General features: G+C 40.4%; 5 protein-coding genes across 7 annotated transcripts; 2 read left to right on the plus strand and 3 right to left on the minus strand.

Moving 5' to 3' along the window:
* Positions 1-3047: 3047 nt before the first annotated feature.
* On the minus strand, positions 3048-7303 carry LOC146378090 (uncharacterized protein C1orf232). Its single transcript, XM_084944782.1, has 4 exons — positions 6977-7303; positions 5288-5365; positions 4950-5056; positions 3048-4478 (listed from the first exon to the last, which is right to left on the minus strand). Exons 1-4 carry the CDS (start codon positions 7055-7057, stop codon positions 4124-4126), a joined length of 621 nt encoding a protein of 206 aa, XP_084800908.1. The 5' UTR covers positions 7058-7303; the 3' UTR covers positions 3048-4123.
* A 17125-nt stretch (positions 7304-24428) lies between these two features.
* On the minus strand, positions 24429-31972 carry LOC146378091 (uncharacterized). The gene is made up of 4 exons (XM_084942644.1): positions 31956-31972; positions 31670-31802; positions 27921-28031; positions 24429-26562 (listed from the first exon to the last, which is right to left on the minus strand). The coding sequence occupies exons 1-4, from the start codon at positions 31970-31972 to the stop codon at positions 26416-26418; spliced, it is 408 nt and encodes a 135-aa protein (XP_084798770.1). The 3' UTR covers positions 24429-26415.
* Positions 31973-38641: 6669 nt separating this feature from the next.
* dhdds (dehydrodolichyl diphosphate synthase) lies at positions 38642-51106 on the minus strand. Of its 2 annotated transcripts, none has more exons than XM_084943874.1 (14): positions 51041-51106; positions 50583-50652; positions 49743-49859; positions 49505-49647; positions 48230-48346; positions 48035-48136; positions 47808-47922; positions 45742-45849; positions 41953-44254; positions 40578-40595; positions 40216-40245; positions 39835-39882; positions 39662-39718; positions 38642-39291 (listed from the first exon to the last, which is right to left on the minus strand). In XM_084943874.1, exons 2-9 carry the CDS (start codon positions 50643-50645, stop codon positions 44012-44014), a joined length of 1008 nt encoding a protein of 335 aa, XP_084800000.1. In that variant the 5' UTR covers positions 50646-50652; positions 51041-51106; the 3' UTR covers positions 38642-39291; positions 39662-39718; positions 39835-39882; positions 40216-40245; positions 40578-40595; positions 41953-44011. The 2 variants fall into 2 exon arrangements, with proteins under 2 accessions (XP_084800000.1, XP_084800001.1); XM_084943875.1 differs by lacking the exon at positions 51041-51106 and adding an exon at positions 50862-51019.
* A 2332-nt stretch (positions 51107-53438) lies between these two features.
* On the plus strand, positions 53439-76220 carry ago1 (argonaute RISC component 1). The gene is made up of 19 exons (XM_084943822.1): positions 53439-53935; positions 58221-58407; positions 62496-62616; positions 63542-63723; positions 64293-64429; positions 64736-64870; positions 65903-65990; positions 66686-66833; positions 67649-67768; positions 67881-68003; positions 68676-68809; positions 69053-69237; positions 69426-69585; positions 69838-69928; positions 72054-72248; positions 72337-72471; positions 72567-72668; positions 72816-73015; positions 73512-76220. The coding sequence occupies exons 1-19, from the start codon at positions 53911-53913 to the stop codon at positions 73618-73620; spliced, it is 2577 nt and encodes an 858-aa protein (XP_084799948.1). The 5' UTR covers positions 53439-53910; the 3' UTR covers positions 73621-76220.
* A 222-nt stretch (positions 76221-76442) lies between these two features.
* On the plus strand, positions 76443-118732 carry ago3a (argonaute RISC catalytic component 3a). 2 transcript variants are annotated; one of them, XM_084943820.1, is made up of 19 exons: positions 76443-77285; positions 93088-93259; positions 93626-93746; positions 93952-94160; positions 95337-95473; positions 99348-99482; positions 99585-99672; positions 100156-100303; positions 100476-100595; positions 102227-102370; positions 103168-103301; positions 105722-105906; positions 106761-106920; positions 107087-107177; positions 107966-108160; positions 108512-108646; positions 109208-109309; positions 110093-110292; positions 110415-118732. In XM_084943820.1, the coding sequence occupies exons 1-19, from the start codon at positions 77267-77269 to the stop codon at positions 110521-110523; spliced, it is 2604 nt and encodes an 867-aa protein (XP_084799946.1). In that variant the 5' UTR covers positions 76443-77266; the 3' UTR covers positions 110524-118732. The 2 variants fall into 2 exon arrangements, with proteins under 2 accessions (XP_084799946.1, XP_084799947.1); XM_084943821.1 differs by having other exon boundaries at positions 76444-77285; positions 102227-102349.
* The last annotated feature ends 3164 nt before the right edge of the window (positions 118733-121896 follow it).

Below are 121896 nucleotides of genomic sequence, written 5' to 3' on the forward strand. Positions count from 1 at the left end.
ATAAAGAAAATAGTTTGTGGATAACCAGATTTGCCTCTGCGGATTGAGAAAGCATCTATATATATATATAATACAAATTTAATCTTTTTGTATTTTTAGATTGCCTAACCTTCTAGAGTCCTACTCAGAGTATGTAAACCTTTGTAACATTAACCTGGGTCCTTAATTACCACCATTATTGCTATACACCATCATGGTTACAAAGGTAACCCCCTCTACAAAAAGAGATCTTGGATATAAACACAATTAACTCATCTTCTCTCAGGTTTGGGCTTTTGTTATATAATTAAGGCAGGCTCACAGATCTTTGTGGGGTTCCTTTTCTCTTAAGTAATTGCAGTGTGTGGCACAGAGCCCAAGGCAAGCAATGAAGAAGAGTGAAGAAACAAGAAAATAGTGTGTTCTTGTCTGTGTTTTGTCTCTGTGGATGAGGGGGATGGTGAGATATTCGTGTTGCACTGTGAGCCAAAAGTGAACCAAATGGCAAAGGCCTACGGGACTTTGAGAGTGTGGCGGTCACACACCTGTCTGACAGGACCACAAGTGATAAAAGAGTTTTACGCTATGGGACCAGTATGAGCATGTGTGCATGAGTGAGTTGGATTAACGGTCGAGTCCCCAGAGCTGAAAGTGCTCCTGCTCTGTGTATATGGGCGCACTGCATGAAAGCAAGTTGTTTTGGCATCCGTCAGATTATTTTGTTTAAACTTCTCGCAGAACTGAAATTACAGCAGGTTAACGAGAAGCCGTGGCAGCGAACCAGCGTCCACAAAGGCAGGATATACTCTAAGTGGAGTGACTCCATTATTAATTTGCCTGTGCTTTTCCTGCTTTGACACATGAATGCCTGCTTGCTGAGGAAGGTCTTGCCCAAAACCACACTGGTCCTGAGATGAGATCTTATCAAGCAGACTAAGAGAAAACACCTGTGAGAGTCTACTGAGGGTCTTAAGTGCATATAAAAAAACATGAACCATGATCACATGAGGGAAAAATCAGATTAAAAAAAAAAATGGTACCGACTCTACCTGAAATCCAACATCCCCACAGACGTTCCCATGCTTTGACTTTCAGAAAAGGACTCTGTCACCGTGACTTTACCCGCTTGTTCTTGTTTTTAATGTGTTTTCATTTTTATTGTTTGAGCATTTTAAGCCTTAATGCACTTAAAACTTATGAGATACTCAAAATAAATCCACTATAGCACTGCGTTGAAAGGGAAAAGTGGCAATAGAGTCCAAAACCATTTTTGGCTGCAGGCTGTAAATATGTGCTGTAAAGTTAAGCATTATGTCACTGCAACCTCCAGGGACTGACCCACTTTTTGAGTCAGCCTGAAGTGGTCATTTGAGGACTGTGTTGGCTACCTTTTCACCCCAGATGTTGCGTATTGTGTCCCCAGTGGGTGATTCATGTGTATCTAGCAAGTAGCGACAATGTAGCCTTGAACCTCAAGTCTTACAAGAGCACGTCGTCGTGCATAAACATCTGTTCTTTCTAACTCAACATGCACAGACTTCTATATTTTTTAACTCTGGGTTTTCAGAGCTAACAGAGGCTGACAAAATTGCATTACCAAACAGCTTGTATGGATTAAAGTAGCCTTATCCCTAAGACCTGTAAACAGACATCTTTGAGTAAAATCAGTAGTGCTCTTTGGTCTCACTGTTCATCAGTTTTGTGACAGCTTTACTGTGTGTAGTTGTTACATTTAAAGAAAGAAAGCTCTGATAAACCAGTCTCCAAGGAGTCAACAGAGACCACAAAGCTAACCTTAAATAATGATAGCCTTTCAGCTTTTGTCTGGGAAGAGATTTGGTAACTTAATCTGCTGCCAAAGCGACTGAAAATCTTTAACCTATGCCACTTTAGCCTTTTCCTCTTGAAGATATCCACATAAATAAAGTCAGAACTCATGAAAACTGCAGTACATGCAGTACTTGTGTGTTGTTTTTTTCACTTCAGCTTGTGATCTCAGCAAAAATGGTTTCGAGCACCAATAAACAGTTCATTATTTCTGAGCTCCCCGAGATGCATTTTAAACAAAACTACCAGACATCACAGACCCCTCAAGTACCAAGTTGTGCCTCTGTGCACTCTCCCTCGTCTCCCCCAGCGAAAAAACTGCCAGCCCTGCCTGCTCGCCTTCTGATGCTTTCATGCTCTACAAACCCCATTTCCACCGAGCATTGCTGACTTGATGTCATGAAACTAAAATATGGACCTCAAAACATCAAGACAGCAGTCCCCGCCCATCAGCCCAAAAATCAGCCCTTTTGGAATAAATGTTCAGTCTGAGTTTGTTTTAAATATGCAAGAAACTCAAGTTTGTCACTGAGCTGCGAGTGGGGAAAGATCTCTTCTGACTCAAACAGAGACTGCTGATGTGAAAGTCTGTACACAGCTAGTGAAACTCCCTGATTTCCCATGTCCCATTGTGACAGGATAAAATCTGACTGACAGTATAAACACATGGAAATGGCACGAAACCATGGGGTTGAGTTCGGGCTACGCTCGCTTGCATCATTTTCGCATCATTATTGTGTGTTGCCAAATTCATATAGAAATGCCAAGAAAGACTCCTAAATTTAAAAAGGAAGCTCTGTTCTATCTGAGGAAACATGACACAGTAAGAGAGAGGAAATGGGTGTGAAAAACAGGACACGAAAGAGATGAAGGAAGTGGGATATGAGGAGGAAAATGGGCTATTTTTGACAGGGTATCTGATCAGGTTGTTGTCATGTTTATAAAAGACTGATTTGATGTAAATGTGAAGGACATGAAGGCAGAAAAAAAGGACAGTTGAATATATGCTATACTAAATTTAAGAGGTGAAGAGAACCCCCTGCTGGCCAGAGGCAGAATTTCGTGTTCTAGATTTTTAAAAAAGGTTAGAGTCAAAGCTTCTAAAAACAACCATCACAGAGATCAGCAAATGAAGATGATACGCGTCAGAATTTTTTTTCCAATATTGCTCAAAAGTTACAATTTTTCAGTCACGTGTTCATACCTTACAAGAATTTCAGTGCAATAGTCTTTATTATTATATACCGAAAACAGCAGAATAAAACATGGAATAAGGCATAAACCACAAAAGAACAGAAATAATACCATAATAAGCCAAATTTGTTTTAAATCACAACATTTTAAAAGTCAAAAAACTCACACATTTCAGTCTCAGTCACAATCACAAAATCCAAGTCATCGGTTTTACCGGCTTTATCTCACCAGGCGTGCATACGTGTCAAATAAATGTGCTCCACATTTTGCATTCCTGAAGTTTAAGGGAAACTCGGAAGATTATGTAGTATCTACATCACACTGCCAAATTACCTTTCTATAATCCGCTGGCCTCTGAACAGGTTAAGTGAGATAATCCCTGTCTAATCCTGATATCACTGCCTTTAATCTCTTAATCTCTTTTGTTAAACTACAGATTAGATCAAGTTTGCTGACAGGTGTGGAGGCACATGTTCGTGGTGAAAGAAGCACTTTAGGGAAGTAAGTGTAGTCATACAACTGCAAAAACAAAACACTGCTGTGTGCTGCCTAAACCAGTGTCACCAAAATTCTGCCTTACTGCATTCTCTGTGCTGCGGTTAGATGGTAAAGAGACAACTCAGGTCTGGGTGCCCACCTCATCTCCCAGAAATAATTCAGAATTTCATAAAGTAGCATAGTGACTTTTAATACAAGCAACTTTTTTTCATAAGTAGTAGTGGTTGGAGTTCAATCACTGGTCCGGGATATGAACACTACCTCTGGCTCCGTGCAGGCAGAGAAATGGAAGCTCTCTTTGTTAAGTGTCACCTATGACCTATACGTCCTCTTTACTCTTACATAAATAGACTGACCTTTAAGTAATGGGGAACCAAAGATTACAAAAAAATAAATAAACAAGAACACTGATTTTCTTTTTATGTCTCAACCAGCAATCAGGCCATTGGTAGTAATGTGGCTGTGAACACACGTTTTCTGGAGCGTATAATAGCTGACAATACAGAGGGACTTCAAGAGGCGCCAGTTTAGTTACAGGATATCCTTTGCAAAATTTACCCTCCTCCTACATCTACCACCCTCCTCATGTTGTTTATTTTCTTTTACTTTCTCCTCCACCATGTTTCTAATTGGTCTTGGTCTTCAGCTCTGCCAGCTTGCTGGTAACAAAGTTCCATTTGAAAGACGCATCCTCGTTGCCTCCTCCCAGCGAGACGTACTTGGAGAAGCTATTGTTGCTCCTTCCTCCCCCTTCACTCTGCTCTCCCTCAGTGACCTGCCCATCCTGCTGACTTTCCGCCCCTCCAGCCTCTATCACCCCTTCCTCACCTTCCCCTGTTGCTGCCTCGTTCTCAGCAGCAGCGGCGGCGGCCGCAGCAGCTTCGGCCTGTTTCTTGGCTGCCCAGTTGGATGCAAAGCTATCCCAGAATCCCGTGCGCCTGGTGGGTCGCGGAGGCTCCTCGGGCTTTGCTGCAAGCGGACTGAGAATTTAGACAAAGCAGTAGGTCCTTTAAATTATGAAACAACTGATGAAGATTTTTAGATTTTAAATAACTTAAGTTTTAAAATTACATGTAAATGCAGAGACTTTATAAGAAGGGCTTCAATAGTGATTAATCAAACAATCATTACTTTATGAAATAGACAAAAAAGCCAGATTTTGGCCAGTAAGTATCCTAGATTTTCAGAAAATAAGAATTTATGTCTTCCAATAATTATCTTCATTTCTATTTGTTTTTTATTAAACCTCCTTTTTCCCTTTCAGTTCAGTCTGTACACCAATTTTGGCCAAAACATTTCTTTGGGTCAGTGCAACGAAAGTAAAACTTCAACCTTATGAGTTACAAAATCTGATAAAGGTGTGATCTCAGTTGGAAAGTGTAAAGCTCTATTTCACCAGCAACATCAATGTTCATGAATGCATGTGAGAAGATAGACGATTAAAAACTCACTGGTCAGCGACAGGGGGGCACTCAGTCTCCTCTAGGAGCTGGTGTTCATCATCTTTGTTGAAGAGCGCTGATAGCCGATTCCAGCTTTTAGCTCCTGCCCCCTGCATCTTGACAAGGTCAGAGGTCAAAGTAGGGATTTAGTGCTGTCAAATATCACTTGACTAACGCTCCTCTGTCATATCTTTAGACATATGCTTAGCATGAACCTTTGCATGGATATTCTCACTTTACTCACTGCATCTGTGACCATTTTATAAAGTATTTGTGAAGCCTGTGTGATTAGCAAACGGACAGAAAATACCCTACAAGATTTACAAGCGCTGCCAGGGTTCACATACTTTCCTGGCCAGTTGGGAGACAGCATTGGGCCCCTCATCCTCCTGCACTGGACTCATATCGTTCTCCACCTCTGTGACCTGCAACACCAGTAAACAGAACAATATTTCATTAACCTGTCCACACACAGCGGTTTCCCAGTCTGGTCACAACAAACTGTCTGAGTTTAATGCACAACACAGAATCTGTGCACAGCAGTCGCCATCTGGTGCGTATTGTGGGTACTGCAAGCTGAAGCAGACCTAGCTTAAACACACATGACACTATTATATGAACTACTGGAGACTAAAAATAAATTGCCACCATAGAAAAATGTTTAATATTTCTTTATTAAAACTAACTTTAACATTTTGCACATTGTGTTTTAATTGCTTGTTTTATCTCTTGACCAACTTACTAATTACTTAACAGTAGTATTTCCACATCAGTGGATGTTTTGACATAAGGAAGACTGATAGTCAAACGCTTTAGCAGTCTCTAATTTCTTCTAATTTCGTGTGAAGCAATGGCAACTCAAATAGCAGTGATGACATCTCTGCATATCTATCAAGATGGAAACTATCTCTCCGGATTCCCTGTCGTCCTTGCCAATGCCCGGGCAGCTCAAGAGGCCACAATGTGAAGCAGTCAGCTGGCAGATCTGAATACGCCAGTGAGGAACCTGGCTATCTGTCTCGTCCGCCTGTCAGCCCGTCACTCACTGGAATGCCAACTAATCCGTTTGTTCAGCTCCTGTGCAGGATCGAATTTCTCAGCTCTCTGGAGATCTGGGTCAACGCAACACTGTTTCACGAGAACCAAGTCCTGCATCGAGTGCAGGTGTTGCCGTGAATATGATCAGTGGGAAAAGTCCAATCCAACAAAAACCACTAAAAAGAAAGTAAAATTACAGTTACTGATGCAAGGTACAATCCTTATTTTACTGCTGCATGTGTTCAAAGTGAAGCTTGTTTTAACCGTTTCATTTACAGCACGGATGTCTGACCCTTGGAAAAGGTCACAGCATAACTCCAAGACGTTCTGAGAGCTTTAAAAAGGTAGAAAAGAAAACTAAGAAAGTTACACATGAGTGTAATCGTCTATTAGTCCTTTCTCTGACTTCTTTCTTTTTGCGATAAAATGTTTTTATGTTTACTTGAGTCACCACAGGCATCTGAAATATGACTACAGACCAAGATTCAGTAATGATTTTATGAAAGAAGATACCAAGCAAAAGGGCATTCGATGACTGCTGAAAACATCCCATATTGTTTGCAGTGTTGCCTGTATTTTGGTTAAAAGCTGTTTTATTATTGCTGCGACTGCTCTTATGTATCTGGATTTCATTTTAAGTCCACATTTGTCTAACAGCAACTAATAAAAAAGTAGATTTGATGCACGTAGATTTGTATGCACATGTCAGTAAACACAGTTTCATCAGAGTCGACTTGCCAGCGTGCATTAAGGCCAGCATTGCTGTTCCCAGGCCGAACATCTGTCTTAAAGTTCCCATTGCATGGAAAACAAATCAGCCCTGCAAGCTCATCTAACGCTGTGATGAATAAGAAATGATCAGCAAAACAAAACCAGCTGACTTTCTGACTTCCGTGCCAACAATTATGTCAGCTTTCTTGTACTTTAAAGTGTTTCTGACAAACAAATTAATGAGTAACATGAGCAAATGTGGAGAAACGTGTATCTATATTCTGTACCTCCTCGGCAGTGTCCTCCTCATATTCGGGATTAATAGTCTTCAGCACTTTGCTTTTATAAACCTTCCACATTGGATTCATACTTGCAGAAATAGATGCTCAACACTTGAGGGCAAGACCTGTGAAGATGCCTCTGCGCTCCACCCTCCACCGAGTCTCCACGTCCACCTTCAGCTCAGTTGGGCCGACTTTGGCCTGTTTCCATGCGTAACGTTCTCAGCAGATTATAAATGCAGGGAACTTGTTCAGAGCTGAGGCCCAAACTTTGTCATGCTGCGTCTCCTGGTCAGATTATGTCTGTCTCATTAAGCCAGCAGGGCTGACAGCTGCTTTCATCCCCACAGAGTGTCTGAACAGGTAAAGCTAGGAAGTTGCGCTGCTTGTGCATCCGCCTACGCAGGTATACACACACACACACACACACACACACACACTAATTGTCAGCGTCACGGTACTGCCTTGGTTACCTGGAAACAGGTGTGGATTTCCTCATTCATATTTCAGAGGGTTTCTTTTGCAGAGCCAGAGGTCCATTGTCATCCTGTGCTGGTAGGATGGCTCCTATAACCTTGCCACACAAACACACCAATACAAACTAGTTTTTAAGAAAGTTGGAACTACTGTCTAAAAGGTAAATAAAATAATATAAATTCTACAAGTATTTAATTAAATTAGACCAAAGACCGCTTAATAAATGTTCAAAAGTGAAAAAGAAATCTAAAATGTCTTTATGATCTTTGCAGTTTACATGTGCAAACATAATTGCAAATGTTTCCCTGAACACAGGGTGTGCAGGTTGTCAGTGCTATGCAAATGTAAAAGGTTGTACATCTCCACCTTGATCTATTCTGTGTACATGAGCACAGAGCTTTGAGAAATTCATGTTCTGATAACATCCTCCCCCTCCTTCCACGTCCCGTCTTATTCAAGTAGCGAGCTGGAGGGGGGTTGTGTAAAAACGTGCAACAGTCGCTTGTAATCTGAACTGCATTTGAATTAACGCTACACACAGGTGCTCATGTCTGCTTTATTTATGGCAACTCATCTTTATACCATCCGTATTAACAAGTAACTCCTCTTTCACTGTCACCTGGCCACTTCCTCGCTGTCCTCCTCTCTGGCGCTGCTATTGGCTGCCGTGACAGATGAGACGAACACCAATCAAATTCAGGCGCCATGCAAGGTTTTTTGTGTTTTTTGTGACTGGTCGCCTGGCAACCCAAGCGGGCTAGTTTCATGTAGATAAAGAGAGAAGTATAAAGCTCTGATGACAGATTGGATTTCACCAGCCACAACACAAACAGCCGACTACAGAAACACGCCATGGTTTGCTCACCTGGCTCAAACGGACAGAATTTTAACTGTGGTGATAAACTCAAACATCAGTAGCATAACTGATCGCTATAAACGATCGCTGCAGGGAAGGATTGATCATGATCTTGATTATCAGCAGAGAAATTTGACCTATGCTGTTCTGTTGCCCTCCTGATCCTGGTTTTGATTACCATACAGACTTCCACAGTAATGAAGCTGTAAGGTCGGGTAGATCCATACGATCGGCGTGAATTATGAATGCAAGTGTATGGACGACACATCTACACATAAAGACGGGTGGAATTTGGTAATTTGAACAGCAGCCAGTTTGGGCAGCCTGAGGAGCTCAGGTTTCAGATGGGAAAGGTCACACCCAGGGATTTATCAGTTACCGCAGCACACACAGGCAGTAGATTATTATGTATGACTGACATGTTATGACCTACATATCTTTTGAAGCATTACAAAGAAAGCTGGAGAGTATTGTAACCAGTATGTGTCGGGATATTAAAATAGATCAAATTAATCTGGGTGTCGCTGATAAACTGGTGAAATGAGGCTGATTCAACATAGTCTCACTCTATCTGGATTTAAAGTGCATATCACTCCTCAAACTACAGTTTTGAGACGTTTACATCAGACATATTTTTCTGAAATAAACTTGTCAGAGGAGAAATACGAGCACAAATCCATCTACCTGAGTACTGTACTTCAATAAAAGCTTGAAATATTAGAACGTTTTTGTGATATTTTACATTCCTAACCCCTTACATTTCAATTCAGTTTGTTTGTAAAAGAAAATAGACACGTATAGCTGCAGATCATTGCACTGATAATACCCCTAAGCTTTTAGACCACAGGTGCTTGGCTCAGTTATCATTTTTATCTCTTTATAACCTTATAACAAGATACATTTTTATAAATAAATTAAAACTGATCAGAACTGAGTTCAGCTTACTGGTGTGCGGCCTTCCACAACAGTCCCAGTTTTCCATGTGGTCCATAGGAAAATTAATTGCCTAACCTTGTTTTAGACTATTTAAAAACACAGCACTAACTGGGGCTTTCCAGCCCTGTGAAGGACTGGCAACTTGCACAGTGTATACTTTGCATGTGGCCCTGAGTCAGCTCCAGCCCTCATCGTGAACTGGATAAGTGGTTTATAAAATAGATACACGGAGGCTTTTCCATTGAATATCAAGAATTCTAAAGTTAGAGAGGCAAAGTCGAGATGAGTAGAGCAGGGATAGTGGATATAATGAAAAAAGGATGTTGAATATGGAACTGTGAGGTAAGAGGAAAAGAGAAAGATCACAGAGGAGGTTTATGGGGAAAGGACACGGAGAGGGTAGGGTGAGATGGAGGCAGGTGATCTGCAGTGGGAGCAGCCGAAAGAAGAAAAATAGAACTACAAATTCATTTTGATTATATATTTGAATAAGTTTATTACCTCCTCTATCGGTTCTCCACATTAAACACAGACAGCCTCAGATCACCACTAGGTGGCTCAAGAATCCTCAACAATGGTGGACATTAGTTTCAGAGAATCCTGAAGTCGCACTCATTTCCTTTTTTCAAATGCTTAATGATTAAGGCTGTGATTTTATCCCACACAAGCACAAAAAAACGGAATAAATAAGAATACAATGCAATATAAAGAGGATACCTACTAGTAGAGAGTGTGATTGCATCAAATAGATTTTTGTTATTGAAAGCGGGAACAATAGGATTTGGTTGCTTTACTAGTCACCCTATTTGCATTGCAAATAAACTATATAAATAAATACAGGTAAGGGCTGAAGTCAGGGTTCTGGTGGTTGATTTCACCTTCTTGGCACTGTTCATTTAAGTTAATTCCAATTTCTGTTAGGCCCATTGTATTTGTATCAACTTCTGACAGAGGACCAACTTTTTGTATTGTGTATATATAGACACAATCCAGAAAAGCTTTCTACCTAAATTTAGGCCACAGGTCTTTGTCTCAGAGCAGTTTATTTTGCATTTGAATTTCAGAGAGAAGTATATTTGCATTTCAGCGTGTTCTCCTTAACAGAGGGTGGCTACCCAAAGACAGGAACTGGTCTTTTCTATCATCAAAGCATAAAACCGATAAAAATGGACTAAAGCCGGTTTTGATACTTTGAGTGCTCACAATAGTTTACCTATGTGACTCTCATGAATAGCTAGCAAGACAAAAACATGAAAATAAATCTACTATTCTTGATTTCATGATACCAAAGAAGGTTTACCTATGTGGAGCTAGATAAATACTGCCTCCTTTCGGTTCTTGCGAACACTGTGTGGTCTGCAGGAGGTCCCTGAGTTCATCCATATGCGTATCATATCACTTTTGACCACTGAGGGGCGACATATGAAATAATTTCCTGCTTCAGTGGGTTATTTGAGAGATTAGGAACACAAAGTACAGAACACAGTGTACTGAATGTCATCCATATACTGCCTCTGCATGCATGCTACAGTGTTAACATGCAAGCCTCTCAAAAATCAGAGATATTAACAAGTGATGTGCAGCATCGTTAATAATCTAAATGGAGCTGCACAGGAGATGCTTCACCACATTAAGTTTTCTGTGCATGATGCTACATTTTCCTTTGCAATGCCTGAAATCACAGCCAACTGAAATTAGTAAGATTTTGATATATGTAAGCTAAACAAAAGGCTCTGGATATGCTGAAGCTCTATTGTCTGAGCAGACATCCCACCACACAGGAATGTCATTCATTTCAGTGACTAAGCTTAAAGCTGGTTTCCTCTGTCAAGCTTCTCATTGTTGTAAAGCTGATATCATAATCCCCTTTTCATTTTATCATACAGGAATTTAACTGTAGTGATATTAAAGAAGTTTGCATCTTAATGCTGAGATGTTCTTACTTTATAACCCAACGCATTTAATTAACCTCCATTCATACTGTAGGTATGTAGTATATTATTTATTGTGTATTTTATTAATTGTCCTTAACCAAAGTTAAATGACAAAATATTTGTGTATATTTATGCAAAACGTCCCGGAGTAACTTCATTGTAGAGCCTGTGCAAAGAACATTTCACTGCATTTGTACTTATTGACACTGGCCTGTTACATCAATCTATAATAAGGCATCATTTTGTTATCTCATAGGCTTACTGATTTTATATAAAAATATTTTCAAAGAAAAAGATGCACTAAATTAGTATCGTAAATCTAAGTCCTGACGTTGCACTACAGCGTATTGTTGCACTCAGTACAGGTGTAAAAAAATACCCTTAAACGATCATGTGTATTGAACATGTGCTGTTCAGGAAAAACACCCACAAGTCAGTGCAGGTGAACCGGTTGACCTGCTTTAAAAAAAATACATTCATAACTACTTTGGAGTTAATGCCCTTCACTGCAGGCATTGACTCACATCTGCGCTCTCCCTTCTTCTAACCTCCCCAGCTACAGTATCTTGTCACAAGACAAGATACTCATATTCGCTGCCATGAGTCTATTTAAGAGTTTGTTGTTCAGCCTCCTGCAGCGACTTGGAAGGGAAAAGTCAAATTCCACTTCTGTGTGCGCAGATCTGCGAGCTATAGCGCTGATGCATGTGTAAATGCACACCGGACAAAATGTTTCTACACCAAAGGAGATCTAAGTATAAAGACAGATTAATGCACTAGTGGCTGTTTCTCCCTAAATAAAATGTTATTTCATTTTACAGCTGTTTAAAAATGGTGACATGTGGTTGAACGGCTTCAGCTGGTGACAAGCATCAAGAACGTCCTGGGAAAACAAAGATGTCTGGTTACTCTAGGGGAGCATGAACCTAGAGGCTCTTTGCTATATTTATTCTGTGCAGTGTCTGAAAAACCTGAGTCATAAACTGCAGTGTTGAAGATCAAGGCAAACACAGCTGAGAATTTTAGACTAAAAGGATCTGACATTCAGTTTTAAACTCTGAGAGTGATTTGCTGATGTTCACTGCTGCAGCGAAATCTCCGTGTGCAGGTCAGTAGGTCAGAGTGCACGAGCGCTCTATGCTCTCTTGCTCATGCAGTTCAGCACATTAACTGAAAGATCTGACATTTTGAAAAATACGTCTAATGGCTTTTTTAATACGAGGTGAAGAAGAAGCATCAGCAGAAATCAGCCTGTCATATTGAAAAAAAGAGAAATTACAATGATGGCCTGGAAATGACCACACGAAAACGTACAGTTCTGGTCCACAGTTTACATCCACTCATCACAGGCGTGAATGTCATGGTAATTTTGGGATTGTAATGATTTCTTTCAGCTGCTATTTTTCCAGCATGGAATGATTCACAGCATACATCTGTGAGTTCGGTGCACACGTTAGAATTTGAGATGTTCTCTAATCCACACAGGGTCAAAAGTATACATAGAGACTCAAACATGTGCACACACTCTCTTAAATCTGGGATACTTGAAAAGGCCAAAGCCTATTAACATCTCATTGATCGTTATTGACTACAAATGGTAGTTTCTTTTTGCCAACATACAAAGGGGTTTGTTTGACAGCACTCACTGGAGTTAGCAAGACTTAGGGAAATAGTAAAGTCCAACATAAGAGCTGTAAAATATCCAGCCAGTATTAAGCTTACTGATGGCTGCCAAAAGCATCTGGTTGAGGTGCAACTTGCTACAAGACACTGCAGAGTATGGCAGCTGCCAGTTATCTCTTTCAGGACAACCAAGAGAAAAGCACTAAACAAAAAGGTCACCCATCACAGACGTACAAATGCAAAATTTTCATTTAAGGAGGTGATCAAAATTATGAAAAAATACCCCATATTAATATTTTGTACCAGACTGTTAACTGCCATGTTTGCAGGAGAAAAGGGCCCAAACACATGACACTGAGACAGACTGAAATAAACAGAATAAGTGACAAGAACCCAAAAAATTCAGTCAATGCCAAGAATAAACCTCAAAGAGACACTGAAACACAAACTGTGGTGAAGAACAGGCCTATTTATACACGCACACACAAGGTAATCAGGATATAGGACACAGGAGGGTAACGGGACACAGGTGAGAACAGTCATGCAGTTAAAGGAATTGTGATAAAGAAACAGGAGGCAAAATAAGAAGTGAATAACAACCACACTGAAACAAGGACACACAGGCCGTGACTGGACAAAGGGGAAGACACAAGGGAGATGAGACAGAGGGGAAACATATAAACGATTACAAGGAGTAAAGGCTTGTGATACTAAGAAATTACCAAGAATCAAACGCTAAATCTAAAAAAAAAACAATACAAAACTAAGAAGTAAACAAAAGATACCTAAAAATAAACAAGACTTCAATTTCTGGAAACTAAAAACCCCAGGTCAAAAGGCCCGGAGGATAACAGTAAATATGTTCATTCTGTGGGGGTCGACACACTTTTGGAGCCTCAAGTAAGCATTCAACTTTTACCCATTAGCTTGATTTTTTTTTAGAAATGAAGTTGCTGCTTGGCCAAAACATAAGACACGTGTGTAAAACTGTCCTCTTTTTTTGCAGGAAATAGTAAATTAAATATTCCCCGTCAATTAATGAACTTACCAACTGATTTTAGGTAGCTCCATCTCCACTCATTACAGCTAAGCTAACTGTCTCTGCCAGAGGTAGCCGTACATAATTCAGCCACCAACTGACTTCCCTCAACGTCTCTTACTTTCATCTGATTAACTCTTAAAGGCTTGAATATGTAAAAGATTTTTTTTACAGAATATTGAGGAAAGGTTACTAAAAAATCAAAACAGCTTATCTTCCCAAATTGGGGAAATACATGAAAAAAATCATGAAAAATTAAACACTGTTTGAGTAAATTAGTGGATGTTTATAAGAAAGAAACTACACGTTTCTTGTTGAAAGGACCCTAATAATTTATAATTGTTTTTAAAACATTCTAACCTCCTAAAATGAGTCGGGTAGAATCAAAATGCACGCTTTGTTTATGCAAATGAAAACATGGCTAAATGTAAATGTAATAGATCACACGGGTTCTTAGTAAGGCGTGGTGAGTTGCATAAGCTTAAACAATAAAGTATAGCACCAAAAAGCAAGCAAAATAATCAGTGAGAATCCTTACAAGTAACCAAACAGGCATGTTTTGATCATTTACAGCTACCTGTAAGAAGAAACACACTGACTTTGCACCGCAACATCAGGCAAAATGCTTGTGTGCACGAGTTTTTTTGTTATTTTTAATCAGCAGTGATATTGATCAGCGGTGTGCACGTTGCATAAAATTGTGCATCCACGTGTTTTTCTGTATTCTACATTGCATGTTTCTTTTACAAGGATCTGCAGGCGTGTGAGTTTCAGTGCAGTTGCTTCCTGTCGTGCCAGCAGTTGTGTAACACACAATAAAATGCCCTTTCAAAGCTCTTCTTACCTTCCAAAACAAGCTCGTATTGTCGTTATGTTTCCATCATCGTCATTTTGGCATCAAGCTCCTGGTTTACATAAGAACTCTCAAGGTTATTTGTAGCACATTTTTTTAACAACTTAGCAAAAATGCATACAAAAGGACACTTTTGAAGAAAGTACACCTCTAACTTTCTCATTACTTGTGCAATGCTGCAGGTAGATTTCACAGTTAGCAGTACATGCAGTGATTGCAAAGGGCATTGCATTTGAAAAAGCACACAGTTTGCAGTCTAATCATATTCCACAAATGAGGAAGTGTGGAGACAGTGAAGAGGTGCAGCACAGTAGTGCAGAATTTAGCACTGTCATCTACCACAACATCCTGCTCAGATTGGGCCTTTCTGTTTGCAGCTTGAATGTGTTCCCTGTGAATTGCACAGGGAATTATGCCCACAGTCCAGAGACATGCACGTTAGGTTCATTTGAGATTTGAAACTAGTTTTAGGGGTGGATGTGAGAGAAAGTGGATGTGTGTTGTTTTGGCCCTATGATTGACTGGTGACCAGTCCAGTGTGTACGAGTACCTGTGGAAATGAACCCAGCTCTAATCCCAAGTAACCTATTTTATCAAAAAGAGTAAATAACGTAAGGTTCCAAAGCTGCAAACTGTTTTGGTGTGGCTTTTAGTGCACCCGGCCAACTTCCACATCTGCAAAGGTGTTAAACAATATACTGATACACTATGTACTACCATCCAGATGATATCTTTTTCAAAGAAAACCTCAGTTATTTAAGCAAGGCAAAGCAGAAACCACACTTCCACATAAAAAGAGTTCAGATTCGAAACGTCAGTTCATTAACTTTTTAAAAGGTTTGGTGCATTGTGAAATGACAGCTGGGAAACACCTTTGAAATATGACTCAATGTTGAAAGACAGTGGTGTTTCCTAGAAAAGTGGTTCTCTTGCAATTAAATCCACACAGGTTTTTCCTTGCACCAGGATCCCAGAATCATAACCATGACAACCATGAAAATCACAATCAAGACTTTTAACCTAAAGTATTTCAGATATACTGAATCTCTATGAAGCTTGATAGTTACTTCAGTAATATTTTTGTAGTCACATCTATGCTCATATATTTATGTCTGATTGTACAGTACGTGCAACAGTTTGTTATTTACACACTGACAAAATCCCCTGAGGACATCGGTGAGAAAGTCCAACCCTTTTGTCTAACTGTATATGTGGATGCATGCCCACTTATACTTTTTTTTACTAGATATAACCTGTTCAAACCGGCTGTGAAGCGGTTAATCCCGATTTTGAATGCATGGATGAAGGTAGTTTCCCTGCAGCTGGCTTGAAGTTATTGGCCAAGAAGAAAAACATTCACAGTCATACATGAAGAGTCAAAAGATTCATTCAAAGATTTAAAGCAGATGTAATCCTCTGATAGAAATATAGATGCACACAGATCATGAAATTGGTTGTAGCTGCACTAAAAAGTAATATAGGAAAAGGTCTGGCTTCTTTTATATACAGTAACACATATGTGTGTGTGTGTGAGCAGATGTGATCATATATAAATATGCTTGTTGCGAGGGGTTATATGGCAGCATGTTTGCAAGCATAAATAAATGACCAGTGTACATGACAGAGCTGTGAATCATGTTATGCAATCGAGCCAAATGACCTCATATGATGGAGCTCAAACAACTTCTTTCGCTCACCCTTGCCAAACCAATTATCTGACAGCTCTTTGGGGTGTCGAGGCGCCACTCGGATCCAGAAAAGTTCACAAGCGAGCACTGGCAGTAAATTTTCTGGTGCTGGGTGTCCTCGCGGTTTCAAGTAGATGTAACTTCGCAGTTTACAATCGACATTTGTACGGAGCACCACATGCCTCTGCAGCGCCTCTTGCAACACCCGTCTCTCAGATATCCATGCACACCTGTCTTTAAATGTTGCCTCCAAAATTAACCTGCGATAGCCTGTTAATAGTATCAGTGAAGAGGTAGAGGGGGCTGCTCCCATTGGAAGATTAGATGGAAAGATCAGGGGATCAGGGGAATGAGATGAGGGGATTAGGACGTAACATCTATCATTCAACACTGAATTCTCTTTATAGCAGTGTTGGGCGTGGAGCTCTGGAACAGCTACTGGTGTATCTGGAACTAAATCAGGTGCTGTGTGATATAGCAGTGACAGAAAAGGAAATGGGGAAGGGGCTGGGGAGATAACAGAGGAGCGTGTCTTTCGTTTGGACATGATCGACTTGGTGTGGCAGGGAAAACAAGACATTTAATGTAAGCCAAGTTACAAAGCTGTTCTTGACTACAGCTTTGTTATGTACAGTACACTCCAGCATGCAAGCGCATAGATTAAAGTCCATAAAGATGCAGGTATAATCAGCTGACACAGTGAAAATAGATTGGACATTGTTATTAATTCACAGAAGTCACTGTAGGACTTAAATTTTACCCTGATTCAGCAGGTAGAAATAACGGGGGAAATAATTATTTGAGCAGTCTCTGTTTTAATGGTAGTTTTATTTTAATGGAGCGAGGCAGAATATCAACCAAAAATCCAGAAAATACACATAACATAACAGTTATACACTTATTTGCACGTCATTGAGGGAAATAAGTATTTGATCCCCTACAACCCAGCCAGAATTACAATCAACCAGTTACAGATACCCCTGATCTCAACTCACTAGGTGCATAAAGCACACCCCCATTCCAGCCTCTCCACCACCATGGGCAAGACCAAAGAGTTGTCAAAGGACGTCAAGGACAAGACAGCAGAATTTCACAAGGCTTCAGTGGGCTACTAGACCAAGCTTGATGAGAAGTTGACAATTGTTGGTGCAATGAAATGGAAGAAATATAAAAATGACTATCAATCGCTCTTGGCCTGAAGCTCCATACAAAGTCTGCTGGTGGATCAGCCCAAAACCAAACAGGAGGAGCTTTTTAATTATCTGAAGGCAGCTGGAACCACAGTCACTGAAAACACAATCGGTAACACCGTAATGGACTGAAATCTTGCTGTGCCCGCAAGGTCCTCCTGTTAAGAAGGCATAAGTACAGGCCTGTCTTAAGTTTGTCAGTCAATATAAATGATTCAGAGACGTTTCGGGAGAAATTGCTGTGGTTAGATTACATCAAAACTGAACTCTTTGGCATGAACTCAATCCACTGTTTTTTGAGAAAAAGAGAAGCTGGGTATGACCCAAAATGCCATCGCTACTGTCAAGCATGGAGATTGAAACATTAAGGTTTGGGATTCTTTTTCTGCTAAGCATACAGGATGACCACTGCCTTGAGCGGCCAATGGATGGTGCCAACTGCCATAACATTTTGGACGAGACTCTCCTTTATCAGTCAGAACAGATAGGATCAGTCCTCCAGCGAGACAATGACTAAAAACAAGTGGTAGATCTAGAAAATTTTATATATGGTTGAAATTGAGAGGCAAGAGGTCTAGGCAGGGTGGCAGTTGTGGTTAAAGAAGGAACCACATTAAGGTCATGGAGTATCCAGAACTCAATCCTATAGAAAATCTTTGAGTTACGAAGCAGCAACCAAGAAACTTGGTAAAGATGAGTGGACCAAAATCCCTTCTAAGCTGAGTGGAAACCTGGAGACCAACTACAACAAGCATCTTACCACTGTGCTTCCAACAAGGGTTTCTCCACCAAGTATTAACTCAGTTTTTTGCATGGGGAACAAATACTTTTTTCACTCAGTGACATGTAGATCAATTTAAAAAAAAATTTGTGTGAAAATTTTTAACTTCCAGACGTCTGGTAAATATTCTGTCTCTCTCGATTAAAATGGAAATACTATAAAATTAGAGACTTTTCATTTCTTGGTAAGCGAGCAAACTTAAGTGAGAAAAATTCAGCAAGGGATCAAATAATTATTTCTCCCATTGTATGGCACTGGGAAAGTCTCTGAACAGGAAAACATGTCAAACTTTAAGCTAAAGCATTTTGTTCTCTAATATAAACAAGATCACAGTATGTCTTCATGTAAAGTATGTTTCTGGACCAAAAATCCTCAGCCTATCATGAAAGTCTGGACACAGACTGACAACAAATGAGTAATAAATGCCCAAATATGACCGAGCAAAGACATCTAACCCAAACTCACTGCATAAATAACCGGCACACTGCCAGTTCTTGCTGTGTTTTTTTATAACGAATCTAAATGTCTAAGGCCACACAGTCTGGTAATTACATGTGTAAATATATACCAAGATAATCATCACATTACCGTTAACTAGCTTTTCTGCCAAAATGCTCTACTTCATTTATACATTTGTGTATTCTTCAAATCAGTTGCAGATAAATTCGAGCTTTAAATCAACTGTGTATTTTCAAGAGAAGTTAAAAATGGTAAAACAAGAGAGGTGTAGTCATGTGTCATGTCATAACTTTGAAAAGAAGGTAACAAGGCCCAAAGGCATGCCCTCAGGATCGCATATATTGCTAACATATAGCTGGGAAACATGAGCTTAGCTCTGAGACTGTAAAACATTCGGCTCACCTTAGCTATAACTCTAAAACAGAGAAGAAAAACATGTCTACATTTCTCGGTATTGTGTTTTTACCTTGTAAAGCGCTTTGTGACACATGCCTGTGAAAGGTGCTATATAAATAAACTTTACTTACTTACTTACTATATAAGAAAAATAAGATAAAGTAGGCAAAGTAAAATAATAATCTACAAGAAAATAGACTTACAGAAACATTTGTACTTATAAATCGATTAAAAGCCAACACATAAAGCTCACAAATAGGCAGTTTTCATAAAAGAAAATCTATGAAAGCGCCTTTTATCTCCACAGTAATAATCTGTGAAACCTCACATGACAAAAAAAAACTCTCAGAGGGAGACAATAATGAGAGTATGCAGCGTTTAAGAGAGCGAGCGAGAGTGTATAATTCCCAAACCGCTGCCTATTTCCAGCTCTGGCTCTGTGGTATTCTCACAAACATTCCCCAGCAATACAGTCAGGAAATCAGCAGCTCAGTGGCTCTGCTGCCCTCATACACAAACTGTGCTCATCAAACCATGTTGGGGTTAAAACAACAACCTCTGGCTGTGGATTTGATCAACAAAAGGAATAGTCTGAACTCGGTTTAATAAAAATAAATCTTTATAATAATTCTTTAAAATAAATCAGTGATACGACTAAAACGTTCACAACAAATCACCGAGGTTGTCACTTCTGTAAGCAAATTTACATTTCAAGATTCAGATTTGTACCATTTTACTACACATCTATAATAACTTAATGATGAAGCTGTTTACAGCCCTGCAGCAAAATTATACAGAGACCCTGGATTGTTAAATCCTATCTTTCTGTGACAGTGCAGGCACGAACTTGTGTGACAGTGTTAAAAAGTTGTGGTGTAACAAGTTTCTGGTTCCACATTCAGTTATTTCCTTCTGAGTTTGGCAGCAGGCTCTGCATGACACACTCCGTGGCACGTCACATCCCCATGTGCTCTGTTGTGAAACATCTGAAAAGTTGCGGATTTTGAAACTAAACTCAATCGTATTCTTATATCAGGAAAGGATTGCGATTGGTGATATTTAGCCTGTGTAAAAAAAAAAAGACTTTTTTTCTAGATTAAAAAAATAAACATTGTTTTAATAAAATTAGAATCAAAACTATGCAACTTTTGTCAGCAATAAAAATCATATCTCTGTGTTCACAGCTTAATCCTATGATTTCAAAAAGAACTGTGATTCCATATGAGTGTCCCCAAGAAACAAGACATGAACAACACTTCAAGCCACAATCAAGGCCTTAAGACGTGAAACGTCTTGCGAAAAAAAAGACATGAAATTCAGAATTTTTCTGATGCAAACTCAAATCTCACGAGCACACAGCAGCTGGGGAGAATTTCAATCAAGTTGTATCATGGCCAATGTCATACGTAGCTATGTCAAGATGTCAAAAGAGCCGATTTTATGATCTTTGCATGATTTTTTTTGTATTCAGTACTGGTGCTGATTGGTCCAATGTGATTATTCACTTGCGAAAAAAAAGAAAAATCTAGCTTTTTTTCAAAAAAAAAAAAAAATTTATCCTGTGAATTTACCAGTGAGTGTGAAAAGCTGCACTAAAATTAGGTGAGTCCGAAACATATTTTCAACACACTAATGCTCATTAGCACGTTTGTTCATCCCATGTTCAGGCCTTTACGCACCGGACGGGTAAAATCCGTACGACTATTTCGTGCATTACAAATATTTTTCAGACTCACCTACTGTTAATGCAACTGTTCACACCAACAGCATAATTTACTCTTTATTGTATTATTTTTTCCAAACCAAAATGATTTTTCAGATCCAACTAAACAGATCTGACTAATCAGTGTTGCTTTTTCGCAACACGCTTGGTGTCTCTCCTCTGCCAGTAAAATCTAACTTGCAATCAAAGCTTTCCTAGAAGCAAGCAAAGAAAAAACAAATTTTGAATGATGAAATGAACATAATATAGATGAAAATCCAAAGAATTGGATTTGTGTTTCATTCACACTGACCCACCAAGGAGATAGGCTACATACAAACTCACACTATGATCATCATAGTAAGATTAACTTCAATTTTAGTGCTCATTGAAGCATAAACACTGCATTTACAGTATCACCAGCCAGATCTGATATTTAAAAAATGCTTTGATCCCTGCGATTCCTGCTCTGACAAGTCAACACTTTGGACTGTTACAGATCTCAGACTGTCCTGATAAGCATGTATAAGCATGTATATGCAGGCTATAACACAGGGTGGGTAACTGTCCTGATTCCTTGACTTAACCTATCACACCTGCCAAAGGTAGACCCTTCTTTTTGCTACCCAAAGGACAATTTTACAGCTCACCATAGTTTTTTCTGATTTTCACCAGCAGTAGTAAACTGATTTCTGACCTCCCATTCATAAATAAATTTGTTAATTTTGATTGAGATGTGATATTAGTTGCTTTCAATTCCTTTATTCTTATGCATTGTGTGCTTTGTTACAGTGGGTTGCATGTAAAAAACCCACTGGTGTGAAACCGATTCACTAAAAACAGGTTCGGCAGATGTCGAGACCCGGGTTTCTTTATATAGTTCTCTATAAGGAGTGGCATCACATAAAAGTGATAAAAGCACAAAGATGATAAACCCTGTGGGTAAAAAACACAAAACATCTGAGCCCAGAAACAGAGAAACAAACAGCCCTCAAATTGAGCGTTAAGCAGCTTTGCAGTAAATCCCAACCAGATGTGATCCACAGGGGGGGAAAAAAAAGCAGAGAGCGATTAAGAGACAGAACATGACGTCCTACATCACTGACCAGGAAGGTTAAAGGCTGAGATAGAGAGACATAAACTTCTATTGTTAACCTATCAAAATAGGTGAGTTTTCTATTAATCACTTTACATTTTTAAACAGGTCTTTTTATTTTAAAAAAAATGAAAAGCCCCTTTTTATAAATATAATTCATATTTTTTTATTTTAAAAAAAGACAAAATTTTATGGTGACCCAAAAAATAAATAGTTAGACTGAAGGCTTCAGTGGGGCACTAGATAAAAATGGATGCTGATGATGTGCTGCAGGATGGGAGTGTGTGGCATGTGAGAGACACGGTGTTCTCTGCAGTCTGCACGTTGGAGTCAAAACAGTGGCTCCCCGGCCAGAGGCCACCCCACAGTGAACCCCCATCCAGCACATGCTCCAGCCAGGCACGTGCATGCTGCCGTCTCCCCAGCCTGACTTTGCCATAGATGTGACCTGACGTGGTCTGCGCACATTCCCTGCACTGTGATGAGCTTTGTGTTTACACCTTTTCACACGTCTAATAAATCTGCAAGGAATATCTGAGCACAAAAGAGGTTTATGGTGCAACACAGCCTATAATGACTATAATATGGTTTAATTACAAGCATTTCTTTACATTTCTGCACCAGCTACACCCAGACATCCAACTTGTTGCAACCTTTAAATTATAGGTTTTTAATAATAATGCTTCATTTTTTAATTTAAGATTTATTTAATGATGCAACACTTCTGCATTCAGTATTTCATTTCTGTTGTGATGTTTCAAGTCTTGAAGACAATCACCAATCACGGAGCAACCAGAAAAAAAAGACCCTGCTGACTCCCATGTTAAAATGTTCATTTACAGCAGAGAAACATGTTTACAGCCATCTCCAGAGACCAGTTTGGGTCTCTACAGCTCATTTACCACTTCTTGATAAATGTCACCAGGGTATACCTCACCCATTTGAACTTGATTACTTAAACTTGGAGGAGTGGCTGCTTTGACTGACAGGTGAGTGCTGGCACAAGCAGCTGTAGCCAGCAGCTGTTTGCTAGGCTTCATTGCTGTGAAATTGGACCTGAGAGCTGGGTTTTACAGCAAGACTTTGTTTTCATGACTGAAATTCTAGTATGTTATTTGTCACTTAGCACAAATTAGCAGGTATCTCTGTCTGTGCTATCCACCCATACAGTCTATGGGTGCAGTTTTCTAACCGCGCTTGCTAGCATTAGCTGATAACTTAGCATTTCACCATTTGCTCTCCTAAAATGGCACCAGAAAAAGTCCAAATATATTTGTTGAGACATCAGTGTAAAGTTACATTGGCTATATTTATTTTTATATACAGTGTAGAAGCTAAATAAGATAATGAGGCCTGGAAATATAGTTACAATACTGCTTTTTGGGTTGAAACTGTTAGCTGGAATTGTGGCTTCAGATTCTTTTTTGCAGTTTCCTAACCTGAGAGTGTCTAACTAGAAATTCACAAGACACACCTACTCGTGTCAGTAGGTATTTCTCATAAAATATTTAGTAGACTATTTCCTTCTAGCATTAGTAGCTTAGTTACCATAAACTCATGTGTGTTATCTGTTTATTTAAAAATAACCGAACAGGGGGTCTTCAAAGGCCCTTAGCCTAAGATACAACAAAATTACACTTTAGCTTTATACTCATAACAAGATCTAGTCTTAAAGGAAGCCTCGAACAAGAGGTTTAGTTGTTTTTTTTTAAGGAATAACACACTTTAGCTTCTTTGCATATCGTGTTAAAAATGTAGTGAAATTAAACACACTGCTTGTGATCTCAAGAGTGAAACCCATAAAAAACACTAGCAATATGAGAGAATGAATATATACTTGATGAGCTCAGGACTGAAATATCATGCACCTATAAGTGGAGTTCATCTTTCTGAGAGATTTTGAACTCATAATAAAAGTTTATTTTTATCTGAGGATGAGCCTCACAGTCCATTTAAATTTCTTGCACTACTGCTTTGAATGTCACCAACTCCTGAATATATTTCTGCCCTAAAACAAATCTCTGCAAAGCTATTTCTTCTAAATAACTTCACTTGGTTTGGAATATTGGGGTCATTTATCTGAGCATAATCCAAAGTGCCTTTAATTAAGATTTGTTAGTTGTTAAAACAGGACGCGCCCCCACCCCCAACCTCCATCCCAAATAATCATCCTCCAATCCACATTCGCTACCGATGACCCTATCCCCATTCTTTTGTCTCAGTGGTTCAGAACCGATTTTGATGACGCATTACCGGTCAACCAATAGGCGCTCTTCGTTAAGGGCCGTGTCCTGATGCTAGCATCAGTGAAATTTTTCCCCAGTAACGTGGGGAGGAGGAGCTAATGGCGGGGGCAGAGGGTGCACGTGGCGCCCAACGAGTTCTCAGCCTGTCACAGGGCATCACATCAGCCTGTGAGCAGGCATGCGCACTTTATACCCTCCACACCCCGCAAGAGAAAGGGAGAACGTGCAGAAAAGCAATTGCAAATGTAGCGCACTCACATTTGTTGTTGTATGTAGCATGGCACGAATCGAGCACCAAGACACTGAGGGGTCGGTTCTGTGTGACTAACCTGTCACGTTTGGCTGCACTTGACCAATGGCCAGCACACCTCTGCTGAGGAACTTAAACATTTCCACCATGTTATAATGAAGATTTTGGTTTATAAGGTTTTGTTTTGACCATCATCCAAGATTCAGTATAAAGGACAACAGAAAACTGGAGCTCAAAGACTTGGTTGTTTCCAGCATACGTTCTGCATTTTTCAACATGCAAATGCATGTATTCCATAGGTTTCCAACTGACTAGCGTGCTAATCTACAAAACCACAAGTATACATAACATTAGATTGCACTAGCAGGCAAAGAAAAAAAAAAATATAGCTGCCTCATTTAAAAAGGGAGACATTACATATGAGTGACCACATCCTGTTGCGTGCAGATGACACGAGTCTGTGTTGCAGGAAATGCTGTAGCTGTGCAGCTCCCTGTGCCAACCTCACAGCGGTTTGTACGCTGCCGCCACCATTTTAATTTCAGAAGAAACTGTGCCAAGAACAATTTATTTTTCTTTCAATAAATCAAAGTGTACATGTTAAAATATTCACAGCTTTATTAAGTCAATACGAAAATAAAGTGATACATTCATAAAAACAAAAGGGACTCGTGAGATTTGTTTGGATTAAAGTTCTGCACAACCATGCATTTCAGTAAAGTCTGCACTAAAATTAGTACATCCCAGAAGGAGGGTTCTTAGCCAGGGTGCTAATCAAGGTAGTCGCACACAGGACTTCACAAAGTATTGTTAAAACAGTGAAATCACAACCAGAAAAAAAAGTAGAGTTTAGTCCCTTTGCATATCCACTGTAACATGTACATGTTTCTTTAGTTCTGTGCAAATATTCACTTAATCTCAGACACCTGGCATACACAATTTTATAAACACAGATCAGCCACAACATTCAAACCACTGGCAGGTGAAAGGATTAACATCATTTCGATCATATGTTTACAGCATTACGTTCTGACTTGGCTCCTAGTTTTAATAACATTGTTGAAGGCCAAGCGCGCTACCTCATATTAATGGCACCCCCCCACAGCAGCAGACTGCCCCCAGCAGAGCGATGTGCTCCGACGTGCCGCAAAAACTCTTGGGGACAACTTAACAAACACAAGGTGGAACGAGCATCAGTCACAGAATCCACTTCCAGCCACTGTGGTTTCAGCAACATGAGGAGAACCTACCTACAAAACTTTAAAATGTTGTGGCCAATTGGTGTATAGACATCTGTGTATAGACATAGCCCTGTTCACAGGGCTATGCAAGGTTCTTTGGGTCAAAGGAAAAAATAATTTTTTAAAGCTACATTTTTAAACCCTTTATCCACATTCTGAGCCCGTCTTCCCTTCATTACCAGGTAAACTTCACTTGCAGTTAGCATTCCCTTAAAAAGGCATTACTGCTCATATCATTAAATTCCTTTTGAACAAGCTTGTTTCACAGTTTAGGTTTCTCTGCTTTTTATAGCTCAGAACAGCACTGACAGCATTCTGCAAGCATCTAACCTGGTAATAACTAATAGTCAGGTCCAGTTAGCTGTCAAGGTTTTGATCACCCACCCAAACCAGTCTACAGAAAAGAGTCCAAACATGACCCAGAGTGACCCATCCCAATAAATCCTGAAAGTCCTGGCAACAGAAAGAGTAGAAAACACTCAGTGCCCGGTCAGAAAGTTTTGCACGTGGTAAGTGAGGGATCCCAGAAATTCAAAGTGTGATTATGACTGTGAGGTGAGAAAAGTTCGGTCCCCAGAAACACTGCTGTGTCTCGACTTCTACTTCCTCGCTCCACCGCCATCACTTGTCATTGGTTCATCCATTATTTCGACAAATGGCACCGGCAGTCGAGCCTCTTCAGGGTGCAGGCTGGGCATTCACCTTCTCCGTCATCTGTTTGGCACTGTAGTAAGACAAACTCAGGCCCATGATGGCCAGCATCATGGCTATCTGGTTGACAGTACGGTCTTGTGGCTGCGCCTGCACCTGACCTGCTACTTGCCTCTGCAGAGAAGGGGAAAAGGGTCAGAGAGCAGTGGTCAAAAAAAACTTCATACTTAAAAAAAAAGAAAAAAAAAAAAAAAAAGCCCAACATCTGCAACTTCAGTTCCACAGCTCTGTGCCATGTGACCCAATGTTCAGAAACGGTGATTAAAAATTTACAAGACTAAGAGATTTTAGTCAAAGAGGAACAAGAAGTAAAAAGAAACTATACCAGGAATGAAAATACTAGGAAGTGATGCCTACATTGGATGGTGTGTACTGTAAACAGCTTCTGAATGTACAGCCACCTCCAGGATCATTTGAATTCCTATACGGCTTCGGAAATTTAAAAATCCTTCACTCGTTAAAAAGAATATACGTGGCAAGATGTGGCCTCCAGTAAGAGGACAAAGCCCACAAATAGCATTTGTTTTCAGAGCTAGCTGTAACTTTTTACAAGTTCATAGTGTTTGTTTTTTTATTCTTAGATATTGCAGCAAGGAAGGATAACCAGCAAATACTCTCAGAGCTTCGACACTTGATTTTTCACTTCACTGTTCATCTTCAACAGTAGTCAATATGTGGTTGAAGTTGATTTCTCAAAAATGCTGTTATGAACCACAGTGTAAAACACAAATACCTAATAACAAGCTTAAGTGGCTGTTTCATGTCTTTGTGAAAGAACCAGTTATCTTCTAAAATAAAATCTAACATCCAACTGCTAGATAGCCCATAATAGTTTGATTTAGAATTACGTTACGTAATGGCCCAACATAAAGCAAATGTACACAAATGAAGAACCAGTATCAAAAAAATGCAGTCTGTGCTTTCGTACGCCCTTTAGCTGCCCTTCTCTAGTACAGCTCCTTTAACAAAGCAAGTTTTCTGTCAGACCAGTGAAATCTCATACAAAACCCTGACACATTTATCATTTCTGGTATAGAAACAAGGCTTTGTTTCCAAATTAGCGCACATAAGCAAACACAAAATGTCCACAGCTAACGAGACGTACGAACTGACACAAGGGACGCGTGGATTATGCCGACAGCGGGTGGAACAAAAGAAGCCGAGAGTATATGGTATCACAATGATTAGTGTCACCCCTAATTACGTTTGTGTTGAAAGCAGATTGTGGGTCACTGAGCCCCTCGTCTAAAGTGAATGTAAATGCTTATGTAAGCATGAAATAAAGACGATATGAATACTGGGTGACCAAAGGGGGGATAAAGGTGAAGTCCAATCAAGCTTGCACAAGAGGTTTTTTGAAAGGATTTAAAAAGCCACATTACTCCTGCAGATGGCTCAGTGGATGGAGATCAGTGTAAAGTACCTATCAATAATATGTTCATTAATAAAGTGACAGAACATAAAGTTCATACCTGGAGGAGACGGAAGTATCCAGGTGTCAGCCTGCCCAGTCTGATGATCATGTCTGCTAACTGGGTGTGAGGTGGGTTAAAGCTGATGCAAGAGCTGGGCTGGTTCAAGACCTACGAAGAAGTAAATTTGAAATATTAATACATAAAAAACAACAAGAACAGGATTTCCATTTGTGTTTTGAGAGTCTGGGATTAATCGACTTTTAGAAAAGCATGAGATAACAAAGATCTGAATTTCAAAATGAGATGTAGCTGCCAAAAGATGGAGAGTAGAAGATTGGCTTGCAAAAAAAGCTAAACCATCTGATCCATGCGTGAGGAAGGTACATCCCCTGCCTGAAGCCACGGTACAAAAAACGTTCATGTGTACAGAGAAGCACTTTCTTTGTGCTTAAATCCATCGTTTCACATCTGGAATCCTTTTTGATTTGCCCTTCTTGGCACAGATTTTTTTCATATTTTGCTTTCTACCAGGAATGCCCCTCAGCACCACCTCTTTATTAAATTATGATGTTTGGACCAGAGCAACAGAGCCTCTATTCAAGCTGCATCAGAAACAGACGCAACAAAGAGAAAGACAATCTCGTTCATTCACATATGGACAATCCCATATGTGACAGGTGCGAGGGCTGGTTTAAAACAAACTGGATACTAATAGTCGAACAAAGACATTTAAAAAAATAAATAAATTAAAAAAAAACAAAAACGTAGCTTGAGAAATAAAAATAAAATACACCAGAAAGGGAAAAGACTCTACAAAGTGGAGTAAGGTGTAAGGATATGAGATGGTTAGACATTAGGTCATCTTAAAAAAAAAAAAAAAAAAAAAAAATCCCACCTCAGCATAATGATGCACAAAAAGGTTTGACTTACAAGAAGCAAACCAACAAGTGTTTGCTTCATAAAGAAACAGCAAAGTGACTTTTCTCTGAGATGCATCTGCGCTGCAGGCTGTGGGGATTTTAAGGAAAGGAATTGTGGAGAAGGCAAAACATTCAGTATGTGAAGGATTAATGCGCCAACCTGGTTGGAGTTACACCCCTTAGGAAAAGAAAAAAGGAAAATATAATCCAAGCTTTAAGAGTTGGTCCTTGTGTCTTATAAAAACCCCTTTGGAGGGGGGTTCTCACCTTTCCAAAAAAACAACGTCGAGAATCTCACTCCAACTGGCCAGCGGGACCTTCTACTTCTCAGCTTAAAAACCCGTAACAGATGCCAAACCGTGATGAACTTGAACTATAGAGAGTTTCTGCACTGCGCTCCGCCTTTTTATACAGCCCCTGCCCAACCAGATCTTCAGGCTCGCCTACGAGCACACGCCCCCTTTCCAACACAGACTCACCGCTGTCACACCGCATTACTCTCAGTGGGTTGCTTTCCCCCAAAAAACCCTCACACACTCCTTCCACAGTCTTTCCAAAACAAGAACTGCCGGACAGGATTTGCTCACTTAGTCAACAAAATGTAAAGAGAATAGTAGCAAATCGAAAGACAGCAAAACAGTTCCATCTCAGAGGTCACATGTCAAAGTTTAGTTTGTTACATAACCAGCTTGCTGTGGATATTTAATCTCCAATTAGGGCAAATATTAAATGTCATAGACCTCCGGAAGGCCCATCAAGAAGCTCCTAGCAGTGCAGGTTGGAAACTTGGGACATAATTTCCTCTTATTAACGTTTGTTAATTTAAGTGCGTTTTAATTTCCTGCTGTGACTGTTTGCGTTACATAATTTTCTCATTTCACCAAGCACACAGTTGTTTACAATCATGTAGCCTCTGACATGAGAGTGCATGACATTAATTTTAAGGGTTTAAATTTCCAGTATTAATTAACCTTTACTTTAACACCTTTCTTAATGACTAATTTCAATCACTGCTGCAATTTCAATTGAGATTTCCAAACTGATCCGATGAGGATATTCTGCTGAATTTCCATTAATTCCCGGGAACTCAAATGTTTGCATCTTGTCATTCACAGACGCACACACCCTCATATACATGTATTGCTTGTACATGGGAAAGAAGACACAAGGAGCTTCCGAGCGTAGATAAGCAGCTGAGTCAGAGTTTAGGAGTGGTTTGCTACATGCACTTCGTCTGTGAAGTATTCATGTTTGTTTGAAGTCTTAATGGTTAATAGGGTGTTTCCCGGTTTCATGTCACTTCTGACCATGTTTCAAAAATACCAAACAGAATCAGGTAGTGACTTTGAGGCATGTTGACACGAGAGTATTTAGTGCATTCATGGACATCCTATCTTGATGTGTTCCCTATTGGCCTCAGTCTAATTAGTAGACCCAAAAAATGCAATACAACGCACAAAAGAAATCTCCCCTTTCGAACAGTAAAAGCTGGGGGAAAAAAACGTGAAGAGGTTGACTCCATCGTTTCATGCTTCCCACAAATATCGGTACTAAAACCTGAACGGTGTCAGTCTGGATTAGTGTCACACATTCACCAGGACCAGCAAACATTTGCTGGGTACACTGTGTACTTTATTCTAAACAGCCAATGAAATCCTGTAGACTCTCCTTTCTTCCCGTCTTGGTCCCGCCTCATGTCACAATTTACTGCCCACTGGAGCTCAATCCCCCCCCCCAGCAGCAGGGGATCTACTGTGAGTGAGCGAAACATATGAAAGGGACGGAGGTAGATGTGTGGCAGAACTGTCGACCAAGTCAAAATCTCCTGACATGCAACAGCAGCTCAGGACTGAATCCTCAACGCGACTGTGATCAAGCAGTTGAACCACTCTATTGTCTGGTCATCCACTACATTCATCACTATGGCAGGAGTATATTATATTGTTGACATGCCTGTGTGGATTTGCTGAACAAGATCCTGTGTGATGGAACAACTGGAAACATCTAAAAGAAACTTAAAGCTTTCACAAATGTTTAATTACAAAAAAAAACAAAAAAAAGGATTTTTGGTTTTGAATACTTTGTGTGTTATTCACAAAAAATTAAAAAATCCTTTGTTTAAATCTAAAAGTGAATGTCCCTTTCAAAGAAACACCATGGAAAATAGTGTAAAAGGGAAGGGTGAGTGGATTTTCCAGCTTCTATACTGTCCAGGTACAAAATGTACACATGCCAGGACTCCAGCAAGACCAGGACTCAACAAAAATGTCAGTGTCTGCTGGCCCTGCACACAAACTGACAGCATAAAAAGAACAGCATAAAAAAAAAACCCACACCGTACAGTGAATTGAATTTAAATTACCCCCCCCAGTTTAGATTACAATGTCTTTTGTAACAGTTTTATCCAAAATCTTCACCCTTATTCATGCTCATGAGTTTGTTAGATACAAAACTGTCCTTCTAGGCGTTTTAAATGTCACACTGCTCATCAGGCGCTGCTTCATGAGCAAGTTTTTGTTTTCATAAGACGCTGAGAACTTTTTTTGTTTTTCTTTTTTGGAAAAAAAAAAAAAAATCAGCTGCAATAAGCTGCCACAACAAACTCAGTCAACTTTCTAACTTCAGACAATGTTAATTAGCCCACTATCTCAGGTAATAATCAGCTGTTTGCTTTGGAGATGTTTCTTCGCTCCGTGTTTGTGAACACGTGGTGAAAAGTCAAAAACGTAACTGAATTAAGTTTGCGCGAATTAAAAGTGCCAAACAGCTTTACCGACACAGCGCGGCGATTCCAGTTGTTATGTCACAAAGTGATCGTCGTGGACGCTTATTCATCATCATCTTTTTCCTCTTTTAAAAGTATGGACTGAAGATCGGCGTGCTCACCTGCAGCTGTGCGGGGGGTTTGCGCAGTACGGGGAGAGTCAGCCCGCGTGTGTTTTTATAAATTGCGCACTGTGGGCACTTTATAAAGTCTATAGGAAGCCGGGATGTGGTCGGTATGGAAGGGGGTGGGGCACTGTGAGACAGACATGCCAATGTGCACGTGAAATGCACAGACCCCCACGTTTAGGAGGAATGGGCTCGTCCGCTATATGTGCGCTCGTATTTAGCGCTGGAACATTTTGTCTTTGCGATTTATGGATTGGTTTTATGTAACAGCAAAACAGACTTGAGGTACCCGGACATGCCATGTGTAGCATACGCTTCGGGGTATTTTTAGGTTTGAACACTAAATAAACGGAGAGGTTGTAGTAATATATAGGCTGGCTGGTATTAAAATTGTGAAGTAAAGCATAAAAATGTCTATATGCTCAACATCCCTCATATTTAAATAATTGTTGAAAGAACAAAAAATCGGATTTTGTAGATTTTTTTAAGTGTTTGTTGTCCATACCGTATATGACATTTGCAAAATGTTTATAAATCAGACTGACGTAAAGTTGTTTTGATTGTTTAATGACAATCATCTTCACTACATGCTGGTTTTATTGCATGTTTTTGTCAGATTAAAACATCTACTTCAACTTCAGCTTTTGTGATTAGTGTGAAATTTGCTTTTTTGGCAGTCAGAATCTGAACAAGTTTGGATTAAAAGTTTCTTTTTGACTCTGAACAATCACATTGATATCAGGTCAAACACTTAAAAAAGATCTCTAAACTGGGTACTTTTTGCCATGTAGGTGGACTGAAAATGTAGGTGCTTTTGTTGACATTATCGGTGAAAAATGACCTAAAACACTACAAATGAGGGCATTCAGGAGAGTCATCATATCTAATTTTGATGACCTTATATCTTGTCACATGAAATATGCATAACCCTTAGAAAAATGTTGGAAACATTTTAGAGATAAGTTGTCTTGATTTGTCTTCATCTGGTACTCAGTGTTTGTCAAACTATAGAGCAGGCCCCACAGAGCTGCTGTAGGTTTAATATGGAGTGATATGAAGTCAAATGAATATGACTTTTAAGAAACTGGGACTCTCCACCATTTGACCTTAGAACTGAAGAAGCTTCTCGGATGAGAGGTGAAACGTCTTCAAGTAAACTTAAAGAAGTCCAGACGCTTTTCTTTGCAAGCTCCTTTGACTACGATGACCTGGATGACTGAGAACCTTCACAGACACTTTTAAGAAACGTTTACCAAAAAAGGTGGAGGGGTGCTGATGTTGCTGTGCAGAGAGATTCTACAACCTATTTATTCTTTTTTTTTTTCTTTTTTTTGCATTAATGATGGATGGAAATTTGGAGGTTTGGGGACTGAATACTTTTCCATGTTTGAAGTGGGACATACAGGAAAACCTTTGAAAACCACTGAGGTAGAGAAGGGAAATAAGTCTGATGAGATAATTAGTTCAGAACTAAATCAGCTTTAACATGAAAGCCTGTCTTTTACTGACTGTAGTTAATCACTGAGTCATTTTGGTTAACACAGTCGGATATTTTTTATGTTACATTATTTTACAATAATGTCATTATTTCACATTATTGGACATAATTAAACTGTAACTTTCTTTCTGTTATGTTAGTGTTTGCAGTGTAGAATAGTGATGGTAAATTTGATTCTTTTTACTGAATCGAGTTTTAATGAGTCACCCACCAAAGTGAATTGGATTTTTGAGTCATTTGATTCACTGAGTCAGTTGACCAGAGAGTGCAAAAAATTTACATTTTCACTCAAACTTAATTTGTTTCTCTTTTCATGTAAATCCTACTGCTAAGATGAATGATTCTAAAAAAAAACCCAACTATTTTATAGAGCAAAAAAGAGCAAAAACATTTCTAAAATTAAGCAATTTCCTATCAAAATTGCTTAATAAACATTTATTTTGTTTATTTGTATTTTATTAGTATTTTCCTTAAATGTGTCAAATATATATTTTCTCATCTAAATGTCCACTGAGCTGTGAGCCAGGGGGCGGTAATGTGCCTTAACATTGGTTGCCAACCAAGAAGAAGAAGAAGCTGTGAGCCAGGAGGGAGGGGGTGAGTGAGTGAGTGATTCGTTCGCTCTATGATTCAGCACAGGAGGGAGGGGGTTAGTGAGTCCTGAGTGATTCGCTTACGCTTACGATTCAGCACAGGAGGGAGGGGGTTAGTGAGTGAGTGAGTGATTCGTTCGCTCTATGATTCAGCACAGGAAGGAAGGGGGTGAGTAGCTCAAATGTGCTGTTAGCATGTTAGCAGAGCGATGCTACTGTGAACCGAGGAGCTATTTTCTTGATGTGAGCTTCTACTCAGGGTTTTTTCTTCCAGTTCAGAGCAGAAATGCTTTTGTTAAGAAACTGGCTGTTGTTCCCCCCCCCCCACACACACAATTTTAATTATAAGCTATATATATTTCCACTAATGGAATTAGTTTGCTAACAGCAACAGGGATGAGTCAGTGAGTCAGTTGGGCTTGTGAATCATGATTCACGAGTCAGTAAAGTGATTCTCGAGTATTGAACGATTCGTTCACGAATCGAACATCACTACTGTAGAAGGTGATAAAGTTAAGAAGGATTCAGTTGCATTTGGATTTGAACCAGTGATTTGAATAAATGATCTCCTGTGCGAGGTGGCTGGGGTCACAAGCATTCCTTACCTGGGAGAGAAAGCACATGTCGATTTACCATGTAATTTAAATCAGTAAGCTATTAATTTACTTCAGCTGCAGGAAAACTTCATTCTCCATCTTTTTGTGTCATATGTGCTCTGGAGCAGAAAAATTGTGGGCTTATCTCATTAAATTTGATTTATAACTTTAAAATGCTGCGGCATGGTTAAATATACCTGTGGTTTCCATTGTGTTATTAATCATCTTCAGTTGCAGTTTAATAAGTGTCGCCCTTTTGTCTAACCCCTTATCTTAGGTGATTTGTTGCAGCCCACCCTGCTGTCTGTGCTGCCCACTGACATAGTTTTCAAGGCATCGTCCAGGAGTGACATAACAGTTAAGTGATGTGACATATGTGGTTACCTAACAGTGTAGGGAGGCCATTATATATATGACCACATATGATCCCAACAAGCAGGATGGAGGGTTTTTTCCTGCATTAACGCATTCATTGTATTTTATCTGCTGAAAACAATTTTGTATATTTGGTGATAAACAAGCAAACTACCAAAGGAGACGTAATTAAGAGATAACTTTTTGAGGATGAAACTTCTGACTTTTTTTTTTATCATCTCTTCTTAGGGGCCTAAAAAGCTCAGAAAATTAAAACATTAGAACATTTCACCTCCCTGATAATCGGCAAGTAGATCAGCTGATATAACCAAGCAGCCAGTTATGGATCCCATGGCGGAGTTGTTTTATGAGCTGCTGTTTCTGTGGTCGCTAATGGACTTCTTATTGTTGGCCTGGCTTCCTGCAGATCCATGTGGTTTACGGTCCACGCTGTCTTTTTGTGGTATCTAACCTACAGTGGCTTGCAAAAGTATTCTGAACTTTTCCACATTTTGTCACATTACAGCCACAAACATGAATCAATTTTATTGGAATTCCTCGTGAAAGACCAATACAAAGTGGTGTACACGTGAGAAGTGGAACAAAAATCATACATGATTCCAAACATTTTTTACAAATAAATAACTGAAAAGTGGGGTGTGCGTAATTATTCAGCCCCCTGAGTCAATACTTTGTAGAACCACCTTTTGCTGCAATTACAGCTGCCAGTCTTTTAGGGCAGCGGTCCCCAACCCCCGGGCCTCGGACCGGTACCGGTCTGTGAGTTGTTTGGTACCGGGCCGCGAGAGTTGAGGCTCAGGTGTGAAATGTATGGTTTTCAGGGGTTTTATCGGTTTTCAGCGTTATTTTGTTATCGTTTTTATCGTTTACTCGGTTTTCCTGGGTCACGTGTGTTATGAATAAATCTTTTTTTCGGTACCGGTACTAGTTTTATTTTGTTGTATTTATCCACGACACCTTAAAGGCCGGTCCGTGAAAATATTGTCGGGCATAAACCGGTCCGTGGGACCGCTGTTTTAGGGTATGTCTCTACCAGCTTTGCACATCTAGAGACTGAAATCCTTGCCCATTCTTCTTTGCAAAACAGCTCCAGCTCAGTCAGATTAGATGGACAGCGTTTGTGAACAGCAGTTTTCAGATCTTGCCACAGATTCTCGATTGGATTTAGATCTGGACTTTGACTGGGCCATTCTAACACATGGATATGTTTATTTTTAAACCATTCCATTGTTGCCCTGGCTTTATGTTTAGGGTCGTTGTCCTGCTGGAAGGTGAACCTCCGCCCCAGTCTCAAGTCTTTTGCAGACTCCAAGAGATTTTCTTCCAAGATTACCCTGTATTTGGCTCCATCCATCTTCCCATCAACTCTGACCAGCTTCCCTGTCCCTGCTGAAGAGAAGCACCCCCAGAGCATGATGCTGCCACCACCATATTTGACAGTGGGGATGGTGTGTTCAGAGTGATGTGCAGCGTTAGTTTTCCGCCACACATAGCGTTTTGCATGTTGGCCAAAAACTTCCATTTTGGTCTCATCTGACCAGAGCACCTTCTTCCACATGTTTGCTGTGTCCCCCACATGGCTTGTGGCAAACTGCAAACAGGACTTCTTATGGTTTTCTGTTAACAATGGCTTTCTTCTTGCCACTCTTCCATAAAGGCCAACTTTGTGCAGTGCATGACTAATAGTTGTCCTATGGACAGATTCCCCCACCTGAGCTGTAGATCTCTGCAGCTCGTCCAGAGTCACCATGGGCCTCTTGGCTGCATTTCTGATCAGCGCTCTCCTTGTTCGGCCTGTGAGTTTAGGTGGACGGCCTTGTCTTGGTAGGTTTACAGTTGTGCCATACTCCTTTCATTTCTGAATGATCGCTTGAACAGTGCTCCGTGGGATGTTCAAGGCTTGGGAAATCTTTTTGTAGCCTAAGCCTGCTTTAAATTTCTCAATAACTTTATCCCTGACCTGTCTGGTGTGTTCTTTGGACTTCATGGTGTTGTTGCTCCCAATATTCTCTTAGACAACCTCTGAGGCCATCACAGAGCAGCTGTATTTGTACTGACATTAGATTACACACAGGTGCACTCTATTTAGTCATTAGCACTCATCAGGCAATGTCTATGGGCAACTGACTGCACTCAGACCAAAGGGGGCTGAATAATTACACACACCCCACTTTGCAGTAATTTATTTGTAAAAAATGTTTGGAATCATGTATGATTTTTGTTCCACTTCTCACGTGTGCACCACTTTGTATTGGTCTTTCACGTGGAATTCCAATTCCAGTGAAATTGATTCATGTTTGTGGCTGTAATGTGACAAAATGTGGGAAAGTTCAAGGGGGCCAAATACTTTTGCAAGCCACTGTAACACAGCATATCTCTTTAGAGAAGACGACTAAAATAATAATAATAAATTGATGCATGGCATAAACATTAATACACCGCATAGGATGTAGATGAGCAACCTTCCATTTTCCATGAAAACATCTGTCTCTCAGATCAAAAGCCAGTATTTTGTACAGATTTGTATTCAACAATGAATACTGAGCATTACTCTGAAAAGTGTGGTAATCCTGTTACACATATTTTTGGAATAATTTAAACGAATAAAATCAACTGTACTTTTGCCTTGCTCTATATTGCTTGTTAAGAATGAAAGAAAGAAAAAGAAAGAAAGATTAAACCTGCACCATATTTGAATATTATTATCATTGGCTGCTTTGTCTGTATAGAAGCACTAATACACTAGCCTAAAAAAAGGGATGACATCCTCAGAGATACGTCAGCACCCTCAACAATGCGTCATGTTTGACCGAGTTTCAGGAGCTGTATAGGCCAAAGGAGAGGGAGACCCCCGCAGGAACAACGATATGCACCTCATCTCTCTGTGGTGATGTGGCACTGACTCCTGCTGGTGCTATGGAGCAAAGACAATGATGAGGATATCCAGAGGTGTAAACCCCTGAAGCATCAACATCCAGTAGTTATGTTATGTTATGTAAAATATTCCAATTGAAGTGAAAATTAAAACTCACTCCAATACAAAATGTGGAAGAGCAAAGAACAAGCTAAAAACATACAAAATTAAAAGGTACTTTTAAGTTTAAAGGTAAATGCAATAATTTCATAAATGAATCTGTGACTATACACTGATTATTTTTGTTTATTGGACTTTAAGTGGCAAATTTTGTATTCGTTAAGTTTATGTAGTTTTTAGGTGACAGTAATATACAGTTGTGTTTAAGGTGGTGATCAAATGTGGCATTTGTTCATTTAGTGTATAGCTTTAAGGCCCATGTGTTGTAGGCTTTTGTGAGATAACTTCCACTTGAATAAAATATTTTTCTAGCGCTCTACATTAATGATTGCTCAAGTTACCAATAAACATTTACACGTCACACTTTGCGTATTTTAATGGTTAATGCAATGAGATCACCTTGTCTTAAGGTTTATTTTTTCTCTCATTATAGTGCTAACAAGTTTAAATATACCCAAAACAGGTACAAAAAAAACACTAGCAGCTGCTTAAAATTTCATTTACATGACAACCTTAAATAAATATTTAAAACCTTTAAGTGCCAGTCCTTGGGTGATAATTTAGTAACAAGTTATATTAAATTACAAATTATACCAGTAACATTTCCACATAGAGAAGTGTGAAAATTAACTAGCCTGTTGAAAATAGAAAGCCAAGCCTAACAGCAATACCTGAGCAGTCACAAGTAGGGACGAGACCCCATGGATGTAAACTAAAATGGATGTCCTGCCAAAATGGTGGAGCCTGCAGTTTGTTTATGATGAAACCTTTTCAAGGTCGCTGCATCACCTTTTCAAACGTCGTGTCGCAGCATTTCCATTTTTCTGTTCCTTCATCGAGAATTTCCATTTCAACAGTGACCCCAAAAAGGACATTTTGAAAATTTTTATTCAAGAACATTAAGATCAACCATTGGAGTCAGAAAAGCAGAAAACAGAAACATAACTTAACAGAAGTTTTTATCAGATGACTGGGTTCACATCAGCCATTTTTTTTGGGACGCATCAAACTTAAACATTTTTTTTGACCTAATAACAGTATTCTTTTTTTGTCTGTGGCATTTTACATCAACATACAATGTTTTTAAAACATTTGGAAAGCAATAATTTTATTAGTTCAACATTAAACTACAAGGAGATAAGCGGCAAATTCATATTCTCCTGCAAGATTTTATGCTTTAGCTGCCTTATGTTTACAATTAGATTCAAAATCCAACTTGTTGGAAAAGCTGTTACATCTGTTGTTTAGAAGTTTAAAACAAATCTGGATTAGACAAACTAAAAAATGCCACGACTACAGGATATGGACGGTATCCGTTTTTAAAATTGATATAAAATGGATATGAATGTGAAAACAAAATTTTGTTACATCAAGTGCAAGCCAAAAACAAAACTATAAATGACATTTGTAATATAAAACTTGGTAAAAAATACTTATTTAAAACTGTACAATCACCAAGTACACAGAGTGAGCACATCAACCACTATTCATTTGGCTTCAGTGGCTTCAGCCTTGGGCTCCTGCGGACAGAAAAACAAAAAACACGCCAACAGCAATGTCAACTGCATTGTTTTAGTCACATGGCAACTTATTCTTAATTTTATTGATTATATTAAAAGGAGTCCTTGCAACACGTATCCATTATGAGAACAAATAAAACAATAACAGGTTTCCAGAACTCATACACATCATTTTTTTTAATATCTAGTTCTTTTTTTACTCATTTGATCTTCTTCTTTTTTTTTTTTCAAATTTACCTTTGCACTAAACTCATGAACAATTAAAGCAAATAAGTTAAGATAACATAAAAAAAAGGAGAAACGACCTGGAAAATATAAGAACATCTGTTTGATCTAACATTTATTAATTTGCAGTGTAACAGAAACAAACCTCAGCCTTGGTGCTCCCATTCTCAGCGGGTTTGGCTTTCTTTGTTTTGGGTGCCCTCTAGAAAATAAAATGATAATAACAAATTAATCACAGAAATGAATCAAGCAAACATGTGGCAAACATCTTACAGAGCTGTTCCCCCATAGTAAGCGTGCAAGATTTTGGTTCTATACCTTTGCAACAGCCTTTTTCTTAGCCTCCACTGCTGCAGGTTTCGGTTTCTACAAGACAAGAAAGAAGATATTTAAATCAGTTTGAGATAACAGAATATAGATCCGTGAAATCCTAGGTAATAAAAGCTTATTACAAGTTAATAAACTTCTTGATCATGGGCTACATCCTCATGTCACATTAGGTAAGAGTGTAAGAGAACCTTTAATATATTCTTAAAAAATGTAAAATTAAAATTTAATACACACATGATAGACTACTTCAATTTCAAGTGGTTGCTTCTTACAAAAAATAGTGAACATTTAACAAAAACTACAGGATACTGCACATTAAATATACTGAGTACATCTAAAAATGCTTAATTGTGTTTAAAAAGAACTTACTAATGCCAGCCGTGCAGAGGTTCTCTTAGGCTGTAGAGCCACAAGGAAGTGAAAGTTAAAACAAACAGTGTCTTATTTTGCATCAATATTAATAGCTTTGTTTATACATGACCTTTAAAGAGTATGCAATTGCAAAAAGTAAGTTAAAACAAAAGCAAAAAAAAGAGATGAAAATGGGAGTAGAGTTTGAATAAATATATTAACTAAGTACAACACTTATCATCCTAAATAAGGGCACAAAATATATTATATCAGTGGCAAAAAACATACAAACGATACACCAAAAACAAGCATTTACCCACAAATTCTAAATGCAACTGCTGCATCAACACAATATAAAAATATATTCATTTTAGACAAACCTCAGAGGAAGCAGGTGCCTGTAAGACAAGGAAGGGGAAAACATTACAAACTGAAAAGTAAAACGACATAATAATAAATACAGATTTAAATAGCACAAAACGTTTTTTTTTTTAATTTTCTGTGTGCACTATTTTACATTGTTTTAATATAAAAATGTTCAGAGAAGATCTAATATATATTACATTTTTTTAACACTGCTCTTGATTTTTCAAGTTCACAAAGAGCTTTCCCGCGCATATTTGAATTCAAATTTGGGCAGTCCTGTCACCATGACACCGCCTTGGCGCCCTGACAGCTTCCTTTGTTTTGTATCAGTGCGCGCCTACAGACAGCTGTTGGGAAACTGATAAGATTACTACTTTACTAATCTGTACCTACACGACAAATGGAGCTCAACGAATGCCTGGAGAGGTTTCAAGGAAGACAAAAAAAAAAATCACGGATGAGACTGAGATTTTCATCGAAAAACACCCCAAACAATCCTGTTGTGATAATCTAATTTTAAATCGTTAAATATGCATTTTTTTAATAGTATGGCCACTCACTGCACCATAAATTAATGCATTCAAAATACGACAAAACGCACACAAACGTGCAAAAAAAAAAATCTTATTTTTGTATTTATACATTTTTTCCTGCTGCGCACTTTCAAACTGCAATCTAATCGTGTTTGACGTTTTTAATAAATATTTACTACTGTTAACAAACCCATTTCAAACGACGATGCAAGAACCAGGCTGGCACTTATTATTCAAAACCTGAGCGGAAAAAAATAATAATCGCCACCTCCCCTCCCCCAACTCCTTCCTCAAATTTGCAGCCTGCGTTCGAGCTTATTTTGATTGCTTGATAACGGCGCAGTTCATATTTATCTTCATTAATTCGGATCCCAAGTTATGCATTCAAGCATCGACGCGCAGGTTGAGAAAAAGAATAAAGAAAAACAGTCACTGTCCATATCGAAAGTTTGTTACTGCGTTTACAACAGCAAGATTTGTGCCCTGCCTACTGCCAAAGAGAGGGGGGGAAAAAAGATGGTGTCAGAAATTTTGCACAACGCAATGTCAACGGCTGGACTAACCAGAGTTTGGCGCTGGAAGACAAAAAATTAACAAAAATACACGCAACTGTGCGCGTTTAACTCATAAGAATAATTTTAAACCATGAGCAAAAATTTCAACTTTTGTTTTCGACGAGTGGGAGGATGCTTGCGCTCCTCTCCACTGTCAGACCGCCATTGCTAAAACGCTTGTTAGGGATGATGACGTTCTTCTTAAGCAGAAATATCAGGCGCAGTCTTGTGTTAACTTAATGCTACGAAAACGATTCCAGTGCACAGACTTAAATTAAATTTAAATTCATGTTTTTTTTTACCTTTGCTTTGCCCATGTTCTCAGCGGGAAACGAAGAAAAATGTCAGGAAAATACAGCTGCGAAAATGGCTTTTTTCGAAGCGATAACAGACGCCAACCAAGCGCTCACAGCGGAAAATGGCGAATGTATAATGCAAACGAATGTTCTTGTAGTTTATACACTGAAATATAAGAACGAAACCGGTTTGAACCAGTTTTGTGTTTCGAATCTCGCCATTGGATAGAAAGGCGTCACGTGGGTTGGAGGCGCCTCCCATTTGTTAAAAAGGCAGACGGCAACTTGAAGGAATACGGATTATAGTCGCGGGGTGGCGCTGTATGAACGACTGATTCGTTCTGCTGTAATCGAAAAAAGAAATACGCAGATAATGGCGCGTCAAAGTCGTTGCACCTTTTCTCACCGTCTATCGGATAAACTGAACAATTTTTGCTCACTAAGTCCACCAGAACCAAATTTTATGGTGTATCTAACATCCCCGCGTTGCAACTGACCAATCACGTTGATGTCATAGCTTTGAGGCAAAACACGGTCGCGGGTGAAGATTAGACTATGGTGCTTTCTGTCAGCTTGTGGTGGATGAATATATCTATTTGGCTTGGGCATGTAAGACTGTAATTTTAGCCCTGTGTAAAACCAAAAATCAACATTTAGTCATTATTATTATTACCTGAGGGATTGAGGGTCAAACCAAGCGTTGTGTGAAGAAATACTAATACAGACATATACAATTTGTAACTGGTAGATGTTTAGTGAATTTTAAGCTATCTGACTATATATTAAATAGCTAAAAGTAAGATACCTATTCAACACTAAAATACTGTTCACATGTCTGTGCATTAGTAGTAATATTCCAGAATATTCCAGTACTGTACGCCTGATGAGTAGTATAAATTCATGCTTATACCTATGTATGTGTACATAAGCATATTTTTGTGGGCCAGTATGTTTATAGTATGGTGTTTCTAGTTCTACCAAAGTTTATCAATTCTTCTGTCAGTGTATAGATGATGCAAGTTAAATAAAATTGATTCCTAGAAGTGTTTCCTCTGGAGGGACAAGATTCAAATATGATGATTTGATGAAGAGATGTCTTGCATTTGAGTTTGTGAGTTAAGGACTGAGGACTTCTTGGATAAAATTGGGACATTTTTTCTTCAATTTTTTCCCAAATAAACAAAACCCAACAAACATCCAGCTGGAAAAAAAGTAAAAGTGGTTCTTTGCTTGTGTTATACCACCAACTGAGATGCAGAATAGCAATTACAAGCAGTTATTTAAATTTTTGCAATACATAGCGTATTAGTAGTTGATAAGCTTTAAGGCTCAATACTTCCAACAGGTAGCAGCAGAAATTATATCGGTACAGTTTTATGTGCTGAAAGTCATCTACTTGCAAAAACGACTCGTTAATCCAATAAAACACCATCACCAGTTTTCCCCCTGAGAGTCCATATATATCAGCAGCATGGACCACACACATATTTTTTGCTGCACAAGTTAAGACAATAGATAACCATATTTTGGACGCCAAATGGAGACAAAAGCTTAGACTTGTAGTATGTAAGTACAAAACAGAGAATTTCACATCATTTAATCATATCTGACATACAGTAATCATTTTATTTTGTTCCAGAAAGCTGGTCAAAATATAGTTATGTAATCAAAATCACAGTCAACAAACAACACTTTATGCTTCAACAACAATTTAAAAGTTCTGTGGACGAATGTTTTGGAACCGAAACACAGGATCCGTGGCTTTCACTCACATAAAATGACCTTCCGTTCAACGGCATGCATTTAACTGACAGTTTATACGATGATTTAACTACATCTTGACCAGTCATTTCCACCTATTAGAGTTTTTAAATCTACAATCATAAATAGCAGGATTATTCTACAGCCCCATAGGGGTAAAACTGCCCTCTTATATGAATCAGCAACAAAATAAAACCGCTCCCAGTTACTGCTTGCTCTTCCCTTTTCCACAGAAGCCCTTTTGGGAAGAGGATATAGGAGAGGCTTCGTCCCCGCTTCAGAGGATTTGTTCTTCTATGTATTCTTAGGCCAACAAGGATCCACTGCATAAGTCAGAAAAGAAAGAGTCTCTTTTGTGCTTCAGTGCTTCTAGGAAGTCTTGAACTCGTTCTTCCCGGCAGGAAGTGTAGTGTAGTAGCGCCTCTTGTCTTCTCTGGCTATCGACGGGCTTTCCATTGCTGTGATGCTGCAAGAGCTCTGCTACACAAGCACGATCTGCTTCTAACTGCTGCAGAGCCTGATGCTCTCGATGGAGGTCTCTAGCTTTCTGTAATAACAAACACACCAAATTAGACATACATTTAAATATATACATAGATACAGGAGTTACTTTAATCTTTCTCTGCCTGTTTAACAACAATCCGTTTCACAAAGTAACACTGATCTACATTAATTGCTACGGTTAACATTTTCAAGTGATGAACCTGCAACTCACACAGCCAAAACATAGGCCCTTTTCAGATATGGGATGCATAACACAGCTGCTTATTGCTGCTTATGATTCTCCAAAACAACTAACCAAGTGCCAGCGTGTCACAATCTAGTATACTCATAGTGCTTGTCCAAAAGCTCTGGGTTTCATCAGAAACATTGCAACCTTTGTGCCAAATCAAACATGGGGATCTTTCCATTGTAGTGATCCCTTTGGGGTGGGGGGGGAGCAGCTGGAAGTGCTGTTCCAAAAAACTCACAAAAATGCAGGGAAGACATGCAGTCATAATCATGCACCGTATCCATGCCCAGTGTCTCACTTGCTTCCCTGTGTTTGCACTTATACTTGAACATATTTGCCAACAAGTTCATACACCTCTTTAAGCCACTGATACTGACACATTTATTCCTATTAAGTTAAATAAATATTTGTTCTCTCTTTATTCTTCTTTGCTGCGGCCTTTGAGTCAGTCATAACAGCGACCAGGGTGCAACATGGAGCTGACACAGTCAGCTGCCATCACATTAATGAAAAGCAGAGCATGGCCGATAGTGGGTGACAGGGGTCATAACTACAGTAGTACCCAAACAGCTAAGTCCAATTAGGTTCAAAACCAAAAGAGCGGTATGGTTCAGTTATATTAGACATCTGAAAGTACATTTTTGTGCTGCTTCTAAATAATATTATTCTAGTTATACAGGACCTTTAGTCACATTTAGATCCTTCCCAGCAAGGAAATAAAGGAGGCCAAAAATAACAAACATTATGACCCCAAAAACACACCGTATTCTTCGACTGCCTCACTCTATACAGCCCTTCCAACTCTGGGGACAAAAAGCTATGGAGTATTCAAACTAAACACGAAAAACTGACACATACTGTTGAGACTGCACTTCTTTTTTCTTATAGTGAGTTTCACTGATCTAGCCTACTTTGGATCAAAGTGGGCTGTATGTGGCCCACAATGTAAAATGAGTTTGACATCCCTGGTCTAAACAAATAAACTCCTTTCTCATGTTCGTTCCCTCTTTCTTACGTGCACACGTGCTTTTGAAAATCACTCTGGGAGAGCACATTTGTTTGTTTAACTGGGGCAGTTCTTGGAAGCTGTGACTCAGGGTTCTCTCACATTATAGATTCATCACTAAATGCAGATTTTCATGGAGATAGCTTTAATTGGGAAAAGACTGAAATTCCATGAGTGAACCTGAACTAGTTACTTAACCTAACATGAGTGATGACTCTTGTCAAACGCGCTTGGACACGCCGCATGGCTCACACAGTGTGAGTAAACCCTAATTCTGTCTCAGTATTATCCTTACCTGGATGGATTTGTGATTTAATTGATACTGCAGAATGGCTTCACACAGGTTCCAGAATGAGTACTCTGGCCACAGAACGGACTGAAATACTAGGCAGGAGTGAGAGGTCTGCAGAAAGAGCACACACGAAAACCAATACAAGTTTACAGGGTATCTGAGGAAAAACTGGAAGAACAAAATAAAGCTTTTACAATTTGTGCTGTAACCCAGTCATTACGTTAATACTGTCTTTCAGCGATTGCACCCCCAAACTGGAAGGGAGACTTGTCACAGGCTTTAAGGAATGTAGGAAGAAAATCTTACGTGCAAATAAATCACTAAAGATATATATAGAAAGACAAGTCAGAGGACATACAAAGAATTCTCTCAGAGTCTGTTTCAGCTGTTCAAGACTATTTTTTTCTTGTAAAACCCAAGTACTTACCATCCCTGATGGTCACTAGATAAAAACACTGATAGTGAATTAAATATAAACTGTACTCATACAATGAAACACTCATCACAGATTGGTTTCTTTTGGCATCAGACAGTTTTGCTGGATTATTTTCACAAACAGACAGCTTTGAAGGTTAACATCAAGAATGACTAATACATCCTGCAAAACGTCCAACCACCAGTGTTACTTTCTTCTTAATTCACAAAAAAAAACATTACTCATCAAGCCCTTTCCTGCGATAAAAGGGGTTGGAATAAAACACACCTGTTTATTAAAAGGCCAGAAATTAAATAAAGTAGTACCATCTCAATACTTGAGCCGTATTCAGATTGTCGTTTGGAGCCAGGAAAAACCCTGCTCCTAAATCATCATGATCCCTAAAGACTCAACCAAGCATAAATCGAAATCCTACTTTGCTGTTTTCATAGTTTCATAGAAAAACAGTCATCTTCAAGGGTAAATCAATTCAAGTTTATATATGCAGCACCAGCTGGCAACAACAGTCATTTCAATGGGCTTTATATTGCAACATTCTCAAATTAGGGACATCCTTACTGGAATTGTTCAAACAAACAATTCCTATGCAAATGATTGCAAATGACTAATTTGTAAGAACTCTTGAGCATTTGAAATAAAGGCCAGGTTGGCCTGTAAGTGGCTAAAACATTTGGATCAAGTGAATGCTTTACAGGTAGTAAGCAACTGCAGTCACCTTACAGCCCTGTGGTATGGAGCCAAATAAATTGATCATATTTACAATTTTAAAATGAATTATAACAACAACACCTCACTGAAGAGCTGAGGGGAGATTGGATAGTTTATATGATGTAAGTGTTAGAGTTGCTTAGAGATCAATAGGAGAGAATCAGTCTAAATGAAGATGAGGTTTGTGGGAAATGCGGTCCCAATCAAAAGCTTAAGACCATTTGAAAGATGGCAAAAATATCATATTTTGCATGGTTGGATCTTAACAAGGTTCCAAGTAGAGCTTCAACATACAACAAGAAGAAATGGGAGTAAGACAAAACATTTTTTTAAGCATGCAACTAATTGAAAACAGTGTGTTTCCATCCAAAACATCTCGTCACACCAGTATTGTTGGAAACCATCGGGACCATCTTCCACTTGACTTTTGTGTTTCATGACCCTCATTTAAGAAATTCCAAATGACTGTCTTAGCACCCACCCACCTTAGCAGCAATGGCGCACTGTGAGAGACCCTGCTTATGCAGTTCAACAACTTGACCACGTTCAAAAAGGGAAAGGGGGTTTTTTTTGCCTTTGCCATCAGAACGTGACGACAGTATGACTACCTCACAGAAAATGACAATGAATCCTCATTTTTGGACAGATTTGGCCTTTTAAAGGCATGTGGTCCTAAACTTTTGATCAACTGTAAAACAGCCTGTTTCATTTTAAGCGTTGTTTTCAATCATCTGCATGCTCAAAAAAATGTTGTGTCTCACTCCCATTTCTTCTTGTTGCATACTGAAGCTCTACTTGGAACCTTGTTAAGAACCAACCATGCAAAATATGATTTTTTGCCATTTTTCAAGTGGTATTAAACTTTTGATTGGGACTGTGTATGGTGAACTTTATTAGCTGTTGATGACACTTATCTCACTCTCACCTGCCAAAGAAGGAAGTCGCTGAGGCGCACCTCTCCAGAGGTGCGGATGAGCAAATCAGGATTTGGCGAGTTACTGCTGTACAGACACTCACTTAGCAATGCCTCCGACACATCACTACACATCACAGAAACACAAAGAGCTTGTTAACACAATGGCTCTCCAGGACACCTTTCTACAGAGTATTTAACAAAGGATGACAAGATGAACTCATTGCTGTTTCGTTTACCTTCCTTTGATCAGGCCTTGCTCTACTCCCCATGCCATTTCCCTGACTGCATTGGTGATTTCATATCTTGATGTGTAGGCAAAACACACATTGACAAAACACCTACAAAACAAGAATTTGTGGTGCTGTGGTCACTTCTAATGTACAGGATATCATGCACAGCGATGAATGAAAAACACAAGCTACTAAGCATACTTATTGTGATTCCTGGTTGTGAACACGGCTTTGGCAATAAGCTGTTGAAGGTCAAGTGGCAGCATATTCAAGTCGCCCAGCACTCGGATACAAACGCCATGTTTCTCTAGATTTTCACTGCAAAACAAAACCGAAAGACATTTATAGGAAAAGCATGAAGATGAACAGGATATACAGAAAGACTACTCAGGATCCTGAAACTTGTCTGTCTGGATTTTCTACCCAGAAAAAACACAAAGGAGACTCCAGAGAATTTTGAGTACTCAGTGTGTACAGTGGACTTGAAACAGTCTGCTGTCCAGCACTGTGCAAAAGTGGTTTGTCATAAGGATGTCAATCGTTCGAAAAATAATAACCTTGTATCATAAACAGCCAGCAGCCTCATAATCAAGTTTGTCCAAATTTTGATAGACATAATACAACATCCAGTAGAAGGGGATTTTTTTTACAGTGTTAAATTCTTTAGACAGGTTACTCAGATTAAAAAAAAAAGGAGCAAAACATGGCATTTGAACAAGCGAGCTACTTATACCACAGTCTTGTGTGCAACAAATACAGACTAAAGGGCAACATTCAGCAATGGATTAGTCAACAAGCTCTTTGTTTTATTTCTCCAAAGTGAAGAAATAAGTCAGCTGTAAAATATTTCATACTTGTGTGGAAACAGAGAGAAATGGCTTGCAGACTAACAGACCTCCACTTTAGCTTGAAAATGTATCTGCAGCAGTCATCAGCTGCTTAATAAATAAATAGTACATGCGCCACAATGACCACAGAGCAAAATGAAAAGAGAATCCACGTTAGTAGACTAGTCTGAGCTTGACATACTACACTACAGTGAAAAAGTAAGCACTATTGAAGAGACCAGTGGAAATAACAGACTCCCTATTTACCCTTGCTTCCTCTTGGCCATCCCACCATTAGCACACTGTATCTGACTCAGTGTCTGATGCATTAGTAAATGTTTCTGTGTCAACACTGTTGTTGTGTCTGTCTGAACCAAAAGTAACAAACAAACAAACAAATAACAACAGATTTCCAAACAAGCCCACCCTAAAGGTGAACTCCAAGGATCTCGTGCCTCTGCTGGAAACAGGTCGTCAAAACTGGTTTAAAATTGTTTTCTCATGTACAGACCCTCATTTACTTTAACTTCAGATTTATGCTTGAGCGCTGCATGTCACTCTTTCTAAACTTTACTTTAAGGAAGCAATGAATCATATGATGTACAAACTGTGACCACAAGCAAAGCGCAAAACTCAGCTCGAAACTCACTGTTCCTCCAGCAGCCTTTCAAACTTCTGCCTGGCGAGCTCCATCAAACCATCCACCTCATCTTCGGTGCGCTTGAAGTTCTCAATGCTGAAGGCATACACCGTCACCTCTGGGATGTTCAGATGCTTGCACCAACGTAGTGTCTGGTGTGGAGAAGACAAAGCATTTTGACACACATCATCGATTTGTTTCTGCCCATGTGACATGCGTTTCCTGTAGCCGAAACCCCCAAACTCACCTCTGCCAGCTTGTTGAAGCCCTGCATGTGTCCTTCCTGCCGTTCCATGTTTTTCTTACGTGCAAAACGTCGATTACCATCCATAATGAAGGCCACATGTTTAGGCATGGGTCCTGCCTGGACGACAACAGTCAAAAGAGTCCAAAGAAATGCAGAAGAAAAAGCATTAATGCATTCTACGGTAATCTATAAAAGACCAACACTGTCTAATGCTATGTAGATATCTGCTGATATCTTATCACAAAAATGTCATGTACAACTTTTTTTCGAAACATAGCAATTTCCAGATTAAAAAAAAAACAAACCCATCACCATCAACTAATATGTTTGCATTTTGAACCCAGGACTTGCATTTTGAACGATAACTAATAAGTCATTCCCTGTGGCCCCCTCAGGGGTTACAGATAATAGCACCAGTTCATGCCCCTAGATATTTAATTAAGAACTATTATTATTATTTGTAAGCTTTTCTTTATGGTATTTTCTGAAACTTAACCTTGTCAAACAAATAAATAAATAGTTTGATGTTTTCTAAATGGCTCAGTTTGTCACTCCCATTTTCCATCCAGATACTCTGAAATGACATACTTGATATTTTTGTCAAGGCACACATATTTGGTATACATATATGCATTCTTATAATTCTCAGATTCCCTTTCTTATATTTTGCACACCTCTGTTGCTTGTGAAGCCTGCACACAAGAATTTCACTCGTATGCGCTGTACCAGTGTACCAGCACATGTGATGTGACAATAAAAGTGATTTTTGAGTCACAGAAAGGCAGAAGACCGACAAAAGCGAGGCTGGAAAAGACAGTCAACTTATAACGTACAGCTTACCTTTAGGATATTGGCAGAAATCTTTTCAAGCAGGGACAACTCGCCTTCTTTTATCCACGACATATCCGTTCTGCCGAAAGACAGAAAGATTTATTTATAAAAAGGTGGTTGGGGGGGAATTCAAAGAGCACTCCTACCGCACACACTCCCTCTTCCAGAAGAAAAAAAAAAACTTCACCAAGTTTTAGCTTTCACGAAAGGGAAGGCATCTGGTTCCCACATTAACGTCCCATTTTTAGAAGATATTGCATTACATTTGCAGCCACTTATGGATTTTACCGTTAACTGCAAGCCCGGCTCACGAGACCTGCAGGGAAGTAAACCGCCGCGAGACTGGAAAAGGACTGACGGGCGCCCTCGTTGCCCAGGAAACACATACAGTGCTTCATTCATTCAAACTACTGAAGCACGAGCTGTTCTACTCACAAACTGCGATCGTTTTATCACATTTCACATACCTTCCAACTCACAGCCTTAACGATGACGACCTCTTCCGTATTGGAGTGAAGTGACGTATGAGCGTGCTGACGACTTCCTGTCAGCAGTTAGTAGATTTTTGAATCATGCGGATGGACGCACGCTACGCTTCATTCAAAGGACTGACTGTGATTTCCTTAACTAAAGGGAAGTAATCTTCTCAACGTTTACTGAAGTAAAAACACCACAATATGAACTAAGGCATGACAAGTAAATTAAAATCTATTATTTTTAAAACATTTAATGTTTTTAATGTCTTTTTAAAAATATTAAATCGAACATAAAAAGCCAAAGACATCAAGGACACAGCAGGGGTTTGAGAGGGGGGGGGGGGTTGTAATATAATAATCCAATAATAAATAGGAAAAAATCCAACAAACACCTGACACTGGACCTGAGACATACACCTTGCCCTTCAGCTGATCCACCTACTGTTCACTGAGACCTCATCAGCAATAATGTCAGTGGAAGGGTGGCTGTCAAGAAGCCATTCTTAACGAATGGAAACAGTGAGAAAAGGCGGAGGTGTGCCATATTATATAAGAACTGGACTGAAAATCGATGGAAACAGATGTTATGGAGCGACGAATCCAATTGTAAAATGTTTGGTTCAAATCACTGTCAGTACTGAGGAGGTCGGGAGAGCAGTACAACAGTCTGCAGCTATCTGCTGGTGCAGGCTATAGTTTTAGGCTGCATTACAACCAGTGGTGTTGGGGATCTTGTCAAAATTGATGGAATTATGAATGCAGAAAAGTATTCTCTGCTTTTGAGCCACCATGCAGTGTGGGAATATTTTGACAGAGAACAGAACAAAAAACAGCCAACATCTTAAGAAGAGCTTCAAAATGTCCTTTAAGAAGCTTGGAGAACTATTCCTGAAGTCTACTAAAGAAATTACATGAATATTTGCCTAACAGAGTTCAGGCTGTGTTGGAAAATAAAGGTGGTCCTACACAATTATAACTATCAGGCTCATAAACCTGTACAAACTCTTCCATTGCCTAAAGGGCTGGATTTCCATGCGTGTTTGCACATTTCAATAAATTGTTGCACCTATTTCACATTTTCATAGAAAAACATACAAATTGAGCGGTGATTCAAGACTTTCATACAATATTACAGATATAATAATACAGCTATTATATTGATCAAGTTAAAAACAAGGTTTTACGTCATTAGTGGAAAAAATATATATTTAAAATGTCAGCATGTTGAATTTCAACTACCCTAAGTGATTTTCATACCTAACCAACTACGTGTGGGACATGAGAAAAAATATAATGGCAATAAATGTAATAAATATCCATTGTCCCATTTAATTCTTTAGATATTCTCATAAATATATCAACCCTTATTGTAATATTGTATTGTAAGAATTCAAATGTTCAGTTGGAGCTCATTCATTCATTCCTTTATTTCTAGCCCCTAAAGTTTATTGGAAATGTGCACATTTGTTCTTTTTTCCTGTACAAAATAATCAATGTAGGACTGAAAGAATAAACACTGCATGGTAATTTATTAAAAAATAAAGTATTCTTTCTCGTGCTTTTACTTCTTCTTCTTTTTTTCTTTTTTTTTTTTACAAAGGCAAGCCATGAAAGCATTAAAGACTTAGATATAAATATTGGATTAAAGAGTTAGATTAAAATATGGTTATTAATGCCTCAAAAAGCAAATATGTAACAGCAATAAAATTAGTAATTACAGATCAATAAATTAATCATTAAGCCCTTTACTAAAATAAACATAAACCAAGACAAATGTATAGTTGGCAATACTGATCTGCGACAATTTCTAAAAGAGGATGAAAAAAGACAAGTGAAAGACTTGGTGTTCACATATCAAGCATGTAGGTTCACAAGTTTATCAATTAAGGTTAAATGTTATATTTCAAGATTGCTAATGGCACAACTGCAATAGCTGTTAATGTGAACATGACGAAGCCAAATGGTCCACTTTCTGCTTTGGTTGATGCATGTGATGGAAAAGTCTTGAAGTTGAGAACTCTTTGACTTTCAATCATCTGTTTCATAAAAGAATGTTAGAATAAATGTGTTTCACAATGTTCTTTAACTTCTTTACACCAGCAGATATATAGGTTATTATGCTCTAGGTTGTTATTATAGATAATTTTACTGATCTTCCCCCTTTGAGATTAAACTGATCAAACCCCTGATGTAGCACCTTTAAAATGTACTCAGAATATGTTGGCTGTATTTTTTAAGACGAGTGATCATTAGTTTTAAACCTCAGCGTTGAGCACACAGTCTCTGACACGTGAGACATAATTTGGCTGTATTTGCATATCTGCAGTGTAGTTCCACCTTCGACCTCTGGGGTGTGACAGCAAGTTCGTCAACACTTCCTTCACACTTTCCAATGGCAAAGAAGAAGTTTCAGATTTTTTTGAGGGGGGCGAGGGGCTGGCCTTTTTTGTTCCGCTGGAGAGTCCTGCTTGAACGGTGAGCAGGAGCACAACAGAACGGCAAGAAATTACAGCGCCGCGGACCATCGGCTAAATCAGAGCACCGGGAAGGATCCCGCTGCGCCACCGAGGAAGAGTGGTTTGAAATAGGACGGCATCGCCCTGCAGCTGCGCCGTTACTGGCTATAGGGTCAACGGGCAGACGAGCAACTGGCAGCTATCGGCGTTAGCCTTAACTCCTCTGCGGGTCTGGGGGGGTTCTGGTAGGGGCAGGGGGCGGGGGTACACCGAGAAAGGAGAAGACTGCACGCCGAGAGGAGGGGGCTGGAAGTCTGAGACGCTTCCAGCCTGAAGGGGGCCGGCGGTTTGGCCACAGCACCCCCCGGACTAGCTAGCTTGTACCCGCGCGGCTAAGTGAATGGGATGGAGCCGGGACCGTCTGGCGCTGGTAGGTTTATTTTTACTTAAGTGGTTTTAAATGCAACCAATCCGGGTCTATACTGCGGGCCAAACTGCAGCTGATAAAACTAGACACTGTAGCTTGGCCTTAGCATCGGGGGGGATGTACGAGGATGCTTGGTGTCAAGCCTCTCTGTTGCATCGAACGTTTAGAGAAGAGAGGGTGTGAGATGGAGAGGAGCTGTCTTGCTGTCTGCATGCACTGCACTCCATAGAAAGCGTTATTATTTGTCCAGATTTATAGCTGCAAATGAGCCTTTTTGGAGTCTGACAATATCCTCAGCCATGCGCGGGGGCAGGGAGGTCGTGGGAATCTTGGTGAGGAGGGACGAGGTGAAGCCCGCCTTCAAGCAGCAGCAGCAGCTGGCTGCACCCGCACGCCCCACGGAACAGACCAGCCTCCCTTTCACTGACAGGTTACGTTTGCTAATATAGTTAAGGTTGTCAAGAGAGAGTTTAGCACAGTGTCCTTAAATGCACACATTAAAGACAACCTCGGGCCTACCATCTGCAGCGATAACTGAATTATTTATCTATGTGAAATAAGAAGGAGGAAAAAAGGCTTATCTCCTCTTCCTGTTCGAGATGACATAATCTGTGTTTAGACTGAGAGAAGCATGCAGAGCATTATATTTATGTGTTGCGGTTTGATTCTGTATCTGCAGACTTATCAGTGCCAGTCAGATCAGAGATGGGCTTCATTTGGTAGTTTTCTTGTTTGATACTGAGGTGTGGAGACCTGCAATTAAAGCACTCACTGGACTTGACTTTATGCCCAGGTCTAAAGTCTGTTTACTGTGGAACGTCTTGAGTGCCCGGCATTAATAATGCAACCATGAATGTCTTAAATTTGTTGAAGGCATGGCTTTTATAAAGACTTGTATTTTTTAATTGATGCAAAATGTTTTGACATGAACTCGTTAACGATCCCTGAATCCTCTTTGGATATCTTCAGGCTTGTGTTTATGCAAAGCAGGCCTGATGGTAAAATCACGTCATCATTTCAGATCCTGAACCTTGAAATTAGTTGAATAGGCCTGTTTTAATTTCTTAGGGGGGGGTCTCTCTAGAGGCCCCTTATTTCAACGTCTCCTTTTGTGTTTCAAGTGTGATGATTCAGGTTTCTATTTTTAAAGATTTTTCTGGTTACATTTGGCTCACGGTCAACAGCCAAATACTTGGAGACACACAACTGATTTGGCCAACACAAGTGATGCCTAAATGGATCTTCCTTGTAATTTGTGTACTTGGCTTATAATTTAGCTTATAAGCCAGTATCTTGTATTTTTGGAGCTTAATTGTTCTCTAGTTTTTTAACTTGTTTTGTGTGTATTTGTATAGCATCACCAGCCACACATCTTTGCCATTACCACCAAACTTAATGTGGAGTTGTTTAAAAAGTTCACATTGAGATCCTTTATTTGTTTTATTTGTTGTCCTGCAAAGGAAGCCAAAATGAAACGCACAACAACAACAGACGTGTTATCCCAGGTATGACTTTAAAATAGTCATTCCCATGTGACTTGATGTTATTGCTTATTACGTCATTGTAAAGGATTCAAGTAGCAAGTGTCTTCATGTTGTGATGCAGCGCCAAAGCTCCGCTTTAAGTCTTACCGCCCGGGAAAGACTGCTATTGTGTTGGGATATGTGAGAGGGCTGGCTCCGCTTCTCACCATCTGCCTTCACTGGCACGAGGGCGAAGTGTGTGTCATTGTGTGTGCGTGCGCAACAATCAAAACACGGTATAGACACTCACGCATTCACACGCGTACATGCTTTCTTGCACATAAAGTACGTGCGGGCACCACATGTCTGGTGTCTGTGTTTACAGTGCTTGTCAGATGTGTTTTAGGGACTTGTGATTCTACACTTTGATATTCATATGAACACACACACACACACACACACACACACACACACACACACACACACACACACACACACGGATGGGTGACAGATTAAAGGAAAAACCTGAATACTTGACCCCCTACACTGAGGATATTACGTGGTACAGTTGTGCTGCTGGCATGGTTTGTGAGACATTGAAAATCAATATTGATTTCTTCTAAGATATCATCTTAATCTGTTAATCATTGTCCTGACGACAGTGATCTCTTCCAGGATGACAGTACCTACCTTCCGTAGAGCACAAGGGCTCACTGGATAGTTTAGTGTAAAACTGATGTGAATCATATCCTGAGATTTTTACTTGCAGTCACCAGATCCCACTGAACCCCTAATTGAACACCTACGTCAGACCTGTGTTTGAAGTGTTAGACATTGCTCCACCACAATCATTAAAGGGAATATATTTTGAATGAAAGACGTCTAATCCCTTCACTAATCTTGTTAAACCAATCCAGTGATGTATAAAAGTTGTTCTGATGGTCTAAGATACTCTGATTTTTCCTTTAATCTGTCATATACACGCTAAGAAGAGAAAACAGTGTTTTATGGCCATTACTCTTCCGATTCGTTTAGCATGTTCTGAATAGTGAACATGTGATGGAGTGGCTATTTAAAGCAGAGCTTTTCCAGTTGAGGATGCCGACGCCTTGCCATGATGTGGGAACATGCTCAGTTCAGGACCACAAAGGCCAAGGTCTCTTCAGCATGACCACAGCAGCACCCTGCCTCTTCTCATCTCCTCCAACAGCCATACACATACACGGGTCCCCTGATATCCATGACAATACTGTGTTGCCTTGGTGTCTCCATGGTGAGGCTGGGAATGTACAGGGGGGCCCCCTGTGTTTGTGTGTATGAGTGTGTTCATCGTAGCAAGGGCGCTCCCTCTGTCGTACACCCGTGAATTTGTGTCTGCGAGATGGAGGCGCAGGGCAGCTGGGGTCTTTGTTTTGGTGAAGGAGGGCTGTTCTCTGGGGACCCAGAGGTTAAGGCAGTGGGCCCCTCTCAGGCAGGAGTCACAGCAAGCAGTTTAGGACCCCCTCTATGTTAGACCTCCTGACTTGATGAGACTTTAACTTTGAAACTAGTATGGGCATAATGTATACTGTTAAAAAGACTGCTTCAGGCCTAGAATATACAAGCTGGAGCTAAACTTAACCAACTCGAAAGGAAAATGGACATGTGAAGTGTCTCTTGCACACAGGCAGTAGTTTTATTTTGAAAGTAAAACCCACGACCATTAAGATGCTGGGTGTATTGGTTCAAATCTTACTATAAGTGCAGTGCCCTCCTGGGTAGTGTGTAACTGATGTTAATAAATGTGATCTATGTGTGTAATAGATGTAGTGAGTGAAGAACAGACAGACATGCTTATAGAAATTTCTTTTATTCTCTTATTATAGAAGAAGAAGCAGATAAAATATGCAAATAGAAAACTGGAAGCTAAGAATAATTGACATTTTTCACTATTTTTTTTCTTGCAGAATGTCTAAAATCATTGATTCTCAAAATAGCTGCTGTTTATTTCCCCCTTGCTACACTTATCATTTTAGTCACATAATTAATCTCTTTTCCCCCAATTTAGTACTTTTATTAAATGATATGCATATAGCATCAAATGTGTGTTCACAGTGATGCTTCTGAAAAATTTAGATGAACCCAAATCCCCAAAATACAGATTTTTACAATAGAATTCAGTTAAAAAAAATCTTAAACATAAAGAAGCTGGATGACTCTGATCCATTTAATTGATTATCATAGTTCATAATTTGCATGGTAACCATGTGATCAGACATCGTGATTTCGTGATAACTGGTGAACAGCAAAATTAAAGTCATTTTTTCTTTTACTTAAGGAAATATTTTACTAATTTATTCATGTTTTTCTCCCTTTTCTCTTAAACACCCCCCCCCTCCCCCCCCCACTCCATATATGACCTCATGTGGCTGCTCTTACTGTTGTTAATGTTCGATCACACCTTACTGTACATACTTCTGTGTCTCTCTCTTTGCTGCCCCCAAATGCACAATCTGTCTTTTAATATCTTCCTTGTTTATTTTTTTTAAACTATCTTCCCTCTACCGGCCTTCCTGTTCCTGCGAGTGACTCTTGTGGTGTTCTCCTTTCCCCTGCCTACGCTTCCTTCCTGGCTCATGCTCTCCTTGCCCTGTCCTCTGCTGTTCACCACTGCTTCCTTTGCCACCCCCTCACTTAACCGTTGATTCTTTGCTTTACCTTTGGTTTTTTCCTGTCTGTTGCTTCGTATTTGTGCACTTTTCCAAATTCAAACCCCTTTTGCTCTGAACCACATTTTTCCCTTTTACCTGTCTTTGTCTGTGGCTGCCTATGTTGTATCTGTCCAGTGCCCATGGGGGTCTTCCCCCCACCCCTGCAGCAGGTGTTCCATGCCCCTCGCCGGCCAGGCATGGGTACCGTGGGCAAGCCCATCAGGCTGCTGGCCAACTACTTTGAAGTGGAGATCCCAAAGATGGATGTCTATCACTATGAGGTGGACATTAAGCCTGACAAGTGCCCACGACGAGTCAACAGGTAACAGATTTCAGTCACAATATTTCTCTGCATTTCTTTTCTTTGATGTCCCACATTAATGGAAAAGATCAGCACTTGTCAGTTGTCATTTGTTATAAGCAAATAACAAAGTTACTAATTTGTAACAGTTGGGTATGCATTGAAGAAGTCATCAAGTAGCTGAATTGCCTCCTGTGTGGTAATTGGATAATGAAAGCCCAACAGCCACCAACCAGTAATGTGTGTGTTGTCTTTGAAGAGGCAGCGATAACAGCTACTTGAAGCATGAAAAATGTATTTCTTTGCAACAGCTATCTATTTACGATGATTAATTTGGGGTTCTTGTATTGGAAAAATAATAAAGTGTTGCCAAAGCAACATTCTTTTAATTTTAACATCACCTTATGTGAGAAAAATAAGTATGGAGTTGTGGTGCATATAAATAGATATCAAGTTCAAAAAATTGTATCTGTTTGCATGTGTCAGATATTTATATAACTGACAGCACATACATTAACAGGAGGTTGTGCTGCTATGAAAGTCATTTTAACTACAACTCTGAGGAACATGAAGAGCACAAAAAGTAATGCATCTGTGTAGAACTGAGTAAAATAAATAATTTACCGTCTTCTCTGGATGGGTTTCAGTTTTATATTAGGCAGAAGACAATTTTCCTTCCTGCAGTAGCTTTACCTTCTTTACCTGCTGGTGACTGGACAGATGGTTGAATCAAAACTGAAACCAACTTGCTTGAGCTGAACGTTGTGCCTCCTGATGCAGCTTAAAGCCAAATGATTGATGCAAACATTGGAAGAATATCACCTGTATCATATAACACCTATTTAAATTGGAGTAACTTAGTTTACTTACAAAGTATTTGTATGCTTTAGTATTTTTCATGAAACCTGTAGTCCCTGTCCATGTTTTTACTGGCCCTGTTTTTAGTTATAACAAAACTAATGTGATTTGTCACATTCATTACTTTAATCCAAGAAATAAAGTGTACATAAAAAATATATATATTTCAAAGTTGAGGAGAGAAGTGTGCTCTTTCTACCTTGCAAACTTTCCATGGCTCAGCAAAGAGCTGCTTCCTGTGAACGGTCTGTCTTGTCCCTGTGAAGAAAAATGTTACAGTATACATATGTTTCATTATGTTTGATCCAGGTGACTTCATTCTTTTCACAAAGGCCTGTTTTTTTGGGGGGGGGTTTTCACGTTGCATAGCGATTTCTGCTTTTTATACCATCCTCAGATGGTGTCATCCGTCTGACTTTGTGCTGGCTGTCAACAAGATGGGATTGACCTTCACTTTCCACAGTTGTCTTATATGTGGAGTCATACATCAGGGGCTGGCTTAAAGCCTCAATCAAATATATGGCTGTAAATGCCAACAATTTCTAGACTGAAAAACAAATTCACTCCATTTTTACATCAGCCTCTAAAGAGGTCACCTGTGGAGTACTAAGCTACTTGTGATCAGAAAGTAACAAACATAACATCAAACCAACTAAATAAAAGCAAAGCCCAACTGCACTGACTTGACAAAGGGAAACTTGTATGCTGACTGATTATACCAGCTTAGAGAACAGGGACGTTGGGACATTGCACGTTCCAGGTTGCACTTCCTGTATTTAGGAGTGCTGAAGTCACAGGTATGTTTGATTTAACACCAGGTGCCCTTCCTACCATAACCCCAAAGGGGAAATCAACATAGCTTCAACAAAGTCTAAATAAACAGAAGTTATGCAAAATCAAAGATTGTGTCATCATTTATCTGTTTGTATTTCAATGCATATCACATGTAAAATATGTTGTCCAAGTACTGGTGCGTGACTTCATGTGGCTTCACATGCAGCCATCACACACCCCCTCTATAAAAGGTTTGCTGTGTTAAACTGTGACAGCATTGTTGTTGTTGTTTTCAGAGGTGTGTTGGACTTTGAACTAGAATGGTTGTGTGGCAGACTTCACCAAGTCATCTCTACACTCGTGTTTTTCATCTTGTCTAGTTAGTATATATGATCACTGTAAGCATTTAAAATGAATGATAGAATTAGGAAAAGTTTGAGTGAAGCATTTCAGCAACATAAAGACAGGAAAAGGGAGTAAAGTTCAGAGCTAGAAGCTTCATAAAAAGGACTTTCACTTTCTCCTACCAATGATGAATACATGGATTACTAGACTTCCTGGATTGTGCATGCAAGTCTGCATTACAGAAATGCAAGGTACAGAGCTTGAAAATGCCCATTTGTACATGTAACTAGCACCTTTCACAGCAACAATAAAGCTTTGTAGTAGTTTCAAGAAATCATGGGAGGACTGGCAGATAAGCAGAAGCTACAGGGATAAACCAATTGTTCCCATCTCCAATCAGATAGAGCTGTTCTTCCACTTTTTATAGTCAGATGAATCATCAACATTTATATGAAAACTGGCACCTCTAGCATTACCAGTCAGCAGGTATATGATGGGGGAAAAAAAACCTGTCCAATCCAATTTTTGGCTCCTAAGAGAATTGTGATTCTCTATTAACTCTGCAGCAGTCTTCTGCTAGGTCTTTACCTTGTTCCTCAAAGAGAGGAGATATGACCTACACAAAAAATAAATATACATAAGAACAAATAGTTAAATATTCAGCCTTCTAAGTTGACCAAAAAAAATTAATGACCCGGATAAGGAAGAGTGGTTGACTTGTCAGGGCGATAAACGTACACAGGTAAGCAATCAACCCAGGTGTTACCCATGAGTCTCAGCGAGCCACTGCACAGATCCCAGCAACTACAAAATAAAAGAAAATGATTTTGGTAAAGGTTTATGAGTTATTTGGTACTAACTCATTTTATGAAGTTCACTATTTAGCGGTGACTTACTTATGTTGTCAGACTGGAAACACTCCACATGCAGGAGTCTTTCCTGGGTTGTGAAGCTAAACGCCTCTGCAGGGTAACACTGACCACTGAGTCACCATGTTTTCCTCATAATAAGCCTCCATCTATCTGACTGCAACTCTCCTTTTAAGGCCTCCATCCCTTTAAGCCGCCTTTCTTTTGATTGGCAGGCCCCTTGCAGCAGGTGGGTGGGGCTTCTTTGATCACAGCCACAGCTGTGTGCCGGACATGACCATATTAAGATATCCCCTCTCACTGATGTCACACGGTGCCCAGACTAGAAAAAAACCCCACTGAATTGAATATTTAGAGCAGCCTCAAATCTTTGCTTTTGACTCATAGGAATTACATACACCAAATGTATTATTTGAAACTTTAGCCACGATTATTATGATCAGCCACTACACTAACAATACATATGACAAAAAATAAGAAAAAGCATCAAAGGTTCACCTAAGTACAGTCTCATACATATGAATTAATTTTGTATGTCTCCTAATAGGAACTTTGGTGAACTCAAACCTAAAATACATTGATAGTTTTTACTTCTGTCTGCTAAAACATAATAGTACCCTCATAAAATGTTTGATTACGCAAATGAAATTTTGTTAAAATCCTCAGCAGAGGCCGTCCGCGGAACCCGGAAAGAGAGCCCTTGAGCTTTGTTGTCCTTCATTTTAACAAGGTCATGGCCATAAACAGAAATAAATGAAGCAAATTGGTAATTTTTTTTTTTTTTATTAGTGGTAGATCCTCAGAAAATCCAAACTCTAAATGAGGATCCCTGAGCACTGAGTGTTCTAGTACCATCTCCTCTGATATTAAGAGAGGATCTTTTAGAATCAGAAGGAAATGGAGCTCAAACACAAAGGGTCCAAGAAGGCATGCAAGGGTCAAGCCCTTCGACCTTTCCTTTTTAGAAAGACCTCCTCATCCCCCACACTTGAGTGAAGGTCAAGGCACCATGCATTCAAAGGTAGCCCCCCCACCACCACCTGCATCCATGCTCTTTGTCCTTGCTTCTCCCCCTGTGACCACCAGATATTGAACTCACCAGCTGTATCCTGCCTACTCTATATCAATATCTCAATAACTGCACCTCTTCGTGACAAAAGCAGCATCCTGATGAGGGAAGAGGTTTAACTGGCAGAGGGGGATTTGCTCTGGCTTTATTGCACATTAATCTCATGTCATGTTTGCATGTGTTGCTGTTTACAGAGAGGTGGTGGAGTACATGGTGCAGCACTTCAAGCCCCAGCTCTTTGGTGACAGGAAGCCGGTGTATGATGGCAAGAAGAACATCTACACTGTGCTAGCACTTCCTATTGGGAGTGAGAAGGTAAATGTTTGGAGTGGTTTTTTGTGTTACACAGTCACTCAGTGAAGTCTCTCCTAAGCCCTGTTCAGCTGTGATATATTGAGTTTCTTAACAGGAAAGCAAATATTTGAATGACGGTAAAAAGATACCGTGGTAAAGCAGGATAGGTTGTCCACTAATAGCAGGGTTAGTGGTTCGATTCCTCCTCATCTGTCCGTGGGCATGACCCTGGCTTGATTACCTGAGAGGTCAAAAGTTTCTATAAAACAGCAAAGCATTTAATATGTATGTATTTGTTGTAATTAGTCATGTTATTTTCTATACTTAAAGGATCTATTTGATTAGGAAATGTGCTTGGTTGCCTTAAGTAAATGGATTAGAAGATATCTGTTGTGTAAAGAATAGGGTCAGATCACCTGACTGCCCCTGACGGACTCAGGCAATTAGAAAAACATCTTTCCAAAAGCATCTCTGGATCTCGTCTGTGGTAATAAGACAGGAAGTCACTGCTCCTTCCCCAAACATAGTCCAGCATTTTTTGCACTTACTTTTTAACACTGTAATGTGTTATTTAGAGAAAATTTAGGATTTTGCACTTCTGGGTACAGACAGCCCAGCTACCAAACTGCTTTGTATAGTTTTATACTTTCCATACAGGTGTGAGGAATTGTGTCTCCAGCTATTGCCTAGAAAGTAAATTCCATAAGCATTCACATGCTTATCATGACATACAGTCACACCTACAGGTATGGAGACATGCAAAAAATATGCAAAAAAATGTAAACCATACAAGCGCAGGGTTAGTGAAATGTCAGCTTCCAATAATATATTCTGCAGTACCTGAAAAGGGCTACAGTTTACTGCACAGCCTGAGGATTTCATTTTGTTGCTACAGGTGTGTCTTTATTTCATTTGTTCTTTACCTTTTGCTCTCTCTCTCTCTCAGGTAGATTTTGAGGTGACGATTCCTGGCGAGGGAAAGGATCGAATCTTCAAGGTGTCCATCCGTTGGCTGGCCAAGGTGTCATGGCGCCTGCTGCAGGAGACTCTAGTCAGTGGCCGACTGCAGGTCCCCCTTGACTCAGTTCAAGCCCTGGATGTGGCCATGCGTCACCTGGCCTCTATGAGGTCGAGTATATCAAAGTTTCTCTTATAGGTTCATAACAACACACACCAGTATTTACAGTCTGTCAAACAGTCTGTTCACACAGATAATCAGCTATTTCTAAGAGTTTTGTGCATCCTGAAAACATTTAGTAAAATTACGTTTTCTTTTTCACATTATTTTTTTGTGATATTCTAACTTTACAGCTTAGCGGTGCTTACTGAGTCCTTCCCTCCACAAGCATCAGATCATCATCGCTCCAGGCATCAGAATTACTAAATAAAAGACACGTGTTAGTTGACACCTGTGTGAAAGTGTCCGCTGAACAATGCTAAGCAAAGTAATAGTGATAACTGGCTTGAAGACTTAACCTGAAAGTGCTCAAAAGGAAGTCATGAAGCCACAGATATTAGATCAGTGATATAGTATCCAAAGAAAAATAGCCTTAAACCTCTTGTTTGGGTGTTGCAAGTTTTCTGCTTTTCTTGAGGTGACCTATTCTGAAACATCCACATCACTAGACATGAACTCATGCTGCGGTCATGCCCTGAATCAGAACATTGATTTCCACCTCTTCACCCCTTCTGATTAGGTACACACCAGTGGGCCGATCATTTTTCTCCCCACCTGAAGGATACTACCACCCACTTGGTGGGGGAAGGGAAGTTTGGTTTGGCTTCCACCAATCAGTGCGTCCCGCCATGTGGAAGATGATGCTTAACATTGATGGTGAGTCACTGAACACAGGCTCACCAGCGTGTGTGTAGTCAGCCAGTGATCTCAGTGGGTTTTACCGACATTGTGTGACTAGGCAGAAACACGGGGGGGATTTTGAAAAGAAAAACTTGTTCTGTGAGAAAAGCTGAGCCATGAGTATCTTACAAAAGTTAAGTTATAAATTTACACTGCTGCTTTTGTTTCTATGGGCTGTTTTTAACACTCATTTAGCTGTGAAGAAAAAGTGGCAAAGTCTTCTGAAACCTTTGTTTTTTGGTACTTTCTTCTGACTTATTTCTGCTCTCTGTCTCCCTCTAGTGTCTGCCACGGCTTTCTACAAAGCCCAGCCTGTAATTGAGTTCATGTGTGAGGTTTTGGACATTCGCAACATTGATGAGCAACCCAAAACCCTCACTGACTCACAAAGGGTCCGCTTCACCAAGGAAATTAAAGGTGGGCTACTGAAAAGTGTGGAAGTACCTTCCGAAGAAATAATGAAAGTAAATGGTAAATGGCCTGTATTTGAATAGCGCTTTACTAGTCCCTAAGGACCCCAAAGCGTTTTACACATCCAGTCACCCACCCATTCACACACACATTCACACACTAGAAAGTACTTTGATACTTCTATGCATTTGAAGTATAGACTTGCTGAATACACACAAGAAGATGGGTACACTGTGGTCATACAGAGATGGACATGTTCAGTAAAATGTATAATAACTAAATTTAGCACAATTTAGTACTAAAGGACCAAATTGTGCTAAAATATTCCCCACACCATTACACCAGCCTGAATCGTTGATAAAGGCAGAATAGATCCATGTTTACATGTTGTTTATGTCAAATCAGAATTTGACATCTATCTAAATGTTGCTGACAATGTTGTTGAGGCTCATTAGACGAGGCAATGTTTTTGCAGTCTTCTATTGTCTGTCCAATGTTGGTGACCCTGTATGAACTGTCGCCTCATTTTCCTGTTCTTAACTGACAGGAGTAGCTAAGAACAGGAAACCAGGCCCATCTACTATATCAGCCCATTACAGACCATCTGCTTCATGGTTTGACATTCAAAGATGCTCTTCTGTGTATCTTGGTCGTCTTCCTCTTCTTCTTCCAACCTCCATCTCACCAACCCTCTGAATGTCCTCCTTCCCTGCAGCTCCATCTTCAACACTCTTGTCTCAGTAAATCCATCCCTCCTCTGCACATGTCCAAGCCATCTCAGTCTTTCCTCTCAGCCTTTTTTCATCAAACTGCTTAACATGAGCTGTCCTTCTGATGTACTCATTTGTAATTCTATCATTCCTGGTCACTCCCAGCTAAAATCGTAACATCTTTAGCTCTGCCACCTTCGGCTCGGCCTCCTATCTTTGTTGGCAGTGCCACCATCTCCAAGCAATTCATCACAGCAGGTCACACGTTAAGCTCTTCCTTTCCGACACTTTTACTTAATATTTGTGTTGCCCCGCTTACTGTCGGCAGGCCTGAAGGTGGAGGTGACCCATTGTGGCCAAATGAAAAGAAAGTATCGTGTATGCAATGTTACCAGACGTCCTGCCAGCCACCAAACGTAAGACTTTGCTTTTTGTTTTTGGCATAGAAAATACACAAATTTATTTCCCAACTTGACAGCGTCTTGCTATTTTATTTTATAGTAATACATTAGAATATATTAGGTATTCATCCTTATATTGATGTCACTGGAAGAAAGTACTTTTGTTTAATTTCACTGAAGTTGTACAAATGCAGCAATCACATGTTGGACCAATCACCAAAATTTGTCCTTGCTTGTTTGGAAAGCAATTAAAACGGTTTTAGAGGAGCTAAATTAATCTTAGTTCTTTAGCTGAAATGTAGGTAAATGTTCCATCCAGGTTTACAGAAGGTTCTTGTTCATCTGTAAAGTTCCTATTGTAGAAATGCTCTATGATAATGGTAAAAAAAAGTCCCTCCTTATGCATAAACATGTATTTCTAGTATTTCGTTGAAACATTTTTTTAATGCTGAAATAATGATTTTTAATTATGTTTCAAGGAGGAGTGTTTTTCTTTAGAATAAGAAAAAACTGCTATTCTTTCCTCTGTTTATTATGAACCTAACCAAGGAAGTAGCTTAAATGGGAAATCTCTTACTGTTTTTGACAGTGAGTGCACGTTTTCAGGTTTGGTCAGAAATAACAGACAGAAACAGACAAAACCTGCAAATGAAGAGCGATCGGGTGATGACACTGACATGATGCTCATGTTCTCATTTTTTCTGTACCAGGTTTCCCCTTCAGCTTGAAAGTGGGCAGACAGTAGAATGTACAGTGGCTCAGTACTTCAAGCAGAAGTACAACTTGCAGCTCAAATACCCCCACCTACCCTGTCTACAGGTGGGGCAGGAGCAGAAACACACCTACCTGCCTCTGGAGGTGAGGAAGTGTTCAGTGATATTTCAACTATAATGCAAAAAGTTTACCATTTAAAGTAGAGGATGACCAGTATATTGGTTGATCAACACTAGCTCATCATGACTCTGTCTGTATTTGTGTGTATTAATGACTGTTATTCCTCCAAAACTTTTTTATTGGGGTTTTTAATAGAATCCCAACAAACTGCCCACGTGTACATATGTAAAGAATATTGGCAAATACATCAATATCAGAATACATGTTATGTTTACGTACTCAAAAAGCTGCCGACATACCTTCATTTAACCTTCAAGTGACCGAGTGGGATCATCTTTGACTCTTGAAATAGATGTGTGTTTTTTACTATTAATGTGGGCTTGATTTTATTGTAATTTTGCACTTCTAATTAATAAAATGTCACATTTGGCAATAGACCATGGCTAGTTCTGCTGAAGTAGTAAGATTTACTGCTGCAGAGGCCTTGAGGCATTTACTTAATGCCCAGAGCAGCAAGGCAAACAGGTCATGGGTCATTAATGGACACGAGCTCCTTTTTGTATAACAATGGTATCTGTCTTCGATAAAGAAAACAGTAGAGGGATCATAAACGCAACTGGAGACATAAAAAAGTATTACTGTATAAATGTAAAGCTTTCACATTACGTTAAATGGCCTATCATTTTAGGCCCTTAAATAGCTTGGCCGTCTGAGAGGTAACGATATATATCGACATAGAGGGTATTAAAAGATAACACAACCATGCACACAGACTAAAAACTTTCTTTCATTTGGACAGCCAATGTTTACACATTAATGACTGAATGTATTCATTCCAGGTGTGTAATATTGTAGCCGGTCAACGATGCATCAAGAAACTGACAGATAATCAGACCTCAACTATGATTAAAGCCACAGCTCGCTCCGCACCGGACAGGCAAGAAGAGATCAGCAGACTGGTGAGTTGCAGAGGGAAGCGTTTGATGGAGGCCGTGCATCATTTTGAAATGAGTGATTTATAGTACAAGGTGGAGACGGTGAGATATAATACAAGTCCTTTACTCTCTACAGATGAAGAATGCCAACTTCAACCTGGACCCGTACATTCAGGAGTTTGGGATCAAGGTGAAGGATGACATGGCCGAGGTGATGGGCAGAGTATTGCCAGCCCCTATTCTGCAGTACGGAGGACGGGTAAGGCACGGTTCATTCGTCAACCTGAACATATCGACTTTTATGTTGTCAAGAATGCAGCCATTTAGTTGTGTGTGTTTCACACAGAGCAGAGTGTTGACAAATTAAAAGACAAGTTTGAAAGCTTGACTCCTTTGGTGAGGGCATGTGGTGGCTCTTTTGTGATCTCTGTGTGATTTGCTTATATGGTTTGGATGAAGGGTTTACTGCAAATCAATACAAAGAGTGATCGCTTTTATCCTATAAAGAGGCGCAGATTAGAGTGATCTCTTTGATGATTATAGGGTAGATGGGTAGAGCACAAGGAGTGATTGAATTATTTGATGTTTATTAGTCTATGTGGATCATATCCCATTTCTCAACTGAATACTGATGCAGGATTTCGAGAATTTCTGAGACAGGGCTTTCCACTTTTGGAAGAATAGTATCCTTTATCTCCAGTCATGCTTCAAGTGGCGCTCACACAGGAAGAGACTCGTTTTGACATGTCGATCACAGACTGAGGAAAATGAGTGAATTTCTGTAACTGACTGTTAGTTTGTTAGTAGACACACTAAGCTCTTGACCTTGGAAACTCTGTTTTTGCTTTAATTTGTCATCTCTCTGTACTTTTGCTATAAATGTGACCTGATTTGGCTTAAACTGTCTCTCCCGGTCCTTTCTTTTTTACAGAACCGTGCCATAGCTACACCCAACCAGGGAGTGTGGGACATGAGAGGGAAGCAGTTTTATAATGGCATTGAGATCAAAGTGTGGGCTATTGCCTGCTTTGCCCCCCAGAAACAGTGCAGAGAAGAGGTGCTCAAGTAAGTACTAATGAGCACAAGCAGATGATTTTGTCGAAGGGGAGGGGGATTAAATAATTTCTGCTCATGGCTGTTTCTTTCATAAGGTTAGTTATTTTTAAATGAGCTTTTGCACAGAAGAAAAACAATCCTTCTCTTATGTTGTTTATTCATCCTATATGCAATATCCCAAAGACAGAAAATAATAAGTTAAAAACGTTATCTCGGAGATGCTTTAAACACTCATCTGTGGGTTCATCTCAGGAACTTCACAGACCAGCTTCGTAAAATCTCAAAGGATGCTGGGATGCCAATTCAGGGCCAGCCATGCTTCTGTAAATATGCCCAGGGAGCGGACAGCGTGGAGCCCATGTTCAGACACCTGAAAAACACATACTCTGGACTTCAGCTCATCATCGTCATCCTGCCAGGAAAAACTCCTGTCTATGGTAACTTGTATTTGATATATGTGGTTTGCCATATTTTTCTCAAAACAAATGAAATACTGTTGCTCAAAGTAGTCAAAAAACTCCTGAAGCATTTGGTCAAATGGGAGTATTAAAAAGCTCCCAATAAACTAGAATCATGTTTTGTTTTTGTTTTTTCATGTGAGTAATTTTCAAACTTTTTCCTTTAGCGGAGGTAAAGCGTGTGGGTGACACCCTCCTCGGCATGGCCACGCAATGTGTCCAGGTGAAGAATGTGGTGAAGACGTCGCCGCAGACTCTGTCCAACCTCTGCCTCAAAATCAATGTGAAGCTGGGAGGGATCAACAATATCCTGGTGCCTCACCAACGGTGAGCTTCTGTTTGACCCGTTTTTAATTAGTTGCACATATTTATGGTATCTTGAGTTAGGTGATGGGTGATGCTGACACATAGGTGTAAAGCGCTGACAGTGGCAGTAGACTTGAGTTTTCTATCAAAATCCTGCTGGATGACATGGTGATCGTTTGAATACGTTTCGGTAATATGACTCACCAACAGCAGCCCTTCACTGCCTTTATGAGCGTGTGTAATTTGCATCACCTCCTCCATTTGCTGTCTCAGGTCAGCAGTGTTTCAGCAGCCGGTTATCTTCCTGGGAGCAGATGTCACACACCCCCCGGCTGGAGATGGCAAGAAGCCCTCCATTACTGCTGTAAGTCTCGGAGATTACGCCTTCATTAAACAACACTAGATGATTTTAAATACAATCTCAGGAAAAGGAAGGGAATGTGCAACCACGGTGTGTCACAAAGCCTGGCCACTTTTCAAATCTAGGCGTGCAGGTTAAACCCATGGGTGGGAAATACTGGTGTGCTTTTGGCTCTGGTAACTTATGAACAGCCTTTTTCATTGTTACTGGCTAAAGTTGGTTACTTGATGAAAAGACATTTGAGTTATTTAAAAATGTGAATAAGTATAATGAAGCACTAGTTTTTGTTTGGGGAAAAAATAGACTTTCTAATTAAGCAGATAAGAAATGTTCTAGGTTTAAACTATAGCATTGGTTGTCATTTGGTGTAGATATAGCAACAAGTCAAAGTCATACACAGAATTAATTGGCATTAATTAACATTATATACCTGCATTTAAGGACAAAGACCTTTAGATAACAAATGGATTTATACTTGGTCTTTATTATTCTTAAAGCCACTGGTTACCTTGTACCATATATATTGACTGTACAGTAGTTGTTAAGTACTCTAGTAGCTAAAAGTCATAAAAATTTTTAAAATGTTTCTCTGGGATGTGATGGCAATCCAGCTGCTTTGTTGGCTTCGACACTCCTTTTTTAGGCAAATCAAAAATAGCAAGGGCATGTAAATAATGCAAATGACTCCGAGATGCCACAGGGAAAAAAACGCACGTTTGTGGTTGCTTGGTGACAGTGGGACTCGATGGCCACTGTGCTCATTAATGCTGGTAAGAGAAGAATACCTCAACATTAGGTAGTAGGTTCAGAAAAGAAGAGCTTAAAGCTAATTAGTTTTTACATCATTGGACAAAAAAAAAATCTGTAATAACCTTTTACTATATTGTAATTTAATTTGAGGAGGAACTAGCGCCCTTCTGAGGTTTGTTTTGTGGCTTTAGTAAAGTCAAGTCCTTTCAGGCACATTTTCTCACGGTTTGCGGGTTGAAAAAAAGTTTTTATTGAAACAATATGCAACAGTGAGCAGCGGGTTTCGAGGTACTTTTTCTCATGTTTGGTCGATGTGTCAGAAGTGTAACTCAGTCAGCGGGGATTTGCGATGTTAAAAAAGGCAGTCCAGATGGTGCATCAGTTGCCATAGGTGCAATGCTTAGGTAACAAAACTAGGTGTTTAAAGTAACCCTATTTTTCTATAATGAGCGATGTGAGTGCTATAAAGTGGTGTAATGAAATAAGCGTGCACGTGCTCTGTTCTCAAATTTCATTTTTTATTTTCTGGATTTCAGCCGACTGCTGTTTTTGATCTTTAACAGATGAACAGTTTGAGATGGCTGTGACACAAACAGGCTTATTCTGTTATGTTTTGGCTATTTGATCGGGCTATGGTGATTCAGGGTTTCATTCAATGGTTCTCTCATAGTACCGTTTGCTTCAAACTCCACCTGCATGTACAGCCCATTTCATGAAAAGCACATAGCGCCGATATGACGCTTTGTTTGGACTTTGACGCACAGCACATGAGGCCGAGCGAAGAGAAAAAAGGAGGAGTACGAGAGGAATTAGTGAGGTATAAAGGGAAACAAATGGCTCATCACTGACTCACATTCAAAAGGAAATGACGTCAGCTCTCGTCCGCCCTTGACCTCAGCTCGCCTATGGTTGGCTGTGTTGTTGCCTAGCAATTATGACGAATAATTGAGTCACAAGGACAGGAGAGGAAAGCAGGTCTGCGTTAACAGTACGAGCTGAGAAGAAAACTGGTGAGAAATGGTCATTGTGGTATCGTGTAAGGATTTGAGGGAAGGAAAATAAAAGGTTGACGTTGAGCCTCGCACACTTCCCAGCTGCAGCCTTTAGGGGATGCTAATGCTCAAATATGCACACGACGAAAAATGACTCATGTCTGTGAATCAATACTACAACTACAACTACTGCACAGATTTTCATAAAGTAAAAAGTCATGAAGAATGTTCAGTGACAAAAGGTGTATTTATTTGAGAGATGACTTTAGTCAAGGGGCTCAATAACCTAATGCTCGTTTATTGCAAGTCATATTAAGAGTGAAATCAGTGATCAACACATTATCATGTTAAATTCCTTTTTCAATGTTTCCTGCTCCCTCTAATAGGTGGTAGGCAGTATGGATGCCCATCCCAGCAGATACTGTGCCACAGTGCGCGTCCAGAGACCCAGGCAGGAAATCATTGAAGATTTATCTTACATGGTGCGCGAACTGCTGATTCAGTTCTACAAGTCGACCCGCTTCAAGCCCACCAGAATCATTTTCTACAGAGACGGTGTTCCTGAGGGACAGTTGCCTCAGGTAGGTGGGACGCTGCGATCTTAATGACACAATGCCACCAAAATCTATTTTAACATGTTTTCATCTGAGTGCTAACTGTTACACGCAGATTCTCCACTACGAGCTGTTGGCCATCAGAGATGCGTGCATAAAGTTGGAAAAGGACTATCAGCCTGGTATCACCTACATCGTGGTGCAGAAACGTCACCACACACGCCTCTTCTGTGCTGATAAGTCTGAAAGGGTAAACTTTCTTTGTTTCCCCTTCAGTTTTTCTGTTTCCTACTAAGTTTTCATACTTGCTTACCTGTTTTTTTTCCTTGTGTTATCTTTGGACAGATTGGGAAGAGTGGGAACATTCCTGCAGGGACTACAGTGGACACCAGCATCACTCATCCCTTCGAGTTTGACTTCTACCTGTGTAGTCATGCAGGAATACAGGTATTTATAATTTATAATTCATTGTTCCATAGAAATCTCTATTATAATATAATGAGAACAAATCTCTTTGACTTCTTTTAACCTTGCAGTTATTTTACACAAAAAATTGATTGTTACTTTAATTGCCCTTTTCTCCTCTGTCCTCAGGGTACCAGCCGACCGTCTCATTATTACGTCTTATGGGACGACAATCGCTTCACAGCTGATGAGTTGCAGATTCTAACCTACCAGTTGTGCCACACTTACGTGCGCTGTACCCGCTCAGTCTCTATCCCTGCCCCAGCCTACTATGCTCGTCTCGTGGCCTTCCGTGCCCGCTACCATCTGGTAGACAAAGAACATGACAGGTCAGTGTGGCTACGAAAGATAGACTACGCATGTCTTCGTTCTTGGTTGGTTGATGTTTGTTGGGGGGTTGGTAAGCTTGCTCCCTCTGTGGCCTCAGTAAGCACTTTCTTGACTTTCACAGTTGGTAGTTTCAGGTCAAACTGAAGTTAATTTTGTAAATTATGGCCATTCTTAGAGGCAGAATTAAGGATTATCCAGGGTGTGTGCATTGGCTAATGATTTGTCAATCACAAGTCATTCACAGTCAAGTCCATCCCTCCCTAGTCATGCTCAGTTTCAAAACACCAAGATAACAGGACTTCGCTAACCAGTGGATGACATCACAGTTTTTACATATATCTTTTATACTGTCTACAGTTTGTCACTGACAACTCCCACGACCAGCAGCAAGTGGGGCTGTTGGTCTGCTGCTGCTGCCAATTTTATTCTTATCAAGACATGAAATGTGTAACTCATCTTTGCTCGCTCTCTCATCACCCTCTCGTCTCTCTGCAGTGGAGAGGGCAGCCATGTGTCCGGTCAGAGTAACGGTCGGGATCCCCAGGCGTTGGCTAAGGCTGTTCAGATTCATCACGACACTCTGAGGACCATGTACTTCGCCTGAGCGTCACCAACCATCGCCGCCATCGTTCCCTCCCACCTCATTTCTACCTGAGTGGGCAAACGGCCCACCAGCACCACCTCATCCCCATCCCTTACTCCCTACAATTGCCCACTACACATACTTCACAGCAATCAGTCACTCAAATCCAAGAAACACAAATCCCCTCTCCTGTAAAACACAGGTAGACTCTGCAGCCTCATGCACTCAAAAGGTTATGAATATTACTGTTATTTTTACTTTACCGGGACTATTGATCTTTTTAAGTTGAATTTTTAAATCATGGGTATTATGTAATTGTATTGTATGCTACCTTCACACTCCTATGTATGTAAGTATGCAATACGGATGGGAGAAAAATAGAAAACTAGGCGATAAAAAGGAGAAAAAAAATCCTAAAAACTTTTTTAACTGCCACCACGATGCTGCCTCTACCCATCCAAATGCCGGATGCCAGTATTGCAAGCCCCTTGTTAGAGGGGATCCTCATTAGAGGTGGTACTGGGCACGCACACTTACATGTATCATTTTAATGTTATCATGAACTACATTCATGTTTTTTAATGTTTTTGAAAACTGTTTTTTTTAAACAGCCTTGAGGAGTCCGGGGTATGGTACATTAGCACTTAGTGTTAGCATGTAGGTGCCACCAGTCCTGCACATAAAGAGTTTGTTAGTACATGCGAGGCTAGCCCTCTGGTCTTTATATTATAGCAGACAAAGAAAGAGCAGGTGTAGCATATTGTAGATCCAGGACAGGAGTCCTGCCACACACTCTGTCCTGGTTGGCCAGTCCCTTAGAGATTTCGCCTTTAGAGGCAAGTTTAGCGTAACAGTAGAGGGACCATTTGCATAGTGTGTATCTAATATACTTGCACCCCATGCACCTAAACCAGCATTGTTAACCAGCCAAAAGTGATGCCACCCTATGGAAAGGGGGCACTCAAACAGGAAGATAATCTTTTATTTCTCTATACATCGCTCTTTTAGAATTTACGAGGCACTTTTTAAATTTTACTTTTATTTTATTTTACTTCAAAATGGTGAAACTAGCCGTTGGCGAGACTTTACACTCTACATTTGAACGTTTCACACCCACACTTGCGTAGCTTTCAGAACAAAGGCAATAGGCAAGGTCAACACTATTCTGTAGATTTAAAAGCAGGCAAATATAGTCTATGATCACTTAAGTGCTGCAAAGCTGAAGTCGCCTTCAGCAACTGACCTTGCTCCGATCCGTCTGCACATTCCAACGTGTATCAGTGGAAATGGCACCAAGCGGCGCGCTCCACGCATCCACCCGTGCTTTTCTTTGCCTAACTGTACCAACCTATCCTGCGCCTGTCCCGCTTTTACACAGAGCTCTTCCCCTCTGCAGGCATTTACAACAGAAGCACACACATGCCTGCGCTCTCAGTCTCCTTCTCAGCATGCAGAGACATAGCTGATCAAATGCACTTGTTCCCCCCATTCCCACGTTAAGCCAAACTCATCAACCTTTCCGCCATCACCTTTTATCCTTGCCGTCTGTTCTCACTCGTCGCATAACACACCTGCAGCATCCCCTGCCCCAATCCCCTATGTTGTGTTAGCCAATCCCTATTGGTGCTCTGTGTGCGTGGGCAGCACAGTTAGGGGATTGCTACATTTGACAGGGTGGGCCTCTATTACGACTATTTAACATGCCCTGCCTTTACATCTAGTCACTTTCTGGAATTATGGAAGAAAAATGCATGTAATTATTTTTTATGACTGGATATTCTGAGCCACCTTACTTTGGTTTTCTTAGAGGTAGGAGCCTCGCGCTCACCACTGCCTGTCAGTCGTTTTGCCTCGATTGTGTAATGGTTATAAAGACTGCTTTTTCCTTTGTCATTATTATTATGAATATTGTGACTAGTGTCAGAGTGTATCCTCAAGAGGGCACTGTGGAGACGGTCCCAAAATTCCACCTCAGTTGCCCTTTAAGCGCCTCAAATCTTGTCTGATGGTCAGACCCCCTTTTGAGTCGAAAGGGATCAAAAGATAAGAGATCAGATGAGTTTGATTTTTAAATCATGTTTATGAACTTGCATAATCAAAATGCCTTTGTACACCGTTTTACTGATCCTTCATTGTGTCCACGGTGATTTGTATATATGAATATATAATATTAACCTGTTATGTATTTTGGCCCAGCAGTTGAGGGGCTTTTCACAGTCGGGGCCAGTCTTCTACCCCTCATTCTGCGTTTAAAAAAAAAAGAAAGAAAGAAAGAAAGGAAAAATATCAACCTGGGGGCATTTCCCCAACACCACTGAAACCAGATGCAGTTCTTCACTCACTGAAGCCACAAAGCACCTTGCAAAGGGGGGAGACGAAATGGCAGTCACCCTGGAAATGTATCATGTGGACACGGGAGAGTCCGTTCCCCCTCCACGCAGCCTCACGGTCTGACTAAGCAATATTGAAGCCACTGATCAAGAACAGTCCTTGTCATAGCACTTCCCAATAGATTTGAATGAAAGGACGTGGAAGCATATTATTTTGGCTCTGTATGTGATAGTATGGGAACTCTGTTGGGGAGGGTTATTTTTTAAAGAAAATAAAATTGTTTTTTATTACTCTTGTTGCGTTTTTTGTTTGCTTTTACTGTGCGTTTAATACAGTTTTGTCTGAAAAGTAAGTAATGGGATTTATCAAGGCTTACTCTCATAACATCCTGAAATCCACCTTAACTAATAATTCTTAGATATTAATGCATGGGTGGATGAAGAAAAAATGCACCTCCTAAGTCTCAAACTAATTCATTCAAAAGGTGGGGTTACCTTTGGGTGAGGGCGGAGCTGGCGGTCTGACGTCTGGTGACACGGGCCCACCTCTTCCTGTCGGTGTCAGAAAGGCAACTTCACCATATTTAGCTGGCTTGCCGAAGCCTTGCAGAGTTGATCTGTCAACCAGACTGGAGATCGTGACACTTATCGGCGCATACATCGCGCTGTTGACAGCTTTACTTTTGGCAGCTGAACGCATACTACGGAGGACGACGTCGTGGGTGTACGGCCCTCGGGAGAAGGGCCCGTATCAGCAGCTGTTTTTAACGCAGGAAAAGTAGCCGTCGTCTGACAGAATTCCAACTCTCCGACAGCCTAGCTAGTCAGCTAGCTAATTAGGGTTGCTTTCCCGACGTTAGCTTTGCTGTAGATACGAATTTATGACGTCTCTTTTAATGATCAGATATCGGTAGGGATTCATTTGGACTCCGTGACCCCGCTGTGATGATATCCTGACAGCTCCTCAAACCACTGTCCCCCCCCCCCCCACTCGAGCCTGGCTAGTGAGTTAACTTGGCTAACTAGCAGGTTTTCACTGCCACAGCGCCGCGTTGAGCAGCCAGCAGCTTTCGCCGTGGCAGTGAAATCCGATTGGATACGTTGACCGAGTGCAAACGGCGGTTTGTGGAGACTCTGAAGACCCTCGGCCGGCGAAGTGACCGTGCCGGAGGCCCCCCTCCTCCTCCTTTGACAGGACACAGACAGACCAGGACCCTCGGCCACTCAGCGCTGCAGAGGCGGTGCACAGCCGAAGGAGACACCGGATTGAACGGAGGAAGAGTCCCAAACGTTTGACAACTGTGATCCGGGAAGTGAACCGGGCATTGACCTCATGAATGGAAATCGGAACTACAGGTAATTTATTCTGTCCTTACTGATTCGTTTGGTGCTTCACGGTAGTCGTAAGAGTCGCGTTTCCTGAGAAGCGTAATATTATTAGCTAGCGTCGGTGAAATGAAACATCGGGATGTGGGGCTTTCTTCAGCCGAAGGCGTTTAACCGTAACCAGGGAGTTTTTCTTTTTGTCCGCCCTGCAGTTAATTTGCCTAAACATGCGTCACAGTTGAAATGGTTTCATTGAAAATCGCCAGTCATACCAGGCTGCATTCACAGGTTAAATACTGACCTGTCCATAACACATCTCTGCCGGGTGATGAGGAGAGATCTCAGCGCAAACTCATCAGTCAGATGTGGGGACAGCTGCTGAAGATGAGCCTCTGCATTATAGAAGACTTCAAACCCAGTGTGGCTTGTGGCAGAGGGTGAACTCTGGCCTGGCCTTCCAATCCCCCCAGGTCTTGGTCAACAACTGACCCCAAACTGACCTCGGTATATTTTAGGAGCGGCATCCTCTTCCTGCATCTACGACCTAAGATGTGCTTTGTCATGCCCCAGATTTGTGTATACTAAAACATTTTTAACCTTTCCTAATGAGGGAGTTGCCAAACTTCAGTTGTGGCTGTTGAGCCAGAGAAAATTGTTTTAAATTGGCCTTAAACACTGTTATAACACATTTTTATCTGTGACCTTATGTAACATTGCACACTTTTGAATGTCACTGGAGATGCATGCTGTCACCTGGCTGCATCCAGGCTCTTTCTCTTGGTCTTAGTGGCAGTTAAACTGTCTGAACCACCTGGCCTTTGTCTCATCTGTAACGGAAGCTTTCCACTTATGTGACCATAAACTGAATGCTAGGTACTCTTGATCAGCCACTGACACATGATACAGCAGTTGGTTCACTGCCCACCTCCTCCTCTTCAGAGGAGATCCCTCTCTGCTGCCTAATGTCTCATTATCATCTCAGCTCCTCTCAGGTGGGACACTTCCCAGCATTGCTAGTAGAAGGGACCACACGGTGTTTTCCCAGTAACCGAGCACCTACAGTAGAGTAAAACGTGTATGCACAGTGTGCCCTTTGAACTAGAATAAACTTGGCGTGTTCTCACAGGCCAAATGACTAGCTTGTTATCTCCCAGTTAAACAGGATGTTTAATCTGCCTCCTCCCCAAAAGAAGAAAAGTTAGCCGATTTGCAATTTCATGCAGAGCATACTGCTAGCCAGCCTAACATTAAGTGTATTAAAGAGCGTGCTTCATGCTTTCACTTTGGAAGGCATTAATGCATTAATACAAACAAATAAACAGAGGTAGTTTTAATGTGCAGGTTTGAGGCTTCAGGGTATTAATATTATTGGTCTTCATACTGGTTCACAATCCCATATCACTGACGGCTGCAGTCACCTCTGTCTGGGTGAATAAATGAAAGAGGGTCTTCCGTCAGTCAGTTAGTCAGTGGCTTGGAGAGTGGTGTGAAAATGCGAATGGATTGCCTGCCGAATTAGAAACTGACAGCGACTCTTCTCTCCAGAACTGGTCTGAGCAGCAGCTTATGTGGTATGGAAATCATGGCTCTGGAGAGCTTAGCACCAAGGGCGTAATGAGTAGAAGGCTTTTGAGTTTTAAATAAATCAAATCCATTTTGATGCGTTAACTCCACAGCGTGTCCCCAAACACTTTCTCACTTGATATTGAAGTAATATTACATTATGGCTGAGTTTTTAAGCCAGAACTAGTGATAATGTTCAAATCACGGGCACAGTTATATAGGACTCGTATTTAAAGTAATCTGTATTCTTTTGACACGCAGAATGCAGAGATTTGAAGGTTTCAGTGGCACTGGGGGTGTGACACATCTGAAACCGAGACACCAAACCGCAACACCAACATCTTCCCGTGCTATGATACCCATGTGGAGCTGTTAATACCTAGCTCTGATGTTTCACAGATTATATTTAAAATGCATCAGTATGATGGAGGTTTTTCTTGTGTGGCGCTATACAAGAGAGCCTTTAAATAAGCGGTGGGTATTTTGGGAAATACGTTGCTTTAGTGCTGTGATTTGTTGTGCACCCTCTTGTTTGTTCTCCGGTCATCAATCTCTCACGTAACTGTTGGCACAGAAGGAAATAATCACATCAAACACATTGCTTTGCACCTAAATTTTGCCAGCAGCAAATTGAAAATAGGAGCTCAGTCCGCTTCAAATGGGATTAATATATTAAAAAACAACAACAAAATCTGCAAATATGACACCTGTCACTTCCAGCCGTCATCTTTCTTCTCATGCTTAATGCTAGATCAACTTCTATGAAGGTAGCAGTAACCTGATCTCAGTAATTTCCACTGTGTTGCTGATTTTTAACAACATTATGTAGTGTGTAGTAGTATCCTAGTCAGGAGGGATGCTGAAAGAAGGAAAAGGGTGTGGAAGACTGAGGTGAAAGTCAAGATGAAAAGAGGACGACCACAGCGACAGTTCATGTGGTGAAAGAGGGTGAGGGGGAGATGTAGGCAGATGATCCGCTCTGGTGTCCCCTAAAGGGAACAGCTGAGAAAAAGGCTGTCCAGCTGTTTGGTCTGTTTACCTGCATTAGCCAGTGTGATCCAACTTGACGGTTCCCCAGATTTATTCTGACCCCTCTCTAGAGAAAGAAATATTAATTAATCTTATGAAGTACACGGACCGGTTGTTATATAGTCCTTTTTTCTTTTTTTCTACTGGAGCACTCAAAACAACATACCTCATTCACCCATTCACACTCGGGATCAGGTCAGTATCTTGTCCAAGGATACTTAGGCACGCAGACTGGAGCAGCCAGGGATTGAACCACCAACCTTCCAATTAGTGGAGGACTTCTCGACCTCCTGAGCTACATGCCAGAATTTGCACAGTAAACTCATCCTTTGTGGAATTCGGTGCCAGCTGCATCAGAAATGTAAAAAGCAACTCTCTGGCTATAAACTTGGAAATGTTGACGCTCTCAAATAGATCTCCTAGCCTACATTAGCCTACATTAGTTTCTCTGTGAGATTAAAACATTTGTTTGCAAATAAATATAACCTGCTACTGACTGTAAAACATTTTATATGAGGAAATGCAGAAAACTCTGAATCTTTCTAACCTTTGTATTATTATAAAAGTAACGGCCTTTATCGTGTAGGGGCTGATCAGGCTCAGCGGAGTGCATTAACGGCGCCCATTCAGGAAAACCCTCATATGAAGGTGTTACAGCTCGAGGAGAGCAAAATGATTAAGTCTGTCATTCTGAAAATCCTAACGACTTGTTGCTCATAGGGCTGCTCGCTTATGGGGGGAAATTATCTCAAGAAGAAACTTGCGTTCAATTAAATGAATTACCTTTAAGTCAAGTGAAAAACTAAAGAAATAGATCTTTGTGGACTGAAGTAATCCTGCCACAAAAATAGCAGATAGACTTTATGAAAAGGTCAAAACTACAGGGGGGGAAAGATGTGCTGAATAGCAAATCAAGAGAGTTACTGCCCCGCAAAATAGAGCATGGTAATGGTTTTATCTTGGTTTTCTCACTTTAGTAACTGCAAAAGTAGAGTTTGAAATTAAAGATTGATTCCTTGAACAGCTTTAGTGGAAACAACTGTATATATATATAAACATACTGGGCATATTGAAAGATTTACTGGAAGACAATGAGACAGCACGTACAGTACAGCAGGGGGGGCTCCCCCACCTTCCAGCTGTCACACTACACCGAGTAACCAGGTGGGATTTGAGCTGGCTGGAGATGAGTCAGCTTCACATGAAAGGCAGCCTTGGAAGTGGGTTTTACTGTCCATTAACACATTAATAGGACATGAACTAGTTTAATGAAGAACGACTCTGGGAAATTAGTGTTTGTCGCACCACCGTCTTGCTTTTGTTCTCTTCGTTTCGTTCCCCACTTGTTTTTCTCACACTCGTGCATTCGTTTCCCGCTCTTTTTCTTTTCTTTTTTTCTTTAAGTTCACACAGTTACCACCCCCATTCCCTCCCGGGTTACTGCTTCTGTATCCTTCTCTGTGCCCCAGTGGGAAACTGTGCCTTCCCTGTCATTCTCCTTGTACGTTGATTCTCTGTGGATTTTCAGCAGACAGTGGGGTCGGCTTCGAGGGAGGGCTTAGTACTTGATTTGCAGTCTCTCCTCATAATGCTCAGTTCATTCAAGCAGCCTGCTGACAATAGGCAGTCCCCGTCTAAAACCCCAGCCACCCATAATGTTAACATTGGCATATTGTTGCTGGTTTCTATGGAGAATGCAATTTAGCATTGCTTTTTAGTTGTTTTGGAGGGAGTTTTTTTTTTTTTCTGTTGTTTTATTGACCAAAGCTTCCTAAAAACATCTTTCTTTATTTTAAACAGAATATAATCTCTTAATGTAATATGGAAATGGTGAGTGTTGGCTGTTGTTGGAACATTTTAACGGAGTTGAGCGTCGCCACCGCTGCTGTCTTGGTTGCAGAAAATAGATGCGACGAGGAGGGTTAGATCTGACTGTTAAAAGATTTATAAAATAGGTTTAATTTGACTGAGACCATAAACTTAGGAAGAAAATGTTTAGAGGTCAATGCAAATGACCTTTTTTCCCATATGCTTCTACAGGACAGAAGGTCTTTTTGTAGCCATAGCTGTTTCCATCTGGTGGCATTCAGATAAAACACGGGTTTAAGGCACTTCTGCTTCATTTTTGCGACCCGGAAGCTAGGTCTGTTTTTGGTCTGTTCATTCCTCAACTGAGGAGAATAAAGGTTGCTGTACTCTTGACTTCTATTGTTGCGTTTCCCAAAATAAAATCTGACAAATAAGCTATCAGAACCATTTTAACATCATCCCTTAAATGCTGTGGTCCTCTTATTTTCATTGAAAAAGTGTTAGTCATGTGTTGCAGTAGTATACTGGGCGGCAACTCAGTATGACACATGTTTTGGGCTTGCAGCTAGTGGGTGTGCATTTTGTGAAAAGCTAGAGGTCTGTGATGTGTCACCTTGCCCTCTTTTCCACCTCCACCTTCCCCCTTTTTCCCCCCTTCTTGAGATCTGTTTTTGGGGGGAGCTCTAAGGGGCTCATTTTTCTTTGGGGGGGTGATTTGGAGAGGAAGAAGGGGGCGGGTGGTGACTGAGATAGGGAAATGTGTCTGTGTGTTTTGTTTTTGAGCTCACTGGAGAAAAAACAGAAGTATATTGGTTAATCAGTTCCAGCAGACTATCTTCATTATTATTCCATTCGGCATTGACAAGAGAGCTGTCAATAGGCAGTCACGTAAGGTGTAGAGGTGCATTTGTTTGGAAAAGAGGAGGTTGATTTAAATGCTTCTCAGGTGATGTAATGACAGAATAATTCAGCAGAACCAGAGGGAGTCATTTAAGAGGCCAGTGATTCCCTTCATTTCTACCTTCTGCTGATATGTTAGAGGACTACAGAGGACTACATCAATTTTTCAGTACGATCAGAAGTCAGTCATTTCTGATTGTTGGCCTTTGGCCTCAGACATGTATTTAGTAGGTCTAAAACTTTAAGCTGAAGAATTTAAACAGGCATTTTGAACTCTCTTTGTATAAATGTGGGAAATTAGACTAAACGAAAAGCGTACATGGCCAGAGGCTAAACGATATGTTGATGCTTATTTCATTTGCCTCGGTTGTATCAAGGTGTTAACTGTGTAAATAATTCAAAACTTTTAGCTCTAATTATATTAACTATTATTTATTAAAGTCCAGTTTTAAAACAAACTTTTAATGTAAGCCGGTTCTTATTAACACTTTAACACAACATCAAGTGTTGCTCTGTTTCGGTTGTAGTTAAGCTATTAGATTGCTTGTATTAGATTGCTCCATCCACTCTTCCACTCAGCCTGGACTAGTAAAACGGAAAGCCCCATTTAACCTGCCTGAATAAATTCTCACGGTCATTTTAACACAGCTAGGAATTTTTGTGTGTAAGTACACACATCTATCTACATATGAATAAATGTATGTATAAAATATGCGTAAGCTGAGTCAGTAAGACGGCCCAGTGCCAGTGAGTCAGAAGAAATTTCTCATAATAAATGATTCTTCACCCCCCCTAAAAATCCCCTCACCTGCATCCTTCTCAAAGTTTTGTCCAGTATTTAATCACAAATGGTGCAAAGATAACGAAATGCAATATGGAACTTAATGAACATAAATTTAAAAGCTATAAAACTGATGACAAGAAGATGTTTTATAAAAAGTTGGGGTAAGGGGTACTTTACTCTGACCTCTTCTTGGAACAAAACCAGTTGTTACAGTTTTGAAGGTACATTTTTAATTGTTGCTTAATAATTTTGGGCCTTCGTGTTTATGTATTAATTTTTTCAGTTTTTTCCCCTCTCTTTCAGTTTCATAGTTGGTGAATGTTATCAGTCTGTGACCTTTCTGAACACCAGCCAGGCCAGTTTGGCACAGAAACTCTTTCTCTGCACATACTTGGAATGCAAATTATGTAGTTTGGTATTTTCTTGCTGATTTTTCTTGGAAAAAATGCGTCACGTAGATGGCAGCATATGTTACCCTAAAACCTGTACATCTTGATATTCTGGAGGGAAACCTTCAGTCTTGGCATTCACGTGGACGTTACTTTGGCACATAACACCCAACTAAACACTGTTACACGCTCTTACCAACAAGGCATTGGCACCCACTCTCCCTTCAAATTCTCGAGATCCCAATTTGATTGAGTTTCCCTGAGTTTAGCTTGAACAAACTTGAGCTACATCCACCAACAGTGTCCCATCCACCACAGAATATCTCCTGAGGTCAAAGCTGTTTTGAAGATACAAGAGGAACCGTTACTATGTTAGGGAAGTGGCTTAAACGCGGTTGGTTGGTGTACATTGTTCAGCATTAATCGTGAATTCACAGTTACCCACGTGAACCTCCTGATCTCCTTGTCTTTCTTTGTTGAGCTTGCAGGCACAGGGAGAAAATTCAGGCTCCACAAAAAAATGCCTGGAGATCTGGTAGAGCAGGTCATTCACTGATCAGGCGGTTGGTGGTTCAATCCCAGGCTTACTTGCCCTTCTACTTTGCAATTCAAAGTGTCTTTGGGTAAGCTACGCAATGCCCAGTGCATCCACTGAAGTGTGAGCGCGTTCTTGATGGTTACATTTTATTTTTATTTATTTATTTTTTAAGAGCACTGTATTTATGTGTGAATTGATGAACATAACATGTATTGGCTTTAATGCTTGGAGTAGAAAAGTGCTATGTAAGTGCTGGTCTATTTAGCCTTTTACCATGACTTCCAAAACATGCATGGTAGCTTATTCTAAATTGGTTGTCAGCTTGAATGCAAGGTGGATTGAGCACTTAAGTGCAGTGTGAATCTCTGTGAAAAGGCAAAATGTGGCTTGTAGTGTAACCTGCTTTGAGTGGTCAGATTAGAAAAGCTCTGGATAAACACCAGTCCCTTCATTTTATTCCTCCACACAGGCTTGTAAACTGTGCACTGATAATGAACTGGATGGTCTCGTTCCTCTTTTACCTGGAAGATTTTGCGTCCGTGATTTTCAGAAAAAAACCCTCAGATTTTATTACTGACTGCTTGCAGAGGAAGTGATGTATCTGGAGTATATTTGTGTATGGTTTGTTCTTTGCAAGTTTGAATTTTAATCTGCATTTGTGAATGCGAGGGTGTACCTTGCCTTTCACCTGTGACAGCTTGAATAGGCTCCAGCACTCCAATGATCCTGAATTTGATAAGCAGAAGAAGATGGATGGATCTGCGAATTGAGTGATAAAAAAAGTTGGTACTAATGATTGAAATCCATTGCATTCTTGTAATAATTACTTTAATTAATAAATTACTTTAACATCCACTCTTTAGCTCACGTTCTGCTTCAGTTTGTTCTCATGTCTGATCAGGGACTCGTCAGCCTGTCAGTATGTGGCATCTTGTTGGTGTCTATCCGTGGTAGAGAGTGGCAGCGACTCCCTTGGGTGCCAAATGCAACACTCTTGAGATTGATGAGGGTGGAAAAAGAAGGGAGGAGTCTGGCTGTGAATGGTGTGCATCAATCCTTGCTGTCAGTCTTTCTGCGTATGTCTGAGTGTGTGTGTGTGTGTGTGTGTGTGTGTGTGTTTCTAGGATCTGGGTGTTGGGACTGACGCCATTGTGCCTGGTCTCTGAGCACTCTCCCTGTTCCCACAGCGCTGGCCTCTCCGGATTAGAAACACAACAGCTGTATTGTGTGTGTGTGTGTGTGTGTTGGTGTGTGGGCTTGTGTGGACATGTGCACTCGTTAGTAGCGTGGACGTTTGTGTACTGGGGGATGTGGCTGAGGGAGTTAGCAAGGACTGGATGTCAGCCGAGCTTCTCACCAGCTAGTTATTCTGGCTCTGAGCCCACTGTGTACAGTGTGACTGTGTTGTGTTGCAAAGCAGCGGAGTGAAATGAGTTCACATTGCTGAGATGTTTCTTGAAAATATTCATACTCTAAGAAAGGCATCTCAATTATTGGTTTGTGATATAATGTTTACTTGTATCTTATTCCATGTGCACCACTGCAGAGCAGTGTGGCACTGATGGCTCAGTAGCGTTGTTTACAATTAATAAAACCAAATATCTTCACTTGTCTTTGCCAAAGGTTTTCTAGTAATACAAAGAAGCCGCTAAGGCATCTAATTTAATATCAATGACTGCGTGTGGATTCTTATTTATTTCATCATGATGTGACGATGTAAAAGGAGGCGGAAGTGCTTTTGCGTGAGCTGAGTTGGGAACAAATTAAACACATTCAGAGAAATGCTCACTGTAATCTTTAATAAGCTCTTAAATAGGTCTAAATTCAGAGGAAATGGGACCAAAAAAAACCAGGTTTAATCTCAATTAGGCAATCTGGGTTAATTGGAAGTGCAAGATTAGCTTAAGCTGTAGCAACATTTCACATAAGCCATTTTTATACATGAACCCCACATAATGTTGGCAGAATCGGTTTAAGCAATCGTCCTGTTTTCTTCACTCTCATGTAAAACAAACATGGAAATTGTCACTGTGACCAACATTCAGTGTTCGACGTGACTACACATTACAAGTGCCACATAGTGCTAAAGTGAAGATGTTGAAGATGTATGAATGAGAAACTATTTAAAAACATGATAATGATAAACGATAAAGACGTATGAATGCAGCGTGCTTTACATGCAAGAGATGAATTGTGTTGCAGAATGTCTGGTGTGCAAAGAAATTAAGAATAAAGCAAATTACCACCTGTTCTCTGAAAGCTTAAACTGTCAAGATTCACAGCTGTCTTTGGAACTTATTATATTTAAACATGGTGTAAATTGTGGATGACACATTTGTTAATGTTAGTCTTTCAAAACAATATTTAAAAACTTATGTCATTGAAGAAATCTGCTATCAGTGAAACTACGGTAGATTAATTCAGGTTCTGAATTTTTCAAGCACAGAAAAAATGGAAATGGTCATTCATTTGTCATTGAGCCTGTTGCTAACAGAAAATGCTACTTCGATGTGGGACGGACTGTCATTTGTTAGGTGTTTGGTTTTCACTTTGAAAAGCCTTGTATTACTTTTTACCCACCCAGCCGTTGCAGGCTGATGGGGTATTGGCGTCACTGTGCCGGGTGGGCAAGCGACGTGGACACCGAAGTTTGTGAATGTGATAACTCGAGAAGGAAGCGACGTAGGAGTTTCAAATTGATACCATAGGTATGTCTACTAAAAATCTTGGACGAGTTAGATTCTCAGTGAACTTCACCTCAGGGTCATGGTGAGAGGTCACGTTTTCCAAAAAAACTTGTGACTGTGATAACTTGAACAAGGTGATGTGGCAGTTTCAAATTGATACCATGGGTATATCTATTAGGAGGCTGAGGGGTAGCACTGGTGGCCACTAGTATTTCTCTAAAATGTGGAGATACCTAACATCTCAGCCCTGTCTCTGACCCCTCATCCCAAACAGGTTGCAGCGAATGGCTGCTACTCCGTCAGCCTGGTTCAGCCAGAGGTTTTTTTCTGCTAAAAGGCAGTTTTGTTTTTTTTTTCCTTCCCACTGTCGCCAAGTGCTTGCTCATAGGAGGTCATCTGATTCTTGGGGTTTTCACTTTATCATTGTAACGTCTTTACCTTATGATATAAGTGCCTTGAGGCAACTATTGTGATTTGCTGCTACATAAATAAAATTGCATTGTGGCAGTCCATCCATTTTCTTCTGTTTGTCTAATTCAGGGTTGCAGTTGGGCTGGAGTCTATGCCTGTCATAGGGCAAGAGGTAGATTGGTGACCTGTCCAGGTTATAATCTGTCACTCTCACATTCACACCTAGGGCCAATTTAGTGTTGCTAAGAATAACCTGACATGCATGACTGTGGGAGGAAGCCATAGTACCCACAGAGAACCCTCGCAGAAGCAGGGAGAAACTCTGCACACAAAGGCTCCAGCTGGCCAGTTGATTTGAATCCAGGTTTGTTACCCAGACGAAGCTATGAGAGAGAAAAAATACAAATAAATCCAGTCTTTAGCACACTCATTGTCTTAAATAACTGCCCTAAAATTAAAACAAATAATTGATCCCGGGGCTTAAAAAACTTTTCTTTTTTTTTTTTTTTCTCAACCAAAAAAATTAAATACATGAATGAACGAAGAATTTTTTTTTTTTTTTCTTTTTTGTTCGGACTTTTTGCCCTCTTTTACTTTGCACATTACAGCCTGGGGGAAAACATACTTATAGATTACATCTACTCTCTTCTGTTTCAGACGTCCTTCCTGTAATTACCTAAAAGTGCACAGTGCACAAATACACGTAGTATTTTTCAACTTGCGGAGGTTTCCTCGAACGCTTACAGATGCTGAGTCTACAAAGACTTGGTAACCGTTTTGATGTACACGCCTGTGGTTCAGACGTGTACATCAGGCAAACTGTAACAGGCGCTCCGCCAGCAGTCGAAGACTTTAATGCCCTCTGCATATTTTGATTATCATTTCGTGTTTTTCCTCTATAGATGTTCCTGTAAATTAGTGTCAGCACGCTTGCGTGTTGTGGGTTGTACAGCTTCCCACACACCTAGCAAGCCCCAAGTGTCCCCAAGGTTTGATTGTCAAGGTCTGAGTCATCGTATAAAAATATCAGTACTTAGTTGTCATGAACGTCTTGCTGAGAGTTGCCTCTAAATCTTTTATACTGGTACTGTGTTTTTTTTAAAAAAAAATTTATAACAAAGCGTGAGATTTGTACTGCTCTCACGGTCACTCCACCTCCATCCCCAGTTAAACTTTCCTCTCAGGCCTTCTCGTTCCTGCTTTTGTCGATAACTCCGTTTGTTATGTCTGTCTGTGGAGGGAACTGAGATGCAGCTTTCAGGAGAGAAAGATGCAGGGAGAGATATTTGGCCTGTTGCTGAATGATCGGGGTCAGGGTGGCTATTTGGAAAATGCTGTAAAAACACATCTGTGTGCCATGCTTGGTAAATTTTCAGCATCACAGCATGGTGCCTGCCATGCGCGTAATGTTGTGAGGTCCCACCTATGTTCACAGCAAGCAGTAATCACTGCAAATGCATGCTTTGGCAGGTTTTATTCATCTGCAGAAATCAAAGTAGATTATATAAAAGGAAAAAATCTTTTGGTTTCTTTTTTTTTGTGCACAAGAAGTTTGGGGCTTAAGGAAACTTAAGTTTTTTTTGAATTGTTTCTGTGGAGATTTGACCAAAAACTGAGGTGAAGCTTGAAGTATTTTCACTTTGCATGCACCATTACAAGATATTTCCAAAAGTGACAGACTCGCCCATAATCGCGATTCACAGGAAGCTAAAGAATGCAGAGGCCGTCTAGCCAAATACCACAGTGATGGGACCGGTGTTTTGATTACAGCGGCACAACTTGTTTCGATGCCACGACGGCATGACTGCAGGAGGCAGGTTGATGGGACGTTTAGCTTCAAAGAACTAAACGTTTGTTTCAGGAAGACGTGACATTTGTGCGAAATGCCAGAAATAGTAACTAATTGTGTAACGTGGGAAATACAAGGCCCTTCTTTCAGCATGCCGGTGCAAAACCACAGCTACAAATTACTGTACATCCATATGTGGTTTTCATATCGAAACAAAAGTAAGTGGTAGGGGTGTGTGTCTGTGTGTGCAATGCCACAGCTTGTTGCTCTTGGTATGCCTTTTTTTTTTTTTTTTGTTTCTTCGTTTCTTTTTTTTTTTCTTCCTTTTTTCTTTTATTCACCGCAAGACCCCATCATTGCTACTGTAATTCACTCACTGCATAATCCAGGAACAGGATGCTCAAGTATGTGTTTCTGTGCCTGTGGTGGCTCTGTGACTCACACTGAATGGAAGTCAGAGGTAGATGAAAGCTAGAAAAAGCCAACTCTGCCTGCTATAATCCTACCACTCCCTGCCACCCCTCTAAAACTTCCCAACCTCACTGGGACCGTGACAAAAAAGAAGCGTTCTTATTAATGAAGAGCTTCTGGAAGTTTGTATCAAGGACTGGAATTTGTGGAATTAGCACACACCTTTTCTTGCTTTCATTCAGACTGATCAGAATGTCTTCCTCCTCTTTTCTGTTTCGCCTGTGTGTCTCAAATCAGGCTTACCTCACAAGTTTCACTAAGGGGCCCAAGGGAATTACCATTACAAAGTACGTGTGCACATAGTTTTGTGTGGGAGAGACGACCACGACAGGAATTCCAGACTTCTCTTTTTCAGCATTTTACCCCAGCAGCTATTTCAAACAAGTGGCTTTTACCCTCCATCAACCCTGTTAGCCTTCACTCCAGAGCCCACCAGGGGAGCAACTGAAAAATTGAGCAGGGCAGAGAGCACCAGCTTCCAAAGCCCGACTGTAAATAAACAAGCTCACGTTGTCTGCTGATTCGTCACAGAAGGTTTCTGTTTCTGTTGTGGAGAGGTTTTTATGAACTTCCCTTCAGCTGGGCCCTCAACCCCAGTATCACCCACAGATGACAGAAATGTGCAATGAATCACACACGTAATATGACTCATGTTTCAGTGACACATTGGGGGCAGAGCCCCAGGCATTGAAAACTGAAAAAAGTGGTTGTGAAGAGGCATGCATAAAGCGAGTCTCTCTGGAGTTTTTGTGTAAAAGTGTCTCTTGTATAACAATATCCTAGTGAACTGTGGCATTATAAGTTGAATCCAAACAGTGTATTGGCACATCAGCATAATTGTTTGGGCCGTGTGAAGGCAAGCCTCAGCAGAGCCAGAAATAGCCCTGACATGAGCGTGGTGCATTAAGTTGAACAGAACGCTCCGTTTCTGGATCAAAGTGACTCATGTCAAAGACATCTCATGGTCTTGGTGTTGGTGTGCGCATGTTCTCTTAAGACCAAATGTGTGATCTGTGTTGCACACAGGTCAACTGCCCAATACGTGTTTTTCGTTCTCTTAGTGCTACACAACTAGCCTTCATTAATATTGCGCGGTGCTGTTACAGTTCCAGGAGAAAGTTGAATCATTGTTTTTCCTGCTCCTCCTTGAGTTGGCAGATCTTGTTAAAAGTCATCTGAAATGTGACGACAGTCATGTCGGAGGGATGTGAAGTCACAATATTGAGTTTGTTTATTTTCTTTTTCTTCGCAGTGTTTCCGTTGATGCTTTATGTTGTTATTTGGATGAGAGATTTCTTATGATAGAAGCTGTTGTCTTGCATCATTGAATAGGTTGGTCATCATCAAGAGTATTTCATCTGGTGACTCATGCACCTCCTCATTCACATTCTGTATATAGTTAAAATGAGGCGAATACATGTTTCATTGTGAGTCGATGTGTCATGAAGCACATGTCAAAGAGCTTACATGTCTGTGGGTTTTTTCTCTCTCTTTTTTTTTTTTTTTTTTTTAGGTATGACAGTATTCAGTACACAGTCATTACTATTCATTTCTTTACTAGATGTTTCCCTGCGTATCTGCATCATCTCTAGACTTTCCTCTGTATGCAGGATTAAGTTCTAAGTGTTAGATGTGGTTTCACTGAGTGTAGCATGTTTGTTTCCCCATGTTTGTTTATTAAAAAACAGAAAAGTACCTTTTAATTCATCGTGCATCTTCTTTCTTTCTTTCTTTTTTAAATGAATAAGTAATTGCTTGTGTCAAAAATGAAACTCCAAGCGAATAATGTAATATCTTCTAAGGAGTACAGGGAGTGCAGAATTATTAGGCAAGTTGTATTTTTGAGGAATAATTTTATTATTGAACAACAACCATGTTCTCAATGAACCCAAAAAACTCATTAATATCAAAGCTGAATGTTTTTGGAAGTAGTTTTTAGTTTGTTTTTAGTTTTAGCTATTTTAGGGGGATATCTGTGTGTGCAGCTGACTATTACTGTGCATAATTATTAGGCAACTTAACAAAAAACAAATATATACCCATTTCAATTATTTATTTTTACCAGTGAAACCAATATAACATCTCCACATTCACAAATATACATTTCTGACATTCAAAGACAAAACAAAAACAAATCAGCGACCAATATAGCCACCTTTCTTTGCAAGGACACTCAAAAGCCTGCCATCCATGGATTCTGTCAGTGTTTTGATCTGTTCACCATCAACATTGCGTGCAGCAGCAACCACAGCCTCCCAGACACTGTTCAGAGAGGTGTACTGTTTTCCCTCCTTGTAAATCTCACATTTGATGATGGACCACAGGTTCTCAATGGGGTTCAGATCAGGTGAACAAGGTGGCCATGTCATTAGTTTTTCTTCTTTTATACCCTTTCTTGCCAGCCACGCTGTGGAGTACTTGGACGCGTGTGATGGAGCATTGTCCTGCATGAAAATCATGTTTTTCTTGTAGGATGCAGACTTCTTCCTGTACCACTGCTTGAAGAAGGTGTCTTCCAGAAACTGGCAGTAGGACTGGGAGTTGAGCTTGACTCCATCCTCAACCCGAAAAGGCCCCACAAGCTCATCTTTGATGATACCAGCCCAAACCAGTACTCCACCTCCACCTTGCTGGCGTCTGAGTCGGACTGGAGCTCTCTGCCCTTTACCAATCCAGCCACGGGCCCATCCATCTGGCCCATCAAGACTCACTCTCATTTCATCAGTCCATAAAACCTTAGAAAAATCAGTCTTGAGATATTTCTTGGCCCAGTCTTGACGTTTCAGCTTGTGTGTCTTGTTCAGTGGTGGTCGTCTTTCAGCCTTTCTTACCTTGGCCATGTCTCTGAGTATTGCACACCTTGTGCTTTTGGGCACTCCAGTGATGTTGCAGCTTGGCAGCTGCACGCTTGACTTTTCTCAGTTCATGGGCAGTTATTTTGCGCCTTGGTTTTTCCACACGCTTCTTGCGACCCTGTTGACTATTTTGAATGAAACGCTTGATTGTTCGATGATCACGCTTCAGAAGCTTTGCAATTTTGAGACTGCTGCATCCCTCTGCAAGATATCTCACTATTTTTGACTTTTCTGAGCCTGTCAAGTCCTTCTTTTGACCCATTTTGCCAAAGGAAAGGACGTTGCCTAATAACTATGCACACCTGATATAGGGTGTTGATGTCATTAGACCACACCCCTTCTCATTACAGAGATGCACATCACCTAATATGCTTAATTGGTAGTAGGCTTTCGAGCCTATACAGCTTGGAGTAAGACAACATGCATGAAGAGGATGATGTGGACAAAATACTCATTTGCCTAATAATTCTGCACTCCCTGTATATTGCTAAATCTAATCACCATTTAGACTTTACTGAAGATAAACTAAAGGTCATTAAATGCTAAAGGTTCCAGGATGTGTATCAACCTCACATCATCTTTTAATTTACCCCCCCCCCCCCCTCAGGAGCCGTTGGGGCCCAGTCCCTGTTCTCCATGCCTCGGCGGCCTGGCTATGGCACCATGGGGAAGCCAATCAAGCTGCTGGCCAACTGCTTCCAGGTGGAGATCCCCAAGATGGATGTCTACCTCTACGAGGTGGACATCAAGCCTGACAAGTGCCCACGGCGAGTCAACAGGTAAGATTGATCCACTGGCTGCTTTCTGGAAAACCTCTCACATGCAATATTTACATTAGCTACATTTCTCGTTCTAATCCATCATGAAATATTGAGCAGCTTGAAGTGACCAAGCACTTGCCAGAGCGTACCTGTAGTTGTTGTACACAGAAGATATTGTTTGCGTTGTACAGGAGGGGCACGGGATGAAAGCAAAATCTAATGCTAGCTTTTTTAGCCTGGCTTATAGCTGCCAACTGCCGCTTCTGTCCAGTGGAGAGCTCACAGCACACAGTGTAAAGTTGTGCCTGTTACTTCTGTCGGCATGCACTTTTTTTTTTACAAGAGACAGAACAACTGCAAATCCTTTGTGTTCATCTTGTGCAGGGAGGTGGTTGACTCTATGGTGCAGCACTTCAAGGTGACAATCTTTGGGGATCGCAGGCCAGTCTACGATGGAAAGAAGAGTTTGTACACAGCCAACCCACTGCCTGTGGCACCCACGGGGGTGAGCTGCAGAAAAGACACAGACACAAAGGAGACAAACGCTCCTTTTTCTTCAGTGCAAACTGAATGTACTTGCACTCAGACACACAATCTCAGCTGCTCATTATCACCTTAAGTGAGAAACGATGCATCCCTGCAGTTGTTAAAGAACGTAGACAATGTTCAGAGCATCAATCTGTCTGCACTCCTTTTGTTTTGGCCCACAGGTGGACCTGGATGTCACTCTCCCAGGAGAGGGAGGGAAAGATCGGCCCTTCAAAGTTTCCATTAAGTTCGTGTCTCTCGTCAGCTGGCACATGCTCCACGAGGTGCTGACTGGCCGCAGCATGCCTGAACCCCTTGAGCTGGACAAGCCTATCAGCACCAACCCTGTACACGCAGTGGACGTAGTACTGCGAAACTTGCCCTCCATGAAGTGAGCTGCTTATTGCTGTCATGTTTTTTTTTCCTTGAATGATTTCCTTATAATACCATGTAAGATAACTGGCAGATAAAGTTATGGAATGAACTTAAAATAGGAACGTTTTCATCCTTAATTTACTTTTACCTTTTTTCTGTACTTTCTTTAGCTTTATCTTCAGTCACCAAACACAGACATTGTAAAACCCAATCCCTGAGATACTCATAGCAAATACAATGTATTTATTTTGTCCTAGTAGCACTAATATCAGCACTCCGATCCCAGCGGAAATCAAACATGGCTGACACGGTCGCTCACAAGCACCTTACCACCTTTTCATTCAGTATCGCTTCCCTAAGGCTCAGCAAAAGCACAGTTGAACACAATATTGCCAGAGCTGTAATGAAAACCTTTTTCAAAGCATTATTAAAAAGTGGTAATATCGACACCTTTCATTTAGCTGTGCTCACAGGTTCTGGCAGCCCGGTATTACATTGGCATTTTGACACACTGCAAATGTAGGATTTGCAAAGACGAATGAGACCTATATACAATACATAATGAGTCTTTTTGGGCAGGTAATAGGAGGTTAATGGGTCCGGGCAATGTTACCACCCTCTCATCTCGCTGATGTACTTTCAGGCCATATTGAACAGCAGCTGAATGTGACTCCGCATAAATTCATATTAACCTACATTCTCAATTCAAGCTAATTTTACTTTTTCTTTCATCTTCAACACCGATTTCTTTTGCTCCTATTTGACCTTTTGTTTTTCAGGCATAGCCGTGAGATCATGGTATGCTAATCCATATGAGCCAAAAAATTCAGGCTGCTCTAAATGCTCTGCTTTAGGACTCTTGATGATGATGATGTAATTGAGAGGGGATATCTTAATATTGCTATCTCAGGTACACAGCATTGGCCTCAGTCACTTACTTTTCTAATCTTCTGTTTGCAACTGTCAGCCAATCAGAAGAAAGCTGGCTTGATTAACAGGTGGCTTAAAGGGAGAATTGCTAAAACACCTCCTTACAGACACGGTCAGACTGCATCAAGTTGCAGATTTATATCCTGTTAGTCATATATAGAGCTACTCTACTAGAGCCCAGAAAAAAATTGTGGAGCTGGAAATGAGTATGATTGGGTTCCCTTTAATATCGAACTTATAATTCCCCGTTTTCTGCATCTAGGTACACTCCAGTGGGCCGATCCTTCTTCTCTGCTCCAGAAGGCTACGACCATCCTCTGGGAGGTGGGAGGGAAGTTTGGTTTGGTTTCCACCAATCTGTGCGCCCTGCCATGTGGAAGATGATGCTAAACATTGACGGTAAGAACAAAAACCCAGTGTTTTCCTTGCCATCATTTTTTTTTTAAATTCTTGACTCAAAAACAAAAGAGTAAAGTCCATATTCCTCATATTACTAAATATTGAAAAATGCCCAACACCCCCACAGCCTTTTCTTTGTAATTCAATTTTTGGTTGTTTACAGTCACAAAATCAATTTTGCCGTTTCACTTTTGCAGCTGGGGAAGCTGGATTATAATATCAAGTCTCCATGTTACAGTTTTTAGAGTTTTTGCACATGATCTTTCCACTTTTTATTTGAAGAAATGTAATGACTTTATTGGACAAAACTTTGACATGCTTCTTAATAGATGCATGTCAAACTTTATTTGTTTCAATAGCAATTATGGGGTCTGGCAGGCTCACTTCATGCTGTACTGGGGGCCAAATGTTTTCATGAATACCTTCTGTAGTCTAAAGAGAAACTTAGGCTACGTTCACACTGCAGGCGAAAGCGCATCAAATCTGACTTTTTGGACCCTGTGCGACCCATATCCGATCATGGTATGACAAATCCGATATTTTCAAATCCCATCTGAGTCACTTTCGTACGTGGTACTGAATCCGATACATATCTGATGTTTCAGAAAGCGACTGCTGTTTGAATGGTCATGTCGCATTAAATCCGTCTTTTACGTCACTGACACAAGACAGACGCCAATTATCAGCGCCGGAGAAGCGCCCGCTAAGACATCGTGAATGCTTCCTGGCCATCCAGTGTAGATGTTAGTGAAACTGTTGGGAAGACAACGTTGGAGAAACGTGAACATTTTATTTGTACTATATAATCTGCAGATTCTGACAGAAATCTGCAACTATCCTTTGAAGCACCGCTCCTCTCTAAAACTGCAATAAGGATAATAATTAGGCCATATGTAAATAACAAAATAACTTTATAACTTAAAGCAAAATTGGGAAACGTAAAGTCCGAAACAAGTCTTTGTATTAACGGCCATCAGTCAAACAATAGTGTTTGGTCTGGTCTAAACAGAGCGCGTTGTGTGTGACGCCTTCTTTTGCGCATGTGGGCCGCTTTGAGGGTTCACACTAGAGCGTGTTTGCTGTCACATTTTAGTTGTAGTGTGAACAAGCAGACAAAAAAATCGGATTTGAGCATTAAGACCTGCAGTGTGAACATAGTCTTAAAGATTAGCTTTTTGCTCTTGTGTTGTCAGGCAACCAACCTCGAAACTCCTGCCGTTTTATGTTCAGTCACCGGAAAACCGATTCGATTTGTTAGCGTTGAGTTAATTCTTTTGGCTAAATGTGGGTTGTTTGGAAATGAGTAGAACTGTTGAAAATCTAAATCAATAATTGGCTCTAGCTTGAGCTTCCTATCAGTAGAGAAACATAACACGAGACAATGCACTACAATTTCAATCTGTTGTTATTTGTGGAAAAATATGTGGCAGAGGGGATGGCAGAGAATGTGTCCTGCCATATGCACACCGCAGGAGGCTTTTGGAGATTGTGTCTGGCAGGGCTGCTGATAAGAGAGTGTGTGAGCGTGAGCGAGAGAGCGCCTAAGGAACATGGAGGAAAGTGGGTTCTTGGCTGGATGGGAACTGACTAGTTTGTTGCTGTGGAGACGGAGAGAAGCATGTATGTGTGTGCTTGTGCTGTTGTGCCTACATATATGAGACTAGTGGGTGTTTCTGGGGTCAGGAGGGTAGCTGTGTGGAGCGTTTCCTTGAGACAGCTTTTGTTTAGTTCTAAGTGCTTGAAGCCGCTGTCTCTTTTGGAGCATCTCTGCTGCTCTCTGATTCTTTCTTTGTCTTCTTTGGCCTCTTGTACAGAACACTTGGCCACCTGAAGTGTCTTGTCTGCTCTTCATCAGCAAACTAGAACTCCGACTGTTTGCAAACCATTCACATGTTGCATTGTATAGCTGTAAAGCAAAGTAGTAAGCCTACCTTAAATAGTGTGTAAGTACTCTCAACAGCTACTTCATTAGGTACACCTATTCAACTGGTCTTTAATGTCAAAAATCTAATTGGCCAAATACATGTCAGCAACTACTTTAGTCGTGGTCAGAACGACCTGCTGCGGTTCAAAATGAGCATTAGAATTAACTTTGAGTGTAGCATGGTTCAGCCTTCTTTAGTGTTTAGAGTCTGACATCAATGGAGCATTTACAAACGGCTTCAAATCAAATGACTCAAATAGCTACTCTGTATGCAGAAGAGCACCTGTGAAGACACAACACATAGAATCTTAAAGTAGATGAGCTACAGCAGAAGAATTCTGACCCTACCCCCTGAATGGAGGTAGGGTCAGAATTTGGTGAAAACAACATGAAGGAATGGATCTGTCCTGCCATAAATCCTTGGTTCAGGCTGCTGCAGGTGATGTAATCGTGTGGGGGGATATTTTCTTGGACTACAGGAGTATTGATGCTGACCATGTCCATCACCACAGTATACTTCTGATGGCTGCTTCCAGCAGAATAGCATGCCATCTCACAAATCTCAGATCATCTCAAGTTGGTCTCTTGAATATGACGATGAGTTCACGTATATCTCAATCCAATAGAGCAGTAGGAGATTCGCATTATGGATGTGGAACCAACGAATCGGCAGCAACTGTTTGATGGTATCATGTAAAAATGGACCAAAATCACTGATGAATGTTTCCAGCACCTTGTTGAATCAGTGCTGTGAAGAATTAAGTCAGTTCTGAGGCAAAAAGAGGGTCCAACCCGATACAAGCAAAGTGTATTTAAAGAACTAGCCAGTGAGTGTAAATGAAATTATTTTAATTGCAGAGCAGTGAGATGTTTTTAAAGGTTTTCTTTTACTTCGGTGACTCAGACACTTCTGCGCATAGATAATGAAAACAGAATGCGTGGGAAGGTAAGCTAAGCGTCATAGATGTGCGTTTTTAGTGTTTTCAGAGACGATGTTGATGACAACGCATCACTAGATTACTTCTCAAGATTCTCATCCTCACCGCCGCACTTCTCCATCTCCCCGTGTCCATTTTTGGGTTTCCTTTGATCTGGCTTTTAGTTTTGTCATACCTGTTCTTTTTTTGTTTCCCCCTCTCATCTCACAGCTACTTTTATGTGCTTATACACAAGGTGCTAATGCAAGGTAGCCTCCACATCCCCTTCTGCATGAATCATGCTTCCTGCGCTGTGTGGTTACCATGCACATTTTGAATGAACATCAGGAATACACTTTGTTCCTTTTGGAGTCTTCTTTGCTGTTATAGCTCAGCTGGTCTTTATACGGTGATTTTGATCCTTTACTGTCATGTTTTGATTTAAGCTTTTATTTTTTTTTATTCTTATCTCCACTTGAAAACAATTTCTTTGGGAAGTGCTGCAAGTGTCCCATTGGCACATACCTCCACTGCCTGCTAACCGTGCACTGAAAAGGCAGAAGTGTCACCACTTGTTCTGCTCACGAAATTTGGTTTCCTGTGACTTCTTTGTCTTCATCAAATTGAAAGTGAAATTGAAGGCTGGTGTCATTTTGGCACCTTAGAGGAAATTCGGTGCAGGTAACGAGCTTTTCTTGACGTCATGAAACTTTCGAAATCGCTGTAAAAATGGTGGCTGTACTGGATGTTTTCCGTGGGTGCACCAGAAGACGAACTTGAAAAGGGAAATTGGCAAAGAAAAAGAACGTAATGCTAAATGTTCTTTCTGTTGATTGGACAGCCTTTTATTTTTTTTCTGATGTCGATTCCTGTCCAGTAATAAACAAAACATGATTTTTGACTCGATATAACTTTTTTCTCTTTCTCTCTCTTTCAGTTAGATATTGTTTGCAGTGCGTCATATTCATTTTTCGGTTTTGTTTTTGTTGTTGTTGTTCCTAAATGACACTAGTTGGTTTTTTTGCCTTTGCAGTGTCTGCCACAGCCTTCTACAAAGCCCAGCCAGTGATCCAGTTCATGTGTGAAGTGCTGGATATTCACAACATCGACGAGCAGCCTCGGCCTCTCACAGACTCGCACAGGGTCAAATTCACCAAAGAAATCAAAGGTGACGAGTTGAGTTCAAATCGGATTAAACTGGGACGCCACAAATCACAGCTCTTCATACAAAAGCAAATACTTAATGGTAACACTTTATATTATTCGCCAGGTTTAAAGGTGGAGGTGACGCACTGTGGAACCATGCGGAGGAAGTACCGCGTCTGCAACGTGACCCGTCGACCTGCCAGCCATCAAACGTGAGTCAGCCTCTGGGGCGGGCAAGGGAATAGGAGCCACTGCGAACAGTGTGCGAGTGAGATGAAGGCAGGGGAAACCAGAGGATGTGTTCACCGAATCGCCACCAAACAAACCAGATAATGGCTGACTCATCTGACAACCATGCGCTCGATGTTAGTCATCCATTCGTGAGGCAGCTGTGTGGCTGCAGTGTCGGGACTGAACTGCTCTGTGTGCCATGACTACAGTTTGATTTTTTTTTTTTTAAAAGGGAAATTATCACAGAAAGAGTGATTTGTCAGTTTAAGCCTGACAAAAACACATGCGGATCTAAGCTTGGTAGTCATTGCTCACTTCCCCAAACCATTTCTTTCATCCTGAAACTGACAATAAACCAAATATCTATTTAAAAACAAATAAAAAAAATATGTTAAGACTTTTAGCAGTTAAATAGCTCTTTCTAACATTTGCATTGCTCTTGACAAAAACTCTCCTCTCTGCAGGTTCCCTCTGCAGCTGGAGAATGGCCAGACCGTAGAGCGTACTGTAGCCCAGTACTTCAGGGAGAAGTACAACCTGCAGCTCAAATATCCACATTTACCCTGTCTACAGGTGGGCCAGGAGCAAAAGCACACCTACCTGCCCCTAGAGGTGAGAGAAAAGAAGCTGCATTTCCACTCAGTTATGGGGGGTCTGACAGTAACTATTAAATCAAGCATGATGGTCTGGTGGGCAGCTCCCAGAGCAGCTGGAGAAAAAGCTCCGGTTTGCCCGGGGGAGAAGAAAAAAGGAAAGCCTCTTATTTGCTTTTGTTTCCTTGCAGGTGTGTAATATTGTAGCTGGTCAACGGTGCATCAAGAAGCTGACAGATAATCAGACCTCCACTATGATCAAAGCCACAGCTCGCTCTGCACCTGACAGACAGGAGGAGATCAGCAGGCTGGTGAGTTCTGGAAATGCCCTCTGAATACGGCTCTCCTGTCTTCTACATGCACACGGTTTGAATATAGGAAATTACAATAAAAGGCTGTGTTTTAAGAATTGTCTGTTCAGTAGAGAAGAGGGGTGTCAAACATAAGGCCCACGGGCCAGAATTGGCCTGGCAAAGGCTCCAATCTGGCCCACTGGACAACCTTGGAAAAATGTGAAGGAGGCCCTAGATTTTGAACTTTTAGTTTTATTCTTACAGTTTATCCCCCCCCCCCTCACACTACGTTATTATCAAATAATAATATTAATATATTTTAGTGATATAATTTAACACATTTTGTATTGCTTTATTAGGCAACGGTAGCTTGAAATTTAATTCAGTAGTATATTATTAGTAATACTGCTGCATGTATTGCTGATGTATTTATGTTTACTGCTGTTAAAATTAAACCAGCAGAGCATTTCATCCCTCTGTAGTGCTTCAAGAATGCATTCCCAGTGGTTGAGTTTAGATTAGAGGTCAAAAGTAAGAGCCTCTTTTGGGGGTCAGGGGTGACTGGGTGCATTGTTAGGCTTGTTGATACTTGGTTGCTGTACTGTTCACCTTTTGTGTTAAATTATGGGTCTTATAATCTCCTCGACTACATTCTCATTTTATATTGTGAACAGAGGCAGGTCTACACGTTTCTATATCACATTTGGTCACTGCAGGCTCAACAAAATGTTGTAATCTTAATAGCTTTAATGTGGAGCTACTATAGTGTCTGCAGCATACTGTTTAGAGAGAGGATGACAAACTATGTAGTGACTCCCTCTGGCCACCGTCAGATCAGCAGCACACATGTAATACCTGCCCTTACCTTATTAAACCCTGTCTTGCTATCTGTTGACTGTGGAGCAAAATGGCCACGTTTGCCCACAGGAAATTATTGTAGATGTCACTGCGCTGGCATTTTCATTATACGCAACATTTCTCGTAACTGAAAGAACACGGTGGTTGGAATAACAGATTGAATGTTGCAGGAGGACAAAACAAGCAGATAAGCTGTGTTTGTCAGAACTACATAATGGATCCTGTAATACTTTTGGTTATTGTGGTCATGGGTCCTGTTCTGGACAGAAGTGCTGACATTTGACATTTTGTGGCATGTCAGTAATTTTCATTTAGTCTTTTTTTCCTTTTGCATCAACATCATATGAACACTTTAAGACTAACTTTGTTACAGCTCTACCTCACAACCAGCTTTTCGAGGTTGGTTGTGGATAGCCTAGTGTGTTTAACACTTGTTTTTATATTAACACATTGAGTATAAGGTTTAAACACTGAGCTTTAAAGGCGATCAGATTTTGTTACTTGACACAGATCCGTGTATCCCCTATGTTTTCAGTCATCTTTAGGCAGAGTGGTGGTGATGTGTTAATCATTTAAAGGCGAGAGAAAAATATGTCATTTTAATTGCAGATTTTTCAAAGGTTACTTTTAATTTGCAAACCCCCCCCTGTAAGTGTGCGAGCAGCAGCAGAAACTTTGGGAGAATGCTTGCCTCTATAGCACACCCTCACAGCACTGCGGTGGCTTTTAGTCATGCTGTCAAAAGTTACCTTAGCCTGACCCTGCCTAATTTTACTACTCTTTGCTTCCAGGTGCGCAGTGCCAACTATGAGGCAGACCCTTTTGTGCAGGAGTTCCAGTTCAAAGTGCGTGACGAGATGGCCCACGTGACGGGGCGAGTGCTACCCGCCCCCATGCTGCAGTACGGCGGCAGGGTGAGCACAGAGCACTTTATGGTACCCTTCCTTTAAATCACGCCCATTCTCTCTGTTTGTCTGACACGCTCTCCCCTTCTGCAGCCTTTACTCCACTTTCTCTATGGGGGAATTAACCCACTGGCTTCTGTGTGTGCTCCATGATGTCACCGTTTTTGGTCTTTGTGGTTCAGTCTCAGTAGTGCAGCCTTTTATTTCAATTTTTAGAAACGTTTAATAAGTTCACGATGTTGAGGCGGTCAATTGGACATTTTAACTTTTTAATAATTTGCAACAAAGATTATTTTGAATCCAAAAGATCACCCAATTCATGATTGGATCGCTCCTCAAGTACATTGGATACGGAGCAAAAAACATTGCTAATGCTAAAGAGTAGAAGCAGCTTATTGAGCTTGAACCTCAATGTTGATTAACATCTTTCTGTTTATCTTGGAGGAAAGCACCAACTGTAACGTAATAATGAAACCTTTGACACAGAAATACACACTTTACTAAATGTTATGCACACAGTAAATTACATCGTAAATGCTACAGTCTGCAGCACACAGTGCAAATGGGTTTGCAGTAAGATTTCAAGTTAAGATTTTAAAAGTTAAATTTTACAAAAAAAAGCTTGTTTTTATGGAGTCTGTGTTTGTCAAAATGTGAATTTATGTACAAGTTTGGTGTGGGTCATGGGTGCGTTTGGACTGTGTGGATTTTCCGAAACTGCGTTTACCTGTATGTGGTTGTTGAGTCTGTATGAGGAGTGTGAATGTGTGTGAGTGTTTTTCTGCATAATCGCAAATACATCGCCTGAGATTGTAGTGTTGTTTCAGAACCGCACTGTAGCCACGCCCAGCCATGGCGTGTGGGACATGAGGGGAAAGCAGTTCCACACCGGGGTAGAGATCAAGATGTGGGCCATTGCCTGCTTCGCCACACAAAGGCAGTGTCGAGAAGAAATCCTCAAGTGAGATCCTGTGCTAATATATGTTTTTCCTCATCCCAGTGGTCTCCTTTGTAGGTTCTTTTGTCTCACTGTGAATATGGTGGTGACGCTCAATCACATCACGGTGCAGTATATTTATAGTATGTCATCATAAACATTTCTAAATCATGTCTTTTTTTTGCCTTTCTCATTAAAATACTTAAGTTTGTTTTTGAAAAATGGTTTAAATCTTCCAAAATTAACTAAAACATCAACAGAATCAGAAATTAGGTAAAAAAAAAATTAAAAAAAATAAAATATATATATGTGTGTGTGTGTGTGTATATATATATATATATATATATATATATATATATATATATATATATATATATATATATATATATATATATATATATATATATATATATATATATATATATATGTATATATATATATATATATGTATATGTATATATATATATATATATATATATATATATATATATATATATGTGTATATATGTATATATATATGTGTATATATATATGTGTATATATGTATATATGTATATGTATGTATATATATATGTATATATGTATATGTATATATATATATGTATATATATATATATGTATATATATGTATGTAAACAAGAAAAATATGGTGCAACAATACTCGTATCGATATTGAACTGTTCGATACAGTGCTTTCGGTTCGGTACGCATATGTATGAACAATACAAAATTTTTAATTTATTTTATCAACTTTTCTTCTGACGATGCTGTCTGTGTTGAGCGCTCAGTGGATCTGCGCTCGACAGTGCAGCCTAGGCGGAGTAGTCTAACGCACATTCACTGACCGCAGGGCAAGCTAGCGAGACAGAAGTTAAGCTCGTTGCAACATGGCAAATTGAACCTCCCCCATCCTCATTCAGATCTGGCGTTTGGAACTATTTTGGTTTTTATGTGAGGTATGACCCTGAAGCTAAGCGCGTCATGGACAAAAGTAAAACAGTATGTCGGATGTGCCACGCAATGCTCAATTACATTGGTGGGAACTAGTGCGTTAGCGCAGTTAGCTCGTTAACGTGTTGGCCGTCCAGCCCCACGCACAGGGCGATCCACGGTAACTTGTTAACGGAGATTTGCCGTGTTGTGGCGTTAACGTCATTTCAACGAGATTAACGCTGACAGCACTAGTGGGAACACAACGAATATGACTGCACATTTACTCCGACATCATCCTAGTGCAAAGACAAGTGGAAGCAGACAAAAACAACAAGCACGCATGCTACAAACTTTACCCGAGTCATTTAGACAGCCGTTAGCACATGATTCTCCTTATGGGGACCTGATATGTTTAATATGCTGCTGAGAGTATACCCCAGAAGAAGCGTATAGTATAGCTTTTATTTTGGAAAGAGACATTTCTCTGTAATAAACTCTCTTTTCCAAAGATGAGTGATTTCTCAATCAGATTTTTTTTTTTATTACTTTGTTGTTTCAGCAACATTAAATTTAAAAACTGTACTTTTGAGTTAAAATATATATTTATAATTTTAATAAATGACAAATTAAAAAGGCATGAACATTTTTTTTGTATCGAAAATATATATATATATATATATATATATATATATATATATATATATATATATATATATATATATATATATATATATATATTAGAGAGCGAGAGATCTATATCTATCTATCTCTCAAAAGTTAAAAGAATGGCAGCACCTTTTAACACACAAACTGACGAAACAGTGCCCCCTGATGGTGAAAGAAAATTCACTTAAAATTTTAAGAGGGTGATTACAAAAAGTACCTTTGAGCTGCTTTGATGTTAGAAATGAGCTCATTTGTTTACGGGTGCCTTCCCAAACTGCAGAGCACAATCAATTCATAATTTCTGGTTCAAATAAAACCCAACTAGAAGAATCTGATCATCTGAGCAGAACACGGATGGCCATGTTGTTTGTAGAAGAGGCCTAATGTTTCCTTTTGATGTCTTTGTTTTTCTAGTGGAACAGTACACGTTCTGTTAGACAGAAGCAGTGTTTAACTCTAAACACTAAAATCCCATTCCTGTTATTATCTAAAAGGATTTTAACACCTACTTGAGAAATTACAGTGCCTGTGGAAACATTCCAGCTGGAGTTTCAAGTACTCAGATTTGTTCAGGCTTTCAAAATGCAGTTTTGAGACACGAATTTAGGATGAACAACAACATAAATAGACATTAGTTTGTTTTTGGGCATTAAGACATAATGACTAAGCTAAGCTAAGCTAACTGCCTTCAATACAATATTCATGTTTTGCAGAGAAAACTTGGCACTGTTTTTTGTTTTTTCTTTTTCCCCCTGAGCTCATCTTCAGATGCTATATTCTTGGAGCTCTACAAAAACAGTTGTCTTCATTGTTTACTCTTTGCTTGCTTCCGTTCTTCATGTCAGGGGTTTCACAGACCAGTTGCGTAAAATCTCAAAGGATGCTGGGATGCCCATCCAAGGCCAGCCGTGTTTCTGTAAATACGCCCAGGGAGCAGACAGCGTGGAGCCCATGTTCAGACACCTGAAGAACACCTATGCCGGACTGCAGCTCATAATCGTCATCCTGCCGGGAAAAACTCCTGTCTACGGTTAGAAAACTGCTTAAAATGAGACATTATATTTGAGTCGAGAGCAGTGTTGGGTACCGACAAACAAAGTCATTTGTTACAAGTTTTGCCTACTTATAAAAAGATTACTTTTGCATTCCCAAAAATAAACACTGCAATTAAATTCCTTGCAGATGTTAGCTTTATAGATCAGGGCACGTGTTGCCTACTGCCCAGCTACCTTTTGATTGTGTTGCTTTTATCTCATTTCATAGTGAGGTAGCATTAGTCTCATCTCCTCCGCTACTTTTCCAGTAACAAGATCTTTCACTTCCTGAAATTGACAGCTTAACCGAAGTAGAGGCTGGCCATTGCCGTGTCTTTATCTCCAGCATCACTCTTGCTATCAGAGAGCTGTGTATCCATCGTTTGTGTGCTGTGCTTGGCAGGCACCTATTATCAACCGAAGTTTATAGAGTTTGCATCTCACTGTGATGTTTTTTCCTTTTCACCTAAAAATTCAAAGTAATGCAAATAATTCTGGGAAGTGAAGGGTGTTCTCTCTAATCTTATTTGCTGTGGTACATGTGCACACTGATGCAACCGTACGATTTGATACTAGTAGGCATAAATATGTCAGTGTGTTGCTTTGGAATTTTTTATTTTTTTTTTTAATGGCAACAAAAGAAACAAGATAACATTTTAACAGTAAACTACGATCTGAACCCACACTTGTTGGTCTTAATATTAGTAATACTGTGATTGAATGTGGGAGTTATGAGCCCTCTTCTTTGTCTATCAAAAAAATTTTTCAGTTGTAATACAGATTTGAAATCTTTGCGTGGGGTGTGTGCGTGTGTCTGCCTCTGACTTCCTGTTTTTTGCATCACTCACAGCGGAGGTAAAGCGTGTGGGAGACACTCTGTTGGGCATGGCGACTCAGTGTGTTCAGGTTAAGAACGTGGTGAAGACGTCACCGCAGACTCTCTCCAACCTCTGCCTCAAGATCAATGTGAAGCTGGGAGGGATCAACAACATCCTGGTACCTCACCAACGGTGAGCTGCGGTCTCCCTCTTATTATATGGCAGTGTTATAATGCTATATTAAGATGTCTTATTAAATAAAGTCTCTTGTTAAGGGTTACGGTGACATGACACTTGGTGTATTGTTATGTAACTACCTCAGTGTTTTTGATCCTTTTTTCTGTCTCTCGATCCACAGACCATCAGTGTTTCAACAGCCAGTTATCTTCTTGGGAGCAGATGTTACACATCCACCAGCCGGAGATGGGAAGAAGCCTTCTATTGCAGCAGTTAGTTTCTTTATGTCCCCCTACTCCAGTAGTTAAATATATAAATTGTAGTTTTTGTTTTGATAAGATTCCTCTTCCCTGATGCGTGTTACAACCACAGCTCTCACTAGGGGGCGACATGAAAGTAGTAAAAAGATGTAATGGATAAAGGCAAGAGTGATAATCTTTCAGAAAGTCAAATAAAGTCTTCACAGACAATAAATCCAAACGCTTAAGAGTTATTTTGGGCTTTGATCCCACTCTGAAGAATAAATATTTAACAGAAGACTTGCTGTAGCCCTAAACCCAAATGTTAATAAGCAGACACATTCTCTAAGTGTGAGTGATGTTGGGGGTGAAATCCTATTGGGAGAGAAAACTAAACATACAATAGTAAACACCGCTGAGTGCAAACAGAAAACTAATAAAGGCATGAATCAAGTTACAGATTTAGCAAATGAATGGTCACACTTTTGTAGAAACTCATAGAGACACATAAGAAAACGTTAAATTTCAGACACCCTGACTTACAGCTCAACTGATCTTTTGAGCTGTGCAAAACAATAGTCCTGTCCCCTCATTACAGTGAGGGGACAGGACTGGGGAGGCAGCAGAAAGGGCTAGTGGAAGCACTGACCCTGGATCAGGGCTGAAACGTACTGATCTGCATGCAGAAAAACATTCAGTGGGTTAGTAACGCAAAGAGAGGAGGAAATGCTGACACTTCTATGAATAATGTGTCACTTTCCCTTCCACATAAAATCCATTCCCCTTTAATAATGGCTCCTCTGCTCCAAACTCTTTGTCAGGTGGTAGGTAGTATGGACGCCCACCCCAGCAGGTACTGTGCCACCGTACGAGTCCAGAGGCCCAGGCAGGAGGTCATCCAGGACCTGGCCTCTATGGTGCGGGAACTGCTGATCCAGTTCTACAAGTCAACCCGCTACAAGCCCACACGGATCATTTTCTACAGGGATGGAGTTTCAGAAGGCCAGTTCAGACAGGTATAGTCCCACTTTTTTTTTTTCTTTTTTTTTAAATCTTAAACTCAGGGTTTTACTAAAGATGTGAAAAAAAGACTAAACCAGGTAGAATTCTGCAGTATGTCATTTTATTGTTCAAGACGTTAATTGGCTTCTTACTGAGTTTGGGTACGTTATAATCTTTGTAGCTGAGGCATACTGGTAAAGAACATGTTTGTGTATTCCATAAATACTTTTAATCACAAATGAGTAAAGTCAATAACAGTATTCCCAAATTTCTTAGTTGTATAACTTTTTTGAAGTTGGGTCATATGGCAGCACACACAACCAAAAATGATATTTTCATATTATTTTAATTGTCCTCTTCTTCAGGTGCTGTATTATGAGCTGCTGGCCATTCGTGAGGCCTGTATCAGCCTGGAGAAGGAGTACCAGCCAGGCATCACCTACATTGTTGTGCAAAAACGCCACCATACACGCCTCTTCTGTGCCGACCGCAACGAGAGAGTGAGTCCTCACCGCACACCAGCTCATGCTGTTGCTCTTTTAGTATGACGTTTCCGCTTAAAGTCAACATGGTGTGTTCATGTGTTCATCTGTATTTTTTTTATGTTCTATGTTGGAACATTAACTACTGAAAATGGGCCTCTTCAATTACCTTTTGTTGACTGCTGTAATTACATTCGATTAAAGCATTAGGGCCCAGTGCAAACCAAGAGCTCTGGAGTGGCACTCAAGGCCCCGAGAGTGAGACCCAGCCAGTAACAACCTTTATTTTCAGCGCTCGCACTCTTCTTACAGAGCATTAGGCTCCCTGGGGCATTAGGCTTTTAATTGGTTGTTTGGAAAGCACTTGGCGAACCTTTGCCTGGGTCTCTCCATCAGCTAGTTCTTCTTTTTAATCATCAGAAATTTTAGTTTCCGACATCATTTAGTGCATTAAAAGCCCTGCTATATCTGCTTTTTTTTTTTTTTTTTTTTTGTTTAATGGTGAAAAAGGGGGAAAACAAGTTGAAAGTCAAAAAGCATTAGTATTGAGGGTAACTGAAATTAATTTTGCTTTTCAAGGTTGGACGTAGTGGAAACATTCCCGCTGGTACTACTGTGGATACAGACATCACGCATCCCTACGAGTTCGATTTTTACCTCTGCAGTCACGCTGGAATACAGGTCAGTCCAACCTCTTCTCCATCTCATATGTTGCCATTTGTCTACAGTATTTCATCTCCTTCTCCTTCAAAAAAACATAAACGTCTGCACTTTTGTAGATAAGTAATAAATAGGATTCAGGAATAAACCAAACACACGCGGTTTTAAAGTTTATGTGTTTTCTTTTTCTTTTTGAAGCAGATGCATTTTTCTAGATCACAATTTAAACAAACTAACATGAAGCTTATAGCTGTGCGGTTTGTGCAGTGGAAGAACCTCAGCATAGCAAAGCATATGGGTGGACAAAGAGGACACAGTTAAAGCAAATAAAACTTTCCTTCTCAAACGTTTTTAACTATATTTGAGCTATTTAGTTTTTAGGGGTTTGCTAATCCAGTACCTCAGTAGCTTATCAGCCCCCCATGCATGGCAAATTGTGCAATTATTTAACCTAAACTATCATGTAAAAGAGCAGCAGCTGAAGCTTTGTCCAGGAAAATGTGTTATTAACAGCTTTGGTACCTAAAATTTGCAGTCTGTATATTTAAGATGGCGTGGAGCCATCCCATATGTCCCTTATTTCAAAACGCGAAGATTAGACTACAGATCTGTAGACGCAGAAGCTGCTTGAGTTAGCTGATTTATACATGCAGCATTAATGTTTTATGTATCTATTTTTTTTAACACATATCTCATATACCTAAGCACAGTTAGGTGATGTTCCTGAGTTTTCTGGGCTGTATTTCCTGTCAGCTGTGTCCCAGTTTTGTATTGAATCTTACTTAATGCTTACCTCCCTCTCAGGGCACCAGTCGGCCCTCCCACTACCATGTACTGTGGGACGACAACTGTTTTACCGCTGACGAGTTCCAGCTGCTCACCTACCAGTTGTGCCACACCTATGTGCGCTGTACCCGCTCAGTCTCCATCCCTGCGCCAGCCTACTATGCCCACCTGGTGGCCTTTCGTGCCCGCTATCATTTGGTTGACAAAGAACATGACAGGTAAGGAGAGCGTTCTTCCCATTTAAACTTGCTCTGTGAAGCTGCTAGAGTTCACATGTGCTGGATGAATTGTCCTATTTTTGTCAGTCATCTTAACGGGTCCTTTCTTGTTCTTTCTGAAGCGCTGAGGGCAGCCATGTGTCTGGTCAGAGTAACGGTCGGGACCCCCAGGCGCTGGCCAAAGCTGTTCAGATCCACCACGACACCCTGAGGACCATGTACTTCGCCTGAGCTACACCAACTCTCCCCAACCATTGCCACTCTTAACACACACACACACACACACACAACCATGCACACCTGGCATGCCAGTCAAGGGATCCTCATAGGTGCAAGTCCCAGCCCCCCCCCCAACATGCCTAATCAAAAACGGACCTGACACTGTGCAGAGGAAAGCAGGGAGGAGGGAGGGGAAGAGGCACCCCCACACTGGACTGAGGATGCAAAAGCTGCTTTAAAAAAAAACAAACAAACAAGAGAGAATCTCAGCACTATTATGCAATATTAAACCAGCCAACTAGTTTATTTTCACCCTTATTAGGCCCCCTCTCCCCTCCGGTTTTCACTACCCCTCCTATGTGTTCGTCCCCTGTTTTGTCTCCTTTACTTGTGGCCTAGTTTGTGGCTGTTCTTTTCCTTTTCTTTGGCATAGTCTTTGATAAATCTGCTTCTTTGCCTTCTTCAGTACCTCAAGTCAGTTTGAGCAGCAGCACTTTTACATTCTGTCAGTTTTTGTGTAATTTTTTTTTGATTTTTCTCCTATTTCTTTTTCTTAAGTTTAGGGGCAGAGAGAAAAAAAAGGACTCAGACTCTGGAGTTATTACGAGGTGTCTGATGTAGTTTGAAGCATCAATTCATTGACCAGAGGTCCTCCCAGTTTGATCTTTTATTTTTCCTCTTGTTTCCTTTCTTGTTCTGTCACTTTTCACTAGTGTGTGGGCACGATACCACCAGTTGCTTGTACAGAGCTACATGTTCTTTTGAGCGCACTGCCACCTATTGGCAAAGAGGGATATTGCCCCTTAAAAGTCACAAAGAGGAGCAGTTTCAGTGGTCTCAGATCAGTTTCGGATTTATTCCTGAAGGTTAGCTGTCACATTTAAACGGAGGGCAGTTTATATTATATATCAATTTGCTGAGTTGCAGCCATCCATGGATTGTATTTAAAGTATTATTGACACTGTTATTTGAGTCTGGTTGCTATATTTCTTCTACATTATGTGAAACATTTTAAGAATCTAATTCTTAAAGAAAAAAGAAGATTTAATCGTGTTAGCTTTTGTTTTTAAATCGCCCTGCATTCATTTCTCTCAGTGCTTTATCTTGCCTTTCCCCCCTTGTATCTAAGACGGTGGCTAAATACAGATGATGTCGATGGTTTCCTCTTGTGCAATAATCAGTCGAACGAAGGGAAGAGGATTTTTAGGGGACTTAAGCGACTCAAAAGTACAGTTTTCACATTTCATATGAAAGCGAGTGTCCTTGAAAGGAGAGAAGTTTGCCACTTGCAAGGCACTTTCATGTGTCGCTCCTCCGTGAGCTGAATGACCTGCATGTTGTATGAGTTTGCTCTCTCTGTTGGGCAAAAAGAAAGGAAAAAAAAAATGGTGCAACTGCAGTTTTGGTGATTTTTCGTGTTTTTACTTGAACTGAAGGACTTTGTGCGTCTCCGTGGTTTGAGAATACTTTCGGATCAGTGGGCATGATTTTAGAATTCCTGATCGTCAGCTTGCTAATGAGATTGATTTTTCTTAATTCCTAAGAATTACAAAGCTTTTCACTTGACAGCAGCAAAGTGGAGTATAAAGGCCATAAAGAGGTAGTATTCAAGTGCCTGTTGGAAGTTAAGTGTGTAATCGTCAGAAGCTGTATGAGTTGTTTCAGTGGGGTACAATGATCAAAGAGCGTACACCAACCAGACAGCGTGAAGCAAGAAAGTTTCACCCGATGCCTCTTATTATTCTCAATAACCGTCTACTGACTTTTCTATACATCTCATTCAAATTAACCTAAGATCAATATATTTATTGTATTTGCCTGTACAGCAGTGTTAGCTGTTAGCTTTGCTTTGGAGCGGCATTCAAGCAAAGTAGGCCAAGTTGTCTTTTTGCCTAATATTCACCAGACATGGATCCAGCTGCTACAGTGTGTTTGTAGGCGATTGGGCTGGCTTCGTGGGCACAGAATTGGCCTTCTCCCAAACTGTTTTTCTTTTTGTTTTAGATTGATTAGAACCCTAAATCTGAGTTTGGGTTTAATTCCTGCCCACGCGACCGGCCCAAAGTTGGGACTGGCTTCAGAACAAAGCCGAGGAGTCAAGTGGACGACCTCTAGTGTGAAGCGTGTATCTGGGTAACGGGTCACCACGTAGCTCCTCTAATGCTGATGACCTGAAGTTTGCTCGGGACGTGTTTTTAAAAGTTATCTGCACTAAAAGAAGCATGTGTTTCAGGAGTGAACACAGGCGCGGTGCTACTCTGAATTAGAATTTGAAGCTGAACCTCAATACGAGACTTTAAACGAGCAGGCGGGATATGTAGGCGAGGGGGGAAAAAAAACTGTAAACCTCACTCACTGAAGGACGAGAAGGCTCCACTGCTGCGGTTGTTGAGGGGAGTTATAGATTTATGATTTTATTCGGGATAGATCTACTCGGAGAACTTGTAAGCGGTACAACGGCAGACGTGTGGTCCTGCCTCTGCTGTTGCATTCGACTGCCTTTCACAGGCTAGCCTTTCAGTGTGGAAGCCAGTGGGTTTGAGCCTTCATGATTTCACTAGTATCTGAAAGCCTTTTTAAAAAGCCAGATCGAAAGTATATTTGTAGATTTTAAATTATGTAATGCACACCACTTATTTTTGCTAACAGAAAAAAATGTAGTCTAATTATTAATCTTAGTAATAAATGTATCATGACAAGTAATGGTTTAAAAAAAAAAAAAAAAAAAAAAGTATAACAAAGTTTTATTATCGCAATAGACTGTTGACTTGTTCTTGTGTCACTGTATAACGTATAGTGTATGTGTGAACAGTGCTGGGGTTCTTGAAACTAGTTATGTGTGTTTGGACTGTCATACTGTTATTGATAGGGATGTGGACTCTAACCGCCTCTTGCTTTGATGTTTGGAAAAAAAAAACTTGCAAGATCTTGAATGCTTCTTTTTTTTCTTCTTCTTTTGTAGATGAGCAAACAAAGTTTTTCATAGAGAGGACAAAGTGTTAACATGCTATATCCCGAATGCCTTTGTTATCGCAGTTTTTCACAATTGCTAAGACTCTTTTCTTAAAAGGATCCCCTGTTTTCTCATACTGTGACTGAACAACATTCACAAAACCTCTGACTCTTCTGGAAGTATCAAACAATAACCTCAAACTGTAAACCAAACAATGTTTGTAGATCATAGACTCAGTCAAACAATGCTGAGCATTCATTACGCTACATCCAAAAATCCAGCGTTCTGGCTGTGTAGCTCCAGGAACAAATCCCAATAAATGCATATAAAAAGCATAACTCTAATAGAGTTTAAATACTACCCACTGTAAATACAAGCAGTACAGGATTACACAGTGTCTGTGGGTCTGTGGATAAAGTAGGTCAAAAGGCTAAGAAACAAGCACATAACAGTACAGCGTAAGTGTAACTGAAAGTGAACATGTGATCTGTTCAGCTGTGTCACGCCAGAGTGAAAAAGAGATTTTTGCAACTCAACCCGTTGCATGTGTATTTCTGGGAGTTCCTTTTTTCAAGACGCAAAACATTAGGAGGAGAAATCTTAGTGTGCTGATATTTAACGCAGAAAAAATGGGTCACCTGCTTAACCAGGTGAGCTATGCTGGTGCCCCAGATCCTGCTTATTTAAAGCTGAAACTCCTAATTGACGTCTAACACGGTGAAACGTGTTTAAGGTTTAAGAGTTCGAGTGACTAAACGGGTGCAAAACATGGACCGTTTGGTTCAGAGAACGGGATTTAATGTCTTAGCAATTCAGAAAAGCTGTGAGAAATTACAAACCTATTGTAACAACAAACAGTAGACTAGGAGGGGGAAGAGAAAAAAAAAAGGCGATTGATATGTTGAGCTCCTGCTCTTGAATTTTCTCGGGTTTCTTTTAACTGGTGCTGATGCCTGCTCCTTATCGAGAGGAGAGTAAAAGGAATGGGCATGTGTTGTTTTTTTTTTAAGTCTTGGTGATCCATTTCAAAGACACGTGTGATCAAAGAATAGAGAAACAAGGTTTAGTAGTTCTCCATTCCTTTGTGTTAGAACCCTGGGGGGGGATTTACATTGGATTACAACCACCATTGTTTTCCTCAGACTGGTTTCCTTATTCGAGCTACTTCACGTGCACACAGATACAAAGACGTAAGTCTGCGATGTGGCAAAGCTCGTTATCTTATTTTAGCGCTCTTTCTTTTTTGTTCCAAACATTTACTCCCCTCGGTCTACATTCCACGGCCGTACAATCTCATCCAATCCCCCAGCAAGGTGTAAGGAAGGTTAAAGCTGAAGGACAATACTGAGGGATATAGTGTGTGTGTGTGTGTGTGTCTGTGTGTCTGTGTGTTGGAAGGAATCAAAGCTCATCAGTGAGAACTTGGTGTGGCAGGTTATATGGAAGTTGGACGTGTGTGTGTTTGGTGGGCTGATTGACTCACTATATCTCTGCTGTCTGTAATAGATGTTCAGGTGGTGTATAAACTACACCCTCGAGGGCAGTTGAACACATGTTTACATAGCAAATGTGTTTGCCTCGCTTACATTTGAAATGTCATCAGCTCGGCTTTGCAAATATTAGCTAGCAGAGAAATGACCTAACATGAGCGAGACCTTTTAGGGGCCTGTGGAAGCGAATGCTTAATGGGATACAAAGATGTTATTCATGCAGCCGATTTTTCTTCAACACACAGCCGTGCTACACAAAAGTGGGAAGGTTTCGTTTGTCCTTCCAGTTCTGCTAGAAATGACTCGTTATATTTGACTTTAAACTAAAGGTACACTAATCTCACGATGGTGTCCTTTTAGCTCTCACTTAGGGTCGCTACGACGACTGTTTATGAGAGCCGTGAATTGGCGTCTTTAGCTGCCTGGTGAAGAAAATGTAACAAATTAACTTTAAAAGGCCGGTGCCTCAATTTTTAACCGAAGTAAAGGTGTATTTTGTCTCGAGGCGTCAATCAGTATTCCTCATTTTGGTTGCTCTATATTTGCAGTGGAAGGTAGCGAGAAAAAGTCCACAGAAAGTGCCTTTCCTCTTGATGGTGCTGTAAATTGAAAGATGAAATGTAAAAATCAAAGACGTAGAATCTCCTTTTGAAACACACATTGCAATGCAGGAGTTGCTGCATTTCTCTCTCTCTCACACACATACTCACAGTAAATGGTTTTTGTTTTTTGTTTTTTGAGATGGCAATGCAGAGTTGTTTTTCATGTATTTAAAGATTAAGCCTACATAGTAAAAGACATTATGCCAAGTAAATGGTTGTGGTTGAGCTCTTGCTTTCTAGTGCATTTTTAGTGTCTTGGACCAATGGTGTTGTTGGTACAGTGGAATGTGTGTTTGGGTGGGTTGGCGGAGCGAGGTGGTTGGGAGTCATAGCTGACACTAGCGGGGTGTGACACAGCCCAGCCCACGAATGGCAAACATAGCACAGCACTTTAGAGACTGCCACAGTCTCTGTCCCTCCAGTCCCCTTCTTCCTCCCGCCCAGGAGGAGGAGAGGATCCAGACCTCAGCGTAAACGAGGAGACGACGAAGGGATGCGCGTTACCAAACGAGGCAGTCGGCCATTAAAAGTGTGCCTCATGCTCTTGTGACTTTATTGGCTCGGTAGAGTCTGCCTGCTCTCAGGTGGCGTGTTCTCGTCAGGACTGCCACTTTTGACACTTTGTTACAGCTAGGGCTGGGTGTCACAAACGTCACTCATCAGTACCTCCTGGTTTTTTGGAATCGGAGTTTCGAAGCAGGCTAGAACTTTCTTTTTCCTTTTTTTGCACTGAGGGAAAGCAACATGTGTGAGGAGGCAGAAAGGTGTCTTTTTTTTTTTTTTAAACATTTGGTTCAGAAATGAAATGAACAGAGCCAGTGTCAGTATTGAGACTTGTCTCAAGATGCCCAGCCCTAGTAGCAGCCCCATGGCGTTCTTTCATCTTAGAGCAATGCCCTGCCATGTGTCTTGTCCCTGTCGGAGGGAATGAGTGCCCAGCAGTATCCTCGTCTTGAGCCGGTAGGGATTCGACTGAAAAACCGAGTATGGTCTGTAGTTCTGTGGGTACCTTTTCAGTCCAGGGGGTGAAATCTTTCTATTACAAGAAATCTCAAAAAACACTGCACCTCACTTACCTTGGTATGCTGCATATGTTATACTACATGAAAGAAAACTGCAAATTGCTTTTATGATATATAATGCTTGAGTAATGCCTGATTGCGATATTCTTATACGGTAACTATTTTAGATTCGAAATAAGTATAACTGTAAAAGATATTCTGTTTTGTCTTAACACTTATCCAATTTTGAAATATTGTTCTTGAGCCGACTTTTATTTTGTTGTCCTATTTAAATGTGTTGTTCTTTAAATATATATATGAAATATATATATGCGGAATATTTTATGGTGTATTTATTGAGTCCGTTCGAGCGGCTGGAGTGTCCGCATCAATCTTGCAGCGTGGCGGGGGTGGAGCCAGGAGGGAGAAGCCTTGAGCCCCTCCCCTTCCATGTTGACGCCTTATTCTCCTAGACACGCAAGCACAACAATATGGAGGGGGGTGCGGGGTGGAGGAAAGGGCGGCGGCGGCGGATTTTGACTTGTTCCAGGTCGACTTCCTCCTCCTTCCTTTTCCAAATATTCTTAACCCTCCCATCTTCTTTTACCACCCGTGAAGGCCAGACGCCAGCCCCCTACATGTTGCAGCTCATCTCTGACGAAGGGAACCATTTCTGAACCACACTGACTTGTGTCGAATAGCTGACTTTTCATCCCAAGCTGCTAAATTGGTACGTTAGCCATGTAAATTCCCTGAGCCAGTACAGAGCAAGTAGTAGAGTGTAAAATAAGTTTAAAAAAAAAAATGCGGGGGGAAAGAAGGAAGGATGTTGAAAGGCAAAATTCATTGAATTACAGTGAAATGTTTTAGCAAAGGCGTTGCTTCTTTCCTCTTTAAATGTCTCCTGTTTTGTTTTGTTTTGTTTTTCCTTGTGCCAGAATATTTTACAGCAGGACCAGGTCTCATTCCACAGGAAAACACATGCCTCAGCCTTAAGTGCGTCCTTATGTAATAGAAATCTGTGTGACTTTTGCAATGCCTGTGCTGTGTCGGGTGGCCTACCAAGAAAACTAGCCTACGTACTTGATCTACCCTGATATCTCCAACTGGCATACTCATCTGTTCTCGCATGTAAACCACTAACATTGCTACACAACGTAGAGCGCTCTGATGAATGAACATTGCTCTGTTTAATATGTACTGATGTCAGAACGGGAGCCAGGTCTGGGTCAAACTGCCTTTGGAAACCCTTTTCAGTATTTGGTGTTACCTGTTGAGCAGTGCCTACAGCCCGAGGGCAGTTTGGATATGTACGTATGCTCATTAGATTTTATGCACTTGCCTGTATTTTGTAAGCTCGTTGCTCGGTTGACACAGCTCATTGTCGCTGATTGCAAATCCAAAGAAGGATCCAAAGAACAGTTTGACGCAGGCCTTACACGAGAACCAGGCGGTTCCCCACTGTGCCGGATTACAGAGACCTGTGCCTGTACAATGAACCAAGGATGAATTGTGTTGTGATGATTTTTTTTTTTTCTTTTAATTATCTGTTGGTTGTCCCTCACCTCATCGGAGGATCAGAGACATTGACCTTTTGAGTGTTGTCAATCTTCCAAAGCAAGAAAAGCCCTCTGTCCTTTTAAACCGAATGGCTTTTGGTTTATTCAATGTTTACCGTAATGTTTACTCCCATGGCTATCTGATGTTGAACCTGTTTTCATTACATTAGCATTCCAAAATGACTTCAAACCAAAAACTGCTGAAGAGATTAGGCTCCTGACGCCGTTTACCTTGTATACACTTAATGGTTTTGAAGACAGATTATTTGAGAGTGGCCAAGGATATCAAACATTTTGGGTACTCTGATTGTTCCGATGCATCGTCACTCTTGTGTCAGTCTTATTTCAAACTAAAGATCTTGAGCTCTGATACCTCTGAGTGAGGCACCAGCAAACTGACGTGTACGTTGAACCTTCACCACCAGATCATCCATGTCTCAGCCTCTGTATTTTTGCAAAAGGCTGTGTTGTACCAACAGCTGTATTCCTTTCAGTTTTAATTGTCTTTCTTTTGTTACTCTTTCTCTCTTATAGGTTGTTGGCCTTTTTAGTGTTGCTTTGCTTCAGTTTGAAGTGTATCTTTGACTAATACTTGCAATAAAAATGCTTTGCTTTATCTTGGTCGTCTCACTGGGAAACTTTTTTTTTTAAAAAATGTGTAATAAGTGGAATTTCAGAAAATGCTGTGGGTAATAAAAATCACATATTGCCACCATGTGCTTAAGAAAACACCGGGATGCTGTCGAAATGTGTAGGTCCCTCACAGCCTACACATTATATATTGTTTTATATTTTATAGAGAAGGATGAATATAATCTCCCTCTGCTGCAGCCAAGTTTGCTTGGGACCAGCTCATATTTTATTTCACTGGTTGAACCTGAGGAAATAAGATGGAGTGATTGAAAAAGTCATAGATCTTTGCTTCTAGTTTGACCAAAGTAGAATATATGTAACAATACGAACACACCACACCACCACCTTTTTTCCCACTGCTCCCTTTAGTGGTCACTACAGCAGATCATCTGCCTCCATCTCCCCGTGCCCCTTACAGCCTCCTCCTGTCACACCAGTCCTTCACTACATCCATGAATCTTCTCTATAGTCTTCCTAGTTTCCTCCAGATCTGCAGCACCATCTTCAAAATCCTTTGTCTGATACAGTCGCTATCCCTCCTCTGCACATGTTCAGACCATCTCAATCTTGCCTCTCCAACTTTGTCTTCTGAGCTGTTTTATTCATTTCTAATCTTTTCTGTTCTGGTCACTATGATTGAAATTCATAGCACCCCCAACTCTGCCACTCCAGTTTGTTTTTCTTCTCTGTCACTGCCAAAGTCTCCAGACCAAAATAACTTGTTTTTATTGAATTTTTAAAAAAACTTTTTCCCCAAATATGTTAACTTTTTAAATGTGTCGACAAAAGCCAAATTCTTTGCCTTTTCTCATAAATTTTCAGTATTTTAGCAGAAGGTCAGCAGTCAGGGTTTTGTATTTAATACCAAATGAACAATCTGCCCTGGAATGAAAAACTACACACTGGTAAACAACGACAGGAATTTCAACACAAAATGAAAATAAGTAAAATTGCTACATCTCTGCAAAAGCACCAGCGTTCCTACTGGGTATATAAAGATAATTTCATTTTCACTGCACAGCAAAACTTATAAACTTTGCTCTGAAATGCTGTTCCCACTAACAGGCTGAGAATTTCATGAGGACAAAAGTGAGTGCCTGAAAAACACTGTAAACAGGAAGGATTATTGACAAGCCTTCCTGATGCCTCTGCGCAGCCATGGTAACGTAGCTGCTATCACTTACTCGCTCTGATATCCGTTGACGGGAACAAGCTAAAAATCTGATTGTGTGCTTCCCCTGACATAAATTATGTCTTTAAAGTTAATGTTGGTACATGACGTTTGATCTCACGTAATTCCCAACAGGGCAGCCCTGCCTGAGCAGAGGTATAATTAACCACAGTGACTGAAAACACCTGTGTGGGAATTAAAGCAGCACCCTGCTAACTCACTGAAATGCATTCCTTCATGCAGACGGTTTATTTTGTTTTATTTGATTTATTTATGCATGCATTTATTGCACCAGCCTTGGAACTTCAGTAATCTGCACATGCAACTCTTTTTGCATTTACTAAGATTTTCCCTGTTAGCTGTAAATGATGAGCTTGTTGGTTTAATACTTTTGGTGGGAAAAAAAGGAAATCCCAATCACGTTTTTACTTTTTTTCCCCCATTTTACTTTGTTCTGGTGTCAAAAATGCACAGTCTGCATTAATTTAGAGCAACACTGAGCTCTTGTAACATTAACTATAATTTTTTTTTACTGCACATTTTCCTTTATGACAGCAAGAATTTCATTTATTGGTTTATTTATTTGATTGGTATTTGAGAAGTTGTCATTTATACCCATCCTAAACTACATAACAAATTTATTATCATATTTTTTGTTTCTTCACATTTAAAACAATTAAAAAAAATCGGTTGGAAGAAACTGGGGAAGCATTAAGCTACAGCAGCCTGATGACAGAACAACAATAAAACAGAAAATGATCATCTCTGAGCCGCAACATCATTAAAAACATGGCGAGATGGATTCTCTGCAAGAAATCAGGCGCTCTGCAGGGTGGGACTAAACACTTATTATGCTCACTTCCTAACTGTCAGTCCCTGTGCGCCCAACTATATCAAATCGACAAAATGATGGTGTTAATTTCCGTATATCATTTAAATAAGGCAGAGCCGCCGTTTAGTCAAACAGACGCCCCTCTGCGGGCCTAAATGCAGCTGTCACACTTTCTCTCTGCCTGAGAGAAAACACATTCATCTCTCATGATGTTACAGCAGGACTGTGACAAAACCAACTGTTAAAGGCTTAATTGACACTAAATGCCGACCAGAAAATCCTGCTGTATTTTTTTTTAGTCAATCGGTGATCCCTGTGTTCCATATCAGGCATCTGACAAATTAGATTTAGGGTTAAACTTAACCTGAGTGTTAAAAAATGGTCACAACAGTTTGTTTTCTGACCACATGGAAGCAACAGAACAAGCCAAAAATTGACAAAAAAAAGGCAGATAAAGGATATTGTGAACATGTTTGCCAATAATTACAATGCATCGTCATTTGAGTTATGGATCTGGCTACCTTAGCGTCCTTAATTTACCTTTACGTGACAGTGGATTGTAACTTCGATCCACAGAATGCTTCACAGAGCTGAACTTTTGCAAGTCCAGCAAAAAATATGGTAAAAAAAATAAGAAGAAGAAGAAGAAGAGAGGATCAGAATGACACACCTGACATCCATGAGATAATGGAAACATCTCGGAGGATGTTGAATAAGTTACAGTCGGGGATAAACTCATTTGTGGAGGGGATGGAATTTCTCCTCTGACTGAGTTAGTGTAGCACTGAACTCCTTATGCTCCTCGATTTTTCACCAGCCTCTTGCTGACTTTGTAATTTCTCATAAATGATGGGCAGGTAGTGGAATTTTACAGCTATCTCTGAGAACAACATACTGTAAACCTGATAGCAGTGTATGAATTTTGTATGTGTGTTAGACATCTTGTAGTGCAGTCACTTTTTCTTCCAACAATCCAGAAACTGCAGATTTAGCAATCTAGATTTAGCAGTTTCACTAAACGGCAGTCGTGCTCTTTATCAAGTGAAATACTGATTCATTTTGCACTAGAAACAGCTCCTGACAAGCTTACTTTTGCAGGTTCTTTGATAGAGTTTGTCCATTTTAACCTAAAAATAGGATAACT

This window comes from Perissodus microlepis, chromosome 11, assembly GCF_051167445.1.
Source record: "Perissodus microlepis isolate ML-2025 ecotype Zambia chromosome 11, ASM5116744v1, whole genome shotgun sequence".
Classification (NCBI taxonomy): Eukaryota; Metazoa; Chordata; class Actinopteri; order Cichliformes; family Cichlidae; genus Perissodus; species Perissodus microlepis.

What these genes read in the sequence shown, in the direction of transcription:
- ago3a (XM_084943820.1), top strand. An exon ending in AGGAGGAGATCAGCAGGCTG is followed by an intron (nt 100,596 to 102,226) that starts GTGAGTTCTGGA and finishes CTTTGCTTCCAG; the next exon opens with GTGCGCAGTGCCAACTATGA. An exon ending in GTGCCGACCGCAACGAGAGA is followed by an intron (nt 108,647 to 109,207) that starts GTGAGTCCTCAC and finishes TTGCTTTTCAAG; the next exon opens with GTTGGACGTAGTGGAAACAT.
- ago1 (XM_084943822.1), top strand. Translation starts at nt 53,911, where the DNA reads ATGGAGCCGGGACCGTCTGGCGCTG. An exon ending in AGGAAAAACTCCTGTCTATG is followed by an intron (nt 69,238 to 69,425) that starts GTAACTTGTATT and finishes TTTTTCCTTTAG; the next exon opens with CGGAGGTAAAGCGTGTGGGT. An exon ending in GTAGTCATGCAGGAATACAG is followed by an intron (nt 72,669 to 72,815) that starts GTATTTATAATT and finishes CTCTGTCCTCAG; the next exon opens with GGTACCAGCCGACCGTCTCA.
- dhdds (XM_084943874.1), bottom strand. Translation starts at nt 50,645, where the DNA reads ATGTCGTGGATAAAAGAAGGCGAGTTGTCCCTGCTTGAAAAGATTTCT. An exon ending in TTTCTGCCAATATCCTAAAG is followed by an intron (nt 49,860 to 50,582) that starts GTAAGCTGTACG and finishes GTTGTCGTCCAG; the next exon opens with GCAGGACCCATGCCTAAACA. An exon ending in GAAAGGCTGCTGGAGGAACA is followed by an intron (nt 48,347 to 49,504) that starts GTGAGTTTCGAG and finishes TTTGTTTTGCAG; the next exon opens with TGAAAATCTAGAGAAACATG.
- LOC146378090 (XM_084944782.1), bottom strand. Translation starts at nt 7,057, where the DNA reads ATGAATCCAATGTGGAAGGTTTATAAAAGCAAAGTGCTGAAGACTATT. An exon ending in AGGAGGACACTGCCGAGGAG is followed by an intron (nt 5,366 to 6,976) that starts GTACAGAATATA and finishes CTGGTGTTGCAG; the next exon opens with GTCACAGAGGTGGAGAACGA. An exon ending in TCTCCCAACTGGCCAGGAAA is followed by an intron (nt 5,057 to 5,287) that starts GTATGTGAACCC and finishes GACCTTGTCAAG; the next exon opens with ATGCAGGGGGCAGGAGCTAA.
- LOC146378091 (XM_084942644.1), bottom strand. An exon ending in AACCCCCCGCACAGCTGCAG is followed by an intron (nt 28,032 to 31,669) that starts GTGAGCACGCCG and finishes ACTTCTTCGTAG; the next exon opens with GTCTTGAACCAGCCCAGCTC. An exon ending in GATACTTCCGTCTCCTCCAG is followed by an intron (nt 26,563 to 27,920) that starts GTATGAACTTTA and finishes CCTTCTCTGCAG; the next exon opens with AGGCAAGTAGCAGGTCAGGT.